At 45.5% G+C, this 122,202-nt stretch overlaps 4 protein-coding genes across 13 annotated transcripts; 2 read left to right on the forward strand and 2 right to left on the reverse strand.

Annotated features, from left to right (window-relative positions):
* Positions 1–3,251: 3,251 nt before the first annotated feature.
* On the forward strand, positions 3,252–15,418 carry UBE2Z (ubiquitin conjugating enzyme E2 Z). The gene is made up of 7 exons (XM_044999669.1): positions 3,252–3,454; positions 6,646–6,718; positions 8,595–8,782; positions 10,190–10,301; positions 11,203–11,315; positions 11,999–12,089; positions 14,311–15,418. The coding sequence occupies exons 1-7, from the start codon at positions 3,267–3,269 to the stop codon at positions 14,479–14,481; spliced, it is 936 nt and encodes a 311-aa protein (XP_044855604.1). The 5' UTR covers positions 3,252–3,266; the 3' UTR covers positions 14,482–15,418.
* A 1,156-nt stretch (positions 15,419–16,574) lies between these two features.
* On the reverse strand, positions 16,575–26,837 carry SNF8 (SNF8 subunit of ESCRT-II). Its single transcript, XM_044999670.1, has 8 exons — positions 26,705–26,837; positions 25,787–25,837; positions 22,667–22,805; positions 21,967–22,071; positions 19,700–19,772; positions 18,314–18,455; positions 17,955–18,029; positions 16,575–17,226 (listed from the first exon to the last, which is right to left on the reverse strand). The coding sequence occupies exons 1-8, from the start codon at positions 26,756–26,758 to the stop codon at positions 17,089–17,091; spliced, it is 777 nt and encodes a 258-aa protein (XP_044855605.1). The 5' UTR covers positions 26,759–26,837; the 3' UTR covers positions 16,575–17,088.
* Positions 26,838–30,482: 3,645 nt separating this feature from the next.
* Positions 30,483–48,802, reverse strand: LOC123356239 (pro-glucagon-like). 8 transcript variants are annotated; one of them, XM_044999285.1, is made up of 9 exons: positions 48,223–48,802; positions 45,538–45,674; positions 45,331–45,397; positions 39,861–39,993; positions 35,014–35,104; positions 34,202–34,348; positions 33,742–33,873; positions 32,142–32,234; positions 30,483–30,580 (listed from the first exon to the last, which is right to left on the reverse strand). In XM_044999285.1, the coding sequence occupies exons 5-9, from the start codon at positions 35,085–35,087 to the stop codon at positions 30,571–30,573; spliced, it is 456 nt and encodes a 151-aa protein (XP_044855220.1). In that variant the 5' UTR covers positions 35,088–35,104; positions 39,861–39,993; positions 45,331–45,397; positions 45,538–45,674; positions 48,223–48,802; the 3' UTR covers positions 30,483–30,570. The 8 variants fall into 8 exon arrangements, with proteins under 8 accessions (XP_044855220.1, XP_044855221.1, XP_044855219.1 ...); XM_044999286.1 differs by lacking the exon at positions 48,223–48,802 and adding an exon at positions 46,752–46,851 and having other exon boundaries at positions 45,538–45,650; XM_044999284.1 differs by lacking the exon at positions 48,223–48,802 and adding an exon at positions 45,998–46,174 and having other exon boundaries at positions 45,538–45,632.
* A 7,480-nt stretch (positions 48,803–56,282) lies between these two features.
* IGF2BP1 (insulin like growth factor 2 mRNA binding protein 1) lies at positions 56,283–111,205 on the forward strand. Of its 3 annotated transcripts, none has more exons than XM_044999268.1 (15): positions 56,283–56,535; positions 57,870–57,930; positions 95,884–95,932; positions 97,157–97,208; positions 98,859–98,922; positions 100,869–101,150; positions 102,085–102,219; positions 102,861–102,983; positions 104,043–104,178; positions 104,507–104,629; positions 105,525–105,641; positions 106,497–106,571; positions 108,279–108,410; positions 109,068–109,181; positions 110,271–111,205. In XM_044999268.1, exons 1-15 carry the CDS (start codon positions 56,361–56,363, stop codon positions 110,361–110,363), a joined length of 1,731 nt encoding a protein of 576 aa, XP_044855203.1. In that variant the 5' UTR covers positions 56,283–56,360; the 3' UTR covers positions 110,364–111,205. The 3 variants fall into 3 exon arrangements, with proteins under 3 accessions (XP_044855203.1, XP_044855204.1, XP_044855205.1); XM_044999269.1 differs by having other exon boundaries at positions 104,513–104,629; XM_044999270.1 differs by lacking the exons at positions 56,283–56,535; positions 57,870–57,930 and adding an exon at positions 58,788–58,882.
* The last annotated feature ends 10,997 nt before the right edge of the window (positions 111,206–122,202 follow it).

A 122,202-nucleotide genomic window follows, 5' to 3' on the forward strand; every position in this document is an offset into this window, starting at 1 on the left:
ATATCAATATCTTAACTGTGGTGCCTTTCTTATGCAACATCTGAAACAGGCTGTCTTGAGATTCTCAGAAGGAGAATTTGAGCATATCTGGTGGTAGTAATTGAATGTGGGTAAGGTATCTTCCATCATAGACGTTCCAACAACACATGCCTTATGCGTTTAACTTCCCTGTTGTGTTAGAGAAATGGGGTGGGCCAAAGGTCAGGGTTTAAAAGGGCTGTCATCAACCAACCCTCCCTGGGTTCTTTGCATCAGCTTCTGGTAAGCAATAACAAAGTGGTACCAATTAAGGTTTATTTTTCCACTCAGCAAGGCTTTTGAAAATTCTGATGTGATGTCACTGATATTCAGACATGAATACATGGCTTTTACTTCCTCAGCAGCTGTGCATGACTGGCAGTGTTATAACAGAGATTGGAACAGAGGAAAGCACCAAGGCTCTAACGCGTTCTAAATCAACTCAATTAAACTTCTGCTGGAAAGAAAGTTATGATCTTAATAAAAAAAAATTGGAAGATCACAGCTGTTGAAATCTTACCTGGTTCTCTGCTTCTGATAAATTAATTCTAAAACAACTGTTGGTAAATTAAAGCCCTTGTTGAAGTTCTAGTCATGACCTTTGCTGACAATGTGAATTTTAAAATGGATTGTACTAATAACTAGGGTGCTTTCTCATTACTTACCTGCTGGAGTAGCCTTGTGAGGCAAACAGTAACATGGAGTCAGAAGGAATCCCAAAACTCCCCTGTACGAGTAAGAAAGTACTCTCAGGAGGAAGGGATTGTGTTGGAGAAAATGACTCATCTGAATCTCAGAGGATTCCAGGTTGAAAGTTGTTGGTCAAATACACATACATGAATGTGAAAGGACTGTGCTATTTTAAGTATGGTGACTTCTGTGCCCTGGTGTTTAGCCAGTTAGGGGCATTCTCCTTGCACGGCTGGAGCTGTTTTGTGTATATGGTCATGTGGTACCATAGCTAAGGCTTTACAGTTGTGTTTCCTAGGCAACTGCTGTATTAAGTGAGCTAAAACTCACTTCATACCATGAGTCTTGTCCTGTATTTCCTATCTTACACAAGCCTAGTATCTATCTTTTCTGAGGAAAGTGATTATGTCGGGAGCAAGTATCTGTGTGGAGAGAGGAGGAATCTGGGCCAAATAACATTGTGTGAAATCCCAGTAAAGAGGAAGGTGGGGGAAAGGATTTGGAATGAATGTAACTTGTCCTGAGATAGGTAGCTGTTGTGAACTGTTCTGAGGATGTACATAGTTCTGCTGGAGGGGATCAGTGTACATGGAGCAGGATCAACTACTTTTTAAATGAAAAGACTCTTGGGACCTAGATCCTCTAAGGTATTTAGACACCTAACTTACTTCAGTGGAGGTAAGGTGCATCAGTACCTCTGAGGAGCTGGTTTGTTTATAGGTGTGGTTTCTTAACATGCTTGACTAACCCCCACTCAAGGCTGGCCTTGAGCATAAATAAATGAAGCAGCCATGTAGGACTACAATCATCCCACGTGAGCTCCCTCTTTTCCTCTCTGGCAGTAGGTGCTCTGGCTGTATCTTTGGCTTTCTTGGCCATGGCCTGCCACTGTGTCTGCTTTATTGCTTCTGCCTCTGTCTCAGGGCTGGTCTACACTAGAAAATTAAATCAACCCAGCTACATCCCTCCAGGGTGTGAAAAATCCACACTTCTGAACGATGTAGTTAAGCCAACCCAACCCACTGCGTAGACAGTGCTAGGTTGCTGGAAGAATTCGTCTATCACCTAGCTACCACCTCTCAGGGAGATGGGTTTACAACAGTGACAGGAAAAGCCCTCCTTTCATTGTAGTATCTACACTGAAGTGCTACAGCTATGCCACAGTCTTGTTTTTAAGTGTAGACATAGCCTCATATGCACCCCATTCCCTTTCCCCAGTGAGTACTCAGCCCCTGCATTTGCTATATAAGTGCCTGGGAAACCCCTGAGCCTGCATGTCATAGCTTGCACTCAGCCTTGTCCTGTGGGTCTGTGTTTTGGGCTTTGGTCTCTATTGTTTTGGCTGTTGCTAAACAAAGTGGCATTTAATTGCTCCCTCATTTACCTTGAATGGAAGGGTGGCTGTTACACTGGGAAGTTTTAATGGGGTTTAACCCAACCCATGACTATTGTTATCGTGTGAGGAAAGCTCACCAAATATTTCCAACTTGTAACTACTGCCAAGTATATACATTTGAGGTCATCTGTGGTTCAAGTTATATATATTGATCCAAAAGAATGTAACTGTTAAATTCCAGCAGTAGGCTGAGTCCTAAAGTCTATTCAAAGCTCTGTCACGGTCTTGCTACCTGACCTTGGGTAAGATTTTCATGTCCTATGCCTCAATTTCCCATGTATTAGAAGAGTAGCTGTGTTAGTCTTTATCCACTAAAACAATGAGGAGTCCGGTGGCACCTTAAAGACTAAGAGATTTATTTGGGCATAAGCTTTTGTGGATAAAAAGCCCACCTGAAGAAGTGGGGTTTTTACCCATGAAAGTTTATGCCCAAATAAATCTGTAAGGTGCCACTAGACTCCTCATTGTTTTTGTCAATCTCCCATCTCTGTGAACTGAGTATGATAATGCTTTATATTTCAGAGAAGGTTTGAGGTTTGTTTAATGTTGGTAAAGGGCTGTAAAATTCTAGGATGAAGATAGGATCATTGCCTGCGGGAGTGGTGAAAACACAGCATGATTGTAGCCAGGAGAGCATCATGGCAACAGACTGACAAAACATTACTGAATGCACAGTCTCAAAATGTCTTCCTACTGTGATTAGAGAGACATTCCAAAGTGGGTGAGGTAATATTTTTTATTGAAGAAGAGCTCTGTGTGGCTCAAAAGCCTGTCTCTCTCACAAGTTGGTCCAATAAAAAAATATTCCCTGACCCACCTTGTCTCTCTAATATCCTGGGACCCACACGGTTATACCTACACTGCATGCATTCAGGCTGTGATGCAATGTGGTGACATCACGAATGCCATCACACTGACTCATCAACCTCCACAATAAGTATAGGCCGAGGACAATGCTGTGTGCAAAGCAGGGTGACCAGCCAGCAAGTGTGAAAAACTGGGATGGGGGGTAATAGGAGCCTGTATAAGATAAAGACCCTAAAATCGGGACATCTGGTCACCCTAGTGCAAAGGTCACGACACCCAGGCACCACCCTAGCTGCACAGAGCCTTGCAACTGCAAAGTCTTGCACCCCCAGGCCACGCCCATTGCCTCCCGGGAATGAAAAGCAGGGCCCTCCTCCTCCTCGCTGCTGGGCCTCTCGTTGACTGGTTTGACACTCTGCTCCCAGGGAAGACTCTATGGTCCGCAACTCGTTGGTTGGGGGTGGGGGACGCTCTAGTGAAAGTCGTCTCTTCGGCGGGCAGCTCGGTAGCGGCACTCTGCAGGTTGGAGGCGACTCTATGGTGGTGAGCGGAGCGCTCGCGGCGGCAGGAGGGCGGGGTGGGTGGACGCTCTGGCCCGGAATCGGTGGTGGAGGAGCGGGGCGGAGGGCCGCTCTGGCCGGCGGACTCGCTGGTGCGGAGTCCCGGAAGCTGCGCTCTCCCAGGCTGGGCACGGGCGGCGGAGAATGGCGGAGAGTCCGGCAGCGGAGGAGGCGGCCGCGGCGGCGGTGCTGGCGGCCGCCACGAGCGGCGGGGTCCCGGCGGGGCCCGGGAGCGGTGGGGCGGGCAGTCCCGGCGTCTTCATCCCGGCCGAGCTGTGGGCGGCGGCCGGGTTCGGGGCGCCCCCCGCGGGGGCCGGAGTCCCCCCCGGGAGCGGCGGGGCCCCCCTCGCCGGGCTGCCCGCGGCCGCCGCCGCCGCGGCCGGGGCCGCGCTGCTCACTCACTCCGCCTTCTGGGACCCCACGGTGAGCGGCGACTGGGACAGCGAGAGGCCGAGCCCGGCCTGCCTGCTGCGGATCAAACGGTGAGCGAGCCGGCCGGCCGGCCCCGGGCCTTCCGCCTCCCCGGCCCCGGCTGCGGATCGAGCCGGGGAGCCCAGCCCCACGGGCCGGCCCGCCCTGGGTGGGGGGGGGTCTGTAACTACAACCCCCGCCTCCCCCGGGATAGCGCGCCCCAAACCCCGGGGCCCCCGGTGGGGAATCCCCCGTTCGCCTAGTGTCTTCCCTGCTCCGGGCCCAGCCAGCGCCCCGCGTGCCAGCTGCGGATCCAATGATCCCCCCCCGCCCCCCAGTGCCGCAGTCATTTCTCTTCCTGCCGGCCTCCCCCCGCCCCGCCTCGCTGGGATAGCCAGGGACTTCCCTGGCGAAATCACCTGAGTAAATGCCCCGTCATGGTGATAACTAGTTGCTCTGTTTGGGATCCCCCGAAAAGAGCCGGTTGTCTGTGTTTGGGGCCTTCCCCCTCTCTCTAAAATACTTTCCTGACCCCTCGTGATCTCTTCCAGCTTCTTACTCTCTGAGCCTAGGGTTTTGGGCTTTGCATTACCAACACACACTGTCCCATCCGCCTGTGTATGTGGATTGGGCCCTAACCACCTAGATAGCCTATACCGCATGGGTGTCATCAGCATTTGTGCTAGGAACAGGACGAACTCTATGGCCTGAAGCCACCTATTGAGGCACCTATACATCCTAGGGTACTGGATGCATTTCTTCATGCTCCAGCACTTACAGCTTTCCACAATGGAGTGTGGAGGTACCTCACTCATCACCCCTTTGGTCTTGTCTCCAGAGGTATCTGCAGCTCTCTAGGTTTTAGTAGGCTTGCCCAGTGTTAGGAGAACGTTCTGTGCATCAAAATGCTTTAGATTCCCTCTGGCTTTGTTGACACATCTACTCTCAGCTGACTGCTGCTGCTCTAGAGCCAGTGTGCTAATGCCACTTTGTATTTATAAAGCACTTTTCAGCCAGAAGGATCCCAAGGTGATTTGCAGGCTGTATACATGTAAGATTATGTATCCACTTCTCGGGTGGAATGTGATAGCTGTTCTCCATGTGCAGCAGTGCTGTACAGCACAGGAAATGAAGCATCCCATGTGCACATGAAACTTCCAGGTAAATGTAGTAGACAGAATAAATTATCCACCACTGAAATTTGGCAATTCATATGGATCAGCAGCTTCTTGCTAAAACTGCTACAGTCTATTTTGTTTATCATTTTAATGGGGGCATTAACAGAAAATTCCCCCCTCTGTCCCCATATGATTAAACCATTCTTGCTGCTACCAGTGGCTAGGAAAATATGACTTTATAAGGTAATAAAAGGTAATAATTAGAGAGATACCAATCTCCTAGAACTGGAAGGGACCTCAAAAGGTCATTGAGTCCAGCCCCCTGCCTTCACTAGCAGGACCAATTTTTGCCCCAGATCCCTAAGTGGCCTCCTCAAGGATTGAACTCACAACCCTGGGTTTAGCAGGCCAATGCTCAAACCACTGAGCTATCCCTCCCCCCTACAACTCAACAGAGCATATGTTTTGCCCCTTCTATGCAAGGATCTCAAAGCCCATACATTGAATTCAGCCTCACAACTGCATTTTTACAGGTGCATACAAGAGAGGCAAAGTGACATCCCCAAGGTTAACGATGAAGCTGTGTCAGAGACAAGAGTAGCATTCTGATCTCCTGATTCTGTCCTGTGCATTCAGTATAAGATGATGCCTCACCTGACCAAAACTACCTCTACTTAATCTATTGTGCATGCTGGCTGTCTGCTGAGTGATCTGAAACCCAATGTCTCTGTAAATTAGGAGTTTTGTATTAGATCAATAGGGGAATGGGTTTCTTTTTTGTGTTCCTAGATTGAATTATAAGGTGTTCATTACTGGCCCACCCATAACCTTATTCTTTCATTTGCCTGAGTGGTGCTAATTGATCAATTCAGCTGTTCCTCCTCTAACTGCAGTAGTAGAGGCTGCATGTAAAAGGATTGCTCACATTAGGTCTGGCATGTTGATAAACTTTACAACAATACAACAACATATTGTTTTAAATACTGGCATTATGTCAATAGATTCTTCCTCTTCCCTCATCACCAATATCACTGCTTGCCAAATGATTGCATATCCTTGTTCTACTGCCAGTTACAAAACTCCTATAACTTCACCATAAGATGGTACAAACTCTGTTTCCAGTCCAAATGGATGATAGCACTAACTTAATACTTTGTAAGAAGATGAGGTTCTCCTGTCACTTCAGAAGTTTCAACTGCTTAGTCATACTGCTGAAACTTTAGCTCAGCTCAGTTTTCTTTACAAACAGGAAGGCTTTTTGAAAATCCTTTTGTGGCTGTGTGCAACTCAGGTCAACACTGGGAGGAGCTCTTTCACTGTTAGAGATGGAGTGCTGCTGTATGTCCCCAACTCGCAATGAGTCACATCTGATTCCATATTTCTTTTGTTACATATTTTGAGAGCGTGTGCACTCCTTATCTCCTACAGCTCTTCTTCTGGATAAGCAGGAACAGCTTAGCCAGAAAACAATGAAACAGCAACAAAATAAAAAAATAAATGCTTTCAGTAACAGGTTTACTTCTTAAAATACACCCCTTTGCATGCACTCACTCTCACGCTCTCTCTCTCTCATACTCTGTTCTGTTCCTTGGATTGGGCTGGACCCTGAGGGAGAAAATGGCTAATTCCTGTTTTCTTTATTCAGGGATATCATGTCCATTTATAAGGAACCACCCCCTGGAATGTTTGTTGTGCCTGATCCCCATGATATGACTAAGGTAAGTGAATATCCAGAACTGATCCAACTTTCCCCTTCTGTATATCTTGTTTTGCTGGCTACTTTAAGATTTAGTCCATATAAGGCTTGTCCGTATCATGCTGGGGTGGGTAAGAGTCTCATAGAGCATCCTCAAAAGGTTGTAAAAGAATAAGGTAGCTTAAATTTTCCTGGGGACAGTGGGAAGGGGTTGTGTTTAAAACTGGAAGAGGCTTTCAAGGAAGCTGGCTTTGTGAAGTGATCAACCTTGGCGCTGCAGATAAATCCAGTAAAGCACCAATCCTGCTGGTTTCGTGCTGCCAACGCTTGAAAACGATCAGTGGAGATGTTTGAGGAAGAGCTGACTCCACTGTGAGCTACTGGATATGGGAAGCTGGGGATGGTAAATGTGGTAGTCAGGTGGCATCAGAAACTTCAGACTAGTGACCCTATTGGCCATGATTCACACCCAAGCTGATGCAGAGAGGTGTAACTTGCACTCCCTGTGCTAGCCTGCATCCCTGTGCCCCAGTGCGGGTGTTCTTGGGAGAGGCCTGTCCATGTAGTTTCTGCTAAGTGTCACACTGCAGTCAAGATACCTTAGTAAGCTTGCAGACAATGGCTGCTGACAGGATGCATTTGATGCCGTGCATCTCCCAGCCCTCGTGTGACATCCACGTCTTTTCCTGTTGCTGCAAGCTTTTTCCCACCTCTCCAACAAAGTTTCCACTTCCAGGTTCCACCAGCACTAACCCTTGTTTAAACTGAGGCCTTTGAGTTTTAAAAGCAGCAAAGAATCCTGTGGCACCTTATAGACTAACAGACGTTTTGCAGCATGAGCTTTCGTGGGTGAATACCCACTTCTTCGGATGCAAGAGGATGCAAGGATGTATTCACCCACGAAAGCTCATGCTGCAAAACATCTGTTAGTCTATAAGGTGCCACAGGATTCTTTGCTGCTTTTACAGATCCAGACTAACACGGCTACCCCTCTGATCTTTGAGTTTTAAGATACTGCAAGGGAATAGTTGAGAGAATTCCTATATACAAGAATACTCCATATTCTGAGTACATACTCAGTATTTTAATCATAACTTTGGCCCAACTTGATGCTGGAAGCTGACAATACACACGTTTTCCAACAATGCATTATATCATTGACCATGTCCTAGAGCGTCTTAGTATTGATATCTTCTTGCAAATCACGAGGAGTTAAAAAGCATTTAAAGTTGATCAAGTGATCACATTTGAAAAAGCATGGAAGGAAATAATATTGCTCAACTAATAGCCTCGGAGGAGTAGTTTCACCTGTATGCGATCAGGATTTTCAGAGGTAACTTTACGGTGAGGAGAGAATGTGCTCCTAACCTTAGGTCCTGGCTGAGGAAAGTCAGTGATCCGTTTTAAGTACAAATCAGTGCAGTATCTTCAAGCCAAGCAAAATCCTCTTGCTGGCGGAAATTCAGAAGTTGGAAAGTAAAGCATTGGGGATGGAAATAGGCGGTGAATATTAGTTTTTCTTGTTAATTTTTTTGTTTTTAAATCCTTTAACTTTTGAAAAGTCGAGCTCTTCCGATGAAGTACTGTTTACTCTGCGTTTGGCTGTGCAGACATGGAGCGGATGTATGTGCAAGTGTGCGAGGCATGCGGCTGCCGCGGCCCCTTTGTAAAAACGGCTACGTAGGCACGCATCGCACACAGGTGTGGCAGAGAAATGTGAAGCAGTGGCTCGGTATGAGTGAGGCTGGCAGGGAGGGGAAAGAGTGGACCGTGTATGACGTGCTTGTGAGAGAAGCCTGGTCTGTGTCGGGATTTCTTGCACTTGTTCGGTTTTGTTGAGAATTTCACCGTGCTGCGCAATTTTGAAGTGGTGCGCAAGATGGGCTTTTGTTTTGCAGATTCATGCATTGATCACAGGCCCATTTGACACGCCTTATGAAGGGGGTTTCTTCTTGTTCCTGTTTCGCTGTCCTCCAGATTATCCCATCCACCCACCAAGGGTCAAACTGATGACAACAGGGAATAACACAGTGAGGTTTAACCCCAACTTCTACCGCAATGGGAAAGTCTGCCTGAGTATTCTAGGGTAAGAGGAGACTTCAGCTGTTTCAAGGGGAAGCCAGGAGTTTGCTGCAGGCAGTTCTCTGCTGTATGTGTCCCTCTTTGCATATTTAGGTCCCAATCCTGCAGTGACATCTGCCTGCATAGACCTTGCATGAAGTCACTTGTACAATGGAGGCCTTAACGCTGCCAAAATGTAGCTAAAATACGACTCTGACTCTTTGAACCTACAAAAGCCAGGACAGAAATTCTGTTTTCTTACGCCATTGTGCCTAAGTAGCACAGCACTCATCCCATCTCCCAGTCCTACCATAGAGTTTTGGCCTGAACTTTTGCATTTCTTCTGCTTTTGTGGTTTGAAGGCTGACCCTTATTGTTGTTTGAATGTAGATTTCTGTGGTTTTAATTTCCCGTGTGTGGTTTTTAAAAAGAAAATAGAAATTAAAAAAAAAGCCACTAAGAACGCCTTGGAAAGCTGTTTAACTGCTTCTCTGCTTCCGCCTCTGCTTGGCGCAAAACCATGAGTAGTATAATTATTTGAAGTCCCCAGTAGAGCACTGCCTATTCAAACAGTGCTTTTACAAACTTAGGCTCCAATTCTGCAGATGCTTAATTTTAAGCAGGTGAGCAGTCCCATTAGCTTCAGTTGGACTACTGTGCTTAAAGGACACGTATTGATGGTCCCAATCCTGCAAATGCATCAGCCTGTCCCTGACACGTTAACAATGTCACTGAGCACCGTGCAGCTCGGCGTGAAGCCAGTGCAACCTGCAGATGCTCATTGTCTCTCAGGGTTGGGGTCTAAATTCGCGCAAACCCAGAACAACGGTTTAAGGAAGGAAGATTATTGATGTGAAGGGAGGGGGTGGGTTTGAAGCGGGAGGCACTTGGTTAGGCAGACCACCTCAAGCTCTTGGGACGTGCATCAAATTGAAAAGCAGGGGGAGGTGGAGGGAAAGGGAGCAGTAAAAATGAAAGGATTTGAAAGCATCTCATGTGCCAGGTGCATCCCTCTTTTGAAATGCTGCCATTCTGGGGGGGAGGATCTATAGCAAAAGGGTTAAGGGCGGCCAATGCAGAGTCTCTTTTTTTTCTAGCAGTGTCCCTCTGCATAAAGGGGTGCGCACCCCTGCATGTGGAATACCACAGTGAGGTTTAATCCCAACTTCTGCCGCAATGGGAAAGTCTGCCTGAGTATTCTAACACTAACTTCACCCATAAAAGCTTCGGCACACTGCAGATCATTGGGGGCTCTTTTGGGCTCCCTGTTTTTCTTGTCCACTTCCCCTTCTGGGTAGTCCCCTCTTAGCTTTTTCTGATTTCCTGAACTGGGGTTTGTTGACTTAGAGAGCGGTGATGATGAAAGGGGAGCTCACCGCGTCATATTGTAGGTCTTGTGTTTAAATACGTTCCTGTGTTTATGATGTTTCAGCACTTGGACTGGTCCTGCTTGGAGCCCAGCACAGAGTATCTCTTCAGTCCTCATCTCCATACAGTCTCTGATGACTGAGAACCCCTATCACAATGAACCGGGCTTTGAGCAGGTAATAGCTCTGATTGGAGCACGGTTTACTCCAGTTCTGAAATGACTTTGACTCCTGTGTCGTCGTCGTCGTCCCCCCGCTCCCCCACTCCAACTGTGAATTCCTTTTTGCAGAGAGACAATTAGTCATCCCGAGGCTATGCAAGCGATGGTAGCTGAAGTGTATACTTATGGGCAAAAGGGAGTGTTGTCTAGTAGTTAGAGAACTGGAAGATTCCTGCTTTCTGTTTCATTCTTTGCTGCTGAGTTGCTGTGACCTTGAGTAAATCTGTTAACTGTGCCAAGCCCCAATTTACCCCACCTATAAAGCGGATATGATGCTACCTGACTTGCAGAAGAGCTCAAATGTTTGTAATTCCTTTTGAGATTTGTATGGTGGAATATCCTGTCAGTGCTAATGGTCACCTGGCTTAAATACACAGAGCATGGGTTAAAAAAGTGTTAGCACTCATGCCACAGAGCCAATGCCACAGATCCCATTTTAATTTACATTATAAGTAAGGTAGTGGAATTAACTGGAAACATACAGGAAACTGACTATATCTGCAGGGTTTTTTCCTAGTTCTGACAATCTCTGCTGACAGTAAATGGCTTCCCTGGGACGTGTTATGTCCTACATGAACCAAACTGCTCAGGTTATCCTGGCCTTCAGTTCCAGAGAGAGAGACTTGTGCTGGCTTTAGCTGAGTTGATCCATCTCCTCAGCTACCCGAATCCTGTGCTCTGGGAACATGCGGAATCTCTTACCAGCTTTTCAGCATAAACTAGATCACTGTACTTTGAGCAGGCAGATCTGAGGAGAGTTCGCTGTGGAGTGTGAAATCCTTATGGCCCGAGGGGAGGGGAAGGGATAATAGCCATTCACACTGCACCGGACTCAGTGGAGCACTTTACGTTTACAGGAGAGGCACCCTGGGGATAGTAAGAACTATAACGAGTGCATTCGGCATGAGACCATCCGAGTAGCTGTGTGCGACATGCTGGAAGGAAAGTGTCCCTGTCCTGATCCTTTACGGTAGGTAATGGGGATGAGGAGTGGCCCCACCTTGTTCTGAACAGTCAGGGTCCGCTTTAACTGGGCGCTTCTATATGCTTCATGTTCACTCGCTGAGTCACTGTTAGGGGCTGGATCTCTGTTGAAGGGGCCGTGTCAAAGGTTGGAACTCTTATCTTGGTGCTTCTGAGTTCCAGTCCTAGCTGTGTCACCGTGGTACCGCTAAACCCGTCTGTTCCCGTTCCCATATTGTAAAGGGGGATGACGTGTCCCTGTCTTGCACGGGTGGATGGCTAATTGTTCCTGATGTGTATCGAGTATAATATTTATACAGCCCCCTGTACTTGTTCCCTGCCCTGCTTTTGTCTCACTGTACATCCAGTTGCTATATGACCTCCTCTCCTGCATACTCTTGTTCCTGTATGTTGTGATTCAGTCAGGGCAGTGACACAAAGTTAATGCAAACCCCACGTGTCTGAGGTTCTGCTGAGCAGCAGAATGGTTGCTTCAGTTGCCAGGGCAGATTTTTTTGAATGCTTGGATCATCCTCGTAAATTTTTAAGGCATACACTGAGCGTTGTGGATTAGATGAATGAGAAGTTTGCGTAACTAAATGGAGTCTCATGTGGCCAGGAGGTGATGAGACCATTGCTTAAATGCTCGCTCATCCTGCATTGACCATGTGCTCTTTTGTGGCGTTCCAGGGGTGTTATGGAGAAGTCTTTCATGGAATACTTTGACTTCTACGAGGGTGCGTGCAAAGAGAGGCTTCACCTCCAAGGACAGACAATGCAGGTAAGCAGCTGGCAAGAATGCCATGACTTAATTAGAAGGGCACATCAACACTTTCATTTCTTACAACCTATGTGGTGTGACGTGATGTCTGCTTGCTGAGATGGGGCCACAGCTCTTTTTATCCTGGCTACTTTGGCTGAAGGAGGTAATCAGCTTGCCTCTTGCCATGGCTACTTTAGGAGGGAGGAGAATGGGAGTTCCTTGAAGGGTAGAATTTCTTAAATTCTCTGCAGACATGTGCTTTGATTTTGCATCAGCCATGAAATAAGGCTATGAGAAATTCCTGTTGTTGTTTGTGTTAGAGGAAAAACAGTGTACTAAGTGTCTGCTTAATTCTCTGTTGGTGCCAACTGTACTTCCTTTGAAAGTTTCCCCTGAAAGCCAGAAAGCGGGGGAATACACCAGCTTAAATGTGCTTGTATGTCCTCTTCATATGGATCAGGGCCATACAGGTAGTATTGGATGCGGCCCACATAACACATTGTGGGCCACATATGTGGCCGACAATGGTAAATAGGTTGAGAACCGCTGGTCTATCCTTGGACTCGTGCTAAGAGAATAGGAAACTACCACCACCAGTTGGACAATGGTGTGATTCCATTAGGACAGTTCCTATGTCCCTGTCAAAAGTTTAGCTAGCTGGTGTTTTTCTGCTGGCTCTGGCTATTTTGGGTACTTTAGAGGACATCCTAAAACTCCTGCGATGCTGCTAATCTCTTCTGAAGGGCCCCATCGCTATGTTACTTAGTAATTATGCAATACAATCCTGGGGAGAGGTTTTTCCCACTCTCCAATCCTAAGAACCATCTGGTAACTCTTGTAATTTTTATCTGCGCTAGCCTAAGTGTGGAATCAAAGGTGCTTTGCTGAGGCCCGGCCCCTTGAGGTGCCAAGTACCTTCAATTTCCATTGATTTCGCAGACCCAGTACAAGCCATTGAGCTTTTCCTAGCACTGCTCCTGAGCCCCTCATCAGAAGAAACCCTGGTTTTTTTTCCTACTGCTGATTGCTAAGATATTTTGGTATGAATAGAACAGAAGAAGCTTCTAATCAGCCATCTCCCGTCTGCTCATTTAAAGATATCGCCATTGATGAAAGAGGGAGGTGGTTAATTTTACAACCTAGTATCTACCCATGCCCTTCGCTGTCAACAAACAGCCCCATAATCCATAAAATTAGAGCTTGACAAAAGCAGACCGCTTGTGTTTGGCAACACTCTGACTCCCATCAGTTGGAATCTTTAGTTCAGCGACTAGAGGCTGTATTGTAAAACCACACGACTTGAGGGGTTATTCAGGAATGGCACCGATCACATTCTACGGTCATAACTGCTGCAGCTGCAAGGAGCAGAGGCTGAATTTATTACTGTAGCACCTAAGAACCCCATTGTGCTAGGCGCTGTACACAAACAGTGCTGGTCTTACAGCGGTCACGATTGCTGTGTTCCTGTCCCCGTCGTAAATTGTAGCATAGACACTTCATTAGATGAACTGTAGATAAAAGAATGAACTGTGTGAAAACGAAGCCATTCCAAACTGTTGGGCTCAGTGTCATTGTCAGCTTCCCCACGTGAGCGTGGTGTTTGGGAAAGAAGCCGGCTTTTCAGTTTTGGAGTCTAAAGTCCTATTGATCCCAGAGCAGGTACAGTGCAAGCTTCCTCCCAATCACTCTGTCAGTGTGGTCCTGTCAGGGTGAGAGAGTAGGAGCTAAATCTCTCTTGCCTGTTTTCTGCTGTGAGTGTGCCTCGGTTTCCCCATCTGTAAAATGGGGATAATAATACTTGCCTTCCTTTATAAAGCCTCTATAGCACTACGTGAGGTGTTAGTAACTAAGTCTGTAGTCTTTCCTACTGAGACTGTCACTCCCTCCTGCCTGAGACCAATTCATCAGTTCTTTGAAACTGGTTCAAATCCAGCCAGTGTCCACTCAAGCCTTCATCTGGCTGTGGAAGGTAAACTCAGTTCCCTTCAGTTTATTTTGCCTGGGTTTTTCAGATGAGAGCATTTAAAAGAGCCAAGGTCCCATATGCTCTGCTTTGACACTGACAAACCCCTAACGCACTTGGCAGAGAGAGGTTTAACCAGCGTCTTTGGCCAAAATGTCTCTCCTTGCCATGCAGTTGTCTGCCCTTGCAGTGGGTGTATTTCATAGATGCCGCATAGAGTGTGATGTACTTTGGCACTGTACAAGTGTCTCTAAATCTTACATGTTTTCCCCCCAGGATCCTTTTGGTGAGAAACGAGGCCACTTTGACTATCAGTCCCTATTAATCCGTTTGCAAGGAATTCGGCTGAAGGTGCAAGAGAAACACCAGCAGGAGAATGCAGAAATAGACTCTGACAGCAGCTCCTCGGAGACAGAGACGGACACTCAAGGGAGCTCCAAGGCTTAGAGGTCTCTCTCTAAGTGAGAAACCCAATCCTGGGGATGGTTCTGTCTTCGAACTCTAGAATTACCCCTGACAGACTTGAGAACCAAGCCAATTCCAAAGTGGCTAGAGCTGGAAGAGGTCTTCTGTCTCCTTTAATGCTCTGCTGGATACCGAACAAGAGGACTTCATGGTAGACAAAGCCAAGCTTGTGACAGGCTACTCGAAAAGGTACTTCCTAAGCTAGAAAGCTGGAGCATGTGGCATCAGGTTATTTTGGAAACACCTATACTGGGTGGCTTTTTTTTTCTTTACTGGATTAAAACAATGAGATGTAGAATGCAAGTCTGTTTTACAGCTTTTCTGTTCTTAAATAGCCAGTATGTGCCCTTCCCTCTGGCCATGCTGAACTCCCAAGGACCAGAGCTGTAGGAGCACTTGGGTGGAGTCCATAATACTAAGAGGTCCACTTGCTGCTTGCCCAGGGTTAACTTCTGTCTGGGGAGAGGTGGGGCACAGGTGCTCTGCATAAGCCCATCTACCTGCTGATGTCTCTTCTAGACAGACCAAAGATAAACAGGGTGAAGTCTAGGCTTCTTTCTGAAAGCTTCATCCAGTCCCTGGATGGCTTTTGCTGGCTGGACTTTAGGTGGAAGAGGGAAAAGGGGAAGTGGGAGAGAAATGGATGCAAACTATAAAAGCTTATAAATCAAGAGCAGATGCTTTTACCTTGGAAATATTGGAGAGAGAATCACTAGTTCTTTTAAAATAACACCCCCTCCACACCCAAATCAAGGTTTTTGGTTTTTTTATGATCTTGATTGGAGTTGACATGTTCTACTTTGGCTCTTCTAAATGGAAGTGCTGTTTCCTTGATTGCTGTTTGCTTTCAGCCCCTGAAGTCAGTGGTTTGTTGTTTTGTTTTTTTCCTTTTTCGGTTAATATTTCGATCCAGGCCAAATTAAATAAGGGACATTTGTAAGCAGGAAGCCATCTTCTGATGGAGTTCTACAGAGAAGGGGAGGAGCGAATGTCAATAGCAGCAGAACATTCCCTTGCCAAACTTGGCCAGTGGTAAAACTAGTTCTTAAAGCTTTGATCATTCTAAGAGCAGAGTCTCCTTTTTTGAGCAATTCATACCTCTTGGGCAGGTGGCGTCTGGCTGCGCGTGCCATTACATCAAGGATGTATTTAAAGTAAGGGGCATGGAGATGAAACATACCCAGGTCAAGCAGGCAGATACATAGGCCTGATTTGGTAACAAAATAATCACCAAACTGGGTGGTAAAATGCTCCTCAGATGAAGGGCTTAATCTTGTTTTACAAGAGCATTGATTAAAAGTTGAGCACATACAATGGTGCATCAACCTTCCCCCCCCCCCCAAATTCCTTTGCTGTAATCCTTTCTCCGATTTAGTGTGGCATGGAAAGAAACTCCAGGCCAGGTAACTTTGTTCTAAAAAAATTGTCTTTTTGTAGATCAAATTGCAGTTGTTTTCAATGTCCCATGTGTTGGTGAATTATTTTCAGTACAGATTGTTTATGTAGAATATCAACTATTGTAAACTTTCAGAAGCCTGCCTCCTGCTGCGTAAGTAGCCTTGAGAAGTTGAAAGATGGAAACATTCCTGAATTCAAGGTGCCATTTAACTTTTTTTCCCCTCAAACAAAATCTCACCTTGGGTCTGTCATTAGTAGGGTTCTATTCTAAACCATATCTTCTCTGAAGGGAAACTCACATAGGACACCCCAGATGGAAGTAAATACAGCAGTTTATTCCTTGATATAAGGTTTCATGGAGGCATATCTGTATGAGAAGTCATGAGCTGTGCTACTGTGATGCCTGTTTAATCCCATTGTAAATTTCACTGTTTCCATCAATCAATAGTAGCCCCACTTTAAAATGGGTTAGAGCTGGGCCTCTAATGCCTTCATAAGGCAGATCTTGTTCAGAAATATGTATGTGATGCATGTGGCATTACCATCCACACACACACACAGAGCGCCTTACTGTGGACACCATTCACCTAAGCATGTGGCTGTAAACGTATTAGTTTTATAGCGCTGTTACCCGTCCTGCTGTTTCTGAATGTTTCCATTTCAAAGTGACAATCCTCAATGACTGCTCTAGGCAGACATGTTTTAGTGACAGAATTTTAGACCTAATGATTTGAAAATATATGCACAAGAGTCACTATAAAACACCTTGTTTATATACAATTGTACATAAGATTTTTTTGTGCAATAAAGTTTGTTTTGGCAGAATCTAGACTATTGTATTTTTCATGGGGAAAGTGACTTGAGCTTACAGTAGCTTCCTAAAACACTTGAGCAGGGATGCTGGTGGGAACTGTTTAGTCTCCACAGCTGATAAAAGCTTAGTGGAATTTACCCTTTAAGGAGGTAGAATCACTTTTGCATCCTTCGTGTTCTAGTTTAGAACCGTAGCCCTTTAAGTCACACTGATGGTAAAGGTTGCTGATTGGTACAATTCAAAGGAAATTTAAAGTTAAGCATGTATAATTTTGACCAATTAAATGAGTAAACCTAGGGACTTTAAAGTTAAATGTCCTACTTCAAGTAATACAGCACAGGGAGAATATGTACAGCTCCGGGTTTTCCTCTTAACAGTCAGGGTATTGCCTCCTTTGCTTCCTCTGGAGTGATTTCCTGAGAGTAAAGTTCTGTAAAGAGAGCCGGCAGCCAGTACTGAGATTCCCCTGGAGCTTGTGTGTCAAGCCAGGCCATGCCTTCCTTCAGCAAGTGTTCCTGTCAAAACAGACCAAGGTCTCAGAAGCTGCATGGAGAAAACAAGGATCTGCAAAAAAAACTCAACCCGGGGGGGGGAAGCATGCAAGAACCACTTCTGCATTCCAGCTCTTCTACAGGCAGGAGAAGGAAGAGTCCCGTGACTCAAGTTAGCCCTAGACTGGGCTTCCTTTGCCCCACTCAGTCTAGCTGCTTGTCGTTCAGACAACTGTGATCACCACTTCCGCTACTGGACGTGTTCTCACCCACTACAACTATTTAAAGGGCAAGTGGCTATACTGACTGCAGAAACACTTCACTACAGTTACCTCCATTCTCGCCACATAGTGCATTGGGTGGGGACAGATGAAGAGATTATGTTCAAAGTGTATTCTACAACCATGGAAGCAAAGCCAGAGCCGGTGAGTAAATTTTACAGACCTAAGGAAGGTGCAGCCCCAATCCCAAGGCAGGCAATGAGGGGTGGCAGGAGTGAAGTGTGTACATAGTTCACAGCAGCACCAATCAAAGGACTGGACCTGCCATTAAGAGGATTCTACCTCACATCCTGGCCACAGGGGTGAAGAACCCATTTACTTTCTCCCTCGTTTGGGCTTGCAGACTAGATGGGATTAAACTGTTTTTACTGTGTCCTACCATTAGGGTGGATGTGGTAGTGTAAATGTAACCTACTACAATGGCATTTACTCCAACCAAACAAGCATACCCCACAAGGACTACATACATACCAGCACGTGCTTGGCACGTTCCATCTCCCACTTTAAACTGGACTCGATCTCGCTGACAGTTACATACCCCTTTTTCTGGAAGAAGGGAAGGAAAATGTGTTTTGTAGGACAATGATTTCAGTGCACAGTTAAAGCTCCTTACTGTCTGCTAAGCAGCAGGACTTAGAGTCCATGTTTTAGATGTCTACTTGCCTATATGTTCATATCTTTACAAGCTGAGACCTTAGGTTCTTGCTCATATTAGAATTTACACTCTTCATACCATCTCTTCCTTATCCATGGAGCCTGCCCTAGTGTCTCAAGGGTACGCTGTGGCCCCTCAGGGGTAGCTTATACTAAAGAATCTCTTGCCACATTACCTCGGCCAGCTGCAAAACCACTGTGTGATCCATGTTCAGTTCAGCTGGTACAGACTGGATCAGATATGTCCCTCCGACAGGAATAATCCCAAAGCCACTGCCCAGAACTTTCAGCTTCTTGATAGCACGGAGGAGATCATCCCTGAAAAGGCAGTGGGAGTGAATATAAGACTTTAAAAGAAAAGCTTTTGTTCTTCAGTTGAACCAGATGCTAAGTAATGTAGTAAATAAGGGACAACAGCTGTACAAGTGGCAAAGTTAAGGTCTGAAATGCAGAGGCCACCCCTGCATGTTGAGTGGCTATAGTAATTTCTTCTCATGCTAAGCATCTCTGAAAAGTCAGCTGCTATTGGTTTACGTTTTCATTCATACTTACCAAGAGGCAACAGCAACTGAAAAGATTGCTTGCCTTCCTTCCATTTACGGTGTGCTCTGATTCCAACAGGATCACTAAAACTGTTTGAGTGAACTCATTCCACAACTGTCTAGAACATTCGTTATATAAGTCCTGTGAACTCAAACTCTAAATTGCCAAAATAAAAAGATTCAAAAGACAAGGTCAGGCCTAAAATTCAGATCCTGTAAGACAACCTTTTGCAAACTCTTAACAGAAAGGTCTCCAAGCAGAAGAAAGTGAAATAATGAAAGTTCAGTAGAAACTGTTATTTGTTCAAGTAATACTCTCTAGCAGGTTGGGTACTGGTAGACAGTAACACCTTGCTAAGGCAGGAGAAGAAAGTGAAACTCAGTCGTCTATTTTCACTGTCCAAGTGAATCTGTGGCAAAAGTATGAATCTAATTTTCATAAGATGTTACACTTAACATACTAACTACAGGTTTCAGAGTAGCAGCTGTGTTAGTCTAAGGTGCCACAAGTACTCCTGTTCTTTATACTAAATACAGATTTTCCTATCTTAGCAGTCCTCTTAAGTAACTCAATGTAAAGTCAAAAATAAGGTTTTTTTTAATTAGCCTGTCAATTCTCCTTGATGCACGTACAGACTGTTTACATTGCAATACAGACTGAGCTAATGTTTCACTTGTAGGACTTCAGTGTAATTTGTCTTAATGTATGATTTGCAAATACGGATTCTTATTAGCTGAGTATCTAAGCTATCCTAAAAATATTTTGTATAATGTAATCTTGAGAGGAGGGAAGGGGGCAGGAACCGTGCTGGGCCCCTCCAGCAGGCATATCATTTATAATAGGGCATTGCTTGCAACCTTAATTATGGACTCACTACTGAGAGACTTATAATTATGGAGCTATCTGGGGTTATATTAGCAGCAGCAGAGCCTTCAGGTGCCTGCCTATATTAACTGTCACTTTTTATTCATGCTGTTTTCAGGCTCCACTTGATTGTAACAGTTCAAGCCGATACTCACTGGCTGACATCCTGGGCAAACTTCCCTCTTCCCTTTAGCACTTGCTGATGAAGTTCCTCCAGGGTTATGAGACCTAGAGAGAACAAATGAGGGAGGTGATGTTAATACAGAGCAAAGGTTCCTCTGGTAGCATTTATATATCACTTGAAATTCCTTTTCACATTCGCCATTATCTTACATGTTCCTTTCATTGACGTAGTCATTTTAATCTGTTTTTCACTGTATTCGATTTCACAGCTTTAGACAGGATATTAAATATCTAAACAGTTCTATTCCCAGATTGAGAGTACTGCGGAGTTAGTTGCTGTTTTCTCCCGTTAATGGATCAGGCACATTTAATTAATTAAAAAGGGACTGTAAGATCCTTGGGGGCAGGGACTGTCTTTTTGTTCTGTTTGTCCAGCACCTCCCACCATGGAGTTCTGGTCCAAAACTGGGGCTGCTAGCCACTATTGCAGTACAAACTAACAGCAGATGCCATACACGTGACATTACCTTACAATAAATGTTTGCATAGTAAGTTGCTTACTCTAGATGTCAGAAGTATTTCTAAATCAGGCCCTTTATTACTTTTACTTAGCAGGATATCAGGCCAGTTCTTTAAAATAAGAGTTTTGTCAATTTATTTAGCAATAGAGGGCAAGAAATTCATTTTTTCCCCCGCTGTGTGTCTCTCTATGTACAGTTTAATAAAAACTCAATTACTAATCCTCCAATCTTTGCTATGAACTTGATGTACTGCTACAGGCTCACCAGGCATATTTTATGGCATTGTTAAGCGGTGTCTTTGCTGCTAAAAAGGTGTGGGAAGTTTACATTGTAATAACACACATTAGCTATTTCACTATAAAATCCTATCAGTGACCGCATGCAGGTAGCTTTCACAGCATTGTAGCTAGGCAACAGCAACACTATCAGCTCGCCTAGCAAAAAGATACAGAGCCTTGCCTCCAACCAGGTGGATTTGATTTAAATCACTACTCAGGAAGACTCGATTTAATCATGGTTTTCTACGTAAAAGTGCATTCTTGTTGGTTATTACTTTAATACATATTCTTCACAACTCGTAGGTTTCATTTTTAGAAGGTACACACTATACATTTTTAAACTGATTTATTTTGAAAGCTTTTCAGATTAGTTTTACAGCTATATCAGAAAATGAATGAGTGTTTGGTTATTTCATTTACCAAAGGTAATTGAAGCAGATGTTTATGAAGTCATTGGGAGGTGAACTCTCTCCAATTCAACAGGTTAATCATTAATATTTGGAGGATTTTCTTGCCATGCTGTATTAGGAGGAGAACATCACCAAGACATTTAAATTGTTTTATTTAACTAAAACAACAACATTAAGTATTCTGGATTTTTTTCTTCAACAGCAAACATATTTTAACAAAAAAGCATATGTCCCTCATGTCACATTTATCTCCAGACTTCTTCTCCTCCTCCAGATCTATTCCGCCCCCAACAATCTTCTATTCATTGAACTTTTTGAAACTTTGCACTTGTAGAGAGAGGTAAGGGATTGACTCTGTGTACACAAATTTGCAGAGGGACAATAGAGTTGAGGTCTGTTATTGCTCACCTCTTTCTTTATTTAAAAAACATTTTTGCTGTTAAGCATGTTATCTCTGGAGATACAAATCCAGTTTGAGAACTGCAAAACTAAGCATCTCTGATAATATCTTCTAGACTGTGCACTGAGTCCCATTGGGTAGATAGAAAGAGTAACCTAAATAATCTATACAGAAGACCCTGGAACTCCATAAAATTGGGATCCTAATCCATGAACTTTTTGAACTCATTTACAAAACTTCTCTTAAACATTACATGAATATATTGTCTCATACTATAGAATTAGAATTTATAATTCCTATTCCATGGTATCTTTGCACTAGAATGTATCTTAATTAAACCTATCTTTAGATTTTTTTTTCCTCAAAAAGCATTTTATAAAAAGATTTTTTTTTTAAATCATTGATTTTTATCCACCCTGCCTCCAATGGATTTTCTAAGAAAAACCAAAAGCTGTGTGTGTTAGCTACCTTGCTGTAAAAACCAAACCACCCTTTTTTTTATTGGAGCGGAGACAAAGCCAAAACCATTTTCTCAGCACTTTTTGAAACCCAATAAAGTACGCCCCACACTGAGCACCTTACCAAGCGTGGCTCGGTTTCCAGAAGGTACCAGAAGCGCCTTGTAAATTACAACCGGCAGAAGCCAGTATTTGCTCCTGGGCTCAAGATGCAAACATGTAGAGTCCTCACCTCCATTCCTGTGTTTCAGAGCCAGACAAACTTCAATAATCTGAACACCCAGCTCATAGTAGAAGTCTCCAACTCCCAGCATCTCTGACCAGAATCCTTTACCAGCTGCAAAGGAAGGGGGAGAGGGGGGAAATCAGATTAAGCGTCAGCACTATTCTTCATTAACAGCCTAATCCTCCAAGGCATTTAGGCTCCTAAATACCTTGGAGGATCTGAGCCTTACTGATGGGAGTTGGGCTACTCTCAGTCACAAGCACTGTACTCTGAAGGTTTGCAGGATTGGGCCCTGCGATAAGGTGATGCAGCAGCCCAGAAGGAGCTAAGGGAGCTCTTCCTATCACAGGGTAGGCAAGATGTATAAGGATGTGTCCTCTTAGTCTCCAGTCTGTCAGCCAGATGTGTCAGCTGAGTTGCTTTATTTTGGGTTGTTCATGTCTTTTTTGTTCAAACAATAAAACATGTCCTAACGGAAAGGCCTTAAAAGGACTTAGGCCTGGTGCTTGCTTGCTTCCCTTCCCAGGCTGGCAAAACCGCCTATCCGTTTACAGGCCCAAAGAACCAAATCCCACCATCTTTACTCAGCACAGCTCCTATCAACTTCAAATGAGAGATTTTACCAAGCAAAAAGACAATACAATACAATTTGTCTCCAAACTCAATCACGACATTCAGCATTAAATCTTTCCAGCATATTCCTTACATGCCAATGGATCCACTCCGATGGTTGCACACATGTCCTGGAACTGGACCCGAAACTGGGGATTTTTACGAATCTCTTGCTTGTGTTTGCTGGCAAACTCTTCTAAGTTGGTCTTAAACATGTCCAGTTGCTTAGACATCTGTAAGTGACGAGTGAAGAGGGGAAGCATCTATGACTGAACGCTTGCTTTGTAACATTATATAAAACAGTAAGGCTTTAGAAAAGCACAGCATGGCACTGGTACAAAACATGACAAGGTCCCTGTTTAACTTACACAGACACAAGAACAGCCATACTGGGTGAGACCAATGGTCCATCTAGCCCAGCAGCCTATCTTCCAACAAAGGCCGGTGCCAGATGCTTCAAAGGGAATGACAGAACGGGAATAATCAGGTGACCCATCTCCTGTCATCCACTCCCAGCTTCTGGCAGTCAGAGGTTTAGGAACACCCCCAGCATGGAGTCTTAATTCTTTTTTGAATCCAGTTTATGTTTCTGACCTTCACAACATCCTCCAGCAATGAGTTCCACAGGCTGACGGTGCATTGTGTGAAGTGCTTCCTTGTGTATATTTTAAACCTGCTGCCTATTCATTTCATTGGGAGACTCCTGGTTCTTGTGTTATGTGAAGGGATAAATAACACTTCCCTATTCAATTTCTACAGCCCATTCATGATTTTATAGACCTCTATTGCAAGGGTTCTCAAACTGGGGGTCAGGACCCCCTCGGGGGGGTCACAAGGTTATTACATGGAGGGGGCTGCGAGCTGTCAGCCTCCACTCCAACCCCCGCTTTGCCGTCAGCATTTATAATGGTGTTAAATATATTAAAAAGTGTTTTTCATTTACAAGGGGGGGGTGTCACACTCAGAGACTTGGTGTGAAAGGGGTCATCAGTACAAAAGTCTGAGAACCACTGTTATATCATATTGCTCCTTAATCATCTCTTTGCTAAGATGAACAGTCCCAACGTTTTTAACATATCCTCGTATGGAAGCTGTTCCATACCCCATATCGTTTCTGGTGCCTCTCTATATATTTTATCCAATTCTAATACATCTTTTTTGAGATGGGATAACCAGAACGGCCTTCTGTTTTCAAGGAGTGGGCGTGCCATGCATTTATATAGTGGCATTTGGTATTTTCTGCCTTATCTGTCCCTTTCCTAACACTTAACTTTTTTGGACTGTAACTGCACATTTGAGCTGATATCTTCAGAGAATTATCCACAATGACTCCAAGATCTCTTTCTTGAGTGGTAACAGCTAATTTAGACCCCAACATTTTGTAGGTATAGCTGGGATTATGTTTTCCAATGTGCATTACTTTGCATTTATCAACACTGAATTTCACCTGTCATTTTGTTGCCCAGTCGGACAGTTTTGTGAGATCCCTTTAACTCTTTGCAATCAGCTTTGGATATAACTATTTGAGTAATTTTATACTGTCTGCAAATTTTGCTACCTCACTGTTTATCCCTTTTTCCAGATCACTTATGAATACGTTGAACAGCCTTGGTCCCAGTACAGATCCTTAGGGGACTCCCACTATTTACCGCTCCATTGTGAAAACTGACCATTTATTCCTACCCTTTGTTTCCTATATTTTAACCAGTTACTGATCCATGAGAGCACCTTCCTTCTTATCCCAGGATTCCTTACGAGCCTTTGGTGAGAGACTTCAAAGGCTTTCTAAAAGTCCAAGTACGCTATATCCACTGGAATATTCTTGTCCACAGACTTGACGACACCCTCAAAGAATTCTAATAGATTGGCAAGGCATGACTGCCAAAGCCACATTGATTCTTCCCTAACATATTGTGTTTATCTAGGTGTCTGATAATTCTGTTCTTTACTACAGTTTCAACCAATTTTCCTGGTATTAAAGTTAGGTTTACCGGTCTGTAATTTCCAGGACTGCCTCTGGAGCCATTTAAAAAACAACAAGACGACAATTGACCATAGGGATCTTAGATGGAGGATATGATAATAGAAGACATAATGAGAAGTCAGAATCCTTATATTTAAACAATCAGGCATAAATAATGGAGTAGTCCACAATAGAGCAGGGATGACATGGCATTTACCAGGGACAGTTTTCACCAGGTAAAAATAATAATTTTTTTTACTGTCCCTGAAAAAACTAGTTAGTCCCAGTTTAAGGCATTTTCTATTTTAGAAATGGTTTCATTAATGCACACCATATTACATTTTCATTACATATTCAAATTGTGGTTACATAAGACAGTCGATGCACAGATTAATTTAAGATCGCACAAATAAGAAGTAAAACTGCCGTGGGTGCAATAATAATAGCGGTAATTGAAATACTGAACAACAGAATGTCTGTATACATTTTGGTTCAGTATTTTCCTCAAGGAAGCTGTATATGTAATGACTCATTTCAGTATTACATAAACAAAAGTCAAAGAATTGATTATATGAAAACGCCAATAATGCAGAGTTGTAGGCTTAAGGCATTAAGCAAGCAGAAGCAGGCAGATTTGCAGCCTACTAGTTCAGGTCCATTTGGTCATGCAGTTTTCTGTAATGGACCAACTCTGATGTAGTGGATCGACTGAGCTTTTGAATGGATGTATCCAAAGTTTGAAAAGGTTCGTTCTTTTCAATTATTTTTCCCCACTTCCCAGTTTAAACTGGGATTAAGCTGGTATTTACTTGCATCCTGCCCTAAACTAGTTTTTCCTAGGAAAATACCAACCTTACACAGGAGGCAAGGTAAGGGGTGGAAAGCCAGCTGAAAAGACTGTTGGGGTGGTTTTAGGGGTGGGGGCGGAGATCTAGAAGGCCTACCTGGTGCACACTGAAGAGGAATTTCTAAGCATAGTTCTTGCTGTGAAGAAGGGCCCTAAAATGTAAGTGGGAGGAGGACTCACAGTCATCCATGACTTCCAAATTTCCAGCCTAAAATCAGGTAAAACTAACAGGTGCAATACTCTTGTTTTCCCCACCAACATCACCGCATCAAGCCACAATAATAAATAGGTGGACAGCTCCAGTTTCAGAGCATGCTGCAAAACCTCACATCCCTCCAACTTTCAAGTCCACCGCATACCAGCAATGGTCCCTACACACACACAGCCTGGAGCCGGTGTCTCACCTGAGCCAGCTGGTCTTCAGCCAGAACCGTCCCTCGCTCCTTGTATTTGGCCTAAGAGAGAAAAAAAATCCCCATAATCCAGGGTTTCGGAGCAGTGCCTGGAGCTGGAGCACAGACCAGTAGGTTTTTGCCCAGAGCTGGAGCGGAGCAATTAAAAAATCTGATTGCTCCAAATCCCTGCCCTAATCATTTTATTTAAGTTTTTCAGCAGTCCCACATAGGCTGAGACCACTTATCCTCTAGTGTCCCCCACCTGTACCACCACCATTTCTGCAGTACGTCCGCATTTTAAACTAGAAAACCCACCCCAGACGTGCTCCCCACCTACCAAGAGAGGATACGCCTAGTTTGGGTGACAGGGGTGTCCTACAGCCAGTTGCTTTGAAGAAAAGAACCAGTAGTTTCAAAGTTGCTGGGGGAGGAGGGAGGCCGACACCAGTGGAGTTTAAGTTGTCAAAAGGGGTACTCAGGCCCAGATGAGTTTAGAGCAGGGGGGTACAGACTCTCAACGCCCCAAGGATCTGGAGAATTCAGACCCCCTTGCTTGAGGGGAAAAAGGCTCAGCCTCTCCAGGATGGAGTGGGAGGAATGGGGCTCAGCACCTCCGAGGTCCAGGACAAGGCGGCTGGGATGGGGGGGGGTGTTGTTCAGCCTCCCGAGAATCCGGGCGCAGGGGCGGACCTGGCACCCCTCTATCCGGAGAAGGGGGGAGGAGGAATGGGACTCAGCACCCGCAGGGTCCGGGATAAGAGAGGGTGGGGGAGGCTCAGGAGGGACTCGGCCCCCTGGATCTGGGGCGATCCCCGGTGAAGGGGGGGTCTCAGCCCCTGCCGAGGAGGTGGGTGCGCGGGGGGGTGTCTCGGCCCCCCGGGATCTGGGGTCGGGCTGAGTGGGGGGGGCCGCGGCCCCGGCTCTCACCTCCGCCAGCTTCCTCTTGGCGATGGCGCCCGCTCCCACCCCGCGCCGGTGCATCCCGGCGGCTGGGAACCGCCCGACTCCCGGGAAACGCTCTGGGGGATCCCGAACCGGAAATGCCCGCGGGCAACGTCATCTCTCTGCGACCGGAAGTGGCTTCTTCCCTCCCGCTCCCCCATTCTAAAGGGGTGGGGCTAATCCCCCCCAGCCACTGCGCCTGCGCTGTATCGCAGTGGGGGTTGATTCCCCGTTCTCGAGATTCTAGGGGTGGGGCTAATCCTACTGCTACCAAAAATCCGGGGCGGGGGGCTAATACCCCCCCTTGTATCCCCAAATCCTGGGGGAGGGGCTCATACCAATTTGTCCCCCCAATCCTGGGGGAGGGGCTCATACACCCCAAATCCTGGGGGAGGTGCTCATACCAATTTGTACCCCCCCAAATGTTGGGGGTCAACTTCCTACCAAAATCTTGGGTGTTGGAGTCTAATCTCCCCTCCTTCCAGACTCCTGAGTGTGTGTGTGGGGGGGCTAATCCTGCTAGCATCCCCTCCAAAATCTGGGGGGCTGACTCCCCAGATTCCTGGGAGACCAATTCCACAGGCACCCTCGAAATAATCAGCAGAGGAGGCTGAGTCCCACTTGCCCCCTGCAGTTCTCAGATTCCTTCCTTCCCCTGACCTCAGCCCTGAAGGGTTCACTGTACCCCCTGCCGTCCCTCAAGCTCTATGGGTCTGTCTACCCTGCAATGTAATACTCCTGAGGGAATTCTGCACCAAAATATTAAAAATGCTGCATACAATACTTTAAAATTCTGCAAGTTTTATTTGTCAATAAATAAATGCAGTGGGGAAGCACAGGCCGCAGGCTGCATGATGGTGGGAGGTCATCCTGCAGCCCCCCCCCCCCCCCTTTCCTTCCCCGGACACAGACTCAGCGGTGAGGCTGCACCCGACCTTGACACACCACAAGGCCTGGGCCTGCCCCAGAAACACCCTGGGGCCCTGCCTCTCTGTGCCAGGCACACCAGGTGTGGGGCAGGCAGGCTCAACCAGGGAGGATCCAAGTGTGGAGGGGATCAGAGGGGGGGATCCAGGTGTGGGGTGAGAGGATTCTGTGTGGGACAATCTGGGTGCAGGGAGCTATGTCAGTCGAGGATCACAGCTCTTACCAATATAGCGGTGTCGGCAAAACTACGTAGCATAGACCTGGCCTCAGTTAAGTTACACCATGGATAAATTTAGTTAGCCCTGCTATAGTAAACTGAACTTGGTAAAGTGTGTTCCTTTTATAAGCCCCCCCTCTAGTGGTGAGCCAATCAAACTAGAATCTTGAAATGTTCCGGGTGTGTGAATTCAGCAATGCTTGGGTTAAGTGCTTTGCTGGATCAGGGCCTAGAACCATTGCAGGCAAGAGTTTTTATTCTGCAATGGATTCTAACACAGGATTTATTTTGCAATGGACTTTTGGTCTCAGCACTGCCAAGCCCTATTGGGATAATAATATATACGAGTGTGCAAGAGGATCCAAGAGTGTGGACAGGCAAGGTTGTCTTGTGGTTAAGACGTAAGTCTGAGCATAGGCAAGATCTGGGTTCTGTTTCAGACTCTGCCCTAGACCAGAGGTAGGCAACCTATGGCACATGTGCCAAAGGCAGCACACAAGCTGATTTTCAGTAGCACTCACACTGCCCGGGTCCTGGCCACCGTTCCGGGGGGCTTTGCATTTTCATTTAATTTTAAATGAAGCTTCTGAAACATTTTAAAAACCTTATTTACTTTACATACAACAATAGTTTAGTTCTATATTATAGACTTATAGAAAGAGACCTTCTAAAAACGTTAAAATGTATTACTGGCACGTGAAACCTTAAACTAGAATGAATAAATGAAGACTCGGCACAGCACTTCTGAAAGGTTTCAGAGTAGCAGCTGTGTTAGTCTGTATCCGCAAAAAGAACAGGAGTACTTGTGGCACCGCAGGGTACATCCAGACTACCCGCCGGATTAGCAGTTAGCAATTGATCTAGACGTACTATATTGATCCCCGAATGCGCTCCCGTCGACTCCGGAACTCCACCAGGGTGAGCGGCGGAAGCGGAGTCGATGGGGGAGCTGTGGCCGTCGATCCCGCGCCATGAGGACGGGAGGTAAGTCAATCTAAGATACGTCGACTTCAGCTACGCTATTCCCGTAGCTGAAGTTGAGTATCTTACATCGACCCCCCACCCCCAGTGTAGACCAGGCCTTAGAGACTAACAAATGTATTTGAGCATAAGCTTTTGTGGGCTTACAACCCACTTCATCGGATGCATAGACTGGAACATACAGCAAGAAGATATGTATATACACAGAGAACATGAAACAATGGTGAGTATTACTATACACACTATAAGGAGAGTGATCAGTTAAGGTGAGCCATGATCCTGCTGATAATAACTGATCACTCTCCTTATAGTGTGCATAGTAACACCCATTGTTTCATGTTCTCTGTGTGTATATATATATATATCTTCCTGCTGTATTTTCCACTGCATGCATCCGATGAAGTAGGCTGTAGCCCATGAAAGCTTATGCTCAAATAAATTTGTTAGTCTCTAAGATGCCACAAGCACTCTTGTTCTTTTTTCACCTCTGAAAGGTTGCCGACCCCTGCCCTAGATCATTCTATGCCTGTAGCAGGCCATTTATGAACAGGTTTTTAGTAAAGGTCAGTGCCCACAGTCAGGGCTTGACGTGCGGAAGAGTTCAGCCTGCTGAGCACTTCTGAAAATCAGGCCCTTATTCAGGTGCCTAAATGGGAGCTGGGCCTTTAAAAACCTGGCGTTTAACCGGTCTGTGTCACAATTTGCCCGTCTGTAAAATGAGGACAAAATTAAGAAATGTTCCTAAAGTGCTTAGAGATCCTAGGGCACAGTGTTGTGTTCTTTTACTATCGCCCTGTAAAAGGGCGTGCCTGCCCTGTGACATCCCCTTCTGGCCAAGTGTGGCTCTGCGGCACCTTTCTTGCCTCAGTTTCCACACAAGTTAGGGTTTCCCCATTAGAATTACACCAGGATGATCCATGCTGATGAGCAACCTGGGTTTCTTTACTGGGACAAAGTCACCTTCTCACTCCCACAGACAGGAGGATTCACCTTGTTCTAAACCCCAATGTTCAGAGACAATAGTGGTCTCTCCTTCTCCTTTCAATTTCTCCAGTTCAACAACCCCACTCTTCCTCGAACCATCTTAAATCAAAGCTTAGACATCCCACTGCCCCCTCACCAGGTGCTCTCTCATCAGGCTTTCCCTCTGGAGATAATCTTCTTCTTTAAGCACCTTGACACCTTTCCACAGATGGTGTCTTTTCAGGGCTTTCTTTCTGGAGACGAGCTTCTGCTTTAGCACAGGACTCTGGGTGTCTCTTACTAGACTCACCTTCTTCCTTTTCTCCTCTTTGTTTTTGTGTCTCCTCCCTATATAAGGCCCAGGGGCCATCCCTTAGACCCAATTGGGCAGAAGGTAAGCAATCACTGGTACCCTGGACCTCACTCACTCTTAAAGGGACCACTGGTAGGGTTGCCAGTGTTGCTTGGATATATTCCTGGAGGTTTCATCACATGACATAATCTTAAATTCAAGATTAATCTTTACTTCCTGGAGACTCCAGGTCAATCCTGGAGGGTTGGCAATCCTCCCAGTCACCCTGTCATATTTCCATTCATTAAAAAAAAAAATCTCAGTCTCATTTCAGCGTCAGACTACCTTCTTTATTGTTTACAGTAGCAAAGAGCACAATATGCACAGAGCTAAGTGGCTACAAAATCCTTCTTCATTCTTAGCACGTCCGTTGTTAGAGTGCATAGACAGCTCCTCTGGAGAGTCTTGGGGCTACTGAGTCCTGGGAAAAGAGATAATTGGGAGAAGGAACAATGTTATGTGTTGCTATATTCAAGCCAGGCTGGATCAGATCCAAAATCTGTCCACTACAGTGGCCAGCAGCAGATGCTTCAAAGGAAGGTGCAAGAACCCCACAGTAGGCAGATATGTGATAATCCCCCACCCTCCAGGTCTCATCCTGGTCTCTAATAGAGATCGGCTTAAACCCTGATGCACAAGGCTTAATATCCCTTCTGAAAATTGTCATAATTAATTATGACACAGATGTATATCAAGAATGTGCACCAAAGTGTCCAATCTGTCTTTGAATCTTCTTAAATTCCTGGCCTCAACACCTTCCTGGGACAGTAAGTTCCACCGTTTAATCATACGTTGTGTGACAACATATTTCCTTCAATCAGTTTTTATTTCCCACCTTTTAATTTAATCAAATGCCATCTTGTTCTTGTGTTATGAGACTGTGAGAACAGAAATTCCTGATCTTCCTTCTCTAGACCAGTGGTTCTCAAAGCCGGTCTGCCGCTTGTCCAGGGAAAGCCCCTGGTGGGCCGGGCCAGTTTGTTTACTTGCCGCATCTGCAGGTCCGGATGATCGCGGCTCCCACTGGCCGCGGTTTGTCGTTCCAGGCCAATGGGGGCTGTGGGAAGGGTGGCCAGCACATCCCTCAGCCTGCGTCACTTTAAAAGACTGTGATTTTTGGAAAAGAGACAACTAAGGTGGGACGTGACAGAGGCCTACAAAATCATGAATGGGATGGAGAAAGTGAATAGGGGAGTGTTATTTACTCCCACATAACACAAGAACTGGGCTCACCCAATGAAATTAGTGGGCAGCACATTTAAAGCAAACAAAAGGACATAATTCTTCACACAATACACAGTTAACCTGTGGAACTCCTTGCCAGGGGATGTTGTGAAGGCCAAAAGTATAACTGGGTTAAAAAAAAAAGAATTAAATAAGTTCATAGAAGATAGGTCCCTCAATGGCTATTAGCTAAGGTGTTCAGGGCTGCAACCCTATGCTGTGGGTGTCCTAGGCCTCTGACTGTCAGATGCTGAGATTGGACAACAGGGGATGGATCACTTGATAATTGCCCTGGTCTGTTCATTCCCTCTGAAACCTCTGGCATTGGCCACTGTGAGAAGACAGGATACTGGGCTTGATGGACCATTGGTGTGATCCAGTCTGACTGTTCTCATGTATGTTATGTTATTATTACAGTGGGATGAAGACATTATTCCTGAGCTGTGCCTAGGGTGACCAGACAACAAGTGTGAAAAATCAGGACAGGGGTGGGGGGCAATAGGAGCCTATACAAGAAAAAGACCCAAAAATTGGGACTGTCCCTATAAAATCGAGACATCTGGTCACCCTAGCTGTGCCTCCTGAGCTGTGCCAGCGCAGCTAATGATCCGGCCTGAACATTATCTGAAGAAATCTAAAGTCTGTCACCAAAGCAGCCCAGCACCTTTATGCAGCTATTTGTACAGTGGGAGGGAGGGGGGGATGGGAACTGAAGCGAAGCATTAAAAAAAACAAGACTAGGAAGAACAGCCACTCACGTTGGTCTACAGAGATCAGCAGACATGAGCCACGCCAATAGCTCCTGGCTCAGAACGTCTTTCGAGGGATCAGATTCTTTGGGAGCAGTAAGACTGCAACAAATGTAAATCAGAGGAACAGAGATAATTCAGTTTCATTTGATAATGATCCACGAATACAAATCTCCCCTCAGGACCGGCAGCTTTGTGTTTTCCTTCCCTTACAAATATAGTCACTCACTTCAATGCTATTGGAAGATGTTTGATTGCCAGCTCTGGAGACTGGAGTCCTACACTGGACAGAGACAGGATGGGGCATCGGCAGAGCAAGCTTCCTTCACTCTGCCCCCTGCCAATATTCCTTCTCTGCTTCAAAGTCTTGTCTTCACTAGAAGATTTGCTCATGCAATTCAGCAGAGAGGTTTGAAGGTGAGAATTTTTGCAAAGGTAGCAGTGCCAATGTCAAAGAGAACTTGCTTTGCCAGACTGCTGGACAGACTGGACAGTGATTAGCTTATCAGAGGGCAACGCCGAGGGAATTTCACTCTGCAAATAAATTAGAGTTGGACCCCGTGGATCTGAATGGGAAAGTTTAGAGCCTGATTCAAATTTTGCAGCTCAGGGTCTTGTCTAAATTCATCTGCTGTCTGGATCTAACTGCTCAAGGACTCCCCAGTGAGGGGCACGCGTTTCCCTCCTCTCTGCATCTCGCAGTGCTCTGTATTATCCTTTACTAAATGTATCACTCCACACTCTTTCCCTCTGAAACCACAACATGGCTTTCCCTCCATCTTCCCCCTGCGTTGAGGAACCTCCCAAATAAATCTCTGCCTCCTTATCTGGACCAAAACCTAGGTAATCCTGCATGGATCCAGTCTCGTCCCTCAAGATGCTGCTTGGAGTCCTGGTTATTGCAGCAGGCAAGACAAACTCCCTTAGGTCATTTGCTCCTTAATAGAAACCCTCATGCTGCTGTCTGAGCATCCCAGCAAAACCATAAGCAGTGACAGGCAGTTTAAATTAAAGGGCATTTTGGTCTTAATAACCAGGCTCTCTTGTGCAAAATAAAAGCTTCAGTGAGGAAGGCAGAATGAAGAGGACATCTCAATGGCTGGGGGGCGTTCCTGCTGACTAACCAGGAAGGAAACGTGAGTGACTTAACCCCCTTTCCGACATGACAAACCCTTCAGACAGAGTCGTTAATGTGGCACTGATCGTCGGTCGGGCTGAGCTCACTCCTCTTTGCAGTTCTGGGGTGCACGGTGACCAGTGTGTTTGTGGGGGAGGGGTATTCTACAAACTCTCTGACACCCCCATGCCTGTTCCTAAACCTTCTGCCATGCATAAAAGTGAAGGCCATGAATGGAATAAATGGACAGTTGCATTTGGAATTCACCAGGGATACACTTCGTTTTCCAACAGAATTTGTTGTTGTGAGTCATGTTGCTACCAGCGTTCCAATTAAAGATCGGAAATGCCAGATTTCAACTATCTCTAATTCTTAGCAAAGCTTTGTAATCTGAAAGTGTTCCTTCAAATCACTCGGCCGCTGGGGATCCCGTCCTGCCATGGGGATACTAGTCCACAAGCAAATAGCTCTCCAGTCACAGAACTAACTCACCTCTGTTTTCTTTTGTTTTTTAGAAGCCAGACAAAAAAGTCCTGAGCCCCTTGGGAAGCCAGCTCCAAACCTTGACCACTGACAGCTGACAGCTGGGGTTCAGCTTCCCTCTTGGATGGATCGATGGCGTTACTGAAAAGGCAAAATTAAAAGAGTACTTCACCTTGGGATTCCACCAGAGTGTGCTAACATGCTTCCCTTGCGTGATTTCTGACCCCCTCTCCCTCCCCATGCCATCTACCAGCAGCACTGGAGGCCAAGGAGGAAGCCTCAGATAGCAGAGGGGAGATTTGCTGTGCCGTGTCTCCCCCCATGGAACAGAAGCATTTCCTGGAGTTCAAGCACTTGCATCATTGCTGCTGTCATGCAAGAAAAATATTCCGGGCTCTGCACTCTCCATACGCCTCAGTGTGGCCGACGACAGCCTGAAATTTGGACAACGGCAACACTAAAGACTCACTCGCTTTTCTTCTCTCTTCTGGCCAACAGCCACTCCACAAAGTTCTTCTTGAGCATGTTATCCATGGTCCGGCTGTAATCGCTGGCCAGGATGGCCTCGGAGTAGCGTCGCTGTACGGCTCTGGCGCCGGGACTCTTCGGGTTGGCACTGAGAATGCAGGAGATGCACAGAGCGAGTCATGGCCAGGCAGAGAGAAAATGTTGCAAAGGCCCCCCTGCTTCTAGCTCGAGGCGAATGCCCCATTTAAGGATTGTGGTTAGTGACATTTCATGACCAGCTGCAATATCTCTAATGCCATGACAGGGCCCCCAGTGCCTGCCCAAATTAATGAACTACACCAGGGCCGGATCCTCCTTTCCCAGCTTTCCATTCCATCCCCTAGGATACAAGCAACTCCTGTTGATTTCAGTGCGAGTCACTTGTGTCCTATGTGGGAGCGAGTTTACAGTGGGGGGAGGAGTTATATCATATGTCCATTTTGTATAATTGCCTGTGGCTTCAACAGCTTCAAAACATGAGAGCCTTCCAAGCCTGTCAGCCCTGAGGAATTAGCCAGCCTCGTTTATTTCTAGCTCATTTGCATGAGAAGTTTGCAGCTGGGGACTCAGGAGTTCTTGGCTCCCATCCCTGTGCTCAGGGCACTTGGCTAACAAATCTCCCTCATACCTGATCATCTCTAAAAGCAACTCTTCCTCTCCGCTCACCTCTCAGTGCTCTGAGATACACCACGTGAGATCCAGCTAAGGATCTGACCCAGTGCCCGGTGAAATCACTGGGAGGTCTAAAGTGCACAGAAAATGTTCGTGGCTTACCTGAAGTCATTCTCCTCCGTCAGGACAAGGCTCAGAGAGACCATGAGCAGAGCAAGAACTTTCAAGGACGTCATTTTCCTGGCTTGTTTCTCTGAAGGAAGACGGAAAGCACTGGCAATACAGATGACCAACAAGGCCAGACAACCAAGTGATCTGCTAACAGGAAAGCAAGCTGAGGGAGATGTGTGTAATTTGCGAGTGTGACTGTAATGCATGAATCTGACCCCTCTGCTTGGAACAGCCGCTTCTCTCCTGAACACAAAGCGACTTCCCCACACACCATTCCCAAAGCCCTTCCCTGCCACTTTACGGTTTTATATCGGAATCATCAATACATGGGACACTGTAAATTCCTTGAGGCAATTAACTAATTAATCTAATTAACATTTAGATTGACCTAGCTACATTTCTCAGGAGTGTGAAATAGTCACACTTGTGAGCAACACAGCCATGCTGACCTAACCTCCCAGCGTAGACACGGCTAGGACACCAGGACAACCCATCCATAGACCTAACTACCACCTTTTGGGCAGGGCTGCCTGGGCGGGGGGGCAAGTGGAGCAATTTGCCCCGGGCCCCCATGAGAGCCTTTCGGGGTCCCTGGAGCGGGGTCCTTCACTTGCTCCGGGGGCCCCGGAAAACTCTCCCGGGGCCTGGGCCCCTGGAGCTTCTTCTGCGGCAATTCAGCGGCGGGGGGTCTTTCCAGTCTGGGACCTGCGGCCGAAGTGCCCCGAAGACCCACGGCGGGGGGTCCTTCCGCCCTGGGACCCACCGCCGAAGTGCCGGGTCCCCTGCCCTCGGGGAGGTGGAGTTCCTACAACAACAGAAAAACCTGCCCATTGCTGTAGCCTGCAAACTACGCTACAGGGTTATAACGGCATAGCCAAGGTGCCGGAGCTATGCCTCCCCTATGTAGTCCCCATAGCATAGACAAACCCAAAGACCCTATCTTCCTCCACGTTTGCGAAAGGGCTGCATATCCCTACACTGCTTTAGGCGCTGCTCCAAAGCCCAGTGAAATCGGTGGGAGTCTTTCCATTGACTTCAATAGCTTCAGATTAGGACCTTACATAATAAATGGTAATAATATGGCAGCTTGATAGGAAGATTGTTCTATGTAAGATTTCTGCAGGATTTATGAGCCCAATCTAATTTCTATTTAGATGAATGGGCCTTTTTCCAGTCAGTTGGATAGGATTTTGAATTAAGATATAAGCCAAAATCCACTGAAGTTAATGGAGAGGCTCCTGTTCATTTGAAAACACTTTGGATCAGTCCCCAAGAAGTTATGGTCTTTGAGCTGTCACTGGTCCATGTGGTTTTTTTTCCAGATTTAAGTTCAAAACTCACTGGGCATTTGACTGCTTTGAATTAAGATCTCAGCTCTGCAAATGCTTTTCATAGAATATCAGGGTTGGAAGGGACCTCAGGAGGTCATCTAGTCCAACCCCCTGCTCAAAGCAAGACCAATCCCCAACTAAATTCCCAAGTCCCTAAATGGCCCCCTCAAGGATTGAATTCACAACCCTGGGTTTAGCAGGCCAATGCTCAAACCACTGAGCTATCCCTCCCCCCTCAAAAATATTGTCTTGTCTTTTCATTGTATTTATAGCAAAACACATTGAAAACATGCATTTTATTGTTTGGCATCTCACTCTCTTTTACAGATATTTTGGAAAATGTGCTGCAGTGCTGAGTTTTAATATTATTAACACCAATAAAAAAAGATCATTATATATCAGCATTTAGGTGTCCAGTCCCGCAAATACACCTCTCCCCGATATAACGCGACCCGATATAACACGAATTCAGATATAACACGGTAAAGCAGTGCTCCGGGGGGGCGGGCTGCGCGCTCTGGAGGATCAAAGCAAGTTCAATATAACACAGTTTCACCTATAACACAGTAAGATTTTGGGGCTCCCAAGGACAGCGTTATAGCAGGGTAGAGGTGCACTTTTATATGAGAGTAACTTTAGTCACATCAGTAAAGTTACTTATATTCTTAAATATTTCCAAGATCAGTCCCTTAATTATGATTTACAGAAATTGTGAAAATTTTAGATGCCGTTTAATGAATGACACATTTTTCACTTCTGGAAAAACAGGACATTTAAAAAATATTTGTGCAGCCCTTTTATTAAGTGAAAACTAATCAGATGAATAGTGGTTAAATCAAAGGTATAGTGGTTAAATCAAATATATCAAAAATCAAATGACTCAAGATCACATTATAGTAGTTAAATCAAAGGGATAGTGTTTACATCAAATGTATCAAGGTCAAATGAGTCAAGAATCCAATGTTTCATGTTTAAATCATATGTATAGCGAAACAACCACCTTAAAATGCTAATATCTAAAACAACAGAAGAGAAATGTTTGCAGAATGTGCTCATGAATTACAAAAAGAAGCTACATGAAATGCAAAGTTGAACAGTATTTGATTAATTTTGAATTTTAAAAGGCATCAAGCTTAAATAACTGATGGTGTTCCTTTTTTCAAATGCTTTTTGTTACATATATGAAAATAGTTAATCTGTGCATTGTTTTACTTAAAAGGTAATTTTTGGTCAAGCTGGGATAGAGGTAGAATTGTACCATGTATGAAAGAGAAGGAAAACATGTCGGAAAACATTCCCAGATTATGTTACATTTACCCGAGCAAGGGGGGAAACGGTTTAAACTGTTAAGAGATTTTATGAAAATCAGAACTGAGTTAGCACAATAATGTGATGATGTTTTTAACGATATTGCAGGATTGGGGTTCTGGTATGAAATTCTGAATCCAAATCGCTCCCACGCTATCAGCCACCGCGTACGGCATAAAAAAGGCTCTGCCGTCCCCCTCCATCATGCTGTTTGCCAGCATCGCTACCTTGTTGTGTCACTATAACTTAACTTGTTTATGAGCATAGGCAGTTGGCCTGTCCCTCCACTCCCAACCTGAAGGGCAAGTGGTCTGCTTTTCGTCTGGCCTCTACCCTTTGACCTGTCCAGCTTGGGTGGCCCTGCCAGGAGTTAAAACTCCCACCAACATACCTCCCGGGGTCACCGGAACACACAAGCCTTCCCACTGTGGCAAGATGCTAGAGGAAGGATCTTTGCCTCCCCCACACCTATCAGCCACTATATGCTATCCTGATGGTATACGGGGAGAATTCCCCCAGAACAAGCATTGTATTGCAAGCAAGCATGTGGACCCAGGGGATCCAGTGGATATCGTGTACTTAGATTTTCAGAAAGCTTTTGACAAGGTCCCTCACCAAAGGCTCTTACACAAAGTAAGCTGCCACGGGATAAGAGGGAAGGTTCTTTCATGGATTGGTAACTGGTTAAAAGATAGGAAACAAAGGGTAGGAATAAATGGTCCGTTTTCAGAATGGAGAGAGGTAAACAGTGGTGTCCCCCAGGAATCTGTTCTGGGACCAGTCCTATTCAACATATTCATAAATGATCTGGCAAAGGCAGTTAACATCGAGGTGGCAAAATTTGCAGATTATTCAAAATTACTAAAGATAGTTAAGACCCAGGGAGACTGCGAAGAGCTACAAAAGGATCTCTCAAAACTGGGTGACTAGGCAACAAAATGGCAGATTAAATTTAATGTTGATAAATGCAAAGTAATGCACATTGGAAAGCATAATCCCAACTATACATATAAAATGATGGGGTCTTAATTAGCTGTTACCACTCAGGAAAGAGATCTTGGAGTCACTGTGGATCGTTCTCTGAAAACATCCACTCAATGTGCAGCGGCAGTCAAAAAAGGGAACAGAATGCTGGGAATAATTAAGAAAGGGATAGAAAATAGGACAGAAAATCTCATGTTGCCTCTGTATAAATCCATGGTAGCCCACATCTTGAATACTGCATGCAGATCTGGTTGTTTCTTCTCAGAAAAAGATATATTGGAATTGGAAAAGGTTCAGAAAAGGGCAACAAAAATGATTCGGCATATGGAACGGCTTCTGTATGAGGAGAGATTAATAAGACTAGGACTTTTTAGCTTGGAAAAGACACAGCTAAGAGGAGATAAGATTCAGGTCTATAAAATCATGACTGGTTTAGAGAAAGTAGATAAGGAAGTGTTGTTTACTCCATCTCATAACACAAGAACTAGGGGTCACCAAATGAAATGAACAGGCAGCAGGTTTAAAACAAATGAAAGGAAGTATTTCTTCACACAATGCACAGTCAATCTGCGGAACTCCTTGCCAGGAGATTTTTAACCACTAGTGAGCTACGGTTCTAAGGGAGGATATGAAAGAGGTCTATAAAATCATGAATAGCGTGGAAAAAGTGAATAGAGAAGTGTTAGTTACCCTTTCCCACAGTACAGAAACCTGGGGTCACCCAATGAAATTAATAGGCAGCAGGTTTAATACGAACAAGAGGAAATACGTTTTAACACAACACACAATTAACCTGTGGAACTCATTGCCATGGAATGTTGGGATGGCCAAAGGTATATTTGGTTAAAAAAAGAACTAGATAAGTGCATGGAGGATAGATCCATCAATGGCGATTAGCTAAAATGATCAGAGATGCAACACCATACTTAAGGCGACCCTAAACCTCTCATTGCCAGAAGCTGGGAGAGGAAGACAGGGGTGGATCACTCCAAAATTGTCCTGTTCTGCACACTCTCTCTGAAGCTCTGTTACTGGCCACTGTCAGAGACAGGATAGTAGGCTAGATGGACCATTGATCTGACCAGTAAGGCAGCTCTCACTTCCTACTTTTTACACCTCCTTCTGCCTGAGAATGTCAAAGCCCTTTGCTGCCATCACACTATTATTTTAGAGAAGAGATTACAAAAATAAAGAGATTGGATTTTAGCTTCTTACCTTCCTGGTCCTCCGATGTAGCAATTAGGACTCCAGCAGATTCAGGTCTCAATTTAGGACCTTCAGCCCCTTTATATACACCAGGTGTGATGAACCAATTCTATTTCCATGAAATAAACAGGAAACCAGCCAGCTAATTAAAACAAATCAAAGCCACTTAGATCAGCTACATTAGGTCCATTGACCTACAGAGCAGGAAAATACCCTTTTAAAATATGTTTACATTAATGGCAATTAAGCATGGCTGTATGACAAAATTAAGAACTAGCGCACGTTATGGGCGTAATAGACATGGCATAAACCGTGTTGGCCCAGAACTGAACTCCACATGGTGCCTCCTTTCAGCTCCAGTTTCGTAGGGCGTGATAAAGTGGAGCAATGTTACTTAATTCCCCTCACTTCCTCTACCAAATGCAAATGGCAGCTGTTAATCAGTCCAGAGGCTGATTCTCTTTTCATTTACATTGGTATAAAGCAGGAGTCACTGCACTAAAGCCAGTGCATAGTGGGGCTCCCCCACTATGGCCCCATTATGCTTCTCTGATAGAATCCCTGGGGAATTCACCTGGCATGGGGGGGTTCCTGCTTCAGCCTAGAGGTGTTGTAGGCTGCCTTACTCTGCTTTCCTGTGCAGCCCTGGATACTGGAGTGTGCCCAGGGGTGAGAGGGATTGGATCAGGGGAGGACAGAGGCATGGTAGTAGGGCTCTGGACCAGGGCCGCCCAGAGGGGGGGGCAAGTGGGGCAATTTACCCCAGGCCCCGAGCCCCACAGGGGCCCCCATGAGAATATAGTATTCTATAGTATTGCAACTTTTTTTAATGGAAGGGGCCCCCAAAATTGCTTTGCCCCAGGCTCCCTGAATCTTCTGGGCAGCCCTGCTCTGGACTGCAGTTATTCTGGACTGCAGAGCAGCTCGTAGGCAATTATACATGACCTGCATAACTTAGAGCAGCCCCTGGGGACGCTGAGGTGGGCAGGCTCTTAACCGTGCTAGAATTCAGGGAGCACAAAGCGGGGGAGGTAAAGCCACCTTTTCCCTCTCTCTCCCGTGCTGCATCAGCTGTGAGGTGCAGCACAGAATGGAGTTATACCAGTATAAAAGGGGTGTATGTGAAAAGAACATAGGAGGTGGGGTGCTGAGAGCCATTGAACCAAACTCTAAACCCTGTATATGATGGAACCCACTTCAAACCAGGGGGTGTGGCAGCCCCCCTAGCAGGCCTAGTTTCAGCACCTATGCTGGAAGGACCTCTTGGACCAGCACGTTCAATCTCCTGTTATCACCGGCAACTTCATCATATAATTCCATTCATAAATGTATCAAATAAGAACCAGCGTGTTTCATAGAATCATAGAAATGTAGGGCTGGAAGGGACCTCGAGAAGTCATCCAATGCAGCCCCCTGCACTGAGGCAGGACCAAGTAAACCTAGACGAGCCCTGAGATGGGTTTGTCCAACCGGTTCTTAAAAACCTCTTGTGAATTCCACAACCTCCCTTGGAAGCCTGTTCCAGAGCTTGACTACTCGTATCGTTAGAAAGTTTTCCCTAACATCTAACCTAAATCTCCCTGGCTGCAGGTTAAGCCCATTACTTCTTATCCTACCTTCAGTGGACATGGAGAACAATTGATCACTGTCCTCTTTGTAACAGCCCTTAACATATTTGAAAACTGTTACCTGGTCCCCCCCTACCCCCGTCTTCTTTTCTCAAGACTAAACAAGTCCAGGTTTTTTAACCTTTCCTCCTAAATCAGGTTTTCTAAACCTTTGATCATTTTTGTTGCTCTCCTCCAGGCTCTCTCCAGTTTGTCCACGTCTTTCCTAAAGTGCGGCATCCACAGCTGGACACAATACTACAGCTGAGGCCTCACCAGTGCAGAGTAGAGCACAACAATTACCTCCTGGATCTTACATATGATGCTTCTGTTACTACACAATTGCATCATGTTGTTGACTCATATGTAGTTTCTGATCCACTATAACCCCCAAAAAGAACAGGAGGACTTGTGGCACCTTAGAGACTAACAAATTTATTTCAGCATAAGCTTTCGTGGGCTACGGCCCACTTCATCGGATGCATAGCTGTAGCCCACGAAAGCTTATGCTCAAATAAATTTGTTAGTCTCTAAGGTGCCACAAGTATTCCCATTCTTTTTGCGGATACAGACTAACACGGCTGCTACTCTATAACCCCCAGTTCCTTTTCAGCAGTACGATCACCTAGCCAGTTATTCCCCCTAGTGTAGGTGTGCATATGATTTTTCCTTCCAAAGTGAAGTACTTTGCACAAGTATCAGAGGGGTAGCCGTGTTAGTCTGGATCTGTAAAAGCAGCCAAGAGTCCTGTGGCACCTTATAGACTAACATGTATTGGAGCATGAGCTTTCGTGGGTGAATTCCCACTTCGTCGTATTCACCCACAAAAGCTCATGCTCCAATACGTCTGTTAGTCTATAAGGTGCCACAGGACTCTTTGCTACTTTGAACAAATCTTTATTGAATTTCATCTAATTGATTTTGGACCAATTCTCCAATTTGTCAAGGTAATTTTTAATTCTAGTCCTGTCTTCCAAAGTGCTCACAAACCCTCCCAGCTTGGTATCATCTGCAAAATTTATAAATATACTCTCCACTCCATTTTCCAAACCATTAACGAAAATATTTAACAGTACTAGACCCAAGACTGGCTCCTACAGGACCCCACAAGATAATCCCTCCCAGTTTGCTGTCAAACCATTGATAATTATTCTGAGCACAGTCTTTCAGTCAGTTGTGCATCCACTTTATAGCAATTTCCCTAGTTATAGTCTGACGTTGCTGACTATTGTGACTTGTCAAGTTATCTACTGCTGTGTCTATCTGTCTATCTGGCACATGTACCAGTAATAGTGCTGCCGGGTTTGCAGCTGGTACTCCAGGTTCCCCCTATTACTGGGGTCAGATTGGGGGGGAAGGGGAAAGGTGGAGGCCCTTTTCCATGCTCTGCCCACAAAATAATATGCCCATGGTCTTGGGCCTGGCCCCTTCTTGATTGAGGGGAAAAAAGGAGGGAGGGGGAGTTGGTATCTCTGAAACTCCACCCACTTGTGGCATCAAAAAGAGGCATGCTTCAGAGCAAATTGTGCAGGTCTACGACTTTCCCTCACCTTTCTTAGGGCTTGGGTGTAGACAGCCACAAATCTTAAGGCCGCAAGCGCTGAGAGGTGTGAATGACCTCATTCATCTCAGTGAGATGTTAACTCCCATGCCCACTGATGATAATGTAAATGTCAGCATTGTCAAATATTTCATTCCATAGGCCTGGTCTATACATTTTACTGATATATTTATACCAGGACAATCTCTAGCATGGACATGGTTAAACTGTACAGGAAGGGGAATAAGCTATACTGGTATCAGGCACTTTCACGTTGGTATGACTGCATCCACACTGGGAGCTGCACTGGTATAACTATATTGGTAAAAAATCACCCTGACCAATCAAAAAAGGTTATTCTGGTACAAGAATGTGTGTTGACCAGACCTATAAAATGAAATAGTGAACAGTGTTGATATTTAAATGATCTTTACTGGGCATTAACATCTACACTGGAGCCTGAGGTGTAACTTCCGGCTAGCGAGCTAAAAATAGCAGCCATGGCTGCAAGGGCAGTGGGAGGGGCTAGCTGCCCTGAGAACATACCTAGGGTTTAAGAGGATGGCCAACCTGTCCCACTGCTTGTGCCATGGTGGTTATGCTGCTATTTTTAGCATGTTAGCTCTATCACAGCTAGTGCCGCTATGTCTACCTAAACTGGAACTTACACGTTTCAGCTCCAGTGCAGACAAATCCTGAGATGAATGGGGTGTTTCACACCTCTTGGAGTTGTTGTTCCAGGCTCTCTGCACACGCAGCAACACATCCATTACATTTGGGTCAAGTTTTCTGGTTTTCTTAGCAACCATCACAGCTAGAGATTCAGGCCAGGTCTATGCTCAAAAGTTAAGTCGACCCAGCTATGTCACTCAGGGGTGTGAAAAATCCACACCTCCTGAGCAAGGTAGTTAAGCTTAAGCTGACGTAACCCCAAGGTAGACAGCGCTAGTTCAAGAGAAAAATCCTTCTGTCAACCTAGCTAACACCTCTCAGGGTGGTGGAATTAAATACATTGACGGGAGAACCCCTTCTGTCGCTGTAGTGAGTGTCTACACTGAAGTGCTACAGTGGAGCAGCTGCAGCTGTGCTGCTGTAGTGTTTCAAGTGTAGACAAGCTCTCAGATCTTGTCTACACTAGAAAGGGTTTGCTACTAATGCTGTGCCAGCTACCCTCTCCCTGCACCATAGAGATACAGTTTATATCAGCAACAGAATGCTTTTGTCCATACAGTTTATACCAGTTCCATGAATGAAATAAGCTATCCTGACAGAAGGACATGGTGTCTGCATCTACAGTAGAGCTTTTGCCGGTATAAAAATGTCATTAAAAATAAAATAAAAAAAATCACACCCCCGAAAGCAAAATCACTGTCCTGGCAAAAGTTTCAAGTGAAGGCCTTCATTTTCCTTTTAAATCAAACAGATTCTGGAATACAAGCCAGTAGCTTCAGAGAGGTGCTGAATATATAGCATATAGGTGTGTGCCAGCTATTTCAAAGCCCCGCTATCCCATTCCTTAACTAGGTGGGTACAGATGGACGGATCTGAAATGGAGAGATCATAACATGGTAACGACTGAAGCCATTTCGTTAACCACATGGCAGCAGGGTAAGAAACACAATCTCATTTTGCACTGCCCTTTTTCATATGCCTTATTAAAGCTTGTAACCACTACATCACACTACACCCTTGTTCCAGCATGCCTGGCAATTTCATAGTGTACCATATGGACCCTTGCAGTTGCCTTTTGGGCTAGTGAAGCATTGGAAGTGCTTGAGACTAAGAAAAATCAGTGCTCTCCACCATGAGACAGGAATCTTGGGTTCTCTTCCTGGGTCTGCCACCAACTTGATGTTTGAGCCCTGCCTCAGTTTCCCCATCTGCCTATCTCAGAAAGGTGCTGAGATTTTATTCTTTAGTGTTTGAGATCCTTAGGTAGAATGTGTGAGAGGAGGGGAAATTATTCATTAACCAAATAGTAACAGCTTTTAATCTGTCCTGGATTTGAACCAATGACCTAGAGCTTAAGAACCTCATATGGTCCATTATGCCTCCAGCTGCTACCTTAATGTCCTTGTAATAATGATGCAATATAAGAGTGCTAAATAACTACAAATAACCAATTTGCGCTCCGAGTGTGGTTGCTAATCAATAAGCTGGAATAGTATATCCCAATGTCTTTATTATATGTATTCTGAGTACTGAACTCCCAGTCAACTCTGATATCTTGTTTCTCCAAAGTGCAACACATTTGTTTTCCCTTCATTAAGTTCCTCTGTAGGATGTGGAGTTAATAGGGTGAAATAAAAATCCAGCAACATTAAATACTGACCGGCTGTTCTGAGTGAGGGTGATTTCAGTGCATTCACCTGGGAGCCCGTTTGAACTGCTGCTTTGCTCTGAAATTAAAGAATGGAACCTGCGTTGCCTGCATTTAATTTTGTTTCCCCAACTATCCACGGTTTAATAATGCTAATGGGTGATCTTTGTGTACTAATTCAGGCCCCAGTTCAGGACAATAACGAAAGCACGTACTTACCATTAACTAATCTGTGGTACAAGATTGCCTGTCAGTCTCAATATTCGGTATGCTCTAACAGTAACCACATTCTGCACCTCTGTAGCACCTTTCGGCTGAGGATTTCAAAGCATCTGAAATAATTAATTAGCCAAACCCTGCAAAGTAGATACATACAAAAGGAAGTACTGGAGTGGGACTCAGTGGGGACGTTGGCTGAATTCCCTGCTTTGACACAGACTCGTCGTGATTCTGGGCAGCGGGCAAGTCACCCATCTTCACTGCATGGTTAACCCGGGCTCTTATCTGGGTTTTAGCCCAACCCTCTCTCCCCTCCACACAGAAAACCCTCCGAGCTAGCTGCGTTTGGATGTGCTTTAAGACTAGCTGACCCGCCCAGGAGTATTAGTTACAACCCAGGCTCTGCTTTCACTTGGGCTGGAACCCGTCCTCTTTGCAGATAGGACACTGGCTAAATCACCTGCTGATAGTCCTCCCGAAGGAGGAATAAAGTTCCCCTGCAACTGACACAATAGCCTGGGAAAGAATCCTAGAGTGTCTCAGCACATAGGCTCTGGGACACACAGGGGTGAGTGCAGAAGCAATGAGGGCACGGTGACACAGGTAAGGCTTTGCAGTGGGCATGCTCAGATCTGGGCTTGGCTAACCCAGGTATAAGGCAAATGCCTGGGGTCACTGGGCCACTTTTTTAGAAGAGCTCAGCAAATGAGCCCCAGCTGGCTTGGGAGGCCTCCCACCACCTGAGTGGCCAAATGGCCTGTATTTTCGCTCAGCTGGTCACACTTAAAAATTGTGTCTGGCCAGGCAAAAATACCAACCATTTTACTCCAGGAAGACGTGTATCTTACATGGCTTGTGCTTATAAGCATGATATCCTACCTTGTGATCCAGCCGGTCTGACTTCTGGATAACAACAGCCTGATTGCAACCCAGAAAACCATCTATGGGGAGGGATAGCTCAGTGGTTTGAGCATCAGCCTGCTAAACCCAGGGTTGTGAGTTCAATCCTTAGGGATTTGGGGCAAAATCAGTACTTGGTCCTGCTAGTGAAGGCAAGGGGCTGGACTCAATGACCTTTCAGGGTCCCTTCCAGCTCTGTGAGATAGGTATATCTCCATATATATTAGGCTGCCTGTTCTAAAGTATCTGAGCAGCAACTTCCAAGCTCTGATAAAACTCCTGTACAGATGGGGCCAGCAACTCATTACCTTTACCTGTCTACTGGCAAAATCTTCCTTGGCTTTGGCCTTGCCTGCACCTGGACGCTGCTATCTTTCTCTTTCACTGTAACATGGGATGTTGGGCCAGAGCTGGTGAAACAGCGGCTGAGTTAGGACATTGTCCTAGGGCAATTTAATCCGGCCAGCTGTCTTCAGCGGGGGTTTACACCTCTGACGGATAATGCACTGAAATACTTGGTTGTATTGCTGGGAATCTGCAGGCTTCACAACCCTCCCACGCAATAACCCCAGCTGGGAAGTGCCCCACAGCTTCTTGCAGCTTCCTCCCTGTTCTCAGGTGAGCCTGCAGAACAAAGGCCCTGCTAAGAGCGCATTCTTGCTATACACCCTTTGGAGCTCAGCGAGAGCAGCCGTTCCATCGCCTCGTTCCTGGTTTCCACGGCAATAAGAAGATAGCCCTCCTTGCCAACAGCGGCGCAGGCCCCGTCTACACTAGGCAAAAAGATGTTGCCAAAAGCCCAGCGCTTCGGTTGCCTTGTGCTAGAAACTCCTTTGCACGGCCTCACACAGCCCTCACCGCAGGCATCTCACCAGCAGCAGTCGGACCATTTGGTTGGGATGAGGCTTTTAGCTCTGGTCTCGCTCAACCGCTGCAGCCTGCGTTGGTTTCTCTGCAGCATACACAGGAAGCCGTGAGAGCCGCAGCTGCCCCAGTTCTCCATGTTCCCCATAACCCTAACCCACAATGCGGCGCTTCACGACTGGAGGTGACTCCAATGCCCCCCGTCTCAGGAGCAAAGCTGGCTTATGGGAAATGGGGTTCAGGAGCCCCAGCATGCACTGGGACAAGCCCAGCTGTGTGGGATGCACCCAATGGTATCATCAGAAACAACACGGCACTGAAGCATCGCACGGGCAAGTGAGATGAGCATCGTATGCTTTCAGGACTTTTGCAATGGGCTTCCTTGCTTTGTGTGGACCCATCCATTGTGTCGGAAGAGACCATGCAGAGGCCCCTTGCTAACTTCCTAACTGCCTGATCATCCCCAACCCCTTGAAATCCACACTTAGAGGGGCCCTTCTACATGCTGATCTTATCCTTTCCTAATGGGGTTAACCACCTCTACACTATCATCCTTCCATGGGTCCAGGGATCTACACATGGGGGCTAATCAAGCCTGCCCTGAAGGCAGTGGAAAGATCCCCATTGACTTAGGTGGATGCTGGCTCGAGGCTGTGGGGAGTAGATGGGTGGGGGTGGAATCTGGCAGTAGGAGCATTAAACCTGAATGCTCCAACCAATGCTGCCTCCACCCAAAGAATCTCAATTCTGTGCCAGGCCACACAGATTTCAGTCGTTACGTACTTTCAGTGAGAAAACTACTTCATGCTGTGGGGTGAGCCCACATTCCTGGTCATGTCAAAGTATGACTGATCCCATTTACAATGCACCTGTGGCTTGTAGTAACTAGAGGCTCCACCTCAGACCTGGTCACATCCTTACCCCAACCTTGCTGTTTGTAAAGGAGAAGGGATTGGAGGCATGGGAATCTCAGGGTCCAGTTCTCTCCCCCTGCCTAAGACACAAGTAAACCTGGAAGTCAATGGGTCCCATCAGTTAATTTGCAGAGGATGAAACCCCAGGGCAGGTTTTCCTTCCCACACTTCCTACTGTGTCTTGGCAGGTGCATTGTCTAGTGTCACTCTCTGTGTCAGCCCTTGAGTTTATATGACCTAAACCCCTTCAGTGGAGCGTTGTCCATCCTCCTTAGTAAAGCTGATAAATCTGCTACGGTCTTGGCTAGCAAAGGCGAGTCTTTTAGATCAGGCAGCAGAGAGTTATGCTTTAAGATCCAGAGCCCACAGGTTTGATCCCACCAAGGAGTGTGTCATTACATCTCTCCTGCCGATACAGTTCCAGATCCCCGTGGTGGTATTTGCCAGCCTCAGCATCCTAAGCCTGTCACCTGCCTTTAAAATCACCCCCAAAAAATCAAACTTCTCTGAATTCAGAATCAAGTGAGATTCAGATCATGCTCCCGGGGAATCTCTCAACTGAAGAACACTGCTTCACCCTCTGTGCTGGATCTCTGCATTCCTGCCCTGGCTTGCTGAGCTCACAGATGGTCAATGAAGCAGTTTTCCTTACAGAGGTGAAACACCTGATATGTCATTAAGCAGTGACATTCCCTGTTAATTGCAAATAAGCCCTAGAATCTGTTAGGGTTTCCAGAGGTTGTTCTTGACCAACTATACTCACCTGTTTGGCTGCTCCAGATCCTTCCTTGCTGAAAATTCAACCACAATCAGCAAGATATTTTGCCAAATCCAAAAAACTGGAGTACAACACAGAAAAGGACAAAGGCGTCCTTATACTCCCCCATCTGTCTCTCTGTATCCAGCTCTTAGATTGCAAGCTCTCTGGGGCAGGGGGCATCTTTTTGTTCTGTTTTTGTACAGCCCCTAGCACAAGGGGGTCCTGATCCATGACGACAGCTGCTGGGCTCTATAGTGATACGAAGAAAGAAAGAAAAACTAAAGGCTAAAAAAATGCAAAGGAAAAAAAAGTATATTTTTACATCAAGTTCGCTACCTTAATGTAAAAATCTTAGTGGAGACCAAACCCTGTCGTTTGTAGCTCAATGTGTCTAGCTGATGATGAAGTATACCCCAGATAGTCGGATAGGGTTCACCTGGATAGTGCCATCAAGGTAAAATCAGCCTGTGACTTGTCTCCATTAAGATATTGTTTATTAGCTGGAATGAAACAGTGAATTGAGCTGGAGAGATTAGAGCCGTGGAAGCTTCAGGTAACAACGGGAAAGAATTGGTCCTGATCCAGTGTATTCCTGGCAGGGGGAGGAAATGAACAGCACAGTTATACCAGGAAGGAGTTGGACTAAGCAGCTACTGTGGTAAAGTGAGCTTACTACTGTCTTTACTTCACTTTTTCTGTGGGCAAGTATTACTGTTGCCACAAGAAAGGTGTGTAGGGCTGGGACTGAAGGGTTGGTCTAGGGAGAGATCTTTAATTTATGAAGTGATCCACAATATAAACTGGTGCTTGAGGGCCCCATGCCATGAGAGGCAATGATTTTGTGCATGATTAATTAGCTTTAGACAAAAGTCAAATGGCATTAGGCAGCAAGCAACTAATTTCTCTATGTTACAGAGAGTTTACAAAGGTGCGGGGGGGGGACATTTGAAGCTAGAGCTCTCTCCATTCAGTAGAGGATTTGAATTATGACTTGAAAATACAGGGCCAGATTCTGAATTCATTTAGTAGTGTAAATCTGGAACGGGGCATTAGCTTCTGAATGAGTGAGGTCAGGACCTGATCTCACAGATCATACATTTCTCTTTTAAAAAGCAAACTCCATCAGGATCTTATAGATATTCACTGTGAGGACAACATTTCATTTGTTTTGTAACCACTGAGGGGGATTTGAGCTTTAAAGAGATCACCTCCTCCTTGAGGTAAGGTCAATGGGAGTCCAGCAGGGGCAGAATTCATCCTCCTAAATGCTTTATGAGCTCTGTAAATTTTGCTTATTCACTGTATCAAACCCCAATCTTTTCATCACTCATTCAAGTGGGGGGGGGGGAAGCCCCTAGAACTACCAATGCATTTTTTCACATCAGTTGTGGAGGGGGGAGAGAGAGAGACCACAACTTGTTGGTTAGAATATTCTGCTGTAAAACATAGTAACCTGTTAATTTGGGGGAAAATTTATAGGGAATGTGGAATCTTTTCCCAGTAGCTCTTGAAATACAGTTACAGGTCTTTCCCCAACCTACTTAAGATGCCAAATTTAAAGTTTTCTACTAAAGCAAAGAAGGAAGGGGGCTTGCAAAACCAAAGCTGAACAAAAGCATTTTCATGATACATGTAAATGAAAATGGTGTTTTGTTTTGCTTAAATGACAAACTTTCAAAGAAAGGTTGTAAACCCAAACACAGCATCACGTTGTTTTAATCCTGGAGAGCCAGAAACTGAAACTGACTAGAGTCAAACCTGAAACTGACCAGTGGAGACTGCATCAAATGCAAAAACAGTAAACAAACAGTGATGAAGAGAAATATAGATTTTAAAAAACTCCATCTTTAAGTTTTAACAATTCGAGCTGGTGTTAGTAACAAAGGTAAGGGAACTTTTTCAGATGTGATTTGGTTTTTGAGTCAAAGCCCCTTTCAGTGTTTGCTTTGGTTTTGACTGAAGCACCTACAAGTTTATGAGATGTTCAGATCCCCAGGGCAGCTGCAACTGTAACCATTTCCATCTTAAAATCACTAGTTTTCTTTGATGCAGACGTGTTTCCATGTTTAAATCTCACACATATTCCTGATTTAAGTGTCCTTTCACAGAAGGAAAGTACATTTCTGATCTTTTACCCCTGTGTTTTGACAAAAAATTACTTAAATGAACAGATTTTAGTTAAAAATGTTGAGCGACTCAGAGGCTATTAATAGGCTAATTCAGACCTTCATCTGGTGTAAAAGCAAACTGCTAATTTAATACAAACAAATCTGTCAGAAATAGCTATCATCAACTGAATCTTCTGAGAGGAGAGCTTCTTTTCCCTCTCAGGAATATCTTCTGAACAAAATATAGTTTAAATTGTGATTCCATTTAAATACTTCACAATTATAGTGGTCCTTACTTCTTTTGTCTTGAGTTCTCACTTACATATTCTACAGGCTCTTGCTTTATATTCAGATCAAGCCAGAGATTTGTTATATAATTGAAATGGTTAATTACAATTAAATGAAAAATAAAACCACCATTTCTTCTTGCTTTATATACTGAGTATTTTATTTAAAGCTCTCGGCACACATTTGTTTGGTGCTAGTAATGATACACTTTCAAACTGATTCTAAATTTAGACTTTTCAAGGTTTTTTTTTATTATTTCAAATATAATGTTGTATAAATAAGCTTTTGTTACTGCACAAGCAATTAGAGAAATAAATTGATGAAAGGTTCATATGAGAATTTGTAGAGAACTATTTGCATTTAACTTGTTCTTGTTTGCTACTGATAGACCAAAAAGAATTTATTGGTGTTAATCTGAAATAGAAGACTGTGTGCTTTTTCATAGTAATCCCACATTTCAATGAAATGTCATGCACATTTTTTTCCAAAACACTTGCAACATTCCATGCCAAGAAACTTTCCTAAACATCTAAGGAAAAATAATTGTCTGCAAGTATAGTATAACAAACTTTTAAAACTCCATAAGAACAATTTTTTTGCCTGAGCAAAAGATGCCAGAATAAAAAGAAAACAAATGCTAAAAATCAGAATACATTTATGAAGACAGAAACTTTAAGCTGATGTTAAAAAGAAAAAATGTACAGAAGCTTCCATTCTACATAGTGCCTCAACAATATACAAAAAATGCAACTGTCTGAAGTGACTTTAAAAAGAAATACAATCATGTTTAGGGAAATATTTAAGAAAAACTACACATTTATAAAACTGGCAGTGTTCTTAAACTGCAGGAAAACTGTTGCTTAAGACATTCATTTTATAAAGCCTTCTTTACTGGGTTTTTGTTGCAATTAGTAGGAACACTTAAATTGCCATGAGAAATTTTGTCTCATAGTAGATTGGTTTACCAAAAGTATATTTTTTCCCACATTCAGCTGAGACATGGAAGTTTAACACTGTATGACACTATCTTCTTGAAGTGAATGAATGCAAGTCTATTTGCCCCAAGTAGATCAATGATTTAGCCTCCTCTTCTGTTTGCATTCCCTAAATACCTTGCATCTGGAATGCTCCACCAAGGGGAAGTCCTTTGACTGATATTCTTTCTTGTTTCAGATCTAAATTAAAGACTTCCCTCTTTGTTTGGGTTGTTTTTAGGAGAGGCTCCCTTGATTTCGTTATTTTAAAGGGTAATGTTACATAGGGTCGGTCCTCTGGAAATTAATAAACTACAACAAAAGTATTTCGGTCAAGTTTTGAAAAAGATCTGAACTAAGTAGTGGTCAAAACAACTCATTTATTTTACCTGACTGCATTTATCTCAGACACATTTCAGTGTGAGGTTGCAGAATTTTCAGATCAGTTTCCAAGAAGTTTTGAAGGGTTTATTCTCTGTCCTAGCAAGTTTCTTTACAAATTTCACTGCTCTGTTCTTTTCACCTGTAAATTTCAAGCTTGAATTACAAACTGAATGCCTTAATAACATGCATATGGCCACAGCAGTTCCCCTGTAAAGAGTTCTCTGGTGAATTTAGTTTGGCTCTTTTAAAAGAGGGAATAAGCAATGCAGCTGGAAGGGAGGAAACAAACTTTATCCTGATCAGCAGTATGCACATTTTTAAAAGAAAGGATCTCAGTATAACAAACTGGTTTAGATGAAGTGGAGGTGAAACATCGTTTTTTAAAAGATTCTAAGACAAAGTAATTCACAAGTCATTTTTTATTAAGCTTCTAGGTATCTGTGGCATATAATTCACACATTCTCTTGGATATACAAGGAAATTACATGCAGGAGATAACTTCATATCTTGGAGTGATTCAAAGTTTGTTTACTACCAACCTTGGCATGCAAACCCTCATCAAAGCAATTTTTAATACTATTTTAAAAACTAAAATCAAATAAGTTAAAGATGGAAATGTATTTCTAGAAAATAACCAAATTAAGTAGCATATATTAGTAGGGCATGTATCGTTCAATTAGTGTCCAAAAAAACCCTCCAAAACCACAGTAAGCAGTTTAAAGAAATGGTTACCAAAAGAAAAGAAACTGGAAAGTATTTTTTTATATACCAAAGTTTCTGGGCGATTATCAATGCAGATATGATGCAGATGATAATCCTTAAACAAGGATTTTCCAGATGAGTTTTACTTGATGGATTGAAATAACTGAAATGCTATGCACATGTTACTAAACTGCTTTTGAAACCTAACATTAACATAATGAAATACGTTGCAACCCCCCCCTCCCGAAATAAAACACGTGTTAGTAAATGTTATTAGGATCTGTTTAATTAAAGACAATAAAAGGGGAGAGCCTGGTGTATACTCTTCTTGGGAGTTTATAAATCAGTTGTTGCCTGTCCGGAATGTGTTCATAACAAGTCAGAAAAGGGCAGAAGATATTTTTTTGCTTTATTGTCTGTTTCAAACAGTGGATCTTATTGGGATTAAAAAAAAAAAAGTCTGGCTAATGGTTAAGGATGAGTATCGAGCTCCACAGTTCAGGCAGCAGTTGTTGTTGACGCGTAGCATTTCAAACCCAAACGCACCCCACACTCCAAACACGAACAACCTGCAGCTGGAGCGGTTATCCCCAAGCTTGCAAAGGAATCGGTTCATGCCACCCGGGTCGAAACACTCATCCGCGCCACTTAGCTGGCGGATTCCAAAGATGCAAGACGCACATGCCTCCCTCTCTGCAAACACCAGCCACCCGCTTCGCTCCGCACCCGGGGTTTTTGCACCGAGGGGTGGCACGTTTAGAAAAAAAAGATCCCAGCCAGCAAAGGGACTGGCCACCTTTTCTGGGGCTAACTGCTTTGGCGGCGGCACCTCTTTTTCCTTGGGAAGCTGGAAGGAGATTGTAAATTCTCCCTCTCCGCGGCTTCCTTCCTCTCCCGGTGTTTTACTGACCGGGCTGGCCTCAGCCCAGGCTATTGTAGGAACTGAAAGAGATCGACCCCCATCTTGGTGACTTAACTTCCAAGATCATGGACTCTTTAGCCTCCCCCAGACAATGAAGGGAACTCCACTCCCAGGAGGCAGCTGCCAAAAATCTTCCCCACTCAGCATCGGAACGCGCGTGGGAGCTCCCGCAAGGGGGGGGCACACGTGACGTTTGCCACGAGGGGGTGGGTGTGAAGCGGAAGCATTTTGTACGGATGCTTAAGGGTGGGGGGGTTGTTGTTTTCACAGCGATCAGCTACTACACACCGGCTTCCACTCCATTCATGAAATCTAACCTCAGCGCCTGGGGAAGGAATGAACACAACTGGGCTCTCTTCACCCCCCCCCCACCTCTCTTTCGGGGGGTGGGAGGAATGATTTCGGCTGTTGCTATTTTAAACCGCTCCTAAAAATAAAGTCTGCAAAGAAGAAAGGCTGAGAGACTAGGGCAAGCCGGAAAGCGGGGAGGGAGGGGGGGGGGACGCGGGGGGTGTGTGTCTATTTATTGGGAGCCTGATGTCCAATTCCGTTGCCATTCAGAGAACCCCAGCCGTTCAGAGAGGCGGAGGACGAATGAGCTCCCATCCCTTAGCCTGGGATTAGTGACATTTTCCAGGGCATTCGCAGCCCAAGCCATTCCTCCCCATCCCCCTGTTGCTACCATCCTGGATGGGTCCGACCCTCTCGCTTCTTGGCTGATCAAAACAAGCGCCCTTTGGAGGAAAGGAGAAAAAAAAAAGACCATGTGCATGGCCCTGTGTGTCTCCCCTCCCCCCACGGTGCTCTCAACGCATGGAGCATGCAAAGAAGCACAAATCGCTGCGGGGGGAGCCAGGGCTTCATTCATTCACCCTTCTCTCCGCAACGTGGTCTCTGTGCGGAGGGGGCGGTGAGTCCCTGGAGAATTCCTCCCAGGGTCCCCAATATGGCTTGATTTCTCCCCCGCCCCCAGCTGAGCGATCCTCGACAGAAGATTTCAAAGAATAAAGGGACCCATCTTCCTGCCCGTCCTAGGGAGCCATCATAGATGAGATCAGCTCCCCCCACCCCCGCACCTCTCTTCTCCGGATCGAGGGATTTTTATGGTCCCCATTCCCCAGGACACTGTGCCCCCACTGCCTGCAGAGTGTGGTGGAGCTGCTGTTTGCCAACCCTGTGCAAAGCCTCCCCCCCCACTCTCCCTCCGGCGCCAGGGAATCCACCTCTCGCCTTTGATTAAGAAGTTTACACCGGGAAGCCATGGGGGGAGGGTAGCCCGGCTGGGGGGTGGGTGGGCTTGATGTTTAGAGAAGGCCGAGGGGGAGGGGGGAAGCTGGAGGGCTGCTTGCTGAGATGAAGCCAATGTCCCCCGCTCGAAGGGCTCCCTTGGCCAATTGTAAATAAAATAGTAAATTTCTTTATTATTATTATTATTTTAAATAAAGGGCCAGGCTCCCCTGGCGGTGCCCGCCCCTCCCACTGCAGGGGCTGGGCTTTCGGCACCACCACGTGGCTTCCTCTTGCAAACATTTTCACTCATTTTTTCAGGTCGATTTTATTTAGAGGCGGTGCCAGGCAGCTTCACCAAACGTCCTGTGACACACGAGTGCGACTCAGAGGAGTTGGGGGGCCGGCCGAAGAAGCCGCCGCACTTTTCCCAGCCCGCCATCCCAGTTGAACCAACCAACTCCCCCACTGAGCTTGTAATCACCAGGAATCCCACCTCCTCCTCCCCCCCCCAGCCCCTGCCCAGAGGAAAACCCTAAAAAACAACCACCACCACCAAACACCCAACTCGCTTTCCCAGTTGTTGTGCTCCAGTTTGAATTGGGAACTTTTCCCCCTTTTTTTTGTGTGTGTCAAGGGTGGGGGGGGGGTGGTTTTTGTTTTTAAAGAATCCGTAAAGAAAAGTTGTTTCCCCCTCCCCAGCCCTATCAACCCTTCCTCCCCCCCCCTTCCCTCTCTTAACACCCACCCACCGACCATCCACATCTCTTGTGATCCACCATGAACAAGCTGTACATTGGGAATCTAAACGAAAACGTGACTCCAGGCGATTTGGAGAAAGTCTTCAATGACCACAAGATCTCCTTCAGTGGTCAGTTTCTGGTGAAATCGGGCTATGCCTTTGTGGACTGCCCTGATGAGCAATGGGCTATGAAAGCCATCGAAACTTTTTCTGGTAAGCAGATTATCTCTCTCTCTCTCCTTCCCCTCCCCCCCCTTTCTTCCTTTCTCGTTTTGCACCAAATCTCTTAGTCCCTGCAAAATAATACCAAGGGGGGGGGGGTCTGCTGTTCTAACCCCCCCTCCCTTCTTTCTCACGGCGCCCCCAGTTCATCTCTGATGAACGCACCCACTCAGCCATGGCCCTCCTGGTTCGCCAGTGGGCCGGATCCCATTGCATTTCCCAGGGCCTTACACGGATCGCCCTAAAGAAACCACAATCCCGAAACCGTCTCCTTCCCCCCCCACCCCCACCAATCCAGCAAATCTTGTGGGTGCGACGAAGGCCACGCGGGGCCAGCACCAGGGGATTCCCCAGCAAAGTCGCGCGTGGGGGAGCTGAGCTCCCCGATTCCCACCCACCCCCCCGACAAGCTTGGGAAGATGGGCGAGACCGATTCTCCCCTCTGCTCCCCCCCCCACTCTTGCCTTCCACCTTCAGCCAGAGCACCCCGTATCCGGGCTGGAGGGGTCCCCCTGCATCCAGCCCCTCCCTCCAAGCAGCACCAGGCCATTCGGGGTTCCCAGCAGCCTTCCCCGCCCCCAGCTTGGCTCCCCCCAAGGCGTGGGGGTCGTAATCCGTGTGTGTGGCGGGGGGTCCCATCTGCAGGAGGGGAGGGGGGCGTGGGACTTTAGCCATTTTGATTTGAACGTGGGGTTTCCTGGGGCATATGTGTTGTAGCGCGAAGGTCGCCATGCTGTGTTCTCACAGAGAGAAACTACTAGAGAAGAAAAAATATATATATATATTTGCTGATGCCAGGATCTCCCAAACTCAAATGCTCCTTTTCTACCCCTTCTCCCCCCCCCCCAAATAAATCAGTTGCAAGGCAGATCTCCCCATTTTGAAGGGAGAAATCCCTTCATTTCATTGAATAACATTCTATCTTTTCAGCCCTTGTGTGCAAAAACTCTGCCCCTGAGATCCTTACACACACAAAAAGCAGCAGCAGCAGCAAAGAATGGATCTTAACATTTAATTCCTTTTTTCTTTCTCTGAAGCAGACTTCTCTGTGCAAAACACAGCTCAGGGCAAGCGAAGGAATCAAATGTTCCTAAGCAGCATTGTCCAGGGAGCCACTGGCCAGTACCTCCCAATGCTCTCCAGCTTGAAACCAGTTTTGTATTTAATAAAGTGCACTGGCAGAGGAATCAGAACATGGATTTGTGCTGTGTGGCCCATTGTAATTGGAATTAAAATAAAAAGGTTTAGGGGCAAAGAATGTTACCCAAACCTTTCTGCATCCCACCCCTGCTCAGATTTAAAAAAAAGACACATTTTGTTTTTAGGGAAAGTGGAGCTCCATGGAAAACAGCTAGAGATTGAACATTCAGTACCCAAAAAGCAAAGGTAATACAGAGTTTTAATTCCTCTTATTTTTCCCTGTTGGAAGGTTATAGCTAAACTAATGGGGGGTGAGGTGGAGGGGGGGATTTATCATCACAATTATGGGCATGTGAAATTAAATTTGAGAGGATTATTGGGTTTTAGAGCTGCCCAAAGCTAGGCGTGAGTCAATTCTGATGATCAACTTTCACATTTCGTCTTTGTTTGTTTAAGTTACTTTGAAAGTAAGTTTAAAAAAACCCAAACAGATACTAAATAGTGGTTTGGCCAAGTTGGTGTACAGTATTGCTGAGATCTTGCTGAAGGCTCCCTGCTGTCTTGTTCACTTTGAAATACCTTTTACACATATTTTTAAAATTTCTCACCTAATATTTGAAAAAAGTTAAATTGGATTAAAAAAAGGGGGGGGGCTTGTTTTCACATTTCATGCTAAGGTGTAGTTTAAATTAAGGAAATTTGACCCAGCTTCTTGTAGAGAAGAACTCTCACTGAGCTGTAATTATTACATTTCCTTTATCTTTACTTTAAACATGAAAAAGTGTCTCCCTTCTTTACAAGTATAATTTCTTCCACTAGATTTTTTTTTTCAGAAGTCTACAGTCTTCTCCATGTTCTTGGCCTTTTGTTGTTGGGTGCTCACCTTGGGCTGATGATTTATTCTGTTGACCAGCAGATATTTTGCAGTTTAGGGCAGATGCCACATAAAGGAGCGTAAATATTTTCTAGCAAAGATACATTTCCCCTACCCCGCAGGAAGCAGGGGAGTTGGCCCCAAACACAAATAGTCTATGTTGAATTCTAGCAGAATCTGTAATATGCTTGAGCCACGTGACCAGGCAGTTACTTCAACAACAGAGCAGGAGGGAGGTGGCTTCTGAAAAGATTGTTTTAGCTTTTTTATGACTGAAAAAAATATACCTGAAGACTCTAGTGGAATCTGGCTTACTAGCAAAGGGTAAGCCTTAATTTTTGCTTTCCCAGCAATTTTTTTCCCCCCATTTGTTGGCCTTTTAAAATTACACACCAATATGTCCATTGAATCCCAGAGACTGCAGGGCTGAAAGCAGGGTGCTCTATGGGTCAGTGAGACCCAGTAGGTTTAGCTCAAACCTCAAAACCGATCTAATCATTTAATATAAAATATTTTAGCAGTAAGCCCCCAATTTATGCATTGGTGATCAATTATTGCTTATTACCGTGTTCAAAGACTTGGTTGTGGTGTAAATTTCGATTGAATGAAATGTTATTGGAAAGGCAATTACAGTATGAAAGGTAACATTATAAAATCGAAAAAAAAAAGTCTGATTTTTTTTTCTTAGCACTGCTAGAAAATCAATAGGTTGTGTGGAACACAGCAGACTTCAAGCTCTTTCTTAGTTCACTTTCTCCCAACCCTTTTCAGACTTTATTAACAATATCAAACAGCAGCTGTACTCAATAGGTTGTGTGGCACACAGTAGATTTCAAGATATTGCTTAGTTCGCTTTCTCCTAACCCTTTTTGGATTTTATTAATAATGTCAAAGAGCAGCTATTCTTTAAATGTAAACACAGTGTAATTCAAACAAATTGTGGCTTAAAGTTTATAATAAGAGGAATCAGACCTAAGGTTAGTTAGCAAATTTTAGTGAGAAACAAGAGAAATAAAATTAATTACATATAGAATCTATATGCCATGGTGTGGTGATTGTGTGAACACACATTATATATATGTTTGTGTATAAATACACACACTGTCTGCTTTATTTAAAGCTACAGAAGCCATTTTTGATGTTGATGTTCTCCTTAAAGTGCTTAACTTCAAATAACTTTTATTAGTACGATATTGTGGTGGTGTTCAAGTTGGATACATTCCTGTATCACTTAACTATGGTTTGATAAAGTAACTTTGTCTCAGTTTTCTAAGACAGGCTTGTAGTTCTGTTTTTTCTAAAAATGTTAGTAAACTTGGAAGTTGTTAGGCAAATATAATCTTTACTAGGTGGTATACCATATTTTTTCTCTTTTTTAAATACAGAGTGATATTATGTTAGAGGCGGTGTTTCTGTGTGAGTTTGTTGTTCTGGTTGTTTTGAGTTTGGATTTTCCAGTCTAAAGACATACAGAACAGGAATTAGTTAATTAAGTAGGATAGGCAAGGATTCGATCAGATGTTCTTACTGTGATTTCTTTAAAATAAAATGAAATAAAACCTGACAAGGTTGTTAAGTACAGGAATTTAAAAAAATAAAGTTACATTCACTCATTTACTTTTCTGAGAATTTTGAAAATAAAAGTTGATTTATGGATTGGATCTGTTTGATTAGAAATAAAAAATAATGCTCAATAAGATTGAAGGATGTTTTTGGAAATGAATGTATTTGATTAAACTTCATATAGTGAATTCATCTTTCGTGAGGGTTTCCTTTCTTCTTTAAAATGTTTCTTCTCTTCTCACTTCTAATATAAATATGAATTAAAATATGCAGAATAAACTAACAGTACACAAGAGAATTGTTGGTATGTATTTCTGCCCCCAAAATATAAGAGAAACACATTCATTTTGTTAATGCTGATAGGAAACCATTTTAAATAAATACTTTTAAAATATTAGGTTAAAAAGAAAGAAATCACTCTGATGTGAAATATACACTGTCATTGTGTGGAGATTAATATTATAAAACTGAAAGTTTTATTAAACTTGCTTAGGTTAAAGTTTCTCTCATTGCTATTCTGTGACTTTACTGAGGAGGCGTTGGCAAAATTAGGAATTATGGTTTAAAAAGAAAACACAAAAAACCTGAAAAATTGTGTGTGTTGAAAGGCTTACTGAAGAAATGATCCCTTCAAGAAATGAGATTTTACCCCCCATCCCCTATAAGATTAAGAAATGTTTTAGGGGGGTAGATCTGTCTGAAACTGAAAAGACTTAAGTGGATAGATTTGAAAAAAAGAATGAATGAATAAAGGGTGGGGGGGAGGAGAAAGAAAGAATGAAAGAAGTGAATCCATCAAGCAAACATTCCAAATATGAGGAATGTGGAAGTGAGTAGCCCAGAGAGAATGAAACTTAGTAATTTGGGGGAAATAGTGAATATGGCTGATAAAAATACACTTAAAGCTAAAAGGATTTGCACAGGTTATTTTTAAGCAAAGAACAGATACAGTCAGAAAAGTTTGTCCCCAAACAGAAGAAGGACATTTATTAATTACAAGCAAATATTTAATTGTCTGCTGTATTGCTCTGGATATAATTTAACAAGTTTGCTTGAGGGGGGTTGTATTACCTTTCCCCCCCAGTCTTTGTTTCAGGTTAATACTTGTGTAGAAATATAATTTTGAACATAATCCCACGATGAGTGTGTTCATAATGAAATCTTTTAAAACTTTGTTTAAACAGCAAGTGGCACCTTTTTCTTTTTAAGTATTAGTTGACAAAAATTGCATCTTACTCGCTTCTGATTTCTTGGTTCTACAAAAAGTTCATAGAAAATCTAGGTAGTTCGTTATTTTTTAATTCAGGAAAACTTTCTTGAATGTTGAGACAAATTAAATTTATAATCCATTCTTGAGGTTATTTATCTCCTGCAGATCAGAGGTGGTTAACTTTTTAAAGGTTCTGCCTTTCCAGAGTTAGCATCATTCTTGTTTAGAGCAGTTTCTGAAAGTTTAAATGCCTGAGATAAGGGAAAAAACTTCCATTTTAATATTCTAAGCTTTGATTTAAGATCTTCTTTTTGGTTATCTTAATAGGTTCTCTTTGGATTTAGTACATTTAAATCAGTGATTATTAATACCGATTAATACACCCTCAATAGCTGTAGTCAATGAACACTGTTGGTGATTTCCAACCATGAAGGATAGAAATAATTTGTCAGTTCCATGTTCTTCTGGAGTAAATTTGAAAAATTAGGTTTAAAGTTTTGATCACTTGAGATGTGCACAATTTTAATATAACTGAAAATAAAAGATAATCTTAACAATTTACAGTTTGAAGCAATTGGCTCACCCTTCATTTCCCAGTAAGAACTATAACTGGCAAGTGTCTATCAGAAGTTGCAACTTAATTGCAAACTTTCTAGCCTCAGCTTTTGGACCAATGAAAAATGAAGACCTGTAGATGCCCTTTCTGAATCGGTTTCTCCAATAGAGATTGATTATACTTTTGCCTTTTAGATTAAAACCATTTAAAAAAATACTATATTTTTTTCTCCTTAAAAAAGTTACAGCTTTAAGAATTTAGACACTTAAGAAGACATCCGTCCCCCTTCCTCCCCTCAGATATAGAAATGTTAATGTTTTCCAGAATGTGCCACTAGGACCTAGGAAACTTCAGAAAGCAGGAGAGGCTGTTGAAAAATAAGATTGAGTTAGTCCAGTGTTTGAAATTCCAGGCTGAAGAAACAGAAAGAGTCCCCTTCTACCTCTAGTAGTAATTTACAGGTTTTGCTGACCTAATGAATGGAAGGTACCTCACTCAGTGTCAGTGTGTAAAAGGTTTTCAGTCTCCACTAATGATGCCATTGTTTTTTTTAAACACCCTCACCCCACACACACACACGCATTTTGTGGCAACTTGTGGGTTTCTTAGGGAGATGTTGCTTTTACAAACAAGAAAGTGTGAAAAAAATGTTGATGATGAAGAAATGATGCGTATAAAACTGTTTTGTCAATACCAAGGGATTCTTCAACATGTTTCTCTTACAGTAGAGAGGAAGGCAGATGAATTGGGATGATGAAGACTTTAACAGTGATCGGAAAAGCTTAAGCTCTACTGCACATGATTTCCTGAAAAACAAACCAACCAACCAACCCAACAAAACACAAAACAAAACCTACCCAGAAAGTCATTGATAAATTGTTTTCTTATTTAGATGGGGTAATGTTTTCAAAAGGGTCAAGGGCTTGTCTACACTACCGGCCAGATCGAGGGTAACGATCGATCCAGCGGGGGTCAATTTATCGTGTCTAGTATAGACGAGTTAAATTGACCGACAATCGCTCTAGTGTCGACTCCGGTACTCCCAGGGGCGGCTCTAGACATTTCGCCGCCCCAAGCAGGGCGGCATGCTGTGGGAGGCGCTCTGCCGGTCGCTGGTCCCGCGACTCCGGTGGACCTCCTGCAGGCGTGCCTGCGGAGGGTGTGCTGGTCCCGCGCGGCCAGTGGAGCCGCAGGACCAGCGAACCCTCCACAGGCACGCCTGCGGGAGGTCCACCGGAGCCGCCTGCCACCCTCCCGGCGACCGGCAGAGCGCCCCCCTCAGCATGCCGCCCCAAGCACATGCTTGGCCTGCTGGGGTCTGGAGCCGCCCCTGGGTAATCCACTTCACTGAGAAGACACCGTGGTAAGTAGATCTAAGTACATTGACTTTAGCTACATTATTCACGTAGCTGAAGTTGCGTAACTTTGATTATACACACACACACACCCCCCGTAGTGTTGACCAGCTCTGAGTGACTTAGGAGCTCACGTCTCATTTTCAAAAGTGACTTAGACACTTGGATACCTAAATCCAAGACTCATAAGTCACTTTTGAAACTGAGACATGAGCTCCTAAGTCACTTAGGACTTGTCTACACTTAAACCACTCAGCGCTTCAGTGTAGACGCTACCTGTGCCAATGGAGGGTTTCTCCCCCTCGCGTAGGTAATACATCTCCCCAAGAGGCAGTAGCTAGCTCGAATTCTTCCATCCACCTACCCATTGTCTGCACAGGGACTGAGGTGCATTTTCTACGCTCTAGGCAATGTAATTACACCAACCTAATTGTCTAGCGTAGACCAGCCCTTAGACACGTTTGAAAATTCTGCCCCTGTTGTCAATGTTCTGTCAGTCTTGTCCATGAGCCCACTTGTTCTTCTGAATTCTTATTCCACCTGCTTTTGGTTTGAAAGCTGTGAATGAACAGGGAGGGTCTTCCAGAAAGGAATGCTGATACTTTTAAAAAAAAGTTACTTAACATGCAAAATGTTTAAAATAAAAAGGCAGAAGAGGAATATAGGATTTGCCATACTAGGTAAGACCAGGGGTTCATCTAATCCAGGGTCTTGTCTCCAGTAGCAGTTAGTACGAGCTATTTCAGGGGATGTTGTAGGAAACCTTGCAGAAGGCAGTTATGAACTAGTCTGTTTAGGGAAGGTTTCTTCCTAATTGTATCAGTCAGAGGTTGGATGATGCCCTGAAGTTTGAGGGTTTATATAAAATCCAAACTTTTTTTTTTTCATTCTTGCTACAGTTCTGGGTGTTCTTGTTATCCCCAGAAGTGTCCAGGTCTCTTGGGAATCCATCTAGGAAAACATTTTTAGGGTTTAATTATAGCTGCTTGTTCTACTCTACAAGTTTCAAAGTGTAGCTGCAGTGATGCAGGCTGCATGAAGCGTATACCCCTCGTTAACAGACTGAATGTTGCTGGAAAGTATTTCTGAAATGCCTTAGAATAAGAGTTCGGCTAGAGAACACCTGGAAGAGAGAGAACTCGCCATGTGTTATATTCATTGATAAGATGATCAGCTGCGATAGACTTTTAGCATAGCTAGTCGACCCTCATTCACTTTTCAGCAGAATTCTTCCAATTTCTATCAGTCCAAGCTTTGAAACTGGATATTTATAGGGGGGAAAGAATGGAAAACATCTAAAAACTCTTCTAGCCAGACAGACTCTCCTCTGAAGTTTCCTGGTGATGGCGTCCATGTGAAATTTGAGGGCTTGCTTACGTGAGAAAGTTAATTTAAAGTGATTTAGGTAAGACCAGTGCAGACTCTGATTTTGATTGAAAACTGGCTTAATGCAGTTCAGTTTAGACCAATTCCTAATCAGTTGAAGATCAACTACTATAGGCTACTCTTAGGTGGCTACACAGGGCTGCACTACAAAGTTTGGTTGGCTTACCTACATTGCTCAGGGCTGGGACAAATTTCATGGCCCATACAACGTAATTCAGCCAACCTAAGCCGTGGTGTAGACATCTCTAGGTCAACGGATCAGGGGGTAGCCGTGTTAGTCTGTATCCACAAAAACAACGAGGAGTCCGGTGGCACCTTAAAGACTAACAGATTTATTTGGGTATAAGCTTTCATGGGTAAAAAATCCCCTTCTGACGATAAATCTGTTAGTCTTTAAATCTAAACAACGGACTCCTCGTTGTTGTTTTTAGGTCAACGGAATAATTCTTATGTTGCAGCTGTGCTGCTGGAGTGGTTTAAATGTAGATGCAGCCTAAATTAAATGAGCAGTTTTCTTGCATGGAGAAGGCCAGGGGTAGATAAGGCTCGCAGTATTCTGGTTTGCATCCAGCAAAGCACGTGTTTAAGCAGCGACTAGTTCCATTGACTTAATTGGACTGTCCGTTTGCTTCAAGCTAAGCACTTACTTGCTGTGCTTTGGATTGGGGCCAGGCTGCTTAGGGCCGCTGGTAGGCTCATTTAGTCCATTCCTCTGCCCCCACCTCCCCACAGGGGGCAATGCAGAATTGTTCCCTATAGTCTGTTTGCTAGGGCTTTGTCCAGCCTAGTTTTAAAGTGTCTCAAACAATGGGGCACTTTCTCAGTTTATCGTGTGTGTGTGTGTGGTGGGGGGGTTTCAAAGGCACAAGGAGAAGCTGGGTCCCCGACTCTCAGTGGGAGTTAAGCACGTTTGAAAATCTTACCCTGAGTGCCCAAGTCACTTAGGAGCCTAAGCGCCTGTTTCAAACGTGACTTAGGCGCCTACGTCTCATTGAGAGTCTGTGGGATTTAGGCTCTTAAGTGTTTATCCCTTTTGAAAAAATGAGACCTAGGCTCCTAAGTCACTTAGGTGCTTTTGACATTTCTACCCCTAACTCTTATTTGTGCCTGTAGCCTCTGCCGCTCCTGCTTTTGCAGTTGCCTTGATTGTCCCCTTTCCAAACCTCCTCCCCCCCAGGGGTTTCCCCAACAGGCCTGGCAATAATATCTGAACAGTGGAAGACATTTTATTGAGCTTCTTGAGGGAGCCTAGTGAAGAGGTGGGGGAGGGGCACCGATAGGACTACGGCCGCGGAGATGGGTAGCCGGCACGGGTATTTATAATTTCCCCATTTGCTAGCCCTAATCCCGAGCTGAGGGCAGCGAGAAGCAGCCATGCTGCTGGCGGACCGGTTCAGCGAGCGGCGCATCCTTAATCCATGCCCTGCCTCCTCTCAAAAAGGGCAGCTCGAGAGAGGGAGTCCAAGCTTGTCTCCAAAAAACCCAACCCAACCCAACCCCAACCCTCCCAAGAGTGCTCCTGGTCCTGCAGGAAATGGGTCGTTTATTTTATTGTAACTGACACTGGTGAGCCATGACATGGTTGGAGCTGAAATTTCACACTTTTCTGGCTGCTATAGGGTTCCCATCAACACACGTGATGGTGATTTAAAAAAGTCAGTGGGTGGGTTGGTTTTTTTTGGTTTTTTAATAGAGCAACACACACACACACACACACACACACACACACACACACACACACACACACACACACAGTTTGACACGAGAACCTATAACAAGGGAGCCACTCAGCTCTGGCGAAACTCCACGTCTGGTGCAGCGAGATGGAAGTCCTGAGTCGGCTCGGTGTATTGTAAGGTGCAAACAGCACTTCAGATCAGAATTCAGTTGAGCGGGGCGGGAAAAAAAAGGGGGCGGGGTTGCTCTGAAAAGGAGCCTGCTGTATTTCATTTTATAAAGTCAGTTGCATAGATCCTATGGTTATGGGCTCCATTAATAGACCTCAAGGTAGACAAGAAAATAATGATTGAGAGCCAGTTTTTGTTAAGAACCAGGGCTAGATTTTTCACCTCCCATTTGAGCCTCTAACTGGAAGCCGCCTTTTCAAAAATGTTCAGCACCCAGGGTGCTGAGCGCTCAAGAAAATCTTGCCCTCCATGGCCCAGAGATGCTCCCCAGGAGGCATTGAAAAGGCTTGGAGAGTTCCTTTGAAGTCTTCCCAGCTCCGCTGTTGTGATGAGCTTGGGATGCTGTGGAAAAGTGAGGGAATTTAGCCTGCCAACCCTATGCATGCACAAGTTCCATGGCCACAGATCCTCCCTACGAGTCCCAGGGAGGGTTAGCTCCTCCATTCTGCCTCTTGCTTTCTTTTAAAACAGACGCCCCCTTTCTCCCATCATGAAAGGGGCAACATTGACACTGGAGCCTTGAATTAAAACCCCTCCAGGCTGCATTCCTTTAGACACACGTATGTGGGGGGTGGGGATTGAATCATGACGCTTCCCTCATCTTCATGAGGCACCTACTCATGCAGAGGTGCTTTCACAGGGTCTGGAGAAGGGGGTGGAGCATTTGTGGCCCCCCCCCCCTTAAGAGCAAAGCTTTCTAAAACCAGGAATATCTAAAATGAATAACAAGCTGTTTTCAAACCTGGAGAGGAGCAAGTGAAGTAGCTTATTCCATCAAGCCAAGTGCGTGTCTACAGCTCCTGTAAAGCAGGCTGATTCCTTTACACGTGTGCTTAAAAACCAGGCAGCGTACATGGCACTTGTACACAGCATCTTATTTTCCGTTCCAAGCCAAGTTTTCCTGTCTGCATCCATCCCCTAAAACTCTTCCCCGCCCCCACCATATGCCAGATGTTTTTCCGGCTCCACGAGGTGATCTCTTAGTGTGGGGTGTGCTCTTAGAGTCTTCTTGGTCGAGCTGTTTAAAAGGCTACGTACTTTATCAGAGCCAAATCAATGTTTTAAATGGTTAATACAATTGGTTTTTCTGGAATTGGTGTCTCGAGACTTCCAGTTCAGTTGCTCTTGCTGTTGCTAAGGGTTTGTCAGACTTTTTGGAAAGTTGCAGGATAAAAACTCCTTTGAGATGAAGTTTTTTTTGGGTACAAAGTTATTTCATATCAGGTTTGGCTGGGTAGGGGGAAGAGAATGATGATCCGACTAAGTCACATGTGCCAGAGAAGATCCGTGGAGGCAGAAGTTCCGTAATCAGGCAAAATGCCCACTCGCTTTGCATGACTAAAGGCTCCAGGATCAGGTCCTTTGGCTACATTACATGTAAAAACCAACCCTTAAATAAGCCACACCCTCATATTCATGCACAGTGAAAGTGACATGCTGAGCCACAAGATGTCAGCAAATGCGAAAGCCAATGCAGCAGTGATGGGGGCCCCAATTCTGATAGTGCCTCAGTGGAATGCTGTTGATTTCAGGGCGGACATAGCCTTGATTTACATTGGAGCAAGTGAGAGCAGAATCAGGCCCTATGTAATTTTTTTTTGTAATGCACATTTTACAGCAGTAATACTTACGTACCCCTCTCTCTCTCTCTCTCTGCCTCCACATCCTGGGGTGTGCACTGAGGCTCAATTCGCTCTGCCGTTGGACCTGCTGCTTGCATTTTCTGACCTCTAGTGACTCAGGGCCTGATTCAAGAAGGTATTTAAGCACATGCTTCAGGCCACGTCTGTGCTCCAGACACCTGCCCCAGCATAGCTGTGTTGGGGAGGGATGGGATCCTTGACCATAGCTGTACCAGCAAAAGCCCCTTGAGTAGACAGTTCTACCAGCAAACCTGTGCTTTTAGGGGTATAGTTTTTTTTTCTGTCACGGTGGTGGGATAAGTTAAATTAGTAAAAGTCAGCTTTGCCAGTATAAAAGCAATCACACTAGGGAGCTCTTTACCAGTGCGATAGGCCAGTGTAGCTATACTGGCGAAGTATAGAATATACTGGCTCCTAGTACAGATGTGGCCTCATTTTCAGCATGTGATTGCTCCAGCTGAAGTTAACAGGGCTCCTCACAAGCTAAAATGAGGCATGTGCTTAAACTGGGGTGGGCAAAGTACGGTCCGCGGGCCGGAGCTGTTTTAAGCCGGCCCGCGAGCTTCCACTGCAGAGCGGGGTGTGGGGCTTGCCCTGCTCCAGCTGGGGCGCCGTGTCGGGGGCTGCACCACTTGGCTCTCAGAAGCCCGGCATGCCCCCCTCCAGCTCCTATGTGCTCCAATGGCCCCCTTCAGTGGTCCAATGGGAGCTGCAGGGGCGGTGCCTGCAGATGGGGCAGCATGCAGAGCCACCTGGCTGCGCCTCCACATAGGAGCCAAAGAAGGGACATGCCGCTGCTTCTGGGAGCCTGCACCCCTGATCTTCTCCCCACGCCTGAACCTCCTACCCCAGCCCTGATCCCCCTCTCCAAACCCCTTGATTCCAGCACAGAGCACCCTTCTACACCCCAAGTGCTTTGTCCCCAGAGCCTGCACCCCCAACCAGAGCCCTCACCCCTTCCCACACCCCAACCCTAATTTTGTGAGCGTTCATGGCCCGCCCTACAATTTCTATTCCCCGATGTGGCCCTCAGGCCAAAAAGTCCCCCCCCCCCCCCCCCGCCGCCAGCTTAAACACCTTGCTGAATCTCAGCCTAGATGTAACACCTTACATGAAGACCATTGTTGAGCATTTCATTGCAGCAGAACAAGTAACTCAAGAAATTTATCTGACAAATGTAGCCTCTCTCCTTGCTTATGGCGCAGACACGAATAGTTAATGATTTCCTTTCATTAAGTGCGTATTTGAGAGTAGTGAATTTGCGTGTATGTTTTGACGCAATGGATTGATCAGACAGTTCTCTTTGGTTATCCTTTATGGGTCAGATAAGCCACACGGTACTGTTTCTGCCTCCTGGCCAGGAGGAGTGTGTAGGCAGGTGAGACTTTTACATTGGGTTTTCCTGAATACTTGCGGATGTAACTTTGAAATCTCCTTTCTGCAAACGTCCATGCCAACAAAATGTGATCACGTGAATGTTCACGGAAAGCAGACCGGAAAGGCGAGGAGGACGACGAGCACGGCTGAAGGGAACGAATTTAAAAATCGGAGCAAATATTCAGACAATTTGTGCAGGATTTGCCTAACTTTGCATTTAAAAAAAAAATGCTGCCTGTATTTTAGTGTCAACATTTCCCAGACCCTCCTTAGGCACTTGCCTTTTCACCTTATTAAGGTGAACAGGCAGGGAGTGTGGGAAAAGTGCCATCTTCGCTGCTGGATGAATGGAAATGATTTTCCTGGGCCTCGTCTATACTATAGATTTTTTTTTTAACTAATAATGGTTTCTACCACTTTTATATAATGGCTTCTACCACTTGTTCATCTCCAGTGCAAGAGTACAAGAGACTGGGGGACATTTTAACCACTGTGTCATTTAGCCCTATTACAAGCCAGTTTAGCCAATGCAGTGCCTAGCGCGCCAGCAGCTGGTCTGCGCTAGTTATGACAGGTGGGGGCTAAGCCACAAATAGCAAGGAGGGGAAATTTTAGGGGCGAAACGTCTGTAATCCATACGCGCATTGTTAGTTTGCATCGTGGTGGCTGCCTGCTCCCAAAAGAGGAGGCTATAAACTGAATATGTGTCAGATTTGTAGACTATTTTACAGTGGCGCCGTAGGAGAGGATACGCGCCAAAGCTCCAATCCTGAAATGTGTTGAATTACTTATTAATTAATTAATTATTTGTACTGCTGTGGTGCCTAAGAACCCCAGTCACAGACCAGGACCACACTGTGCTTGGTGCTGTACAAACGCAGAACAACAGATGGTCCGTGCCTCAGAGAGTTTACAATCCAAGTAATGTCAGCGACTGCAGCCATGCAAAACAAGTTGCAGCATCTATTGCAAGACTAGCAACTTCCCCCTCTGCTCCCATTCCTATGATGATCTCACCTCCCGGATGTTAAAGCACTTAAGGTTCGTACCAGGGGGGTAAATATTTAATTGTCCCAACAGCAAAACCAGCCCCTGCCAGAGCCTCTTGGTCAGGTCAGACCAGAAGAATGTGTAGTGATGTCACAGACTGGATGGGGCTACATTAGATTCTAATGCATCTTAGTAGATGCCTACTGAGCGTGCTCAGACTAGAGCTGGTCCAAACAGAAAAATAATGAAAATCATCAACTTACTTTTCCTGTTTTTTTGTTTGGGTTTTTTTTGGGGGGGGGTGGGGGGGTGGGGGGAGGATTTTGACATTTAAAAAAAATTGCTCAATTCTACTTATAACTAGTTATTTTCCCCTTCAGAATAAGCAATTCAATAATCCACCATGAGGATTTGCAATGCCAAGTTTTCCACCTCAACCATCAAAGAAAAGTGTAGTTAATATTTGCGTCACATCTCCGAGTGCACAGAGACCTTGTGACAAGCCAGACAAAAAATCCCATATCCGTGCATAACAAGCAAACAAACAAAAATAACCACCGATTCAGGGCTTTATTTTAAATTGCATAATATTTATGCTTTTTAAAGCAAGCATCTGTGATAAGTGTCTGTTCACCCAACCTCCAGAAAATCCTGTCCAAAATGTCTCAGAAAGTTGGATCAGTCACTTATCACAGATGTCAAGTATCAGAGGGGTAGCCGTGTTAGTCTGGATCTGTAAAAGCAGCAAAGAATCCTGTGGCACCTTATAGACTAACAGACGTTTTGGAGCATGAGCTTTTGTGGGTGAATACCCACTTCGTCGGATGCCCGCGAAAGCTCATGCTCCAAAACGTCTGTTAGTCTATAAGGTGCCACAGGATTCTTTGCTGCTTTTATCACAGATGCTTGCTTTAGGAGGGGAGGGATAGCTCAGTGGTTTGAGCATTGGCCTGCTAAACCCAAGCTTATAAGTTCAATCCTTGAGGGGGCCATTTAGGGATCCGGTGAAAAAAATCTGTGTGGGGATTGGTCCTGCTTTGAGCAGGAGGTTGGACTAGATGATTTCCTGAGGTCCCTTCCAACCCTGATATTCTGTGCAAGTTAAAAAAAGAGCCTGGGCCTATTTGCCCATTGCATCCAGGTAAGACCACTTTCATAACCTGTCTCCTTACAAGTTTGTCTCCAGCTGCAGAAAGGTAGAGTATATATACGCCTCCTTGTTTCCCAGCATGCCGTGCCACAGCCTGGGACTACAATATGGCTATCAGGAGGGACTCCATTTCCCAGCAACCCTTTCCCTGTGGTTCTTAAAGGGCCCAGCTGGGCTAGGGTTGTCCCTCCATATTGATGAAACCCCAGTCTGTGGTCCTCAAACTAAACTCAGCAGCATGGTCTCTTTTTAAACAAATCCTAAACTGCTTCCCGGACACCACTCCTTCCCCTTCAGTGGCTGTATTTCCTGTCTCACAGGAGGGAATAGTCTCCTTTGAAATGGCTGGGGAATTTTATGTCGAATAGAGCTTTTTTGTTGCTGTTAGGAAGGAAGCGGGGTTGTGGGTTTTTTGTTTTTTGAGAGGGGTGGTGGAAATGGTGGTATACTTCTCAGATCATTAGTGTCTTTGTATAACTTAAAATTAAAGTTGGTTTTAGTTGTTTAATTGAAGCATTTTTTTTACGAGAATAACTTTTTGACCAAAATGAAAACATTTGTGGAAGATTTTAGTTTTGGTTGAAATTTGTCGTGTTTTCAAATGAAAAAAAGAACACTGTGGGGTTTTTTTTGGTTTGTTTTTGGGGTTTTTTTTGGGGGGGGAGGGGGAGGTGTTTGATGGTTTTGAGATTTTTTTTGGTTTGTGTTCATTTCACCAGAGCTGGTTTAAAAATGCAATATATTTCCCCCTACAATTTTCAAATGAAATGCAAATTTTTTTGTTAATTTGAAAATGTTTATCTTGCCCCCTCCTCCCCCCATCTCCTTTTCACTTCCCACCTCTTTTCCAGTGGGGGGGGGAGGGCAAGGAGAAAAGGTGGGATGGAGGGAATGAAAAATTTCAAATGAAATGAAAAATGTTCATTCCATTTGAAATTTTTGGTGGAAAATACCTAGCTTAATATTCAACTAGCGCAGGTTAAAATAGATACTTCTCGGAGACACGGTATGGAGTCAGTCCCCAGGTTTTGGCTCACACTTTCATGGTTGATGAACACGCACACAGTTCCAACAATTCGAGCCTGAATCTTGGGAAAGGCATCAGGAGACAGCACAACCCACGTTGTAATTTCTGGCTTCTCAATAGTCTCATTGATTCCCTTTCCAATTTCACTGTGTCTCCCAGGGCTTGGCTACATGCAATCATTACGCTAGTTTAACTTAAATTGGTTGAAAAAACGATGCAGTTAAAGTGGTGCAAAACCCCGTGTGGACACTCTCTTATGTTGATTTAAAACTGGTTATATGGGCTTAACTTGCACCTGCGAATTTACCTCTGCAAGCTGAACTGATCTAAAGTCAGGTTTAAGAGTAGTCACGTACAAAATCGTACCTGTTTCACTAAATTACAGTAAAATCACAGCCGTATTTAAGCTGGTGCAATTTCATACATAGAACAGCCTTCAGAAATAAACGTTTCCACTCTCACAGCTTTTGTAAACGTTCTGCTCCATCTTTCATCCCTCTCCCGACGTACATGTGGATCAAGAGAACCTCAAAAGGGATCAAGAGTCTAGAATTGTTTTGCCTTTTCCAAGGTCCTGGAGTTTTAATTTCTAGTCATCCAGCTTGTGAATCTTGGAGCTATTTTCATACATATCAGTCCGCCCTTGAAGGAAATGTGGAGCTAAATACTACAGTAGATGGTGCATATGGATGATAGGGTGAATTTAGTAGTCCATTAATAGAGTCCATTTTGTCCTTGATCTCTGAGCTAATATCACCACCAAGGGGACCCAATTAGTACCAGTTGAGGTGGCAGATCTGTAGTGGTTATTGGTGGCCGGGTGGAGACCTACCAACTTATTTCACATGGGCCACTGAACAGCCATTAGGTGGTAGCGACTTTTGGTCCTTACTGTACTGTGCTGAACCCCATCTCAGTTGTGGGGTTAGGATATTGGTGGTGGTTGTACAAAGAGCTGAGCTGGGGCTGCAGTTCCTGGCGTCGGCCCGTGGAGAACAGCAGAAAGAGCCTTTCAATATGTGGCAGGTTGCCAGCAAATTAGAATTGGCCAATAATGCAAAATGGACACGTATAAAACCTATTTATCTTCCCTCCTATTACTTACTGTTAAATTGGCCCTGTCCACAGATACTTGATGTATTGACTTTGGCAGTAACTGTACGCAAGATTAATAGATAGAGTTCCTTTCTGGGCAAGTGCAGGATAAACTTTCCTGTTCGAGGAGTCATGGGATTTCTTGCACTTTTGGATTATCTGGTATTGACCATAGTCAGACACTGAGTTAGATGGACTACGGGTCTGGGGTGGCAATTCTGATGAGATACATTGACATTAATATTGCACCTTTCATCCCAGGATCCCTACCTGCTTTACAAATGCTAATGAATTTAGTCTGGCAACCATCTGTGAGGTAAGAAAATATTTTTATCCCCATTTTACAGATGGGGGAAACTGAGGCAAGTGACGTGACTGCCTAGCAGAGCTGGGACTAGAACCCAGATCATTCTTTGTCTTCTAGCCACCAGAGGGTGCCCTTCCTTCTGAATTCACCTTTGGAATGGGTAAGAAAAAAAGAGAATAATTTAGATTGCGATTTTCCAAGGGGACCTAAAGGACGATACGATTTGGATACCTGAACCTCTTCATCCCTTTGGAAAATCTGAGGGTCGGTCTACCCTAGAAAGTTAGGTTGACTCAGCTGTGTCGCTCAGCAGTGTGAAAAGTTCACACCCCTGAGAAACCTAATTAAGGTGACCTAAGCCCTGCTATAGACAGGGCTAGATTGAAGGAAGATTTGCTCCATTGACCTAGCTACCATCTCTCCGGGCAGATGGATTTATTGCAGGGATGGAAGAACTCCATTTCTAATGGAGACCTACCCAGAGCCGTATTATATCTACCGCTAGGTGTGATTCTCTCTAGCCACAGATCGGTTATCACCAATCCAAGCACAGATGCCACTTGCCTATCCTTTACCAAGCTGATTGATGGAAAAAATTAATGCTATTGTGCTTGCCTCTCAAAAATAACTACGGGCTTGGGCAAATAGAATTGTGCGTGTCTGTCTGTCTTTCCCTCCCGCACACACAAACACGAGTGTATGATTCTCTGAGATACCCCAAAGTTGTGACTGCAGCAAGGTTTGAGCCAGAATCTTCACACCTTTGTTGATCTTGCATGTCCTGATCTCCTCAGCATGTGTTTCCTAGACGTCATCTTCTCTGCACCTGTGAATCTCCAAGGAACTGGTCCTAGTGACTCTCTATATTTTTACAGATTTCTTCCTCAGTGGTAACTCCCGCAACCTCCCCTTCCTTTTATCCCACCCCCAAATCGCTCTCTTCAGCTGCCTCATGGCTCTGGTTCCCCAGTTACACGTGCTCAACTGGGAATATTCTCTTTCTTTTGCTGGCTCACCGAGTCCACCACAGAGGTTCACAACCTTGGGTCTAATGGCCCAACAGAGGCGCTTAGCGTGTGCGGGTTTGCGGAGGTGTCCTAAAGGGGCTGCTCGACTAGCAGGTTAGATTTCTGACCAGTAACTCACTGCAGCTCTCGTGGAAAGAAAAACAAGGAGCAAAATTCTTGCAAGACACTTGTCTGGCCTGTTGCTCGTAGAAGACGACATCTGATAAGGGACAGATATTTATCAAGTAATTTGAATAATCTCATTGCACGGGTGGGTTCAAACATAACTCCTGAGCCCAGGAAGATCATTCTGATCTTGAGCACGTGTCTTTTTTCCTCCCCCCGGCCCCTTTTATTAAGCAAGGGGCGGCAAAGTTACTGGTCTCACCAGTGATCAGCCCGGGAGCCCAGCCTCTTGTTAAAATTTCAAACAAGCACCTTTGTGCTTTCTGCCAAGCGTTGGGAGGTGCTCCCCAGGAATCTCCGTGAAACTGATTATCTTCCTTCCAAACCCTCCCGACAACTCTCTAGTTCCATGATGCCTACAAAAAACGTGACCGCGTTTAGGCTGCTGCTATGCTGTGACAGCTGCCGCTCTTGCTCACCAATGTTCTTGCGTTGTTTCCTGGCACCTCCCTTTCCGTCTGTAGCCACCTGTTGTCTCTTGCCCTGTACGTAGATTGTGCGCTCTGTGGGACAGGGCCTCTCTTTTTGTTCTGTGTTTGTACAACGTCCAGCAACATGGTTCATAACTAGGGTTCCTAGGTGCAGTGGGTAACACAGGAAAAATAACAACAACAAAATTAGGGTTTCCCAAAAATTTGAAAGTCGAGTCCCATTTCAGAAAAATGAAATCAACTCTGTTCATAGAATCATAGACTATCAAGGTTGGAAGGGACCTCAGGAGGTCATCTAATCCAACCTCCTGCTCAAACCAGGATCAATCCCCAACTAAATAATCCCAGCCAGGGCTTTGTCAAGCCTGACCTTAAAAACCTCTAAGGAAGGAGATTCCATCACCTCCCTAGGTAACCCATTCCAGTTCTTCACCACCCTCCTAGTGAAAAAGTTTTTCCTAATATCCAACCTAAACCTCCCCCACTGCAACTTGAGACCATTACTTCTTGTTCTGTCATCTGGTACCACTGAGAACAGTCTAGATCCATCCTCTTTGGAACCCCCTTTCAGGCAGTTGAAAGCAGCTATCAAATCCCCCCTCGTTCTTTTCTTCTGCAGACTAAAGAATCCCAGTTCCCTCAGCCTGTCCTCATAAGTCATGTGCTCCAGCCCCCTAATCATTTTTGTTGCTCTCTGCAGGGCTCTTTCCAATTTTTCCACATCCCAAAACTGGACACTGTTCCCTGTCTGCCCTGCAATTCTGCTGCTAAAAGCCTACACATCTTTTTAATTTATATGTCTTCTGCATGCCCCCTCCCTGCTGCTATCCCTTTTGGGAAATGCTAGTACAGATCTCCATAATATGATACTTCCTCTCTCACATGCTTTGGTGAGCAGTGAAATAGGTAGCAATGCTGACGTTTCAAATATATTGTCGCTGGCGCTGAGTTAGCACTCGTTGAAATGAATGGGGCCATTCAAACCTCAGAGCTATTGTTTCAGGCTCTCTGCAAACTCAAGCAGGCTGTCTGCATGGGTTGCGCTTTCTGCATGGGTTACGTATGCTCACTTCATGTTTTGAAGGGGTTTTCTTCACAACCATAATAGCTAGAGACTTACTGTTCAAAAGGGTGGGGGGAAGTGAAGTGAAATGAAATGAAAGCTGAGATTCTGGAGGACAACGAAGTTGTCTGTCCATGCCACAGGACTATTTGCTTGTGCCCCCTAGGTCACATGGCTCACACTTTAGGAAGCATTGGCTTAAACACTGAATTTAGAAACTTTGGTTATTCAGTAGCATCACCTGGTGAAGCTTGGAACATGTGCTTTGTCGTGTCTCGCTAATCTGTAAATTTTTCTGGGCAGGATCTTGCATTCTTATATGGTCTGTGAAGTGCATAGTGTATTTTGCTTAATTAAAAAATAAGAATGCCAGAAAGAGAAATCACATATTAGTCGATAGTGCAAAGTGGAAGATGTACAGAATTCTGGAGAAAAGGCATAAGGATTTAGTAAAACTTGCATGGGATTTTGTCCAAGCAGGGGAATGGGACATCAGGACTCCTGGGTTCAAATCCTAGCAATGCCACTGACTTTGGGTGACATACACAAAGCCACATGTCTGTCTGTGCCTCAGTTTCCCTCTCTCTGAAGTGGCTATAATAATATTCTCCTATCTTTACAGAGTTGTTGACAACTTGAAATCCGTTCATATTATAAAAAGGAACAAGTTAAAAGTAGTTTCAGCTTCTACACCTGTCTGACTCACCCGGCCAATGTTTGTGGCTTTAACAACCACATTTTCCTATTTAGAAAAATGTTGAAAATATTTTAAATTTTTTCTTAAAAATGAGTTAAGCATGAGATTATAAACTCTTTGGAGTGGGGAACTGTCGTCTTTGTTCTGTTTGTACAGCCCCTAGCGTAGTGGGATCCTGCCCCATGACTGGCGCTCCTAAGTGCTCTGGTAATACAAATAATAAATAATGTGTGTGTAGACTGGGCCACAATGAAGTTTTGTAGCATAGACCTGGTCTGGAACCCTAAGACCCTAGTGATACACATGTATAGACCATGGTTCCCTTAACACAGTTTGACATGGTCTAAAACCAACTATGAGATAACCTAGATTTAGGTAAACTTGCTCTTGCCTCAGTGTGGACTAGATCAGTGCTTCTCAACCTGTGGTCTGCAGATCCCTGGGGGTCCTCAGACTATGCCTACGATTTCCAAAGGGGTCCGCACCTCCAGTCCAAATTTTGTAGGGGTCCGCAAATGAAAAAAGGTTGAAGACCACTGTACTGTCCTAGATGGCCTCTCTCAGTCCCTTTCAGCCCTACATGTATATGATTCCAGAACAACGGGGGCCTGGTTGCAGCTGTGTTGTAACTGGATTCCTTAACACAGCTGTAATTGCAATGTAGACAAAGAACTAAATAAGTTCATGGAGGAGAGGTCCTTCAATGGCTATTGGCCAGGATGGGCAGGGATGGTGTCCCTAGCCTCTGTTTGCCAGAAGCTGGGAATGGGCGACAGGGGATGGATCACTTGATGATTCCCTGTTCTGTTCATTCCCTCTGAAGCACCTGGCATTGGCCACTGTCAGAAGACAGGATACTGGTCTAGATGGACCTTTGGTCTGACCCGGTCTGGCCTTTCTTATGTTCTAAAGACTATGGCTGGCTAGCCCCATCCTCTTCCTCTTGTTCTCTTCCCCTCCTCTGTTTCTCCTCTCTATCTCCTTCCCCCTCTCCCTATCTCTCCGCACCCCCAAGCCTGCTCCACGTTCCACCCCCTTTTCTCTCTCAGCTTCTCCCAGCTCATTCTGTATTTTCCACCTTTCCTCCTGACCAAAGATAGGAAGCAGCCAGGGCTTTAATGCAGTGGCTTGTGGCCCTACGGAGCGGTTTCTCTGCCTTCCTTTCAGCTGCATGCTCATAAATACTTCCCAGGCGTCCGTCAACGGAGGACAGTTCTGCTGGAGGTTGGGATTGCAGGGCAACAGCCGTGGATGATTGTGTGATCGTTTGTAGGGAGTGGACAGAGCTATTCCTCACATGGGACAGACGATAGCACCTGTTATGCCCAAGGCTTCTTCCCAGGGTCAGCAAAACAGCTGATAAACTTAGAGGGGGAGAAGATGGTTGAAGCCGGAGTATCAAGGAGAAGTTTAACAGCCTGATCCTGTTCCCGTTAAAGTTTTATGGAAATTTTGCCTTTGACTTAAGTGGGAGTAGGAGCAGGGGCAGGCCTTATGGGACAGATAGTTGAAGGAGTTTCTAGCTGGGCTTTCAAGTGTTCAGCACGCACTGTCAGGGCCAGATTCTCCCCAGTACTCAGCTTCCACGTAAGTGCCTAAATGCAAGCCAGAAAATCAGCACCCGGCAGCTTCCACTTTTTTTTTTTTAAGAGCTCAGCACCCCACACACTGATCCCCCCTGAAAATCCAACTGGTGCCTAAACAGAAACCCAAGTTCCCTTTGAAACCTGACCGTGTGTGTTTACTTCCTGCTTGTTCACCGAAGCTGTGGATGGAAGACGCTAACTTACACCCATAGGGCAAAATAAAAATAATATTGAATTAATTCATCGTTTGTTCTCATAGCAGCTCCCATCCAAAGATTTCAGAGCCCATTCCAAAGGCGTGTAGTGTCTTATTGTTCCTGTCTTATAGACAGGAAGCTTGCAACAGCCATAGCGTACCCCCACAAATGCCGTGTTTCTCTTTGTCTCCCACTAGAGGCTAGATTGACGTAGAGAGGTTTATGAGTCTGCTGTTGCCTCCGAGCTTATGGAGGTGGGCTTCAGCTCAAGCAGGTTAGAGACACCTGCTTATATCCCTAGAGGTGCTGGTTCAATCCCTGCAGACAGCCCCAGGCAAGGGGTGTCATTCCAGTTTCAGTGGTGGAAAATGTTAAGAGCGGAATTGTCTAGTGTGGACAAGGCCTGAACCTTGCATCCCTTCTACTCTCGCAGAGAGGCTAGAGGAAAATAATAGTGAGGAGCCGGAGTGTCAATCAAGATAATTTAGTTCTATTTCTATCTGTGGCACCAACCTTGGGCAAGTCACTGCCCTGCTCTGTGCCTCAGTTTCCCCATCAGTCAGTTGGGGATGATGTCAACTTTGTGCAGCACTTTGAGACGTCTGGATGAAAAAAGCACAAAAAATTGTTGTTCTCTCACGCGTGATTTAATTCTAGCTGGGAATGGGCAACGGGATGGATCACTTGATGATTCTCTGTTCTGTTCATTCCCTCTGGGGCACCTGGCCTTGGTCACTGTCAGAAGACAGGATACTGGGCTAGATGGACCATTGGTCTGACCCAGTGTGGCCGTTCTTAGGTTCTTAAGTGACTGGGGGACATTGCACCTATTATATTCCTGGCAGAAAACCAGAAGACTTAAAAGATGATGACAAATTTATTTCTACGTTGATTCGTGTAATGAGAAGCTTCTCCCTCACCCCTTGTGGAAAATTTCAGACTTCCGGAGGGCTGTGTTGAGGAAAGCGGGTTTGATTTTAATTTAAATCAAATAAGGGAGCAAATAAAGGATAGGTTTGAGCTCTTTGTCATTCGTTCGTTGTGGGCTTGACGGGTGTAACCAGTGTTCAGTTATGGCACAGAATGGCCCCGTAGCACTGGATGGTCTGGACTTCAGTCTGTTTCCAGCTTGGCCGTAGGCAAATCACGACTCTCTCTGCCTCAGTTTCTCCAGCTGCAATATGAGGCTGCTAATACCATTGTAAAGTGCGTGGAGGTCTATGGATGGAAGCGTCCTGTGTAGGCACATAAATATCCCTTACCATCCTTGCGCCATCTAAATGCGAGACGCACCTTTGGATTCAGACCTAAGTTCTCTCAAAGGCTGAGGGGGCTGGGATCTGGGGTATTGGTCTGGCCACCATCCTTAGTTGGTTTGTAGAACCAAAGTCCTCCAGGGAGTTCTGCAGATCCACAGGCTGTCTCTTGCATGCCAGATCCTATTACTAGAGGGTCACACATTTGGTTTCTCTCGGAGGCCCCGTTCATTGCACACGACAGGGGCGCTTCTTGCATCCCTCCGCTCCCCCCAAACGATTGGTGCAATCCTGAAATCTTTATTCAGACAAGATTCCTATTGGGCTAAAATGGGAGGGAAGCTTTCAGGTTTGGCCCCTGTGTATACACCAGGGTCACGTCTGAAATGCGGCTGCCTTTCGGGCAGCTCAGATCAGCTGGTGACAGCACACAGGAATCCCGTGTGACACGCCAGGAGAGAATCTCGTGTCCAGTCGAAACAGCAAGGAGGACGTTAGCTAACCAGGGTATCTCGTGGGCCTCCCCATTTCTCATGGAAAGTGCCAGGGGATCTCTAATGATTACACACGGCCAAGACCTGTGCTGAAAAGGGAGCACTTCTCAGAAGTGCAGTGCCCCTTTAGCTTTTGGCATTTGGATTTTGGAACCCAGGGTTCCCAGGAGCAAAAATTACTTCCGCTACGGTTGGGACAGACTTAAGTTAAACCAAATCATCCTGCAGGTTAGTGCCCAAAGAGAGCACAAAGTGGGGCAACCCCCGCAGTATCGTAGTGCGATATTGCTGGGGCTTCAGAGCCCGGGCATCGAGGGAGGAGATGGAAAAGCAGTGGAGGGGGATGGACTCCCGTAATGCTGCAGCTCTGAGTCATGTCCTTAGATCTGCCACTGACCTGTTGTGTGACCATGGCCAAGTCACTTTCTGTTTCTGAGACACTGTTTCCTCTCCTGCCTTTGGTCTGTTTAGACTGTGAGCTTTTCAGGGCATGGACTGTCTCTTTCTATATGTACGTAAAGCACCCTGATCTCAGCTGAGGACCTCTAGGCAGGATTCTCGTACAATGAGTCATTCAGATGTGAGCTGGAGAGTGGAGCACAGGATGCGGGGAGCTCCTCTGACTACGCAGAGCAGATCTGAGTTGAGGAGGAGATGGGAAAGCAGGAGACGGCAGCACACGTTGGAGCCGAGCCATGACGCACGAAGGAGAAGAGGGATGCACAACAAAGCACTAGTGAGATGCTCAGCACAGATCCAATCACCCTCCGTCCCCAAATGAAGCTGCTTTTTCTTCTCTTCAGCTGCATTGCTTTTAAACCTCCACTTGACTCTCTTTCTCCGGCAAAGGGATTATCCCCATTCCCCCCGCCCTGCTTTCGGTTCAGGAGAAGTGCAGATTCCCCTGCACAACAGTGCCTGCCAAACTCCGCACCCTGCAAGTCCCCATCCTCCTGGTTCATGCTGAAGCTGGCACCTTGCCATCCCCACCCACTTATAACCAGGCCATGCCCCCTTTTTGGGGCCATGCCACCGCTGACGTGCCGGTCTGCTCCAGGGGAATTACCACCAGAGTCTCAATTAAGTGGGAGGCTCTTGTCACCCCCTCGAATGCATAAATAAAGCCGGTTTCTGGAGATCTGCTCTGGGGTCTGACAGCTGAACCTGGCCATGTGTATTTCACAGTGATATTTAAAGGAAAAGAGTCCTGAACAGGGGGATCTCCTGGTGATCATTGTGATGGAAGGCATGTAACATGCTGACATTGCTAATGAATCTACTTAATCTAGACTCCTCCTTGAGGACTCTTTCTCAAATGACTCTAGATTTTGTTCAGAGAGCATTCGTGCTCTTGCTAGGGAATGTTCAGGTTTTCCGTGGGACTGTAATAGCCACGCTTCATCCTTTGTCGTTAACTAGCACTTCTCGTCCATCGATCTCCGAGTGCTCAACAAAGAATGGTAAGTGTCATTCTGCCCATTGTACAGGTGGAGAAACTGAGGCTCCTAGTTTTGTGTTCAGACTGTGCCTTTAATATCTGAGGTATTTATAAGGCACCTTGGAACCTAAAGATGGTATTAATATAATAATAATTATAATTAGTAATTATAATTAATTAATTGTATTTGTAGTGCAGTAATACCTGGGAGCTGCAGTCATGGACCAGACCCACATTGTGCTAGGTGCTGTAGAAATGGAGCAAAAACTCAATCCCTGCCCCAAAGACCTTTCGGTCTATGTGTAAGACACAAGACAACAGAGGAAGACAGACAGACAGATGGGGGGAGCAGACGGAAACAATGAGCCCATATTGGGTGAGGGAGAGGGTTGATTATATTTAGGCTTGGAAGGATTTGATTTTTATTGGTAACTGTTGGTAAACATTGATTCACCCCGCGTGCGCGCACACACATTTTCCATCAATGAAAATAAAAATGTACAGATAGCCAAAGTAAGAAAAATGCTGCTTGAGAACTTGGTATTTGCTCTGTGTGTTTGATATGTGATGTTAACAATTTTTTAACAGTTATAAAGCTTTAACTTTCTGAATCTCAGTGCCAACTATCATTAAATAATTATCGTTTGATTTCCTCCTCTGCCCTGATGGCTGCCCCCCACCCCCAGTAATTTCCTATAATTGTGGAAATTTAAATCAGTTAGCAAATGCATGTCAAAGATGCTATACTGCTACCAGATAACAGAGATTCTCCATGGAGAAGACCTGTGCTGTTTGGAGAAAGAGGGTCTTGTTTCTACCCCCACAAAGCAACGCATGGTAAAAACCATTAAGTTCTGACTGGTCATAGATTTGTTACACCAAGTTGCACTAACATCGTGCTTTTCCCTTCATCTATGGATCATTAAGCAATCTACAGGGTGGATATTCTCTGCCTTTTCTCCCCTCTCCTCAGCTGGGGAAATTTGCAGAGAGCTGTGAAAGGAAGGTTGGTTCAGTGATTAGAGCACTAGTCTCTGCCTTGGGAAAGTTCAAGTCCCTGCTCTGCTACTGACTCCTGTGTGACCTTAGGCAAGTCCCTTAGCCTGCCTGTGCCTCTGTTCCCTGTAAAATGAGGGTAATATCACTTCCCTAACGTAAAGGGTTTGGGGAAGATGAATACCTTAAAGACTGGGAGTTGCTCTGGTAACATAGAAGGACCTAAACTTGAAAGAAGTTTGCTTTTGGATTTCACAGATACATGGGGGTCAGTGAAGTGTCTGGAAGAGAATGAAGGAGGAAGGTGTTCGGGATATGCTGTAATCTGCTGCTGGCATTTTATATTTAATACAAGTAGCAAACTTGGGAAGATGCAAGAGTTTCCATTAGCACTGAGGCATTTCTGGGAATTGTTTGGTCCCCACCCCCCCCGAATATCCCGCAGCTGCTTTTTAGTTTATTTTAAAAAGCAGCAGCATGTGGACAGAATCCTGTGACAGAGAGTCAAAGGGAGACACATTTCACCAGGTGGAATCGCCACTTGCAATGTAAGGAAGGTTTTGAAGTGGGATCTTGCTGTCAGCGTAAGACAAATACTAGTTTGTGCCGTTGGGGGAAAAAAAAACCTTCCTTGCTGTTAGCAGCCGGTAGCTTCCCAGGAAACAAGGGGCACCGGATTATTATTGGTATTATGGTGGTGCCTACCAGTTGCAAACTAGATCAGGGCCCTGGCATGCTAGGCCTTATATCAGACACATACTGAGAGGCAGTCCCTGCCGCCAAGCCAATTAAATTGGTCATGATACGTTAGCAAGGGTACTTCAGCCCCGCAAAAGGGAAGAGGTCCCAGGAGTCTCCGGCTTTGGCACATCATGAATTGAATGCCAGGGAACTGCCTGCTGGTGAGTTATTTATTTAGAGTAAAAGCCGTGCTCTGAGCGGAGGTCAGAGCGAGCAGGATCGGACCGTCCGTTTCAGTGTTGCAATGAATGGAGTTTCACTATTGGAGTTTCCCGTAAGCAGGTTCCACTCTGTTTTTTAAAAATAAAATAAGTCAGTGGTTTATTTATAGCTTTGTTTATTCATTACTTCACCCATCAGACCTGGCCATTGCGGAGATTTCAGAAGGAGCCAGAATGTAACAGGTTGTTAGTCTTTGACTGAAAGGGGAGTAGAACTACAAGGTAGAGGAGATAATATCTTTTACTGGACCAACTTCAGGTCCTGAAGAAGACTCTGTAGCTCGAAAGTTTGTCTCTTTCATCAACAGAAGTTGGCTCAATAAAAGATATTACCTCATCCACCTTGTCTCCAGGGCCGGCTCCAGGATTTTTGCCGCCCCAAGCAGCAAAAAGGAAAAAAAAAAGCCGCGATCACGGTCTGCGGCACTACCGCCTCCGGTCCAGTCTTCAGCGGCAATTCAGCGGCTGATCCTTCGCTCCGAGAGGGAGTGAGGGACCCACCACCAAATTGCCGCTGAAGAGCCAGACATGACGCCCCTCTCTGTTGGCCACCCCAAGCACGTGCTTGCTGGGCTGGTGCCTGGAGCTGGCCCTGCTTGTCTCTCTAATATCCTGGGACCCACACGGCAACAACAGCACTGCAAACAACAATGGAAGGTGTAGGGGTGTCGTTCACGGCTGGCGAACTTCATTTCAAGCCATATCCCTTATGGTATAATGGCATATATCAGGGGTCAGCAACCTTTCAGAAGCGGTGTGCCGAGTCTTCATTTATTCACTCTGATTTAAGGTTTCGCGTGCCAGTGATACATTTTAACGTTTTTAGAAGGTCTCTTTCTATACGTCTATAATATATAACTAAACTATTGTTGTATATAAAGTAAATAAGGTTTTTTAAATGTTTAAGAAGCTTCATTTAAATTAAAATTAAAATGCAGAGCCCCCCAGACCGGTGGCCAGGACAGGAGCAGTGTGAGTGCCACTGAAAATCAGCTCGCGTGCCGCCTTTGGCACACGTGCCATAGGTTGCCTACCCCTGGCATATATTCTAATGCTGTATATGTGTACCACTGCCTTCTACTGGGCAGAATTGAAACTACACAATTCTGTAATAAGCCCTATACTGCTATAACCTCCTTTGGGTTAAGTATTTAACAGCTCTGTTGTTCTTGGGCAGGAGGGGTCTTGTCCTTGTTGTTGCCATGATTTGTTATAGTAGATGGGTTTTTAGGAGTCATTTATGTTCAGATATAGATGTAAAGAGAGAAAATGTGAAGAATGGAAAGGAGTCTGATAAAGGATGCCTAAGAAGAATAACGTGTAGCATCTTTGATTAGAAGATCTTAAAGTTAATTAACGCATATTAATTAAGCCTCAGTAGCCGCTGTGGGAGACAAGCAGATATCCTTTGCGCTGTGGGGAAACTGAGGCCGAGAGCGAAGTGTTTTCCCAACTGTCACCCAGCAAGACTGTGCAAGAGCTGAAAATAGAACCTTGAGGTCTCCATTCACCTAGATTTAGGTACCAGACAGACATTCCCCCCACCCCTTTCATTCTTGCTAATCTACAGAAGCTGCAATCAGAGGGAGTTTTTGTTTGTATGAAGAAAAATCAGATTCCATCTACAAACTCATGGCAAGGGGATGGGATATGAGCAGTTCTCGTATGCACAGGGAATACGCGGGAGACTAGATTATGGTCATGTATGTGAGGAATACATTCTTTGAGCATGCGGATGCTTGTAGCTGTCGGAAGAAGTTTTAGGGGCAAGCAGTAGTCAGACACATGTTTTCTTCTATCAGTTTAAATCCTTTTGACCCTCTCTGAACTGTGACATTCCTTGCATTCCCGACTTCTTCAGCAATCGCTCTTCCATTCATTTCGGGACATGGATTAGCCAACATCCAAGCAAGGGATTTGATTTCATATCGCACTTTCCCCCCAAAAGAAAATAGCAAATCAGTCTGAAGTTTCTCTAACCCAATCCATTGGCTTCTGTGGCATTTTCCATGTCAGAACTTTCCTGTCTTCTGAATTGGTTAGTGCTTTTTAAGCCTTTTATGGCTCATTTTGACTTGAACGTCCAAAAGAAAAAAAGCATGGGTTTTTAAAAGATTTCCTCCCTCTTGGGTCGCATGGAGTTGATTTTTTTTTTCCAGTTCAGCTGAGAGATCTCAGTAAACAGTTTTCCAGCCATTTGGTTTCACTGAGCTGGAAGGAAGACGTAGGGTTGGATATGGGGCATTTTCAGATTAGTAATATGGATCATTCCAAGCTCAGATATTTTTCCTTTTGGGGTAGAACAACCCATGGGGGATCTTTTAATATCATTGGTGATTTAGATTATTTCAGCCAGCGCCTTAGCTGGTGTAAATCGGTGTAGCTCCACCGACTTAAACTAGCCGAGGATCTGGCCCATTAAAAGTATATATTTTGTTTGTACCAACACAGCTCCATGTCAGATTTCATATAGGGGGTGAAATCCTGGCCCCATGAAGTCAGTGGCAGTTTTGCTATTGACTTTGACGGAGCGAGGATTTCACCTTTTGTTCATGGTGAAACCTACGACAGATTTGTGATGTTGCAGCACCAAGGTTTTCAAACTGGGGATCGTGACCCCTCAGGGGGGTCATGAGGTGCTTACATGGGGGGTCGTGAGCTGTCAGCCTCCACCCCCCACACCTTGTTTCACCTCCAGCATTCAATATAAAAAAAGTGTTTTTCATTTCTAAGAGGGGGTCGCATTCAAAGGCTTGCTGTGTGCAAGAGGGTGGATAAAAATCAATGATTTTTTTGATAAAATGCTTTTTGAGGAAAAAACCTATCTAAAGGTAGTTTTAATTAAGATACATTATAGCTCAAAGATATCTCATCATGGAATAGGGATTAGAAATTCTAATCCTATAGTATGAGACAATATATTCATGTAATGTTTAAGAAAAGTTTTTTAAATGAGTTCCAATAGTTCATGGATTAGGGATCCAATTTTATGGGGTTCCAGGGGCTTCTGTATAGATTATTTAGGTTACTCTTTCTATCTACCCAATGGGACTCAGTGCTCAGTCTAGAAGATACCATCAGAGATGCTTAGTTTTGCAGTTCTCAAACTGTGGATTTGTGTCTCCAGAGGTAACATGCTTGTTAACAGCAAAAAATTTTTTAAAATAAATAAATAATATATAGAGGTGAGAAATAACAGACCTCAACTCTATTGTGCCTCTGCAAATTTGTGTACACAGAGACAATCCCTTACCTCTATCTACAAGTGCAAAGTTTCAAAAAGTTCAATGAATAGAAGATTGTTAGGGCGGAATAGATCTGGAGAAGGAGAAGACGTCTGGAGATAAATGTGAGAAGCGAGGGATGTATGCTTGTTTTGTTAAAATATTATATGTTTGCTGTTGAAGAAAAAAATCCAGAATATTTAACGTTGTTTTAGTTAAATAAAACAAATTAAATGTCTGTCTGGTGATTTTCTCCTAATTCAGCATGGCAAGAAAATCCTCCAAATATTAATGATTAACCTGTTGAATTGGAGAGAGTTCACCTCCCAATGACTTCATAAATATCTGCTTCAATTACCTTTGGTAAATGAAATAACCAAACAATCGTTCATTTTCTGATATAGCTGTAAAACTCATCTGAAAAGTTTTCAAAATAAATCACTGTTTAAAAATGTATCGTGTGTACCTTCTAAAAATGAAACCTACATCTATCTCTGAATTGTGATGAATATGTATTAAGGTAATAACAACCAACAAAAATGCACTTTTATGTAGAAAATCATGATTAAATCAAGTCTTCCTGACTAGTGATTTAAATCATGATTGAAATCAAATCCACCCTGTCATCAATACAAACTGTTGTAGCAGAATATGGTGGTAGCCTTGTAGGGGAAAAAATATTGGAAATTGATTTGGCCTCTTTATTTGGGAACATTTCTTCTTCTCACTTAGAAATTAACTAAACCACGTTCTGAATGTTTATTAATTTACTGATTTATCATGTTATTAGAGCAAATAATCAATAATGCCTAATAATAAGCATCCCCTCTTTCTGGTTGTGTAATCTCATATTCTTGATTCTTCTTATTTGACAATTTTGTGACTCTCTTTAATTCTGGGGCAATTGTGAACAGATCTGAGCTGTCTTGATTGGCTGCAGTGGGTTAGAGGAGTCATGTGTCATTGGTTCTGCTCCCTGATTGGATGAGCACACAAGCACTGCTCATTGCAAATTGGTTCTCATGAATCATGGGTCTGAAAATTCTTGAATGATCATGAAAAGCAAAGGCCAAAAGGAGAGGAACATTGTTGAAGCAAATGCAGTTAAAATTTTGAAAGAATTTTAGTGGACATTTTTTGCACTATTTAACCCAGTTCTATGTGCAGTAAAGGAAGTAAATATTTATCCATGTAATATGCCAGCTAAGTGTATTGTGTCAATAGAGGATAATAGCCTACTACTGCTACTAGCTTAAGTAAATTAACTCATGTGAAATCATGTCCGTAGAAGCCCATTTGTCTGAGCTGATAGTTCAAGGCTTTATCCCTGCTCATGACCTTCAGCTAAGGGCTGATACAGGAATGCCTTAAAATAAGTTTAATTGATATGCCAACTCTTTGCTAGCAAAGTAAGACGTCTGAGAGGCAAAAGCAAAGGAATTTGGAGGCAGAACCGCCCTAGCAATTGCTTCTCAGTCCCGCTGGGTTTGGATTCAGTGGGGTTACCCGTTGTTATATAGTTGTTAGGGTCCAGATTCTCCATCGCCAGGCACTTGGTATAGTCACTTACAGCAGGGTCACTCAAACCCTTAGTCTTTCTGTAGGCTGTGTCTACAATAACAGCTTCCTAAATAGAAGACGCATGCTCCAGTGGTTAGGCTGCGAGCTTGTGATTAGGGAAACCTAGGTTCAATTCCCTCCTTGGTTATCTACGCCCAGTGTGACCTTGGGCAAATTGCTTAATCATTCTGTGCCTTAATGTCCCCTCAGAAATGGGATAATAGCACTGCCTTGCCTCACAGGAGTGTGGTGTTAGGCTACTACATTGTAGATTGCGAGGTGCTCAGATACTGCAGCCATAGACGCGCCTTAGCTATCTAATGCAGCTGCTGTGCCCTGGTGAACGGTGCTGCACGAAAGCAGGGTAAGGTCCCCATGTCCCTAAAGTGGATCTTTTGTTACACTGCTGCAGGTTTCCTTAACGCAGAACACGCCATCGGCTATGATAAGATAGATTTGTACAAATGCCCCCCTGAATAGTTCTGTGCCAGTGCAGGCAATGGATATTTTTCTAGCGGTGTGGATCATAGGCCAGCGTCGGGGAGGTTTAGTAAAGCTAATGCTTGAAAACCGCTTGGAAGCTGCCGGTGTCTTAGAACACGCTGGCCGACTTGCTGGCTGGCTGATGCACTGGTGTAAACTGTTCCCAGGATGGCACTACTTTCTAGGTCATTTCTGGATGCAGTTCAGTAAGTGGACTGATTGCTCTTGAGCACTTGAGTCATGTAGGGGGTCAGCTACCTGGGAAATCAATCCTCTCTCCTTATACTGCCAAGACAGTTGATTCGCAGTGATGTGCAAGCTAACCGTTTCCTAGATCTGGACGTTTGGATGCTAAGAGCTAGGGGGTTCTTAGTCTTGGGGAATTCTGAGCTTTGAAAGTCATGCTGCTTGGGTCCGAGTTTTTGACCTTTTGGGCATGGTATAAAACTCACCCAAGCATAGAGCTTATTGGAGTGGTGGTGCTGCATGTTACTATATGAGCAGAACAGACAACTCATAATGAAATAATTTGATGGCTCTCCATTTTGCCTTCCTTTTGGGGCAGAGTGGATTGATTGAAATCAAAAGTGATTGAAATTGGCAAGCAGGAAATCTTGATTTAAATATCCAATTTTAATCTTCTTTGGCATTTGTACTTTTTAGTTATTTTCCTAAAGAAAGGCTGATTCTCATTGGTTGGTATCCATTAAAAACATGTTGATTTGCAACTAAACATTGCCTTTGCACTAAATAGTGTGCTTCTTTTTGCTAGCTAGGAAGATGCACAAAATATATACACATTTATTTAAGCAATTATATAGCTTCACATACATTTATTCTTAATTTAATTTTTACATTTTATGTTAGAAAAAGGGTGAATATTACATTTCTTTACTAGATGATTCCTTTTTTTTCCTTCTTGAATTGTGTCAAGCTGTATTTGGATGGAAATTGGAATTGAATTAAAAATATATAACAGCATTTTAAAATAGATTATTTAACTAACAAAAACAATCTTTAATGTGCTGATACATAAGAGTATATTTGTCAAAACGTGATTTGTATTTAAAACTAATTGCTATATGAAACAAAGAGGATCTGTATTTAGTGAATTGAACGGATTGTTCTGGTCATCCTGTCCTTCAAGATTTTAGAACTAGTAGATCTCATCCTCTCGCACCTCATTTTTATTCATAGATTGGAAAAGAAAAACAAGTTTTCCTGCTTTTTCAACTTCCAGTCAATTTCTCAACTTTGAACGAACTAGTCATTGAGCTGGAGAAGTTGAATAAATCAAAATGTAAAAAATATTCTCTCTGCACCTGCGGAAGAAGCTATTGCTGTCAAAAACTGGTTTAGCACTTCAACAAACTCTCTGGTTCCAGGTGCTTAACGAATGATTTCTACCAGTTCAGTGGGTTTGGCTTTCTTTAAAACATCAGCAGTAAACATGCACTACTTGAATATTATTATTATTTAATTTAAATGATTTTAATAAATTATAGTAAATTTAGACTTTAATATAGGTTGTCATAATTTCACACTGGATTTTAAATAGGTTTATTTTTAAAAAGGAAAAATATATTTAATGAAAAATTCAGATTAAAAATGAAGCCCAAGAGGTTTTTATTTATCCTGATATGGGGGATTGTCTGCAAAACTCCACCGCAATTTTTTTTGGAATTTATTAATAATTCAGAATGAGCCAACCAGATTTAACCAATTCCCTTTACTTTCTCTTGTTCGCTGAGCTCTGGTGGTTGAAGAGCTCTCAAACACCATGGTGGACACGTCGATAGATACAGTTACGATCACAAGTCACACAGTAGGGTTTCTATTCCCTGGATATATGAACATAACCTATATCATGCTTTCAGCACATTTGCGTGTGCAAACCTAATATTTGCTCTCTGGGAGCATTTTGACTAGTATTTGGTTGGGTAATTTCAAATCAATGGCCAGGCCCCCAGGGCCGGTACACATGGCAGCTTTTTATTGTTCTACATCGAAAGAAAATAAAATCAAAAAGCTAAATGCATCCTTAACTACTCCTGGTGTGCGTCCTGCCTAAGGCATTCAGCACTGCATTTAGCTACATGCTATTCAGCAAAGCACCTGGGACGTGATCGAAAGTCCATCGACATCAGTGGAAACGCGGCCGCTTACAGATGTGATGGACTGATATGGCCCCCACCGTGTAGTGTCAGAGCACCTCACAAGCTTTTATTCTCGTAACGCCCCGGTGAGAGGGAGAGAAGTGCTATGACCCCCATTTCACAGCTGGGGAATAGAGGCACTGAGAACAGTAAGGCTGGGGTTGAAAATCGCCAGCGCATTAGCCTGCTGCTCGCTAGCTGCCTGTGGGGACCCTGCCACTGCTTACTAGAGGTTCCCTTGCATGCTTTGATCTAACGTCCCTTTCAAATGGCAGTAGAGCAAAGCACAGTAGGAAGCTTTTAGAGCGTGGCAGCAGGGTCCCACACGGAGTGCACGGCACACTGCTTGGCATAGATTAATACCCCAGCTTGCTGAGCATTAACTGTCCATCTAGACAAGTGACTTGCCCAAGGTCATAAAGGAAATCTGTGGCAGAGCAGGGGCTTGAACCAAGTCGCCGGCTAGCGCCATAACCAATGAACCATCCTTCCTCTTGCTGGATCACTCCCTTAAAGCATGCGCTTAAATCCCATTGAAGCCTGAATTTTAGCATGAGCGTTAAGGGCTTTGCTGAATGGGGTGGACTCCCAATTTGGATCTGTGTGCTGTAGTTCAGATCGCTCACTGAGCATGGGACAACTGCATACCTTCACCTCCCCTTAGCCTGGGTATAGGGTGCTCGGCGTCACCCGGGATTTGGTCCATTGTGAGCCATCTTATGATGGTAGGTGATTTAAAGGGATTAAATCTAACCACGGGGGAGGGGAACCCCATTCCTGAGGGAAAAAACCAGGAGTACTTGTGGCACCTTAAAGACTAACAAATTTATTTTAGCATGAGCTTTCGTGAGCTGCAGCTCACGAAAGCTCATGCTAAAATAAATTTGTTAGTCTTTAAGGTGCCACAAGTACTCCTGGTTTTTTTGCGGATACAGACTAACACGGCTGCTACTCTGAAACCATTCCTGAGAATTTGACATTAGGTAACAATCTATGCATCAGTAGCTTTCCAAAGAGCCGCGTGTCTACGCGTTTCACTGCAGTACCAGTGGCCTCAGCCCTCCGCTCCCTTCTGCAACAAACGTCAGGAAGCCCATCGAGCCCCTCAGTGCTGCGCTCATCTCAGCTGTTTGTGACAGCTGTTGCGAAGGGGCCGGCGTCGGAGTGGGAGTCAGTGAGGTAAATTTGGCTTTGAAATAAAAAAGATTCTTTTCTATTTTGGGAACTCGAGGTTAGAAAGAGCCAAGATGTGACTGGAGAAGTGGCCTGTTCTCAACTCGAACGTGTGATTTAAATTTAAAAAAAATATATTTTCTCTTCTAAAGCATTAAAATTAGAGCATGGTTTATAGTCCTTTCCTCTGACCCCTGTGTAGAGATTCCCCTCAGTCTTGTATGACCTCCAGGAATTCCACCTCACTTACTTAGGGTATGTCCAGACTACCCGCCGGATCGGGTAGCGATTGATTTATCGGGGATCAATATATCAATCCCCAAACGCGCTCCCATTGACTCCAGAACCACCAGGGCAAGCAGCGGTAGCGGATTCGACGGGGGGGAGCCGCATCCGTCGATCCCGCACCGTGAGGACAGGAGGTAAGTTGAAATAAGATACGTCGACTTCAGCTGCGCTATTCCCGTAGCTGAAGTTGCATATCTTACATTGACACCCCCCCACCCCCCCAATGTAGATCAGGCCTTACAGTGCAGTTTGGCTTTTGGGATCAGCCTTAGATGGATAAAATTTTAGTTTTCTGTAGAGGTGGACTCCAGCCAGAGTACTGGGAACCTAGGTCCAGATTCCAAACAACACAAGCGTGAGGTATTTGAAGCCGTAGGTTTCGTTTTGGGCCTGTCCTTCATTTCCTTCAAGATTTTCTATAAACTATATATTGATGGATCATTTTTCTGCTAATTGTACCTTGGATCATTTAAAAAAAACAACCGAAGTGTTTAACAGAAATCCAATATTTCAGTGTGAACACTCAGAAAAGGCAGAAATGTTCAATACATATTTCTGTTTTGTCTTGTGGAAAAAGTCAGATGATGTGTTCATATTAAACGACGATGAAATACTTTCCAACTATCGCTCCGGAGGTTGATAAGCAGCAACTGCTAAAGTTAGACATTTTAAAATCAGCCGGTTCAGATCACTTGCTTTAAAGTGCTTTAAAATTGCTGGCTGAGGAGCTTTCTGGACGGTTAGTTGATTTTCAATAAGTCTTGGAACCCTGGGGAAGTTCTAGAGGACTGGGAGAAAGCTCATCTCGTGCCACTAGTTAAAAACGGTAAAGGGATGACCTGGTAATTTCAGCCCTCTCAGCCTGGCAGTGATTCTAGACAAAATAATGGAATAGCTGATAACGGAGTTAATTGATAAAGAATTAAAGAAGAGTAATATAAATTAATGCCAATCCACATGGGTTTATGGAAAATAGATCTTCTCAAATCCACATAATATCTTTTTGATAAGATTACATGTTTGGTTGATAAAGTAATAGTGTTAATGTAATAAACTTCAGTAAGGCATTTTACTTGGTACTTCATGACATTTTGATTAAAAAAACAGAATGGTACACAATTAACATGGTGCACATTAAATGGATTAAAAACTCTTTGATAGGTCTCAAAATTTAATTGTAAATGGGGAACTGTCATCGAGTGGTTGTGTTTCTAGTGGGTCCTGCAGGGATCGGTTCTTGGCCCTAAGCTATTTAATATTTTTAATGACCTGGAAGAAAACAGAAAATCATTAGTGATGAAGTTTGCAGATGACACACAGATTGGGGGAGTGGTAAATAATAAGAGACAGGTCACTGAAATAGCAATCTGGATTGCTTGGTAAACTGGGTGCAAGCAAAAAATATGCATTTCAAAAAGGTCAAATGAAAAGTCACGTGTCTAGGAACAAAGAATCCAGGCCAAGCTTACAGGAGCGGGGAGATGCTATCCTGGAAGCAGTGACATGGGATCCTCGTGGATAATCCGCTGAACATGAGCCCAGTGCAACGGAGTGGCTGAATAGGGGAATGCAATCTTTGGATGTATAAACGGGAATATCGAGCAGGAGTAAAGAGGTTATATTACCTCTGTATTTGGCACCGGCATGAAGTTCTGGTGTTTTCAGTTCTGGTCTTCGCAGTTCAAGAAGAGTATTGGTAAATTGGAGAGGGTTCGGAGAAGAGCCACGAGAATGATCAAAGGAGTGGAAAACATGCCCTATTTTGAGAGACTAACGGAGCTCAATCTGTTTGTCTTATCAAAGAAAAGATTAAGGGGTGACTTGATCCCAGTCTGTAAGTACCTCTATGGAGAACAGAAATTTGATAATAGAGGGTTCTTCAATCTAGCAGACAAAGGTCTAGCAAGATCCAGTGGCTGGAAATTGAAACTGGACAAATTTAGACCAAGAATAAGACAGAAGTTTCTAGCAGTGAGGGTAATTAACCATTGGATCAGTTAACCAAGGGTTGTGGATGATTCTCCTTCACTAGACATTTTTAAATCAAGACCGTCCATTTTCCAAAAAGATCTGCTCTTGTTAAAGCAGGAATTAATTCAGGGAAAGACCCATGGCTTGTGTTATGCAGGAGGTCAGAACAGATGATCAGAGTGGTCCCTTCTGGCCTTAGAATCTATGAATCTATAATGGCAAAAGCACTTCTGTGTCCGTATAACTGAGTCTACCCCGAAGTTTTTTCTGGTACAGAAATGTCATAAAGAAATCATACCCCTCACCAACCCTGCTTTTCCTGCAAAACTTTCCAGTGTAGACATAGTCTTCATGAGTGACTTTCATCTCTCTGCCCCTCAGGTTCTCTGACTGCAAAATGGCACTACATGATATTCGTCCACCTTGCCAAGGATAATGTGAGGCTTGATTAACTGATGCTCTTAAAGTGCTTTGGGGCAAATATAAGTGTTAGCACATTACTCAGTGTACGGAAGTGAAGTATTTTGAAATGCAAAGGGCCTCATTTCAGACAACAACCGGGACTTGAAATTGATTTTCTTTTTATTTCAGGAGCCGCAAAATTCAGATAAGAAATATCCCACCCCAGTTACGATGGGAGGTGAGTGAAACAACTGAGCAACTGCAGACCTGACTTATGACGTACAAACCTTTTAAATACCGACACTTGATCTTTAGAGCCCTGCAGATCTGCGGATATCCGCTTTATACCTGTGGATTGCGGATGGATGCAAATCCAAATTTTGTATCTAGAGCACTGCAAATCTGCGGATGTCTGTGTTTGCGGATCCGATGCGGATACAAATTTTGTATCCGCGCAGGGATCTATTGATCTTGTCTTCACTAGCCTTTTGCACCTCTCGTTCATTGGTTGGAATTTAGTCTACTCTCTAGGGTGATGAACAAACATTTGTACCCTGAGACAAATGTCAGGAGTAGCCACACGAGCCTTTTAAAATGTATTAAGCTCCTCCAGTTGGTAACGAATTAACTCAAGGTACAAAAATCTCCGGAAGACGTACCCAAACTGTGCTTGGATCACCTTGACTGCTGCATCTTCCATCTCCGTGACCTCCCCGAGTTCTGTTTCTCCTGATCAAAGTGTTGGCTGCTTTTGATGCACATGAGAAGCTTCACCCTCCGCCAACACTCCCACTGTCTCCTGGTTGGTGTCAGGGTGCAGTTCCAAATTGACTTCCCTGGTCTTTAAAACCTATGGTGGACTCATCCCTTCTAGTCCTGAGCCATGGAGCTTCGAGAGCCACAAGTGATTATTGGTGCCCAGCTGGAGATGCCTTAAAGGGGCCTGGTTTTCAGAAAGTGCTGAAAAGTGCCCTCTGAAAATCTGGCCCCTTTAAAGTGTCTCAAATTGGGCAGCAAGAAATGGAGGTGCCCAAAATCATTGGCCCTGTTTGGAAATGGTGGCTTTCATACTACAAGCTGGATGAATGAATGGACACCCACCCACCCCTTTTTTGTCTTACCTAGCACCAAGAAGCCCTAACTGAGGTTGGGCAACCATTGTGCTAGGGGCTGTACAAACACTCCCTGCTTGCCATCTAGACAGACACATGGTGAGAGGGGAAACTGACACACAGAGAGGGGAAATGACTTGCCTAGGGTCATGCAGCAAGCCAGGGGTTGAGCCAGGAATAGAATCCAAGTCTTCTGACTCCCAGTCCAATGCCTTCTCCACACATGCTATAGAACTGCCAAAGCTAGGCCGTCTGATCACGAGAAACCGGGTTGGCTTGAAGATTTGTTTTTATCTTCCAGGTCTGGTCATATGCACCCCATGTAATGTAGTTTCCCTTTCCTTTTATAGGTGTTGGATGGTTTGCTAGCTCAGTATGGTACTGTAGAAAATTGTGAACAAGGTAAGAAAGTGTGTAAGTGTGTGTGTGTTCGGTTAGATTATTTCTAAAGTTAGACACTAACTTTTTCCAGAGTCAGTAGAATTCGGTTTAGAAGCCGTTGGGAAGTAAACGCTTCTTTGCTCAGTCATTTCATAGAGGGTGAAATTTAATCCTGTGCAGAGGGTCACATGTTCATAGGCCTTGGGTTGGTCCTCTGACCAGGGGCAAACTTAACTCAGTGCGTCTGACCAATGGGTTGTCATTATCTCCTCTGTACTCCTGTGTCACTCCCGGTCACTTTCCCTATGATGGCGCGCTAGGAAAGTTTTTTGGGGCTGATCCAAAATCTGGACTTGCCAGACTGGATCAGAACCAAGGGCCATCTAGTCTAGTGTCTTGTCTGAAAGTGGCCAGTGCCAGATGCTTCAGAGGAAGAGGTAAGAGCCCCCCAGTAGGCAGCCGTGGGATAATCTGCCCCCTCTATTCGGTCTCTGCCTGGTCTCTAATAGAGCGTCAGGGCTACAGCCCTGAAGCAGGAAGTTTTATATTCCCTCCTGGATGTTTGTTATAACTGTGGACATTCTTCTTCCCCACATACACGCCCAGTCGCTTTCTGAATCTTGTCATGTTCCTGGCAAATCCTGTAACAGGACATGTGGGGGAGGAAAGGGGGACTGGGTAGGGAGTAACTCACCCAGGTTACTCCTGCATTGAGTGGGTTTGACTAATGCACGTCTTCTGTAAAGACCTCCAGGCTTTGAAACCCTAACCCAGTGGTCCCCAACGCGGTGCCCGTGGGCGCAAGGCACATCTACTGGCCGGCGGACAAGCATCCACCGAAATGCCACCGAAAAGCGGCATCATCAAGAGACGTCGCTGCCGAAGTGCTGCTGATTTTTGGCGGCATTTTGGCGGCGACGTCTCTTGACGTTGCTGCTTCTCGGCAGCATTTCGGCGGATGCTTGTCCGCAAGCCACGGTCCTCGGTGGCTCGTCGTCTGGCGCCCGCCACCCGGAAAAGTTTGGGGACTACTGCCCTAACCCTTTCCCTTCTGGTTCAAATCTGGTAGTGACTAAAACTCCTTGGAGTAATGTCGGCTCTTCGATGTCCTTTGTGAAACAAGTTGGGTTGGGCATCTCTGTTCCCAGTGGTCAGGTCCCCCGCGTGTAGGATGGATGATCAAAGAACAAGAACCAGCAGAGGTGTCAAGGATTGAATGGGCCACAGATGCCGATCTCTCCTCTAGCTTTACGCCTTGGCTGGATAATGCGGGTTACACGCCCCTCTTTCCCACCCTCCCCGACCTGGGCCAGCTTGTCCCAAGTGTCAGCAGTCCATGGGGGGTTCAAATCCCTATTAGGGTGTTTGTATGATAAGCCCTCTATGGTGGGTTCAGGGATTCAACCCAAGACCACTAGAACTAAAATCGTGGGCCACTACTGCTTGAACTGAGCTGTCAGATGCCTTAGCTGGTTGGCAGTATGGCCCAGATCCTCCCAGATATTTAGGCATTGAAGTCAATGGGTCTTAGGCGACGCTCTGGTCCTAACTGGAAAAAGGCTCGGGGGGGTTCTTACATTTAAAATGTAAGTCATTTAATTTAAAAAGCAGCCATCAAACCAATTGCCCTTCTGCACCATTCCCACTAATTCATGTGTGTTTTGCTCGAAGTGAACACAGACAGCGAGACGGCCGTCGTCAACGTCACCTATTCAAACCGGGAGCAGACCAGACAGTAAGTGAAATCAACCTGCGCCTATGCCCCATGCTCTTTGAAGGGTGACGAAGGAGGGAGTTGCTTTTGTCCAAACAGAAAGCCTTCCCCATCCCAGCCCCTCCAGGATTTTGTAGAAAATGGCTTGGACAACCCCAAGCCTTCAAAAATCAAGTGTCAGCCCCTCCCCCCACCCAAAATCATGAGTTTGGATTAAAGCCTCTTTAAAACATTTGGGGTTCTTTTTCTTTGCCTCCTGGTTGCTGAGCCTTTAGGGGCACTCAGGTCAGGTGGTCAAGCATTTCTGTGCAATCACAAGGGCTCAAAACATACTTATTTGAAAGAAAGCTGAGATTCCTTATCTAATCACAGGACTCCAGGAGCTTGGGCTTTACAAATATGCCAATGATTGCGAGAGTTAGGGCCTCTGAAGGAAAGATCTATGGTATGAATGAGTTTTAAATTGCACACCCCAGTCCCCGACGAAAAACAGCCAAACGTAACTTGATTATTTTGCACAAGGATGATTCCGATTCTGAATGGCTTGTTGATGTGACGTGAATTGGGATCTTGCTGCTGCACAGATTAAATTTCCCTTTTGCGAAGGTGCCACAAAGATAGGTTCTGTCCGAAGCCCTAAAAGAGAGCGATTGATTCAGACCATTTTAAATTTAAGTTGAAACAGGAGGATTTCATAGATTTAAAGCCCAGAAGGGATCTTTAGATCAACTTGTCAGACCTCCATAGAATGTCATCCGGTTACCCCTACGGTAAAGCCTACTAACTTGTGTCTGTCTAAAGCTCATCTTCCATACATGCATCCAGTAGTGATCTGAAAACCTCAAAAGATGGAGAATCAACCTCTTCCCTGGATAGTTTGTTCCATTGGTTAATCACCCTCCCTGTTAAAAATTCTGTGCATTATTTCTGAGTTGAATTTGCCTGGCTTTAACTTCCAGGTGCTAATTCTTGTTATGCCGTTCTCCACCCTTTAGTATCTGATATCTTCTCCCCACAAAGGTCCTTATAGACTGTAATCGGGTCACTTCCTTATCTTCTTTCTGATAATCCGACCAGTCTGAGCTCAGCAAATCTCCCACTGAACGGCAGTTAACATGTATAAGGAACCAGACACATCTGGTATGGCGCCATTTATAGGGGACGTTTCACTAGGGTGAGCAGATAGCAAGTGAGAAAAATTGGGACACTTTTTTTCGGGGGTGAAGGGGTGTATAGTTGCCTATATAAGACAAACCCCTAATATCAGGAAAGTCCTGATAATATCAGGAAGTCTGGTCATCCTGCGTTTCACGGGGGTTGGAGTATCAAAGACTTTTTGGATAAACGGGGGTTCAGGTTAACTGGGTAAAGTGTGACACTTCCACATGGTCCGATGTTTGAATGAGCGTTGGATAGACGGGGTTGTAGCATGGATGGTTCTTGCTTATGCAGGTAGTGCCATCTATTGGTAGCTTTGTGAAACTGCAGCCAGCTTTTTAAAACGAGAGAAATTGATTAAAAAATAGGCCAGAATTCATCCTTGGGGCAGCTTCAGTGTGTGGCGGGTGGGGGAGATTATACCAGGAATTAATCTGGCCATTTTGTGTTTTAATTCCATAACTTGGATTGATATAGTCCTCAGGCCAGAATGATCAACTTAAAGACCTCCCCCATCCACTTACAAAGTCAAGTGATGGCCTGACTGCCGTGAGTTCTGGTGCCTTCTGTGGTGTTGGGGTCTGTGACTTTAAGGGCTGAACTTCCCAGACAGAGAGTCTGAGCAGGGGGCTATGAAGGTCATATTGTTATGCCCAGCCAGTTGGAACCGGACACTGGAATAAAGCAACGCTTTTGCAAACACCTTTTGCACTGGGTGATCTCTGAATGTCACACCTGACGTAGAAGGGAATGAATGGCCAGAAGAGCCAGAGATAACCTGGGATGTTCTTCCTCTCTCTCTACATCAGGGCGATCATGAAACTGAATGGGCACCAGCTGGAAAACCATGCACTGAAAGTCTCCTACATCCCCGACGAACAGTCCATGCAGGGGCCTGAGAACGGGCGGCGGGGCGGCTTCGGCACACGGGGGGCCCCCAGGCAGGGCTCGCCCGTCGCTGCAGGAGCGCCCGTAAAGCAGCAGCCGGTGGACATCCCACTCCGACTCCTGGTGCCCACGCAGTACGTGGGGGCCATCATCGGCAAGGAGGGGGCCACCATCCGCAACATCACCAAGCAGACGCAGTCCAAGTGAGTCCCGCCTTCTCTTGCCTGCCTCCCTGCCGTCCCCTGCCCCTAGTCTGAAAGGGCTGCTTTGCACGCTGTTGTGGGGGAGTTCAGAGCATTGGCCATGTGGGTGTAAGGGGCTGGATTTTTCATGGGGGGGGGAGAAGGACTGGTATTATTAAGTTGTAAGAATTACCCCGGAGCCTCCAATCCTCTGTTATTCCCACCCAGGCTGCATCTGTCTCCTCCATCCCTTAGCAAATGGAGACAGAGACCGAACTGCTCTTCCCCGCCGCCACCCACCTACAGATGTGAGCTGTGCTCTGTGAACCTTCCCATTTCTTTCCCCTCTCCTAGCACATCTGGTTGTAACTGGGGTCCCACCCTGCCCCCTGCAGTGTCCATTCAGAACCATAGACTTTTAAAGCCAGAAGGGATTGTTAGATCGTCTAATCAGATCTCCTGTCTAGCCCGGGCTAGAGAATTGCACCAAGTTACTCCTGCATTGAGCGGGTTTGACTAAAGCACGTCTGCCGTAAAGACCTCCAGGCTTGATCTGAAGACGTCCAGGGATGGAGAATCTACCTCTTCCCTTGGTGGTTTGTTCCACCCTCGCCGGTTAAAAATCGGTGCCTTATATCTAAGTTGAATTTTCTTGGCTTTAACTTCCAGCCGTTGGTTCCCATTACACCTTTCTCCAAGACAGCCGTGGAGCCTAAGAATTCAGAGTCTAGATTCTGATCCGTACGGCCCCAGGCACTTGCTCCAGGTCAGCCTGTTATTGAGCAAATCCTGCACTGCGCTGTTCTTGACCTGGTTCTGGGCCACCCTCAAGAGAGGGCTCGGATTTCGAGCCAGCTGATCCTCACTCGCCAACAGGGATTCAAGCCATTCAAAGGTCACGGAGCAGAATGCCCGGTGTGTGTGTTTCACTGTTGTGTGTTTTGTGCCCATGCAGAATCGACGTGCACAGGAAGGAGAACGCGGGAGCAGCGGAGAAAGCCATCAGCATCCATTCCACCCCCGAGGGCTGCTCGGCGGCCTGCAAGATGATCTTGGAGATTATGCAGAAGGAGGCAAAAGACACCAAGACGTAAGGCTTTCAGCTTCCTGGCTGTACGCAGGAGGTCTCATCCCCCCCCCACCCCCACCCCCCCGCTCCCCCTTTGTGGACTCACTGCACTGTGATGTCTTAGAAGCACCTTTGGAAGTGGGGGGTTTCCCTAGAGGATGTTGCAGGGGCCAATGGATTTAGCTCATGGGGCTTGAAACGCTTCTGAAGAGGCCCTGTCCGGGAAAGAGGGTAACAGCTCAGGGCTGGACTTATCCACAGGCACTGCGGCCACCAGGCTTTTTGGCCACCCACCCGAGATCCTGCAAAGCCCCTTCAGGCCACAGATGCTGGGGGAAAGGCGGTTCCCAGCCTGATACCCCCCACGCTTTAGATGTCAGTGTCTGTACGTTAGAAAACTAGCCCCGACGGGAAACCAAATGGGAGGTCTTGACTCTCCCGCACACGTGAGGTCCGTTCTGCACCTTGGAAGCAGAGGGGCCATCAGGGGCCTGACTGTGACTCCCTGATTCTGTGCTGGCGATGCAGCCAATGGGCTGCTCGAATATACCCAGCCGGTCCCTAAAGGATCTTCCCCCACGGGCCTCGCAAGTCCCCGCTCAGCCACACCCACTCCCCACCTCTGCCATTGCCGGGTTTTCATTCCTTTCCTCTTTCTCAAGAGCTGACGAGGTTCCCTTGAAGATCCTGGCCCATAATAACTTTGTGGGGCGGCTGATCGGCAAAGAGGGGCGGAACCTGAAGAAGGTGGAACAGGACACGGAGACGAAAATCACCATCTCGTCGTAAGTCTCTCTCACTCCCCGCCCCCGAAACGTTCCCGAGCAGAGCTTTTAGCACTCTGGTCCCTGGAGCTCCAGTTAGTTTCCCTCGGAGACGGCCTGACTGAGGCAAGGAGGGGCTAATTACCAGATCAGCCTGGTCTGAGGAGAGCTAATTACCCCATTCACTGGGGCAGTGTAGACCCTTTCTGCAGCAATGGGAGAACCTGTCCCGTCGCTGTAGTGAATCCACATCCCCGGGAGGCAGTGGCTATGTCGATGGATGAATTCTTCCGGCGACCTAGCGCTGCCTATGTCGGGGATTAGGTTGGCTTAACTGTGTTGCACGTGTGGGCGGGGGGGGGGGGGGACGGTGGCTTTTAGCTGGGTCAACATAACTTTTAAGTGTAGCCCTGGCCTGGCGGGGTAGAAGAGGAAGCCGAGAAGGAACTGGGGGGGAAAGTGGGGGCTAGCAGTACCAGAGTAAGGGCAGTGTCCGGGGGGAGAGATCTCTCCCCTCCTGTGGGAGAAGGGGGTTGTGAAGCTGACTGACCCCGTAAGTAGAGTTGTTGCATTCACGTGGGAAGTGGGGTGAGCGCTATAAACAAACTGCATGGCAATACCTACACACAGGAGGAGGCAGCGGAATTTGGGGGGGAACGAGAGTGGGGGAGCACACACCATTACACAGCTCTCGTTGAGTGGGACACCTGTTTGATTCAGGTTCCCTTAACTTCTCTTGAAGATCTGAGTCCCAGCGGGTTCATTTCTCTGTGCATGCACTGGTGTGTGTGTGTGTGTGTGTGTGTCGCGCAGCGGTACCGATCCGCAGAGGATGTGAGTCTGTTGCAGCTCCATCTAGGGAGCTGTGGCTCTTAAGCTCAAGTAGCAGCTCCTGCTCTTAGCTTTGGAGGCTCTGGGTCAATGAATAAGGTGAGTCATGAAGCCCTGGATGTTGTATCAGATCCGTGCAGGCATTGCTGTGCCATGGCGGCAGTGAATCAGGGTGCGGGGCTGCCGGCGGCACGCTTTCTTTCTCTCTCTCTCTCTCTCTCTCTCTCTGATGGCTCCCCCTGCTTCCAGTTTGCAGGATCTGACTCTCTACAACCCTGAAAGGACGATCACGGTGAAGGGCTCCATCGAGAACTGCTGCAAAGCCGAGCAGGAGATCATGAAGAAAGTGAGGGAAGCTTACGAAAACGACGTGGCTGCCATGAGCGTGAGTATCAAAGAGGGCCATTTCCCCTTGGGACACCAAGGCTTGGTGTCTCTCTCCCCTGGCCGAGGAGCCGCCTGCCACTGGGGAGAAAACTGGGTGTGTTCACCGAGCAGTGTTGGCATCGGCAGCATGGGTGAGCCTGGCGTGTCACCACCTTCTCTTCCAGCGGACGGCGAACAGTCTCCCAGCCGCCCCTGGCAGCTTGTTCCATTCCCGGATTCAGTCCCTGATGCCCACGAGCCACCCCCCACCGCTCCCACGCTGTGATCCCAATAACGACATGCCTCTGTTTCCCTCCCCGTCTTATCCCTGCCTCTCATTCCCTCAGCTACAGTCTCATCTGATCCCCGGCCTTAACTTGGCTGCTGTCGGACTCTTCCCGGCTTCTTCCAACGCGGTGCCACCGCCTCCAAGCAGCATCTCCGGGGCAGCGCCGTACAACTCCTTCATGGTAGGCAGATGCCGTGGTTCTTGACTCAGTCCCGCTTCTTTAGGGAGAGCGTCTCCTAGGTACCGAGGAACGTGGCAGTCCTGGGGGCGGGGAAGGGGGGGAACGGGACTGGGCTAGCTGCTCAGGTGATAATTCCCCAAGCCCTGTGTCTGTGATCCTGGCCTGGTTTTATTGTACCCAGAGACGGGCTTGGGTTGCCTGGTTTCACAGGCCAAGAATTTGGAGGGCTCCTATCTGAGACGTGGGTTGAACGCCAGTCAGACTCTCTTGTAGCTCAGGTGTCCGTTTGGGTGCCCGGTCTGGAGAGCTCCTTCGAAAAGGGAATGTTTGACCTCTGGGCTTCCTTGTAACACAGCGAGTGGCTCGAGTTGGCTGCAGCACAGCTGGGATGTGTGATGAAATGCAGACACCCCCTCCTCCCCCTTTCCAAAAAAGAGAACATGAAGGGCCAGCAGACCCTGATGCCCTGGGCTTCCTGCAATCAGGGAAATGATTGTATGGATCCAGCTCTTCCAAAGTGCAAATCACGGGCTGAGTGTCTGTGTCTCCCTCTAGTGGCGACCGGCACAGACGAGCCCACTACTAATTCGTGGTTCGTTCTCCTCCCGGAAGGTGCTGTTCGCTCTCTGCCCTGCACCATGCAGGAGGCTCCCAGCCCTTTGCTGGAGTAGATCCTCGCTGTTGACGGTCCCGGGCTTGATCCCGGCTGTCACCCAGGGTGTCTGTCCGTCTCTGGCTTTGGCTCACTGCAGACGGTCCGTGGATCCTGAGGACACACAGTGCCCGTCTAGCAGCCCCGCCGGCTTTGTGCCCACTACATTAGGCAGTTTGCTTTGTTTGGATGCGTCCAATTGAATTTGACCCTTAATGGTAACACTGAGCATTGTGCTGGCAGCCCCCAGAGCAAGAGACGGTGCACGTCTTCATCCCCGCGCAGGCAGTCGGCGCGATCATCGGCAAGAAAGGACAGCACATTAAACAGCTCTCCAGATTTGCGAGCGCCTCCATCAAGGTAGCCTTCCCAAGGCGGCTTTGCTGCAGCCGCAAACGGCATTTCCCTTTAGTGAGTAAAATGCAGCCGGCCGCCAGGCAGGCGGCCAATGGTCCGGTGACCCCGATTAGCCCTTCCGACAGGTTAGCTCTGAGCAAACAACTGGCCGTACTTTTAGTGCTGGCGGGGAAAAGGGCTGGGCCAGCAGCTCTGAAGGTTTCTCCCCAGAACAGATGCAGCACCGCTACATGCTTCCCCCACAATGCCTTCGTTTTCAGTCCCCGCCACCCGACCGGTCCTCGGCCTCAGCTGAGTCTCACCGACGTGAATGGAGCCAATTAATGTCAACAGCGGTGGTGATTTCTGTGATGTGGACGCTTTGTCGGCTAGGAGCTGGGCTGAGATCTGGCAAACTCATTGCACTTCGATCTCTAGAAAGCCACCAGATGACAATGGGTTGCAGCCTATAGAAGGGGACCAAAGGCTTCGTAGCCCATTAGTGACCCAGCCCTGCCTGGCTTAAGTATAATTCCCAGCGATTTTCTTTTCCAATTAGACTTTCAACGACAGCTCTCTGCCCGTCTCCCTTATGCCCCTTGAGCTGGAGAACTCGGGAGGTGATTCAGTTTAGAACCCCGCCCCTCCCTCCCTCCCCAGTCCTACCGAGATTTTATATCCGGGCAGGAATTCGCTAGCATGGCTCACCCTGCGTGCTCGGTGCTCTCAAGGCTGGGATCGCCCTCCGTTCCAGTTTGTTTAACGCAGTGGAAAAGATAGAATAGCAACGGCAAGCAGGGCATGGGGCGGGGAGGAAACCACCTGCCCCCTGATGCTTCCCTCCCCTGTGTTAAAATTGTCTCCCCTTCTCCCTTTCAGATCGCACCACCCGAGACACCGGATTCCAAAGTGCGCATGGTTATAATCACTGGCCCGCCAGAAGCTCAGTTCAAGGTTCCTTCCTCCATTGCTATGATCCCCACAGGCCTTGTCTGCATGAGAATTTTAGCCCGGGGGTAGCTGCCTAGTGCCTGTGTGACCTTCACCTGTGCAGCTCTCCCCAGCTTGAAACACCCGTGCAAACCACACGCTAGGGGTGGCCCATAATACGGATTACCTAGACTAGAGCCTCAAATCCCAGCGCAGACAAGGCCGAAGCCCAGTGCTAGAGATGCGCTGGTTCCACCAAGCGCTAGATATAATTACTTTATTTTTTGAGCGTACTCTATAAAGTGTTTGTTCTCTGAGGCAGCATGGTCCAGTGGCTAGAGCACAGGCGTGGCAGTCAGCAGACCTGGGTTCGAGTCCCGGCCCTGCCGCTAACTTGCTGAATGACCTTGGGCGAGTCACTTCGCCTCTCTGGGCCCTTCCCCCTTATGGAAAAAGTTCTGTCGATCTGACTAAGGATGAAAGCAACAGGGTCCCATTCTGATTGTTAATTAAGGATTAATCAGCATCAGCGGTTGATTTTTCAAAGGGGAGCTAGCCCCTGGTGCCTTTAAAAATATCCCCACAAGTGTCCAGATGCCCTAATCCAGATGGGGATATCTTTGTGCTAGGTGCCTTAGCAACAGAAATGTGACCTAGTTACAGGCGCTAAAGGTCTTCCAGTCTACAAGCAATGTACAGAAGGTGTGCATGGAGGTGACTCTGGGGGACTGGGTTTCTTAGTTTGCTTTGGTCCGTACTGAACAAATCCCCTGTGAGCAGATGCTTCTTCACTGGGGTCTCTTTCTTACAAAGAGGATCCAGAAGAGAGCAACCAAAAGGATGAAAGGTTTAACAAACCTGACCTAGGAGGAAAGCTTAAAACAATGGGGCACGTTTAGTCTTGAGAAAAGAAGAGGGGGGCTGATAACAGTCTTCAAATAGGTTATGGGTTTATTACAAAGAGGACTGTGATCATTTGTTCTCCGTGTTCACTGAAGGTAAGACAAGAAGTAACGGGCTAAATCTACAGCAAGGGAGATTTAGGTTAGATATTAAGAGAAACTTTCTAATGGTTAAGCACTGGAAGAGGTAACCTAGGGCGGCTGTGGAACTCCCATCACTGGAGGTTTCTAAGAACAGGTTGGACAGACACCGGTCAGGGATGGTTTCGGTTCACTTGGTCCTGCCTCAGCTCAGGGGGCTGGACTAGAGGACCGCTCAAGGTCCCTTCCAGCCCCACATTTCTATAACTCTATGTAGAAAAGGGTAGGAGGTCTGGGTGGCCATGCATCCTGGGATTGGCACTCCTGAGTGTAGTGTCGCTCCCTCTCTTACATGGGCACCCATCACCATGGTGTCTGGGCAGCTTAGTATTTTGTTTCTTGAGGCTTTTTTTTTTTAATGCCCCTTAGAGCAGTGGTTCTCAGCCATTTCCTTACTGGGATCCCATTTTCTTTACTGGGATCCCCCTCCCATGCAAGCCCCCGACACCTGTTTGCCCACCCAGTTGAGAACCCCCAGCCTTAGAGAGCTGCATGACTGTATCAACACGGCTTATCTCCCGGTTGCTGTTCTAGCAATAGTGCAAGGAGACCAGAGCTCAGGTTGGTCTGGCCCCATCCATAACTTTGTGCCCCGAGGCCAGAGGGAGAAAAAGCCCCAGGAGAAGTACAAACTCGGATCCAGAGATCACAAGCCAAGTTTAACCACATTCCCCACCCCCTCTCACAGGCACAAGGACGAATTTACGGCAAACTCAAGGAGGAAAACTTTTTTGGGCCTAAAGAAGAAGTGAAGCTGGAGACGCACATTAGGGTCCCTGCCTCGGCCGCAGGGAGAGTTATCGGCAAAGGAGGCAAAACTGTAAGTGAAAGCAAGGAGAGAGAGAGAATCAGGGCTGCAGGGAGATGGGGTTAGGAGGCTGGTTCATCCCCAGGTGTGGAAGCTTTTGAGGATTGGCTGTCATGGCTAGGAAGCCGTCACTGAGGGAAGAGAGGAGGGGAGGCAGACCTGGGTCAAGACTATTGCTTGGAGGGTTTTTTGCTGGTGCTTCTGTTTCCCAGCTCCTCTGCTGACCTGGCAGGGGATTGTTCTCCCACATACCAGTGTGGAAGGCAGGAGGGTCAGGGTCAGGCAGAAACAGCTGGTAACCCACAGGAGAGGGTGGAGCAAGGGCGGAGCCATAGAGGAGGCAGGGTTATCTCAAGATCCAAGGTTCAATTGGTGCTCTCCTGGACAAGTATGAAGGCAGAGAGGAGGCCGTTGGCACAGCCAGTCTGTGAGCATCCTTGATTTCACAAGCTAGTCCTACTTACCATCCCACTGTGAGGAGCGCGGCTCTGATGCAGTCTGAGCTCCATGCAAAGTCCAGGGTGGTGGTGGGGAGTGATTTTTTTATTCTTATTATTTTTTGCCAACTGGAGAAATGCAAAATCTGGGGAGCAGGGTTTTTTTTTTTTTTTTTAATTCTTCTTCCTGAAATGGTGCAGTAACCGAGTGGGCTCTGCTGCTTTCCTGTAGGTCAACGAACTGCAGAACCTGACGGCAGCAGAGGTGGTGGTGCCACGGGACCAGACTCCTGATGAGAACGAGCAAGTCATCGTAAAAATCATTGGACACTTCTATGCCAGCCAGGTATGGAGAACGGAATCTCTCCCTGTGCAGGGCTTGTGCTGGGAGGGAGGAGAGAATTGCAGGAGGCAGATGGGAACTTGTAAAGTCCTGCTAGCTGCCTGCAGTTGTGTCTTTGTATCTGTGCATGCACCATCACTGAAGGGAGAGGACAGGGTAGTCCGTGGTCCTACAATTGAAGTGACCTACCACCAGCAGAGGGAACCTCTGAGACTCAACAGAGGCTAAGACCAGAAGAGAGAAGTTCCTAAAGACATGATAACTGATGTCAATTCACCGTCGCAGGACCCCCAAGTTCTCGTTCTTTCTCTGCCACTGACTCCTTGTGTGACCGTGGGCAGGTCATGTCCCCACTCTGTGCCTCAGTTTCCCCATGTGTAAAACAGAGATAATGGAACCCAGCTGCGGAGTTTTTTGAGGCTTAGCTCAGTGATGGTTGTAAAGTGCTTTGGAGGGCCTCCGGTGGAAGGTGCCAATGAAAGGGCGAGAATTTTTACTAGACTTATTTAATAAGGTCCCAAAGGGTCCAATCAGGATCGAGGCCCCCTTGTGCCGGGCACCGTGCAACCAACGGGCTGGACATGGTCTCAGCCCCAAAGAGCTGGCCCAGAGCCCGCACCCCCTCCTGAACCCCAACCCCCTGCCACAACCCAGTGAAAGTGAGTGGGGGGGGGGGACAGCGAGCGATGGAGGGGGGGATGGAGTGAGCAGGGCGGAGCCTCAGCGAAGGGGCGGGGTAGATCCTGGGTTGCCCTTAAATTCAAAAAGTGATCTTGGGCGTAAAAAGGTTGGAGACCACTGGACTAACATATAACGTTCCAAACTGGGACCACCACTCGCTCTCCCTCTTCTGCTGTAGAGCTGTAGCAGCCAGGATCAGCAGCCCATTGTGCTAGGGGCTGTACAGACGTAGAGTGAGAGACAGTCCCTGCTCTGCCCCACAGTTTGAGAACCACTGGTCTAAAGAGACAGAAGGGGAGGCGGGGAGCGATGAAGTGCACTGAGGCAGGATCTTCCAACGCCCGGTCCCGCCCTCGGAGCACCAGACCACGCTGCCTATTGCTAACTCTGCCGCGGCTCCTCTTCCCCCAGATGGCGCAGCGCAAGATACGCGATATCCTGGCCCAAGTGAAACAGCAGCATCAGAAGGGACAGAGCGGTCAGACGCAAGCGCGGAGGAAATAAGAGCCGCTAGCACGCGACGACTGTGACAAAAATTGGAAAATGAATGAGTCGATGCCGGGCTTAAGAGTGGCTGGGAATCAGTTACCGTAGACAGATGATAACTTTTCATGACCAGATTGAGATTAAAAGGCAGTTTGATTGGCTTCCAAGGTAGATGCCTACATTTAAAAAAAAAAGAAAAAAGAAAAAAAAAAGGATCAATTAGCTAAACAATCTATATGCCGCAAAGGCTGCTTAAATGAAGCAACATGTGCTGCGGTGTGTGTCACCCCCCAACATCCTCTTGCTGCTGTGATTGGCCAGCGCCTAGCAACGGAGGTTCCACCATCCCTTGCCGCAGCGCTGCAGTGAATCTAGTGCGTAGCAATTAAAGTTGGAAACAGTCCGTCCCCTCCCACCCCACCCCCCGCACTGCAGCAGATGCAACATAGATGCTCATTTAAGTTGACTTTTGTGGGCCAGTCCACCCCCAACTTGTGGTGCCCTCATACCCTTCGTAGAAGAGTTCCAGGGTGCGGCTTTCTGGCCATCACGTTACACATAGAAATGAGACTGATTAAAAAACAAAAAAAAACAAAAAAATTCTTAGAGCAAAGTAACTTTTCTTAGTGCTGATTTTAGAAATTCCAAAAGATAGGATGGTTCCTACTCCCATTCGCAGTAAAATCTAGCGTGGGTGGTGGTTTTAGAACAAAATGGACTCGGATAACACCGGAACCCTGCACTGATCAGTCTTAGAACATCCGAGAACATGATGGAGGAGAGAGAACTCTCTTCCATTTTGTACCAAACTCAGTGCAATGACTTTGCAAAGCCTTATAAGACAGGAGAGCAGCTATATTTTCCAGGATGACTTTTTTTTTTTTAATTTTATTTTTTTTAACTAAGCCTATGAAATGATTGCAGAATTGGGGAGAAATGCCAAGGCTAACCCTAGCACAGGCAAACCTAAACAGTAACCTTTCTGGGTGATCAGCACTGGAAAGAACCAGGCATGACGCCCCATCCTACCAAGTGACACTATTCACAAGAATGAAATCACCCGAGGAAAAAAGTTCTGGTCCCTCCCTCTTTTAAACGACACCCCCCCCACCCCTACCCCAAAAAACTGCTTTGTAGGAAACATGATTAAACCTTCCTCTATTTAATAATCATCTTATTTTTTTAAAAACACTAAGGCCAGGATTTTTAACCAACCCTGAGAGTGTCAGGTGTCCAGCCGAAGGCAGGGCTTCACACCTCAAGAGAGGCCAAAAGCTGGAAGCTCCTACAGAAATGAATTGACAGGCTCACGCCTGGGAGGCAGTGCTTTCCAGTGGATAGATCACTGCACTAAGACAGGACACTTGTATTCTATTCCAGCAGTTCTCAGCCAGGGAACTGGGGCCCTCTGCAGGGCAGCAAGCAGGTTTCAGGGAGTCCGCCCAGCAGGGCCAGCGTTAAACTTGCTGGGGCCAAGGGCAGAAAGGCAAAGTCCCACCACGTGGGGCAGAAGCCTGGGGCCTTGAGCCCCACCACTCAGGGCTGAAGCCGAAGCCTGAGCAGCTTCATGGGGCCCGCTGTAGCGTGGGGCCCCGGGCAATTGCCCTGCTTGCTACCCACTAACTCTAGCCCTGGATTTCATATGCAGAAGAACATTTGTTGTGGCACAGGTGGGCCGTGGAGTTTTTATAGCATGCTGAGGGGGCTTCAGAAAGAAAAAGGGTGAGAGCTCCTGTTCTATTCCCCCCTCTGCGAGTAACCTGGTGGGTGGCCTTGGGGAAGTGTTTGTGCCTCAGTTTCTCCATCTACAAATGCTTTGACATTGTAAATGCTTTGACATTTACGGATGATAAAATCTAGCTATTATTATTATTATTATAATCATCATCGGGCATCTGCTCACCTCACTGCAGACAGGAGGCATCCAATGGGATCTGAGCACCCAATTCCCACTGGCCTCTGAAAATTGCAGCCTAAACAGAAAAGGATAGAATCTTTGAAAACACCCAGGGAAGGTTTATAAGCTAACTAGGAACAAGGATCCCAATTCAAATACACTCTCCTGGGGCTATTTGTCTTTTATTTTTCCCTTTAGTCTCTCTAGGTGGTGGGGGAATTCCTGAAATTTGGCACATTTAAAAAAAAAATGTAAACCTGCAAGCAAAACTTTTCTGCAGTAAAAAAATACCTTCTTTTCATGAGACAAAACCAAATATATACGTCAAAAGAATGTAATATGGTTACTGAATCCAGTCACTCTTATGTGGATTTTTATATTTTAAATATATTTTAATGATTTTTATATGAGTATTTGGAAGGGACAGTAACTGCTGTGATGGCATCTTAGATGCAGGGCAAGGTCTCGTCTTCCCTCGGCATGGCTTATGAGCTGAAAGCAGCCCCTGAAGTGCTGCTTTACCCTTCACCCATACAGCACTGAACAAGCTGGGATAGGCAGCCTTCAGGCCCGAGCCTGCCCCACTGAGGTCAGGTAGAAGTGACTTCAATACAAGCAGGAGGATTTATAGGGGTCAGCTCCTGCTCTCCGTGACTCCAGGGTAAATCCAGAGAGACTCCATTGAAGTCTGTTGATTAACTCCAGATTTACAATGCTGCGCTCCGTAACACCGGTGTAAAAGCAGAGTTAAATCCACGGGAGTCAGCGGGGCTGGTATTCCGTTGCCTTCGGCCCTTGTGCAATCGCGGCCACTCTGATCTGGTAGCGTTTTACACTGATTCTGCCCTCACGAAGTGCAGGGCAGTGGAGAATTGGGAGAAGCAGAGTATAACTGAGAACAACTCTGCCTGTGTAGCCAAAGGATGGGTGGGCTATTGGAATTTGATGATCTGTCTAGGCTCTGAGAAGTGAGCCGGGAACCACCCTTGCATTGATTTGTTTTTGTAGGGGAGACCAGACCTTTTGTTCTGCTGGTGCATTCCTTCGTACATCTTGCTTGGGTTATAGCTACACTGCAATCAGAGATGTGATTGCAGCATGGTTTGGTGTGCCCACGCTAGCTTCAAGCTAGCTAGCACCACTAAAAATAGCAGTGAAGATTCAGTGGCACAGGATAGCAATGCAAGTACGGACCGAGGGAGACCACACTGAAGTGCACGGCCCCCTATCTTCATTGCTATTTTTCACCATGCTAGCTAGCTAGATGCTAGCCCAGGTCTGGCTACATAAGCTGCTATCGCATAGTGTAGACATAGCCTGAGTTATGACCGTCTTTGAATTTGGATTACGCAGCTGCAGGAATGCTTGCTAGTTTTGATAAAGGGAACACACAAGCAGTTACTGTCCTTTAAACATTGCAACAACAAGAAGATGTGGGGAAAGTCAGGTATTGCTGTGTGTTTTAGCAACAAGGGAAAAAAAAAAGAGTAAGAAAAGAGAAAAAAAAAAAAAGCTACCTCAAGGTATGAAGTTACCTCAGCCATTGTTTTTTGTTTTGTTTTTGGGGCTTGCTGATATTTTATATAAAAGCTGATAGTCTTGAATATTTTATTTTTTTAATGAAAAGAGAAGTTACGTTTCATAATTTCTTATGAGCCAGGAGTTATGTGCAGGTAACCAAGTGTTATGAGCTCTCTATTGAGAACGACAGAAATTTCATACATAGTGGAAAAGATGGCAGCCGCTGATTTTTGGCCTTTTAAAGCGGGGTGGTTAATTTCACTGTGATGCAAGAGTAATTGGCTGTAGAAATTCATCTAGGATTTTGATTGTTAGAACCCACCAACTTTTTGTTTGGAAATTTTTTTTTTTTTAAACTAGCCATTGGAATAAAGTCTACGCTTAACCCAAGTCCATCAGGTACCCAAACTGTTAAAGAGTCTTAGATTCGAAACATTTCATGAAAGGGCAAGAGAGTAGAATGGATTTGCTATCAAGCAGTAATTGCTAGCCATTGAAATCAGCAATGAAATTTGGCATGTGGAGGGGCTGATTGGTATGTTTCACGAATTTGGCCTGCTGTGGTAATTCCAAGTAGTCTAAATACTTCTGTGGCACTTCACCCACGAAAGCTCATGCTGCAAAACGTCTGTTAGTCTATAAGGTGCCACAGCATTCTTTGCTGCTTTTACAGATCCAGACTAACACGGCTACCCCTCTGATTCTAAATACTTCATTAACCAACCCAAATGGATCGGCCTCGTGTATCTAAATAGGCAGCATCAGACCATCTTCTCCACTATGATGCTTTAAGTATTTTACAGAGATTGCCTCAGTTTTACCGAGGATAAACAAATAATTAAAAAGAGAGAGAGAGAGAGAAATGGGAGCCGAAATTTTATACATGCAGACAACAAGGAAAAAAAAATAGAGAGAGATGTGAACCCAGCTGTCACTATTAGAAAGGTTCACGTTTTTAATCACATCTTGCTACTTTTTTATTGTACCTGCAGAAATTAACCCTTTTTTTTAGAATGTCATGTTAAAAGATCCGTGGTGGTAAAATCCATTCTACAGAGGCTGAACCTGCGTCCCGTGCCCCCAAAACTCAGTGGGAATTCTGGGTGTGTGAAGAACGCTGGATCAAGCCCCTAAGTGTATGCAGCTTTAAAGAAGTAATGACCCTTTTTCTGTAGAGACAGGGAATGTCAAACAAACAAACAGCAAGAGTTAAAAATCTCCTTTGAGTGGGTGACACATTCCAAAGCCCCAATGAGGAGAAAGCAGGATGCTAATTCTGCTTTTTACCACTGGAAGATTTGGGTAGTCAAGGCCTTCATTTCTAACTCCTTGCACCTGTCTCCTCTTGAGGGCAGAAAGTTACAAGACAGGAAAGACGTGGAATAGATTTCAAGTTGATGCAGTTGATTTGATTTTTTTTTCTTTTACCTGCATTTGTCATCTTGTCCTACGAAAAATGGTTTCCTACTTCTTTAAATCTCTGGCTCTACCTTTTACAGACGTTCACAGAACAGTTTATTCAGACATCGGTGAATTGTATTTTCCAACAGCAAGCATTTTTGATAACTGGTTCAAACTGTATCATCAAGAGAAAAAACAAACAAACCCACAGTACTGTAAATCTGATTGTTGCAGTGTTCTATTGAGGGGGGTCCTGCCACTTACCCAGAGTTCGATTATTCAGTGGGAACCTCTGGTGTTTTCCATAATACAGGCCTAACCCTGTAAAATGTTTAGAAGCATTGCACCATTGTAATACTTTTTTTGTATGTTCAAGGGGGCATCTTTGTCACCCCTCGTTTCTTTTAAGATCAGTTGTGATTACTCTGCTGGGATCAATGCTTTAGAAATAACAGTTTCCATTAAGGAAGGCAGCATTGCCTAGTAGTTTCTGGACAGGCCAGGGAGCTAGGATATCCTGAGTTTGAATTCTGTTTCTACACTGTGGACTTATGCAAATCACTTATCTCCTCCCTGAGGCCCTGATTCAGGAAAGCACTTACACAGGCTTTAATCCTATTGACTTTGATGGGACTTAGGCACCTGTTTAAGGAGTCAGAGAGAGCTAAGTCGCCCAGTGCAGAACTCTGCACACCCGAGTTGCTTTGAGTATCAGTGAAGTTATTCCCAGTAAGCAACAGGCCTGTCCTGTGCGGTTTCTTGGACTGTGCCCCTACTGTATTTCTCTGGCACCAGCCTAGACTCCAGCGTTCTGCAAGGAGCCCTTTGGACCAGCTGCAAAGCCCAATGAAGTCAATGGAAGGAGACTTGACTGAGCTTTGACCCAGGCCTAAATGAATAACAAGGAAAAGGGATCCGATGATGCAAATACATTTCTAGTCAACCAAGAATTAAAAAGAAACATGAACAACAGGCGCCAGAAGCCCTGGAGGCAAACCCTTGTTAAGTGGCAGGATCTTTAGCTTTGAAATCAGAAAGGAAGTAGTACCAGGAGCATCATCCGCTGTAGAGCCAGGACTGGCTTTGGACAGGGTGAGGAGCAGAGAAATATCTCCTCTCTTCTGAGCTGGCGCCTCATTTTTATGATAGCAGAAGCAGCAGCGTTTCTCAAGCATGCACATTTCCTCGACTAAGTGTGAATTTGGTTGGTTTGGTTTCTGTAGATCCTTTTCAAAGGGTTTGAAAAAGTTCCCTGGGTTTTAAACTTGAGGGGAATAAAAAGTGGGACAGAATCTGGGTTCATTCTGGAGGACGGTGGAGGCTCTAATGCATCAGGTAGCTCCAAGGTGTAGAATTTAAATGAGGGAAGCAGTGCAGTCTAGTGGTTAGAAGACAGGGTTCCGCACCCAGCATGGCCACTGACTTGCTTTGTGGCCTAGGGGCAAAAAAAAAAAAAACCCCCACTTATCTGTGCCTCAGTTTACCCATCTGTGGAATGGGTATAATGATACCTACCTCACAGGGCTGTTGTGAGGATTAACAAATTAATCTTTTTCAAGCACTTTGCAATCCTCAGTGCCATATAGAGTGCAAAGTATTATTATTAGGAGTAACTAAACCAACACTATAGTTTTGGGTTCACCTACCTAGTGCTATCATAATCTTGTCATGCCGTTCAGCAAGGGGCAAAAATGACTAAACGAGCCTGCACAGTATTTTTCTCTTCTGAGCTCTGAACACTTTCTCGGCAATTAAAAACACAGCTATGGTTCAGCAGCCATGGCAGACGATGTGCTCCTTTGCTGGCAGTGATAATTGCAACCTAACCAAATTGACATACTTGGAAGGTTTTTAAGGAGTTAAAATTGACTAAAGTTCAGTGTAAATATTAAAAAGAAACTGCCTTTAAGCTACAGTTTATGTTTCCCGGGCATTAGATTTTGGTTTTGGTTTGGTTTTTTAAGGAAGAAAAAGACAGTAAACATTAGTAATATAGTACCAGAAAAGTCTTTTTTTTTTTTTTCAAATGTTTAGCTCCAAATATTTTGATTATTTTTAGATTCTGGGGGAAAAAAAATATCAGAAACGCAGACTTGGTATGAGACAGTTGAAGACTTTTTTTAATTTAATTTTTTTTTATAGGAGTTGCTTTACTGTTCCCTTGAAATGGTACACACCTCATAGGCTTTTTTTATTTTTTTGGAACTTTCTTCTTTTTTTAAAGCATATAGTAACCGAGAGGTTTATTTTTTTTTCTTTTTTTTTTTTTCTTTTGAAAGAAATCGGTGCGATCCTGTGAAACACGTATGCTCCTGAGAGGGCACAGATAATATTTTTGACACTCTAATTCACTCTCTTCTTGAGATTGGTCTGGAAGGAATGAACAAATCAGTTGGCCTGTGAATATATCAGCAGTGCTACTGTTAATTTCAGCTGGGATTTTGCTAGGGAATTGAAGGCCAAAATTGTCAGAAGCGACTTGCGATTTTTTAGATGCCACAATTGCTGGGTGTCCAAGCTGGGACATCTTAGAGGAGACCCAGTTTTCAGAAGGCAGGGGCTCAGCACTATCTTAAAATCAGGCCTTTCCCAGTGTCAAGGTGAGTGACTTTTGAAAATATTGGCCCCGTTGTCTAACTCCTTTGGCAATCCCAGCCTTAGGTTCTGATCCAAAACCCATTGGCAGTCAATAAAGACTGCAGTGGGCTTCGGAGCAGGCCCTTACAGTATTGTTTAGGATTCGGCTGAATCGGACCTGCCCCCACCCCTTTTTTTAAGTCAGTTTGTAAAATACAGAGCGAATGAAATAAGCGAGAGGCTCTGGAATCATTTTATTCCTGAGAACATGCAGGTGCTGCAAGCTTGAAATTTACATGTGCAAACTACCTCAAACCTTACAATAAGATTTGAATGATAGATGGGAGAGGATGGGCATATCCAACCTGCAGCTTTGCCCAGCCTCAGAAATAAGCCCGGAACAGAACCTTTCCTGAAAGCTCAGAGAAGGGTCTCCCTCCATGCTCCGCAGCGGTAGGTTTCCTGGAGGGAGAAGGAGTGGTTGGGCAGTTTACTATCCCTCCCGGTCAGTGTGGGATCTTCTTGCTGGTGAAGCAGGAGAACAGATGATGGCTCCTCCTTTTCCACTACTGGCATCTCGTTTCTAGGAGTCTGACTAGGAAGCCTGCTTTGGTGCAATGGGAGCCTCGGTGGTGGGCAATGATTATCCCATCACCATAAAATATGAGAGACCAGTCAATGTACGTCAGATCCCGCCAACCTCATGGGGATTTTCCCCTTGGGCACTCTCAAGAACCTCTGAACTCCAGTGCTGTGGCAGTTAAGACAAACCCAGCAGCTGATCCTTTGGCTCCTGCTGCATCAGAGGTAGGGCTAAGGCTCTCCTCTGAAGGAATACTGGGAAGGAAGGAGAAGGTGCCACTTCTCCACTCCCTAGAAGAGACCTGGTAAGAGAAGGTGGAGTAGCCTGCTGAGTCAAAACAACACAGCCGGTTTGAGGGAGCCAGGGCCTGGGGAGGGTAGGACATACCAGCCATGGTGCCACCCAGGCCCCTGAGGTTCAGCTAGACATCCGGCCGGGAGGGTGATAATCAGAACCCTTTAAAAGTCGGCCCATCCCTAATTTAAATATGCATTTGAACCCTGCTGCTTTATTGTACATTACAGAATTTTTAAAATATTTGTTCAAGATTAATACCTCTCGGACATGCAGTCTGTTTGTGACACGGCAGGAGCGGCGGCGGCGGGCAAAGCTGGGCCGCTTTCAAAGCTGGCCTGTGGAAGGGGAGAAAAAGCCTGACGCCATCTCACCCCAGAAGTGATCGTCCCCATTCCCAAAGGCAGCGGGTAGGGTGTAAACTGTGCAGGGTACCAGTTAAAGGAGCGGTGATCTTCAATGGTGAATGATTAAAGGGATGGTGTCAGGTGAACACAGGCCCACACTGTTGGTTTTATGACCCAAAAAGCAATATTTGGCCAAACTAGAACTGTTCCCACCGCTACAAATTTCTACTGGAATCTTTAATTTAAAAAAGTATTTAATCACTTGAAAACAGCAAGTGTGCTGGTGGGGAAGGAACTGAAAAATTAAATTGATTCTAAACAGCAGCCAAACAGATCACAGTGCAAAAAGTAAATCATTAATGGAACACAAATTAGATTCTTAGCTGAAATCACTTTAGATTTAACATCTTGGGAAATGAATAGGACTACATGGCCTATAAATCAGGGCAGAGCTGGTCTTTACAAAATTATTTAGTGTGTGTAAAGAGTTAATTATGCTTTTTAAAGATGCACCCAATTCATCCCAAACTAAATTCCACTGGCTTTAAGGATGAATTTCGTGCCCATTAAAAAAATAAAATCTGCCACTGTCCCTTTAATCAGATCCGTTCCAGTGAACTACAAAACCTAGTTTCACTCCACATTGATTAAATCCACTCCTCCCCCAGGTGAAGCCCCCAGCTATTCCTTAAACAGCCAGTGCCCATGGAGTACGTTAGCTTCACTGCATGTCAAACAAGGGGACATGACCTTATATATAACCAATTCATTTTTGTTTATCTACCTCTTAGTGACAATAGAATAAAATAGGTAGTGGCAACTCCACATGCTGTAGTGTAGAGGAAAAAATTACTCTCTTTTTCCAAAGAAAAAATGTTCTTTTAAAAAAAAATAATAGAATTTATGGGCTTTCTTTTCACTTTAATGTGTTCATTAGTTGTAAAAGTTCCAAACTTCAGCAGTGCTAAATTGTTCAGTTGTGACTAATTTTTTTTAAAATGCTCAATATTCCATTACTTTTTTTCTTTTTAACTTTGATATTTACTTCTGTCAGCCGTACAACTTCTCTCAGCTCCTCTGTCTCAGCAGACGCTTTGGTTGTGTGATGACTGGTCACTTTTGCATAGACTGGCATTCAGTTGCCATTCGGACCACATTGCTTTTAGCGGCACCTTTGCACCCCAGATGGTGTCCCGTTAAAGCGGGGAAGTATTTTTAGGTGGTGTGAAATCTGAGTGGTTCACTTTTACCAGGGCTCGGTGCGTGTTAATGATAAATCAGTCCGGGCTGGATTATAAAAGTAACAACCAAACAGGAATGGCTTGTGTGACTAAAGTGACTTCTTACAGGATCATCTGAAGCTTAGGCCAGTTCAATACACAGCTGTGCAGATAGAGAGGTAGAACTAATCCATATTGCAGTTATCCTGGTTTTGAAATCCCCAGTCAGCTGCCATGTTGTTCTGTACTCCCTCATGCCTGATATTGGCGGACATGGGGAACAGCTAGGCCACCTGATAGATTTCTTCAAACAAGTGTGTGGAACAAAGTACTGCTCCCACCCCAGTCACCAATCCAATGCAATTTCAGACTATCCATCGGAAAGTTGTACTTGACTGTAATGATATTTTTCCTCCCTTCGGTTGATTGTTTAATTTTCTCCCCCTTCCCCTACTGCTCCATGTTCTTTACCTTGTACTTTTGTGAGGCAGGTTAGTTGGCTCAGATCTGGAGTTGTGATTGTGGATGGACGCGGGCTCCATTTTTCTTCCAGCTAGGTTTTGCCACAAACCGCTTTACTCCACTGTTTCATTTTTAAAAATAAAGCAAAAAAAAAAAAGTTATACTGCACCTGTGTGTGTTTATCTGCATTCTCAGGAGAAACAAAGAGGTCAGCGATGCTGAGGAGTGGATGGGTGGGTGCTGCTATGACTACAGGCATGGACTTAGCAGACCTACAGGCCTCACACTATCACAGATGCCTCGCTGGACTCTCTGCAGTGTTACAGCTTTGTTACTGAATACAGTTTACTCCCAATTTGCTGAACAGCATGGGGGATCCGGATTTGATTTGGCCCCTCGGGAATTGGGATAATTGAGCAGCAACTGTCATTGAGCAGCCTTCCACATGGCGGCCTCCTTGCAGGCCAGGCCAAGGGTCTGCTCTGCCCCGCTCACTCGCTCCCATGACAATGGGGCTGCAGCGGGTTCCCGATTCCTGCAGGTGCAAGATGCAGGACAGAACAGAACCCCCTGGCCAGTACTCTGCCGTGTCAGGACTGCACCACGCGCCTGCAGGGATCGGCCCCACTCACTCGTCCCTGCACTGTAACAGTGGGGCTGCGGCGGATCCCTGCACTATGGCAGAAGCCCTTCAGCAGCAACGTGGCCTCCCTCACAGCTGGGAGCACAGCTGCATCCTCCAAGCCCTGCCCAGGGGTCTCTTCTCTATTATCCGCACCTCTGGATTTTCCTTGTCCCCCCGCACATGAGATACTTGAGAGACGAGGCAGGGATTTAGATAATGCAGAGGTTCAGATCACAGGGTTTTGGGAGCAAACACTCTCAGAACAAAAGTTTTGCAGAGACTTTCCTGGGCAGTGCCTACCACCCTCAAGGGCCAGTCAGAACTGGGATTTCCAGGTGCTACTGCAGTACAAAGAGAGAAGTGGCTAGTGCGTTTGAGGGGCTGCTGTGGAAGGCATCTTCAAGGGGCCTGGTTTTTAGAAAGCGCTGCGCACCCACTCTCTAAAAAGTAGAGCCTTTAGAAATGGAGCCTTCACTGGGTCACCTAAAGTCATGTCACTTTTCAAAACCTTGGTGTTACTTTGCGTTCCAAGAACATTAGTGCTGGCAAAAATTCAGACACATGGTCACCGAAGCTGAAAGGCAGTGTTACTATCTCCTCCACCTGGATTGTAAGCTCTGTAGGCAGAGATGGTCTCACACCATGCATCGGTACAGAGGCTAGCAAAATGAGGCCCTAAATCTGATCTCGGTGGGAGCTTCGAGGTGCTCCAGTAATAAAGTGAATCCAAGGAACTGACTGTGGCAGCCATTCAAGTTTAAAAACTGGAGCAAGTATGTGCAGGCTTCCTCCCTATCCATATTAACTTAGAGCTTTGTATTCTGCTGCCACAACTAAAGTTGTCTTTAGAATCATGAGGTATCATTATGCATCTCAGCTGTATTTCACACCCGGACTCTCGGACAGCAGTAAGGGCTGGCTTTCAAGCAG

Source organism: Mauremys mutica, chromosome 25 (genome assembly GCF_020497125.1).
Source record: "Mauremys mutica isolate MM-2020 ecotype Southern chromosome 25, ASM2049712v1, whole genome shotgun sequence".
Lineage (NCBI taxonomy): Eukaryota > Metazoa > Chordata > Testudines > Geoemydidae > Mauremys > Mauremys mutica.

Coding starts and splice junctions, on each gene's coding strand:
- UBE2Z (XM_044999669.1), top strand. CDS start 3,267: ATGAAAAGCAGGGCCCTCCTCCTCCTCGCTGCTGGGCCTCTCGTTGAC. Junction 6,719..8,594: donor ATCCCCATGATATGACTAAG/GTAAGTGAATAT, acceptor TTTGTTTTGCAG/ATTCATGCATTGATCACAGG. Junction 10,302..11,202: donor ATGAACCGGGCTTTGAGCAG/GTAATAGCTCTG, acceptor TTACGTTTACAG/GAGAGGCACCCTGGGGATAG.
- SNF8 (XM_044999670.1), bottom strand. CDS start 26,758: ATGCACCGGCGCGGGGTGGGAGCGGGCGCCATCGCCAAGAGGAAGCTG. Junction 18,456..19,699: donor TTTGCCCAGGATGTCAGCCA/GTGAGTATCGGC, acceptor CTGCCTTTTCAG/GGATGATCTCCTCCGTGCTA. Junction 18,030..18,313: donor TGGTTTTGCAGCTGGCCGAG/GTAATGTGGCAA, acceptor CCCTTCTTCCAG/AAAAAGGGGTATGTAACTGT.
- LOC123356239 (XM_044999285.1), bottom strand. CDS start 35,087: ATGACGTCCTTGAAAGTTCTTGCTCTGCTCATGGTCTCTCTGAGCCTT. Junction 33,874..34,201: donor AGAAGAGAGAAGAAAAGCGA/GTGAGTCTTTAG, acceptor TTGCCTTTTCAG/TAACGCCATCGATCCATCCA. Junction 32,235..33,741: donor AAAAACAAAAGAAAACAGAG/GTGAGTTAGTTC, acceptor CATTTGTTGCAG/TCTTACTGCTCCCAAAGAAT.
- IGF2BP1 (XM_044999268.1), top strand. CDS start 56,361: ATGAACAAGCTGTACATTGGGAATCTAAACGAAAACGTGACTCCAGGC. Junction 102,220..102,860: donor GAGGCAAAAGACACCAAGAC/GTAAGGCTTTCA, acceptor CTCTTTCTCAAG/AGCTGACGAGGTTCCCTTGA. Junction 106,572..108,278: donor CGCCAGAAGCTCAGTTCAAG/GTTCCTTCCTCC, acceptor CCCCTCTCACAG/GCACAAGGACGAATTTACGG.